Source organism: Pygocentrus nattereri, chromosome 6, assembly GCF_015220715.1.
Source record: "Pygocentrus nattereri isolate fPygNat1 chromosome 6, fPygNat1.pri, whole genome shotgun sequence".
Taxonomy (NCBI): domain Eukaryota; kingdom Metazoa; phylum Chordata; class Actinopteri; order Characiformes; family Serrasalmidae; genus Pygocentrus; species Pygocentrus nattereri.
This window is the reverse complement of record NC_051216.1, coordinates 43,721,170-43,865,348: the sequence shown is the minus strand read 5'-3', so window position 1 is coordinate 43,865,348 and position 144,179 is coordinate 43,721,170. Positions and strand designations below refer to the sequence as shown.

General features: G+C 39.7%; 1 protein-coding gene across 1 annotated transcript; it reads left to right on the top strand.

Moving 5' to 3' along the window:
- Positions 1 to 25,060: 25,060 nt before the first annotated feature.
- Positions 25,061 to 133,633, top strand: pth2ra (parathyroid hormone 2 receptor a). Its single transcript, XM_017702971.2, has 13 exons — positions 25,061 to 25,458; positions 40,767 to 40,866; positions 57,170 to 57,280; positions 59,139 to 59,254; positions 59,340 to 59,437; positions 68,751 to 68,937; positions 90,018 to 90,171; positions 97,782 to 97,842; positions 107,816 to 107,882; positions 117,741 to 117,835; positions 123,600 to 123,738; positions 129,475 to 129,516; positions 131,028 to 133,633. The coding sequence occupies exons 1-13, from the start codon at positions 25,393 to 25,395 to the stop codon at positions 131,418 to 131,420; spliced, it is 1,629 nt and encodes a 542-aa protein (XP_017558460.1). The 5' UTR covers positions 25,061 to 25,392; the 3' UTR covers positions 131,421 to 133,633.
- Positions 133,634 to 144,179: the final 10,546 nt, after the last annotated feature.

Genomic DNA, 144,179 nt, shown 5'->3' with positions numbered 1-144,179 from the left:
TACCCTATACAATGACAGATCCTGACTTTTGCACTTTATGCTGGTAACAATCTAGATGGTGTTTTACTTCTTTTGCCCAGAAAACACGACATCCATTATTTCCATAAATTAAACACTATTTCCATAAATAATATGAAAGATTATCTGTCAGACCACAAAACACATTTTTGCTGTGCATCAGTCCATTTTAAATGTGCTGGCACAATCTGTGCATAGTACAGTCTTAACCTGTATTTGTGGATACAGTAAGGAACAGTGTTTCTGAGCCTATTGGATGACATCCATCACAGAAACACACAAGTTTTTGATTTTTCAGTACCATTTGTGGTCAGATTCATCCAATTGGGAAAAGGGTCTGAAGCACAACCTAAAATGATCTGCTGTAAGATGTGTGCAATTGCACATTTCCACCAGAGATGTCTCCAAATCCCCAAAACTTACACAGTGTAGCTTTAAAAGTAAAAAATCATCCATAAATTAGCGATGAAGCCAGCGCTACAAATTAAGAGCCCGTGCCCTCCCCCATCCCACACTGTTCCACAGAAATAGTTGACTGACTGACTAGTTCTGATAAGTGAGTTAGCATCTTCCCTTGAAACCGTACACAGGAGAAACATCTTCCTTTTCTACTCCGCTCCACTCTAGCATTTCCTGTCCAAAATCTAGATTGCACACCTATAATTAGGTCTCTTTTTTCAGCAGTGGTAAGGAGTGAAAGATCAAGCCTTTGAAAAGCAGAAATCAGATGAAAGGAAGGTTTCTTTCATGGTGACTTGCCTTCTACTTTTGATTGATAGGTACCTGCCTGGCTGATCTGAGAGAATCTGCTGGCTTTTCCATATAAATTGAGAGAGAGAGAGGGAGGGTAACAACTTTAGAGGCACAGCCTGTTTGATTTGAAGGGTCCAGATCATGAAAACCTTTTTTTTTTTTAATTAAAGAGTTTAATTAGGTATGTAACCAATGGGCAGTTGTGGGCTGGAGGTTAGGTTCCAGTCACTTGCCCTGTGACTGGAAGATCACTGGTTCTATCTCCAGTGATGACAGTCCATGACTGAGGCATCCTTAAGGAAGACACCTAACCCCGAGCGCTGTGGATAGGGCTGCCCACCACCCTGGGCAAGTGTGCTTACTGCCCCCTAGTGTGTGTGTGTGTGGTGTATCACTTCACGGATGGGTTAAATGTGGAGGTGAAATTTGTGGGATTAAAAAAATGTCGCTTACCTTAACCATAATAACACTGTTCACTCTTCAATCCATGTAAAGAAATGAATCTGCCAGAACAGCCCCTTTTTATGACCAAAGCGTTTTCACATATTCACCTATTCAACCTACAGCACTTTAGTCCCACCCAGTCATCCTAAAGTTACAAGGAATGTTTCAGCCTGCTGCTTTTTCCTCATTGAGGCTCACTACAGGGTGGCCAATCAGAACAGAGCTCATTTACGTCCTTAATGAGGCTCACTACAGGATGGCCAATCAGAACAGAGCTCATTTACATCCTCATTGAGACTCACTATAGGGTGGCCAATCAGAACAGAGCTCATTTACGTCCTTAATGAGGCTCACTACAGGATGGCCAATCAGAACAGAGCTCATTTACATCCTCATTGAGACTCACTACAGGGTGGCCAATCAGAACAGAGCTCATTTACGTCCTTAATGAGGCTCACTACAGGATGGCCAATCAGAACAGAGCTCATTTACATCCTCATTGAGACTCACTATAGGGTGGCCAATCAGAACAGACCTCATTTACGTCCTTAATGAGGCTCACTACAGGGTGGCCAATCAAAACAGAGCTCATTTACATCCTCATTGAGGCTCACTACAAGGTAGCCAATCAGAACAGAGCTCATTTACATCCTCATTGAGACTCACTATAGGGTGGCCAATCAGAACAGACCTCATTTACGTCCTTAATGAGGCTCACTACAGGGTGGCCAATCAAAACAGAGCTCATTTACACCCTCATTGAGGCTCACTACAGGGTGGCCAATCAGAACAGAGCTTATTTACACACACACACACACATATTATTTATATATGTGTGTGTGTGTGTGTGTGTGTGTGTGTGTGTCGCTGTTATCAGAATCAAAACCTTGTATCTTTACAGCAGAAGGAAAAAAGCTTACTTTACTTTTAATGCAAGTCAATAGAACCAGAGTTTTGTAGCATTGTCAGTATTAAAGGCACAAACCAGGCACAAAACAGCTTTAATTTTAAGGGATAAAGCAACTACATAGACATGTTTACCAAATCCATTGCAATACACTGAAAAAGGATGCAGTAAAGTGACTTGATTCAAATGTGTGCATTATTTTGGACTTATTACATCAACACAAAAGTACAGTAAAAGTCAGAGACCCCCTCCTTTTGCATGACATTTTACTGAAGAGATTAGTTAAGGATAAGGAGGGGAAAGGGGGAGGGTAAGGGAAACAATAAAGGAAAATAAAACAGGAGTTTCCAAAATGGGAGTTCAAAAAATGACCCAAAGTTACAGAGCAAGAAGGCCTCCTGACCAGGAGCCCACCAAAGGGCCTCCACAAAGAGGGGAGGCAGATAAACAGCAGAGAGTTACAAAAGAATGGAAGCTAATAAAACATGTTTTTGACTGGCCACACTTGACTTGAACCCTGCTACATAACGCTGACATAACCATGTCATAAACATAAACGTCTTATGCTGTCATGACAGATTTAGCTGAGTAATATTACAGCCTAATGCTATTATTACTGTCATCGTCATGACAGTTGCCATAATGTTCGATATCATGACAGCTTGTGCCCCATTTAGCCGTCTACTCTAATCAGCCATCATGACATCAAATGTTACAGCATCAAATAAAGCATCAGTCATGTTTGGTGTGTAAAAGCCTGTAAGGCTTCATACGTCTGATGAACAGAAAATGAGGGACCACAAATCACTTCAGTTGAGCAGCTTAAAACTCCAGCAGAGCTTTCAAAACTCCAGCAGTGTCTCCTCAGTTCCCAAACACTTACAGAGTGTTCCTAAAAGAAGAGGTGATGAACCACAGTGGTAATCAGGCCCCTGTCCCAACTTTTTTGGAACGTGTTGTTGGCATCAAATTAAAAAAGGACAGATATTTTTTGATGAAACAATAAAATTTCTCAGTTTCAACTTTTGATTTGTTGTCTTTGCATTATTTTCAATGAAATATAGGGCTAAAATGATTTGCACATCATTGCATTTTGTTTTTATTTATATTTCGCACAGCGTCCCAACTTTCTTGGATTTTTGGGTTTGTAAAGATGCAAATTTGATTACAGGACACTTACAACTGGAAATTATCTGCCGTGACATGTTTATGGCATGGTTATGTCATGTAGCAGGGTTCAATTAGTGCTAGACTACTGTGTTGGTGTAAAATATCATATTACACTCGTATATCTGTATACGTCATATATCTTTTTCAGTATAGAGTCCAATGCATAAAACACTCCTGTATTAGAGTAAAAAGGTTTGCGCTGAAGATATTGAAGGTTTGGAATGAGATGACTTGTGATTACTGCAGTATCTCAGCACTAGTTTGGTGGGATATAGCGGGCGGGTGAGGGGGCGGGGGATAAACTGATCAAAGTGAAGGAACTGCAATTATCCCATGAGCCGTGAGCTTGGAACTGCTTGCATGGTGGAGTGTATCACCTCCCAAGTGGGAGGATGAAAAGTATGTGTGCGTCTATGTGTGTGAGGGGTCGGGCAGTCTACAGCATCAAACTGGCACTGTTTGTCCAGAAGTGTATCTGTGACTCAGTCTTGGAGAAACATACATGTGTTATGTTTTTAACCACAATTATAGTGTGGATGTATATCTTTTCTTCTTTCAAATCCTTCTAGAAGATAACAGGAAGGAACGCTGTTATTTAAAAGTCCTCTTTAGACACATAAGAGATTGTAAACAAGCGTCATCAGGCCAAAAACATACTGTACACTCTCTAGACCATCAAGCTGCCAAAATAGCTTGTTTTGAATATTGAGAATGTAGTTTAGCTATGCCTACTTAAGTGGAAGTTATAAGAGGTGTTTCAGCCTAGTCCGAATGAGTCTGGACATATTGCCAAATAAGGTGTTTGCAAAGAATCCAGAAGTTTAAGAACTGCATTCCTGAACAAACATTTGCATTTGAGTATTTTCAAGTATTTGAGTATTTTATGACATCATCAATTGATATAGGGAATCCAGAGAACTCTCTGTGCAAAAAGAACAAGGCCCAAAGCCACAACTGAACTCCTATCCCTCAGACAGCACTGCTTTTAAAACCAGTATGCTTCTGTGATGAATATCACCACATGGGCTTGGAATACTTTGACAAACTGTCAATAAGCACCGTTCGTCAGTGCAACCAGAAGTACATCCGCGAAGACTGTAGTACATACAGCAGAAGCCATATGTGAACAACATCCAGAAACACCGCCGAGTTCTCTAGGCTCGAGCTCATCTGAAATGGACTGATGCACAGTAGAGACATGTATGGTCTGTTGAATCAACCTTTCAGATTATTTTCAAATAATGGACGGTCCGTTCTTTGGGCCAAATGAAGAAAAGGACCTTACAGATTGTTACCAGTGTAAAGTTCAAAATCCAGGATCTATCATGGTATGGGGGTATATATGGCATCTGTGAAGGCAACATTAAGGCTGAAAGATACATTATACATGTTATGCCCAATATATATGTTTACATATATATGTATATATACACATACATACATACATACATACATAATATGTGTATGAGAAAATATCCAGTGAGCGGCAGTTTGGTCTAGACGAAAATGCCTTGTTGATGTGAGAGGTCAGAGGAGAATGGGCAGACTGGTTCCAGATGATAGAAAGGCAACAGGAACTCAAATAACCAACCAGAATCTCTGAGGAACGTTTCCAACACCTTGTTGAAAGTATGACATGAAGAATTAAGGCAGTTCTGAAGGCAAAAGGGGGTCCAACCCTTTACTAGCAAGGGTTAATAAAGTGTCTGGTGAGTGTTTTTATATTTATATACAACTGACCGCTCACTGGATATTTCCTCTTTTTCGGACCGTTCTCTGTAAACCCTAGAGATGGTTGTGCGTGAAAATTCCAGTAGATCAGCAGTTTCTGAAATACTCAGACCAGCCCGTCTGGCACCAACAACCACGCCACGTTCAAAGCCCCTTAAATCCCCTTTCTGCCCCGTTCTGCTGCTCGGTCTGCACTTCAGCAAGTTGTCTTGACCACCCCTACATGCCTAAATGCACTGAGTTGCAGCCGTGTGATTGGCTGATGAGCTATTTGTGTTAACAAACAATTGAACATCTAATTTTATAGTACCCAATAAAGTGGCCGGTGAGTGTATATCTGGCATGATTTAAATGAAGGCTTATGATAGGACAGAAAATCAATCCACCAGAGCTAGAACTTTGTTCTCTTTATAGTTGGATTCTGGTACTGCAACCTTTTTTTAAAGTGGCTGATTAAAGAAAAGCAATTTCCACCTGTTTTGGAGGAGTGACCTCAGTTGAACTACACATATCTGTTCATCAGGAAAGTGGATGGAATACCTAATGATGGATGAAACTTGAAAACTGGAAGCAAAATTGATTTTCTTCTTCTCTTTGTAAGTAAGCGAGTCTAAAGTTAACACTTCGCAAGAGGAGTTCATAATTAGTGGCACTTAAGAGGGTAAAAAAGCATTGATAAGTGGTTAAATAACGGCAATTAATCCTTAACTAATAGTGGAAACAAGAATTAACACTATTTTAGACTTTATGTGGTTCATAATCATTACTACTTATGACAGAAACAATAACTAGCATATTAGTTTTAGATATTATTAAATAAATTAAGTGATTTACATGTATATGCACCTCTTTGAAGCAATAACAGCTTACCTTGTACTTAATAAAGTGTTGGTGAGTGTGTGTGTGTGTGTGTGTGTGTGTGTGTGTGTGTGTGTGTGTGTGTATATATATATTGCTTGCTGAAATATGGTAACTTTCCAGGAGAAGGAAAAAACATACTTAATTTTCAATGCAAGTCAATGGAACCAGAATTCTTTCTAAGTCATTTTGACCCATTTGTTTGGGTCCATTCATCATGAAAGGGCAACAGGTATTTTCAAATGATGTCAAAAACTGTATAACGACAAAAATGGACATATGAGGTTTTGTTCCAACAGCAGCGATATATTTGTGTTCTGCCCTGCACTGTTTACCTCCTATCATCTGTCATTTTCTTTGCTTTTTATTTCCTCAGTCGTTGTCTGTTTGTTTTGCTTTGTTCTCTCTGTTCTTCATTTTTACGTGATATTTGCAGTCGTGTACTGACATTGAAATATACTCAAAATAGCATAAATCCGGATAAACTACGCACAGTGATCTTAGTTATAGAAAAAGACTTTTGCAAAACATATTAGTGTAGAACTATTACATAACCATCATAAATGCCAACCAATAACAGTATAAGTATCCCTCCAGCAGACCGCCAAGGGTTCCTCTAATTAGAGCCTATGTTTATCTGGTGCATATTTACAGGCTCTGTCTTGGAGAATGATTCATAGTTATAATTATTTAATACAAACAAATGAGATACAAACATGTCATATTGTTATGTTAGTCATGAAAAATGTTTGCTGGAAAAATCATCGCCCTGTTTCTTCAACCACTGCAATTAAGACATTACGGAAGACTGACAGAGGCTGTTGGCACTTCTCCATTGTGATAACATACAAAAATATTCAAATCACTTATGAAATTTTAATATGCATGAGGGCGAGAAAATCAAAGGAAGTTGGAGCAGAAAACAAACGAATGAGCCGGGGTGAAAGAAAAGCACCATAATAAACAAATTATCCAGCACTGCTAAGATGAAGATGCTTGCTCATGTTTATCCACAATATTATGCAGAAACTCAGTTAAATAATATTTCTCCCCTCAAAATGAATACAGCTGTCTCACAACCAATGCTTAAAAATAGAGCTTCCTAAATGGTTCTTGGCTTCACATTACAGGAAGGTTCTTCAGACTTTTCCACACTTCAACATCCCGCATCATAAAAACAATTCTTCAGAAATGCCAAGGTTCTGAAAGTGGTTCTTCTGCTGCAAAGGCGTGTTTGAGTGATGCCATATAAGACCAATTTTTGTTTCCCTAAAAACCTTTCAAAGGATGATTATTTTGAGAATCAAAATTTTGTCACACGAGAGTGTGTGAGTGTAAAGAACCAAAGATTCTAGAAAGAGCCCTTAAATTGGAGTAGAACCTTTACATTATGTGGAGGTTCATCAGACTTCACTCGTGCGCATCATTTATAAATGTTTTCTCAAAAGTTCCAAGGCTCTTGAAGATTCCAAAAATGGTTCTTCCACACTCTTAAAACAAATATGCCTTAAAGGGTTCTTTGAGTTGTGCAATACTACTCAAAGAGGTCGCCAACTTTCTGCAGAATCAATTGCTACAGACCTCCAAACTTCATGGAATGAGTTTTCATGGAATGTCTGACTGCACTGTGTCAAGTGTAAAGTTTGGTGGAGGGGGGATCATGGTGTGGGGCTGTTTTTCAGGAGTTGGGCTCGGGCCCTTAGTTCCAGTGAAAGGAACTCTTAATGCTTCAGCGCCAAGAGGTTTTGGACAGTTTCATCCTCCCAACTTTGTGGAAACAGTTTTTGGACGGCCCCTTCCTGTTCCAACATGACTAAGCAGGGCACAAAGCAGGTCCATAAAGACATGGATGATCCAGTTTGGTTTGGAAGAACTTGACTGGCCTGCACAGAGTCCTGACCTCAACCTGAGAGAACACCTTTGGGATGGATTAGAGCGGAGATTGCAAGCCAGGCCTTCTCACCCAACATCAGTGTCTGACCTCACAAATGCGCTTCTGGAAGAACGGTCAAAAATTCCCATAAACACACACCTAACCCTTGTGGAAAGCCTTCCTAGAAGAGCTGAAGCTGTTATAGCTGCAAAGGGTGGGCCGGCATCATATTAAGCCCTATGGATTAAGAATGGGATCTCACTCAAGTTCTTATGCATGTGAAGGCAGACGAGCGAATACTTTTATAGTGTATATTTGAAGAACCACATTAAAAACCTTTAATTTGTGGTTCTTTAGAAAATGAGAAGAGTGAACGGAGTTTAAAGATCCTGGACATGCTGTGAAAATACTAGGAAGAACCTGTAAACTTGCCTAGAACCGACTCCAATTTCCTTACACTTGCACATCTCGCATTAAAATATGGTTTCAAAAGTGGTTCTTCGAATAATTGCTATAGATGAACCACTTTTGGTTCCCTGAAAAGACTTTCAACGAAGGGTGAGGCTTCTTTAAATATTCAACTATGCTTCTTTACGGAACCAAACCTGGTTCTTCCATGGCATTGCTGAAAGAACCATTTGTGAAACATTTTTTTAAACAGTATATTTTTTAAACCACTTTTGGAACCTTTTGAAGAACAGTTTTTATGACTGAGATGTGCACATGGCCAGTTTAAGTAACCACTTTTGGATCCTTAGAACTTCTGAAGAACCAATTTATAATGTAAGATGTGCAAGTGTGAAAAAGTTTGAATCACCTTCACATGCTGCAAAGGTTCTTTGCCAATTTAAGGGTCTTTCCTAGAACCTTCACTCAGAGATTCTTTAAACTCTTATTCTTAGGTTCCACATATTCACACATTTACAGTTTACAATTTAAATCAAAGCCATTCATTAAAGTTTTTTTAAGAAACCAAAAGTGGTTCTTCAGTGACATCACACCTAGAACCACTTTTGTGAACCTCCAGCAAGTGTTGTCTGCTGGAGGCTGAGATCTCGGATGCCTAAAGACAAGTTAAAGCTTTCTTGTTGCTCATATGCGAACGTGGATAAACGCAGACGTCAGCACCGGTTACTCTTTCCAGGAAAGACTCATGGGAGGAAACGAATGTTTACTGAATTACGCCTGGCATAATAGAAGAAACAAAGCCATTTGGAGGAAGCGGAGCAGTTCTGACATTTGACTGGAGCATCAGCCTTCAATGCTGCATTGGTGCCTAATTAATAGGTGCCATGCAGGAGTTCACCAAGGAGCACTTCACTGAGGCACTTCAAGAAGTGCGAACAAAAGCCGCTGATCCTTACAAAGGCAGGAAATGAGGTAAGGAATGCCATTTTTACATAAACCAAATAAAAAAAACCCCAAAAATCGAGCCTGACGAAGCAAATATGTATATTCCTTCAAGTATGATTTTAAGAGGCTCTTTTATGGATCTAAGAGATCCTTTAGCTGGTTTTTTAGAAGTCCTCAATATTTTCAACTATTCCAAAAGTCCTAAAAAAGGAGCATCTTCCATTAGACGTCTTATTCATTTAAAAGTATCTGTATAATTACACAGAGTTGAGATGTAAAGAGAGTCATTCAGAGTGGTTTGGTGTGAAATGCTCTGTTCTGCAGAAACTGAACGAGTCAGAATGGATCACAGTGGTGGTGATAGGAACCAGACGTCTGGAGAGTTTCAAGGCAAGTTGATTTATATAGCACCTTTCCCACACTTTCATCCTGCCATTTAGTCAGAAAACAAGCATCAACAAGCTATAACAGTGAATGATTATGAATACGGCCTGAGAGAACTTTTCTTTAGCAGTTTTAAAACATATTTTTAAACCCATTTCTTACAGAAAGATGCACGAGAACAGCAAAATAGGTCCCAACGAAATTCTTCTTTTTAATTCTTCACTTTAATAAAAAGTTTACTTATCAAAGTAGCAAATGGCTGATTGAATGGAAAGGCAGCTATGCTTGAACTAGCAGGGATAGGCCTGGACGTGCCAAGACTAAAGACTGCCCATAAAACATCAAGAACCGCCCCTGGCCCTAGCAACACCTATAGAAGGACAGTAAGCAACTGAACAACACTTACTTACTGCAACCAATCGCTCCTATTGTACAGAAACATGTCGGCCCCAGTTAGAGGTTCAGAGTGGTTTGGTGTGAAATGCATCTTTCTAGAGAAAGTCAGAATTGTTCACTGTTGTAGTGGTAGGAACCAGACGTCATGTGTGCAGTACACATATCACCATATGTATTCTATCTTCTGTCCAAAATGACCAGTGAACTTACATGTGTCTCATATGTCACACTGATAATGGTAAAATAGTGCTAAATTTGTGCTAAATGTTTTGTAGGTGCTATTTTTCCTTACAACACCCTGTATGTACCCCTCCACCCTGCATGCATTTTTTGTTTCGATAAATAATATGCCATTATAAATACCAAAAATCCTGATGTTGTGGCTAATTGTTTTGAAGCTCCACGGAAATACCAAAGTCAAACAACTCCACTAACTGAACTGAAAACCGGCAAAGACGATTGAAGGCCAGTGAAAAAATGCAAAGCAGATTTCTTCAAATGCTGCTGCTAAAAAAACTGCCGTCCCCTCTGTTACATTTCCCACCACAGAAACTGGAATGCAGGTAAGAAACGTTTGTGAGTGAACTAAATTAGTCGTCATTAGCCACTTAAGCAATAGAACACTAGAGGGAGTGCGGTATCATGAAACACTGCTAAATTCCCATCACTGACCAAGCTTTTTGTTTATTTATTCAGTCAGTTGTACAGCTCAGTCTGATTTGGTCCGACTCTGAAGATCAGACGACACGTTTGGCGACTGGTGTTGGGTTCATTTCTGACTGATTCCAGGTTGTTTAGGTTCTTCTGTCACAGCTGCCAACTGAAAAGCTGCTCAGTTGCGACGACAGTTTGGGAATTTAGTGTCGTCTCGTCTTCGGACCAAATCGGCCGTCGCTCAGATGTGATCTTAAATTTCTGTTTTCTGTTTGTGGCAAAGTGAGAAGTTAAAACGTTCAAATGGCTTGAGCGCCTCCTACAGCTGTCAAAGTCGTTGCTTAGCAACGGCGTCTCAGTGGAGGGATATAGTGTTTGTGAAAAAGCTAGAAGTTAGAACGCTTCACAACCAATCAGCTTGCATGGCTGGAGCTAACTGTTGTATAATGTACATATATCACTGTTAGCTATTAGCTTACAGCAGACTGAAGTGGGCCGTGCAATAAAATAACTATCTGCCCTACCTCATCAACTGGTAAGCAGAGTACCACCAGTGATCTCAGTTGAGAATACGGTTTTGAGAGGAAACACGGAAGCAATCCTGGACTAATGTACTAAAAATCTGTTTTAGTCCAAAACTTGACAACAAAACTATCACAAAACAATGTCTCAGGGGTCAAGCAACACATTCATAACCATGTTATGAAACAACATAACGGGATGTAGTTTTTAGAGCTACATTAAATGCTTCGGACGTCTGGTTCCCAGTACGATAATTGTGTACATGACTCTAAATTTCTCTAGAAAGGCACATTTCACACCCAACCACTCTGAATGACTTTACATCTAAACCATCAAATGATTGAGTAATCATGCAAAATCGGTTCAGTTCCCCTTTAAGTGGTTACTGGAAGGTGCGGAAGTGCTCGACTCTGATTTTAATAGCAGCCACTTAATTCTTTGCATGTGTTTTCTTATCGTACGTCCAAAGAAATAACCACTCTCTGGAAGACGTGGTACAATAAACGTCTGGTTTTGACCCCTGTCTCACTGTCCACTCTATTAGACACTCATACATTATTGATCCACCTTATAGAAGAGCCGATAGCTCATCTACCGCTGCTTGACGGGCTATTCTCAGTCGAGCAGTGACACTGAGGTGTCTACTGTTTACTGTTTGCCTGTAAGAACAAGATTAGAAATATATATATTATATTATATATATTATATATATTATTATTATTATATATATATTATATACACACACACACACACACACACATTTCATAAAACCATCCCATGAATATGTAATGTTTGTCTTAATCACTGCAGTTAAGACATTAATGAAGACTGACCATGGCTGGTCAAATTATACCAGACGTGAAATTCAAATAAAGTTAGAGTGGAACTCTAACATAAGCCAGGGTGAGAGAAAAGCGTCACAGTAAACAAATGACTCAGAACTGCTAAGATCAACACAAACACTGATGTTTATTCACAAAATTATGCACAAATCCATTTGAATAATAACTCTCCTGAAAATGAAGAGCTGGAGATCTGCTTTCAGCTACATGCTGAAAAATAACGTTTTTAAAATAAAGAACAGGAAGGCTCAATCCTGCACCTGGAGACCAACCACCCTGTAAAGGTTAGTACCACCTCTCTGTTGTGACTCTACACTGAGCTGGTAGTGAGCAATGAGGGGTGAATGGGGCAGTTAAGAACCCCCACACCTCTCAACAAAGACAGCGGTGCCCAGTTAAATCACACAACATCATATATAATCACCACAATAAAACTATTTTATGAATGTTAACTTGCTTGCTCACCTAAAAGGCAACAGTTTTCTTCTGGTTTTGCAAAAATTGACCTTCAAAACTGGTGGAAACGACATTTTAGGACTATGAAATGGTTATTCAGGAGTATTACCCCCTGCAGTAGCTGGGACAATGCAGAGCATGTGTCCCCAGGAGAGCACAAAAAACCTGTCATGAAATCAGTTATTCATCTGCCTCATGCACTCTTAGCATTTCCAGACTGAAGTTAATTTAACAGGTGAAATTAATTAAATCACAATGTGGCTGTATTCACCTGCAGAGTCTATTTTAAGCACAGTGGAGTTGGCCTTAATGAGTTGTATGCTCAATGAGTGCCTCTGCCATAAAATGTAAAACTCTTTTTGGAGGTTATTTAGAGGTTTCTGAGGCAGCAGGAGGTGTTTGACAGTTGTGAAAGTCCCTGCTGTCTGAACTGCATTTTTGTTAGTCACAGAAACAGCCTAGAGGAGCTCTGCGTCTGAACAATGTCAACCCAAACTGCCTGAATCAAGAGGTAGAGTGGAGGAAATCAAATTTACTGAAATGTGAGATGTACAGTCAACATATTTTTTTTTAAAAAAAGTCATGAAATCCAGAAAACTGTACAAAAACATGATTGTTCATGCAGTTTTGAAAGTGTAATTTATTTGCTATTTGTCTGCTATGCAAGTCTTTAGCTGCACAACTGTATGAGGAATTTATGAAGTTTTTGTACTTTGCCCTTTCAAGACAGTCAAAGCCTTCTGGTTACTCTGCCATACCTTAAGTTCCTGAAGCTCACAGAAAAAGACATCATCTAGAAGGCATCATATGTCGCTCCAAGATAGGTATATATCTTTCAGTGTTAATGCTGCTTTAACAGGTGTGGTCCTCTTCTAGACAAATATGTACAGTGACAGACCCTGGCTTTTGACCTTTACACTGGTAACAGTCTGGATGGTCCTTTTATTGTTTGGCCAAGAGAATGTGACCTACATTATTTCCAATAACACTTTGAAAACTCTGGATGATTAATCATTAATGACGTATGGCTTCCACTGTGCATCGTACACTATTAACTTGACAACATTCCTGAGCCTGTTCGATGAGCTCCATCACAGAAGCAAACCCAAGCAGTGCTGTCTGAGGGGTTGAAGATCACTGGCATTTAGTGGTGGTTTTTGTTTTTGTCCTTTATACACAGAGATTTCTCTGGATTCCCTGAAACTTCCCTGAAAACTTTATGATAAATGAGTCATCTAAACTCTCCTGAGGGCAAGAAGCTCTCAGGCAGGACTATTTCTGAAAGCGTCCTGAAAGAAGTCTGTCGTACCTCAACATTCAGGACCAATGGGAAACCAAAGCCATAAATAATGACTGCTGCAAAAGGTGCCACTGAAGAAAGAAGAGTGTGTTTCATCTTTCTCTGACTTTCTAAGGGGTCATGACCCAGATTTTCAAGACAGGGACCTGAATGGGAAGAAAACATGAATGTCCCAATTTTGCAAAGACTACCATGTAAGCTAGCTGACTCATTCTTAGGTTATAGGAATATGTAATGAAACTTTGGGCCCACATGTGGGCCCAGGCTATTTAAGGGATCAACCACATTGAAATGGGAATTTCATAGGGCCTTCATAAGAGGTCACATCTATAACATATCATATGAACATGTCACTCATTTTCCCATGAATTGTGTGTAAAAATATACAAAACATGCCACGGTTCATCTCAAATTAAATGTAAAATCACTCCTAAAACATTTGATGCACCATTTGCATTATTCCAACATGATATGAATTTCATGTCCAATATCAAAAGGCAAACCTGGTAGGAGTGGTGAAAATAGAAGATAATACCGGGCTCCTCCTGTGCCAAAAGAGAACCAATCAGCTTTGAGGAGCAGAGGTGACAGGGACTGAGACACTTTCAGGCCTAAACCCCATAAAAATCAGATCACCTCAAGGTATCTTTGGAGCTGCGAATTGGAAGGTTTCCTTAATTTCAGCCACCAAATTTGGAGTTAAATCTTTTGGCTTTAGTCCTTCAGCTGATCCCATTTTGAACTCTGATTCTTACTCGTCTGAAGATGAGATAATGCATGATTGGTACCTTTGTCTTTTGTCGCAAATCCTAGATGGGCCACTGACTGATGCCGGAGGCCGGGCCTGAGTCATTGGACCCAAGGGCACACATCTAAGTGTAAATAGACAAGCTTTTCTTCTTAGCTTCTCTTCTAACACAGAGGTAGGTCTTGCGATGCTGTAATTCATTATAGAATCTACTTTGGTGTAAACACTAAATAAGTAAATAGTATAAATAACTAATAATTCCAAACAACTTAAAAAGCTGAGTTTCAAAACTTAATTCATTTGAGGCAACAGGTTACCTTTAAAAGTTTGAGCAAACTGAACTTGTCAAGGTTTACAGAATGCCAGAGAGAGAAACAAACCTAAAGCATGTTCAAAAGGAGTTGAGAAATACTGCGGCATCACTACGTTTTGCGCACTGGTGGAGTCCCAAGTTGTGCAGGAGGTGCCCTTTTTTCAGCCCTGTCCTTCAAACAGCCCGAGTCCTCCCCTATAGAGTTTACTTCAAAGCTTTGGACTTGATTCTACACAGGGATGTTCAAGTGTGAGACATGCTGTCAGCCTGCCAAGGCCACTTTTTCACATCATTAGAAAGGAAACACAAATTTTAATGAAGAAAATACTGTTTATGTGAATAAAGTAAGTTGACAAGGCAAATATTAATTTGTGTACAATTAAACGCCAACCTGCGAGCTTTTGAAATGCAGCTAACTTCTAGACAGCATCCACAACACCCACATCGACAGACTGGCTGCATTATACACTGCATGTCAAAAATAATGTGGCCACCTAACCCACACACCTACAGGATTTGACCTTATTGGACAACCAATTCCAAATCCATGGTCATCAATATGGAGTTTGCCCACACTTTGCTTAAAACAGGCACCACTCTTCTGAGACACGATTTCGAACCGTGTTTGAGGACATTTGTCCCCATTCACTTATAAGAACACTTGTGAGGTCAGGCACTGATGCTGGACAAGAAGGCCTGGCTCTGAATCGACATTCTAGTTCACCCCAAAGGTGTTCAGCTGGGTTGAGGCCAGGGCTTTGTGCAGGCCACTGGAGTTCCTCACCACCTAACTCATCAAGCCACGTCTTCATTCACAGTCATGCTGGAACAGGAAAGGGTCTTTCACAAACTATTTCCACAAAGTTGGAAGCAACTAATTGTCTAAAATGTGTTTGTTTGCTGTAGTATTAAGACCGTACTTTACAGGAACTAAGGGGCCCAAACGTTGAAAACCATCCCAAGCCCATTATCCCTCCTCCACCAAACTTTACTGTTGACATTATGCCTTCCGGTAGGTAGTGTTCTCCTAGCATCCACCAAACCCATATTTGACCATCAGACTGCCAGACAAAGCATGATTCATCACTCAGCAGTCCAGCGTTGGCATGCTTTCTTCTTCTTCTTTCGGGTGCTCCCTTTAGGGGTCGCCACAGCGGATCATCTGCCTCCATCTTGCCCTATCCACTGCCTCCTCTACTTTTACCACTCCAGTCAACGATTGGCATTGCACATAGGGATCTAAGGCTTGTGTGCAGCTGCTTGGCCATGGGAACTCATTTCATGAAGCACTTGATGCACAGTTCTTGTGCTAATGTTGCTTCAAGGGCAGTTTGGAACTCTGCAGGCACTTGGCTGCCTCGCTCTGTGAGTGTGCCCAGTCTACTGCTCTGTAGCTGAGCTGTTGTTGCTCCTAGATGCTTCTATTTTACAATAGCAGCACTCATAATTGACTGGGGCTGATCTAGCAGGGCAGAAGTTGAGAAACTGAGTTGTGGAAAAAGCCACTACGGCCCATTCTGCTGCCCGTGTTTGGCTGTGTGCTTATTTTTGTCAGCCATGCAGCATGAGTGCACGTGTAAATGGGGTTAATATTAGATTATAGAATCGAGAAAATCATTGTAGGAAATCGTCTTTAGGAACTGACTCCATCGATTCCCATCAATGGAATATATATTAAAGCATATGTTTTAGTGGCAATTTAATGGGAGAGTCATGCAGTGAAATTATGTGGTATTCAAAGCACTTACAGTACTGCAAATAGAGAATGAACTGCAGAAGAAACTGTCATAGTTTCACGGCGAGGGTGACGAAACACTTCTCTTCAACAAGTAAAATGGGATATTTCAGGCTAAGAAATTGTATCTCTAATTATGTGGAAGTTCTCTGAATGTGTCCTTCATGAAAAAGGAGGAGCCAATTATTCACCAAGCTGGAGAAAACGTATACTGGAAGACAACTTGTTTTTCTGCAATTAGAATGAATGTGTAAATTAGATATTTGAAGGAAGTTCTGGCTTTGGAGTAATTACGCTTCTGCAGCATCGTAAGCAGCACAGTAGAATATGAACAAATTATTCATTTATTATAATCATAATCTGCTCGGCCCAGCACTCTAGTGTGAACAGAGTGCAGGGGGGGAATGTGACAGAGCAAGATTTTTTTTACATTGTACCCAGTGACTTTCCATAATTGCCCTTTGAGGCTGCTGAGGAAATTTATTGATGAAATATATCTGTGAGTCATCATTAATAAAAGGTTTGCAGCAATTCTTAATTTAGAAATTATTAAAATAAAGTATAGAGTCATTGTAACTAAGGCCCAGGCTGCTTTCGGTAGGAAAGTTAGGCCTAATGCTTCTAGGCGAGAGGTGTCTGTACCAGGCATTCTTGCAGCGCTAGAAAGCCTTGAGAGATGAGAGATAAGCTGATAAGAAATACTGCCTTTTTATTAAAAGCAAGCTAGCTTTTAGTGAGGAGATAGATAAGCAGCAAGCAGGAATGGGTCGTAACTCAAAGAATTAAGAAGATGCCCAGCTCGGAGTTGAGAAAGCCGTTATGGAAAGTTGTGAAAGTGGTCCTCGTCAGACGAAGCATAGACATGTCAAAAAGTCAATTTAACATAGCCAAAGGGAACCCTAGGATGGTCGGAGGGGAGGAGTGAAAAGAGTGCCCCGGGGAGGAGCACTGACCATATTCAAAAAACATTATAAAAACTGATGTAATGTGTTGAATCTTTGCATTTTGGCAAACTGGATGCTGACTTGTCACCTGAAATGAATGATAAATGAAGAGGGCCTTCTCCTTCCTCCACAGAGCCATTGGCTGAAGTTTGGCTTTTCATTTTTCTTTAAGCTTCTGCAAGAATGCTTTTTAATCTTTTTGACTGTATTATGTTTTTTGCATTTTGGAAGAATCCTTTGATTTTAATTATCCTTTTTTGCATTAGAGAACAGAATAAATTAGTACTAAAACTTAGAATTAATAGGTAACAATACGCGCTTCATCCACTTCATCGTCCGGGACTCGGGGTAGGAGGGTGAGGCACTCTGAGTCCCGACACTGCTATGACAAGGCCTGTTAAAGCAATACAGCATTTCCCAATTCAGATTAAGCCTCTTGCCTGTCTTAGCTGATTCAGCTCTCTCAGTCTGCCCAGTAAACCACACAAGCTGTTTTTGAATGACATAACATTGAAGAACACATGCATGATTTTTCCAGCACTGTAATGTGTTACGATACTGCATTTGAGATAGAATAGGACTAAGTAAAATAGAATTAAACATATTGGAGATTAGACATGCGAGAATCCACTAAAAGCAAAAAAAACTAATTTCCAAAAATGTCGTCTAAAGTGATGAAAATCTACAGAGAAAATGGAGCTCCTAACAACCACCTGCAAACCACGTGGTCCCACCTGGTAAACACAAAAACTACCACCATCACGTAAACAGTACTTTCATCTTTGAGACAGAGGAGAAAATCAAGCTGTTTACTGAGAAATGGGGACGGACACATCAAAGAAAGAAGCTGAACAATGGACCGACCAGCCGAGAGTCCAGACCTCAATGTCACCGAATGTGTTGGGGATTATTTGGATTGTGAGAAGCAGAAAATGCAAAAACAACTTTTAAGACTGAACTTCGGAGGAGTGGAAAAATATCCCTGCGGATTTCTCATATGTTCAAACATGCATATCGCTGCTGTTGGGACGAAACCTCGTATCTCTATTTTTTCAGTTGTGCGTGTATGTGTGTGTTTGTGTGTGTGTGTGTGTTACTCTTTACATTGTAAGTAAACTCCATGATGAATGGACTAAAAGAAACGGCCCAAAATGACTTGGGGGGGGGGGGTGCATTTAGGAGATACAAGGATTTGTTACAACAACAGTGATACACACACACAATATATATAGATCACGGTACCACGCTGGAATTCACTGAGCTCCTGAGAGTGACCCATTCTTTCACTAATGTCTGTAGAAGCAGTCTGCAGGCCTAGGGGCTCGGCTTTATACACCTGTGGACATGGAAGTGATTGGAGCACCTGAATTCAGTGATTTGGATGGGTGACTGAATACTTCTGAATACACGCTCTAAAATGGTTTAAAATCACTTGAAATAAAATCTCTTTACATTAAAATTGATGTTTGTCCTCTCCTGTAAAGTTACTATTTTGCAGATATTTGTTTTTCTTTCGACAGCAACAATATATAGATTCTACTTCAATTTTATCGAGAAACTCAAAGTTTTTCTGTATTTTTTGCCTATTGTACTTTTTAGTATTGTATATAGTTTATATGGACGGCCAATTCCATATATTATCAATATGATCTATTCATTTCTATATAGATCTTAAAGTACAAACATTAAAATATATCAAATTGAAATGTGATACATTTAGAACTGAGCTCTTTTTAGAAATATTTGTATAACTTTTTGTTCCTCTCTATTTTCTCTTTCTTCTGTTTATCCTGCAAATCTGAGAATTTTTGTGTCTTGTATTTGTTGTATTGTGGAATCTGTGACTGAGGATAAGGAAAATGACATGATGACCTGGTTTCAAGGTAGTTATTATTCGTTAGGTGTCTCCAGTTTAGCTCACATTTCAACATTTAGACATTAGTCAATAATAAGTTATTATGGTGGAGGTGGCACGGTGGTGCAGTGGGTAGCGCTGTCGCCTCACAGCGAGGAGGGTCTGGGTTCGATTCCCCTGCCGGGTGACCAGGGTTCTCTCTGTGTAGAGTTTGCATGTTCTCCCTGTGTCTGCATGGGTTTCCTCCGGGTTCTCCAGTTTCCTCCCACAGTCCAAAAACATGCAGTCAGGCTAATTGGACATGCTAAATTACCCCTGGGTGTGAGTGTTTGAGTGACTGCCTGTGTCTGTCTTTCTGCCTGCCTGCCCTGTGATGGACTGGCAACCTGTCCAGGAGTGTATCCTGCCTCCTGCCTTCTGCCTGATGACTGCTGGGATAGGCTCCAGCACCCCCCCACAACCCTGATGGAGAAGCGGCTTGGAAAATGGTGGGTAGCTTCATTCAAGAGTTTTATTGTCATGTGCACAGCAGAACAGGCAGCTACACTGTACAATTAAATTCTTACTTTGCTGTTCCTCCATTCACCAAATAGAATCTCAATATGGTCTTAGAAGATAGAAAAAAATAGAAAATATAAGAATAACACTAAAAACAATAGAAAAAATGAAAAAAGAACACTTATGTACAAAGTTGAAATAAAAATTTAATTCTGTGCAACTAGATGCCAAAATAAGAGTTCTTAATCAGACAAGCAGCTTTTAATGTTTGTATTCAAGTTGTAAATTGATTAAAGAATCTCCTCCTGTTTTCAACACATTTTGTGTGTTTAAGTAAGTATAACAGGCCTAAAGAATTCTTCTGCCTGTTTTTTGGAAAGATCACAGTACGTCTAGAGTCAGTGCTGGCTATGGTGGTAAATGATTTATTGGTGGAATTTATTGGTATTCTGTTCCTCCCTAGACCTTGATGTTCCTATGGACAGGTTTGAAGTTCCAGAATTTAGATTGCTGATCTCTTATGTCAGGAAGCGCTTCACACAATGGGAAGGAGTCAAGTGCAAGTTTAACACCAGATTCAGAGTAGATCATAACGAGCAGAGGGTCAGAAAGCCAGAAGAGCAGGTCACAACTAGCAAACAAATCCAAAGGGGCAGATCCAAAAGACTAGTCAAGAACAAACAAAGAAAAAGAACAAAATACCAGAAAAACCGAATCAGAGATGCAAGCGCTCAGAATTGCAGGTAGACCAAACAAGACTTTGCACTGAACATGTGCAAACGCAGGGTATATATACACAAGATGGCCAACTAAAAAAGGTCAACGGTTCAAGAGACCATCTAATATTCTGGTGACAGTGAGGCGGGGAGGGGAATGGTCGGTGGCATCTTGCCTGGTTTTGGTCTTATTTGGCAGAAACCTTCCAATTTTTCAGTGTAAATAAGGGGGTCTTCTGAAAATAGAGGGGTGTAATATGAATATGGGACCCACAATACTTTGTTCTACATAATTAAGTGGTTGAGATGTGAACAAACTGTTTGGTGTGAAATGCTCCATTCTAGAGAAACCTAGAGAGCCAGAATTGTCCACAGTGGTGGTGATAAGAACCAGACGTCCACCTCTAAAAGCTCCCTCACAGGAAGTGACTACATGAAATGGATATGTGTAATGTCCGAGATGTTGTTTTATGTTAGTTTTGTGATGACGTTTTGGCTTAAGATGTATTTCAATCCATTTATTATAATCCGATGATGGTGGAGGGGCACACCCCCAGGTGTCAAATTCAGGTCCAGAAAGTAAAAGTCCTTCCCAGGATTTTGTTCCAACAGGCTGGCTTCTCTAGTTAGATCACACCACCAGCAGAGCTGTCCAGCCTGTTGGAACAAAATCCTGGGAAGGACTTTTACTTTCTGGACCTGGATTTGACACCTCTAAGAAAACCTTGTCTCTCCATTTTTGACGTTTTTGACATCATTTGAATTGAAAATACCTGTTACCTTGCACATTGTGTGTAAATTTCACGATGAATGGACCCAAAGAAATGGTCCAATATGACTTGGAAAAAAGTCTGGTTCAATTGATTTACATTGAAAGTAAAATATTAAAGTTAATTCCTTCTCCGGTGAAGTTACCATTATGGAGATACAAGGTTTTCTTTCAACAAACAGCGATATGTAGGTTCATTGGAGGTTTTGAGTAGTACATAAAATACTTTTTCATGCCATACATAATATATATATATATATATATATATATATATATATATATATATTTGTGTTGTAGACTTTGTGACCCCTGGTTCCCAACACCACCACAGCAAAGACGTATGAGCCTTCTCTTCTCTATGATAAGTTGTTTCACATCAACCCACTCTGACTGACTGTTTACATCTCAAGGACTAAATTATTCAGACATGTAGAAAATTGGTAGAATTCGCCTTTAAGAGACTGTAAAAGAGGCAGTACGAGTCTATTATGAGATGGAAGATAATTAGCCAGTAAACGCTTAGAACTAATTTAAGAAATATAGCAAGAAAGTTGCAGATACCTGCTTCATTATGTTAGACATTGGAAAAATGCATAAAATTGCATAAAAATGAAGCTCAAAACAAAATATGCTGAAGAAATGGCCTCAGCACGATTTAACATTGATGACTGATCAATTAGACAGGAAACACAATTACACAAGAAAGTTCCGGCAGTTTTCATTAACAAAGCTTTACTATTTTTACAGTGGCTTGCTGGAAACAGCAGCAAACACTTCTACAGGTGGAACAGCAGAGTGGTTGGCCTTAAGGTTTAATGAGGGTGCTTGGTTGATGGCTAGTAATACAATAGACCTCTATGGTAAGAATCTGCATGGTTGCAAATGTGTATATATACCATGATACCTTATGGACCTTATACCTTACCATGAGACCTTACAAGACACAATTGATTTATCCAGAAATAATTTATGATTTGAGAGACTGGTGTCTTTTTTACACACATTTCTTAACTCAGTTTTCTCTTCAGTTAGGACTGAATTTAGGACTGTAACTATGACAGAACAGCAGTTCTTAAGTTCATAATCTTATCCATTAACTCCAGAATAAGAAAACAGTATTACAGAAACATCCAAGCTAGACTAAACCTCCTAAATAACTAAGAGTAACCTCAGTGGAGCCCTAAAATTTGTCTTAATCGTCCAGTTCTACTGTTTCTAGATAACGGTCGCAGGCTCTTTTTGGAACACTTCACCATTCAGTACTAAGTTCATTACTTAGGAACCAGTTCACTATTTAGAAAACACTTCATGAACTGTTTTTCTTGATATCACTACTTAGTAATGGTCCATTAGTCAATAGTTTCCCATTTAAGAAGAAATTTTAATCACCATTAAAGAATTTTGAGATCTTTCAGATTTTGGTAACAATTAGTTGTGAGTGGTCCTTTGAAGAAACAGAGCAACATATCAGTGAGGCAGCAGTGGTGAAGCATCTGAACACAGTGAGGTAGATATCTTAAAGACGTGCTGTTGATACACTGCTTACAGTAAACATCTGTACTGTTACATAAAGTGAACTTTATTTATATTAATGCTTCCATTAAGCAAAACCTAACCATACTCAAAACCTAACCCTAACCCTGGCCCTAAACCTAACCTTAACCCCAACCCAAAACCTAATCCTCACCCTCACACTGACCCTAATCCTAATCTTAACCTCATCCAAAACCTAACCTTAACCATCACACTGGGCCTAATCTTAATCCTAACCTTAACCTCAACCAAAACCTAACCTTAACCGTCACACTGGGCCTAATCTTAATCCTAACCTTAACCTCAACCAAAACCTAACCTTAACCGTCACACTGGGCCTAATCTTAATCCTAACCTTAACCTCAACCAAAACCTAACCTTAACCGTCACACTGGGCCTAATCTTAATCCTAACCTTAACCTCAACCAAAACCTAACCTTAACCGTCACACTGGGCCTAATCTTAATCCTAACCTTAACCTCAACCAAAACCTAACCTTAACCGTCACACTGGGCCTAATCTTAATCCTAACCTTAACCTCAACTCAAAGCCTAATGCTAATATTCATACTGGTGCTAATACTAAAATGAACCTTAACCAAAACCTAATCCTTACATTCACATGGGCCCAATACTAACCTTAACCTCAACTCAAAACCTAATCCCAACCATCACTCTGGCCCTAATCTTAACACTCACACAGGCTCTAATCCTAATCTTTACCTGAACCCAAAACCAGTCCCAACACTCACCCTGGCCCTGATCTAACCCTTACCTAAACCCAAAACCTAACCGTAATCTTAACGCTTACACTGGGCTTAATCCTAACCTTAACCTCAACTCAAAGACTAATCCTAACATTCACACTGGCCCTAATCCTAACTCTAACCTCAACCCAAAATCTAATCCTAACACTCACCCTAGCCTTAATCCTAACCTTAACCTCAACCCAAAACCTAATCCTAACGCTCTCACTGGTCCTAACCCTAACTTTAACCAAACCCTAATCCAGTGAAGCTCCAGGTGCAGAGTTATGTCAGTGTGTCTATAACAGGTCATTGAGGATGTTAATGGAGTGTTCCTCACAGATTAAACATGTACAGATATGGACCTGGACTCTCCCAGCACAGTGAACTGGACTCTCCCAGCACAGTGAACTGGACTCTCTCAGCACAGTGAACTGGACCCTCCCAGCACAGTGGACTGGACTCTCCCAACACAGTGAACTGGACCCTCTCAGCACAGTGAACTGGACCCTCCCAGCACAGTGAACTGGACTCTCTCAGCACAGTGAACTGGACCCTCCCAGCACAGTGGACTGGACTCTCCCAACACAGTGAACTGGACCCTCTCAGCACAGTGGACTGGACTCTCCCAACAAGTGAACTGGACCCTCCCAGCACAGTGAACTGGACTCTCTCAGCACAGTGAACTGGACCCTCCCAGCACAGTGAACTGGACCCTCCCAGCACAGTGGACTGGACTCTCCCAACACAGTGAACTGGACCCTCCCAGCACAGTGGACTGGACCCTCCCAGCACAGTGAACTGGACCCTCCCAGCAATGTGAACTGGACCCTCCCAGCACAGTGAACTGGACTCTCCCAGTAATGTGAACTGAGCCCTCCCAGCACAGTGGACTGGACCCTCCCAGCACAGTGAACTGGACCCTCCCAGCACAGTGAACTAGACTCTCCCAGCAATGTGAACTGAGCCCTCCCGGCGCAGTGGACTGGACTCTGCCAACACAGCGAACTGGACCCTCTCAGCACAGTGAACTGGGCTCTCCCAGCACAGTGAACTGGACTCTCCCAGCACAGTGAACTGGAGAACAGCTGGATTCAGATTAGAAACACATTTTATTTACTCAGTTAATTAAAAGTCTGTTGATAATCTGCTGACCGTGTTCACTGCTGCCGAAGTTACTGAGCGTCTGTTGAGAGTTAATTTCACTGAAAAAGACCAAAATAAAGTGTCATCCAGAGTTCAATAAGACGAATAGGTCAGCGCGGAGCGCGGAGCGCGGGGCGAAGATGCGCTTGGTCAGCTGGGAAACTCGCGCTCCCTCCGCTGTGATTCATCTGTCTCCGCTCTTCTCTGAGCGAGGGGTCGTTAATTACGCGCCCCATCGCCGCGAGCCTCACGTTATTAAACTACACATTATTACACTGACCATCCAGACGGCCAGTGGACCGCAGCTGGAGAGGCTTTCAGCACCACGGACAGCTCATTAGCCGGACAATAGCGGCCAAGCTGTTCTACTAATCCGCACGTTGTTTCTCGGTCTGGATTGGATGTGGCTCTATCCAGTCGGAGGTCTGGGCTGAAGCGGGGGGGTGGCTCTCGAGCGACTGGACACGCCTCTCACTACTATAGCGGGAATCTGAAGGCTGGACGCACAGTCTCGGAACTTCTCCTCCGCCTTGGAGACAGATGACCCAAGCGCTCCACCATGCTGCTCTTTGAGTCCGCTCGCGTCGTTTGGACCGGACAGGCTTCGCTGCAGCTCGCCTGGCGCGCTCAGATGGGAATGATGCCCTCGTTGATACGCACGAGCCGTGTTTGGTGGGGATTGGTGGGATTTCATTGCTAACAGCTGGGCAGCAACTCCTCGCTGGAAACATGGGGAACACACTTTGGTGGAAGTTTGTGAGAATTCTTCTGCTGTGGAGGCTGACCGAGGCGCAGGTGAGTGGACTGACCGCTCATACTGTCTGCAACTGGCTGTACTGCGCACGGGCACGCTGAAAAAGGACATTTGGTCAGTAGAGTGGTCAATAGAGACCACTAGATCCCATCATGTCGAATCAGACATTTAAAGAGCCAAAACACATGAGGGACCCACAGAAGAGCTTGGCTTCTATGGGTTTGTTCAGTAGTATAGCTTTATGGCTTGTTGTTATTTGGCATATTCCACATAGAGAGCTCCCTTTATGTCCCATTACCCTTTTAAAAGCCATGAAGTGACTGTTTCTGTTTTAAATGTAGTAAAAAATGCTTATAATGTCTGTTAAAATGACCAATTTGGGCTCTGGCACTGAGACTGAACTGCTCCATGAAATATATGCACTAAAATATTCCACTATTCCAGCATTGTATTGGAATAAAAGTCATTTTAACCAATATGCAACCCTGTTACCTCAACCTGCCCCCCTGCCACCACCCCCATTAAAAATGGAGCAGTCTGTTTATTATGATATGTACAGGAATCTGCGTCATCTTGTCTCTGCAGATGACAGTTACTTCATAATTCATAGTAGTTGCTGAATAATTCATAGCAGATACTTATAATGACTAGCTTTTTTATTTATACTGGTCACCTTATAATCCTTATAAATATTAAGCTATTAACCTTAGAATTCAACTTATTAGTTACTGAATAATGCATGGAGGTTATTATAATTATTATAGTGAGTGCAGAATGTAGAGTGGTCACCTTATAAGGCATAGTGGCCAGTTTTTAATTTGTAGTAGTGGCTGAATGAGTCATAGTGGCCAGTTTTTAATTTGTAGTAGTGGCTGAATGAGTCATAGTGGCCAGTTTTTAATTTGTAGTAGTTGCTGAATGAGTCATAGTGGCCAGTTTTTAATTTATAGTATTTACTGAATGAGTCATAGTGGCCAGTTTTTAATTTGTAGTAGTTGCTGAATGAGTCATAGTGGTCAGTTTTTAATTTATTGTAGTAGCTGAATGAGTCATAGTGGCCAGTTTTTAATTTATTGTAGTAGCTGAATGAGTCATAGTGGCCAGTTTTTAATTTATTGTAGTAGCTGAATGAGTCATAGTGGTCAGTTTTTAATTTGTAGTAGTGGCTGAATGAGTCATAGTGGCCAGTTTTTAATTTATACTAGTGGCTGAATGAGTCATAGTGGCCAGTTTTTAATTTATAGTAGTGGCTGAATGAGGCATAGTGGCCAGTTTTTAATTTGTAGTAGTGGCTGAATGAGTCATAGTGGCCAGTTTTTAATTTGTAGTAGTGGCTGAATGAGTCATAGTGGCCAGTTTTTAATTTGTAGTAGTTGCTGAATGAGTCATAGTGGCCAGTTTTTAATTTATAGTATTTACTGAATGAGTCATAGTGGCCAGTTTTTAATTTGTAGTAGTTGCTGAATGAGTCATAGTGGTCAGTTTTTAATTTATTGTAGTAGCTGAATGAGTCATAGTGGCCAGTTTTTAATTTATTGTAGTAGCTGAATGAGTCATAGTGGCCAGTTTTTAATTTATTGTAGTAGCTGAATGAGTCATAGTGGTCAGTTTTTAATTTGTAGTAGTGGCTGAATGAGTCATAGTGGCCAGTTTTTAATTTATAGTAGTGGCTGAATGAGTCATAGTGGCCAGTTTTTAATTTATAGTAGTGGCTGAATGAGTCATAGTGGCCAGTTTTTAATTTGTAGTAGTTGCTGAATGAGTCATAGTGGTCAGTTTTTAATTTGTAGTAGTTGCTGAATGAGTCATAGTGGTCAGTTTTTAATTTATAGTATTTACTGAATGAGTCATAGTGGCCAGTTTTTAATTTGTAGTAGTTGCTGAATGAGACATAGTGGTCAGTTTTTAATTTGTAGTAGTTGCTGAATGAGTCATAGTGGTCAGTTTTTAATTTGTAGTAGTTGCTGAATGAGTCATAGTGGTCAGTTTTTAATTTATAGTATTTACTGAATGAGTCATAGTGGCCAGTTTTTAATTTATTGTAGTAGCTGAATGAGTCATAGTGGCCAGTTTTTAATTTATTGTAGTAGCTGAATGAGTCATAGTGGCCAGTTTTTAATTTGTAGTAGTGGCTGAATGAGTCATAGTGGCCAGTTTTTAATTTATAGTAGTGGCTGAATGAGTCATAGTGGCCAGTTTTTAATTTATAGTAGTGGCTGAATGAGTCATAGTGGTCAGTTTTTAATTTATAGTAGTTGCTGAATGAGTCATAGTGATCAGTTTTTAATTTGTAGTAGTTGCTGAATGAGTCATAGTGGCCAGTTTTTCATTTATAGTATTTACTGAATGAGTCATAGTGGCCAGTTTTTAATTTTTAGTAGTTGCTGAATGAGTCATAGTGGTAAGTTTTTAATTTGTAGTAGTTGCTGAATGAGTCATAGTGGTCAGTTTTTCATTTATAGTATTTACTGAATGAGTCATAGTGGCCAGTTTTTAATTTGTAGTAGTTGCTGAATGAGTCATAGTGGTCAGTTTTTCATTTATAGTATTTACTGAATGAGTCATAGTGGTCAGTTTTTAATTTGTAGTAGTTACTGAATGAGTCATAGTGGTCAGTTTTTCATTTATAGTATTTACTGAATGAGTCATAGTGGCCAGTTTTTAATTTTTAGTAAATCCTGGATAATCCACAGTGGTCGGCTTTTGATTCATTGGATTTGCTGAATGATTCAAAGTGGACACCTTATAATTCATAGTAGTTCCTGAATAAATTATAGTGGTTAGCTTTTAAGTCATTGTAGTTGCTGGATAATTCATAGTGGTTAGCCTTTTAAGTCACTGTAGGTCCTGGATAATTTATAGTGGTTAGCCTTTAAGTCACTGTAGTTGCTGGATAATTCATAGTGGTTAGCCTGTAAGTCACAGTAGTTGCTGGATAATTCATAGTGGTTGGCCTTTAAGTCACTGTAGTTCCTGGATAATTCATAGTGGTTGGCATTTAAGTCTCTACAGTTGGTGGATAATTCATAGTGGTTAGCATTTAAGTCACTGTAGGTCCTGGATAATTTATAGTGGTTAGCCTTTAGTCACTGTAGATGCTGGATAATTCATAGTGGTTAGCCTTTAAGTCATTGTACTTCCTGGATAATCCATAGTGGCTAGCTTTTAAGTCACTGTAGTTCCTGGATAATCCATAGTGGTTAGCTTTTAAGTCACTGTAGTTCCTGGATAATCCATAGTGGGTAGCTTTTAAGTGACTGTAGTTTCTGGATAATTCATAGTGGTTAGCTTTTAAGTCATTTTAGTTGCTGGATAATTCATAGTTGTTAGCCTTTAAGTCCCTGTAGTTGCTGAATAATTCATAGTGCTTAGCCTTTAAGTTACTGTTATTCCTGGATAATTCATAGTGGTTAGCCTTTAAGTTACTGTTATTCCTGGATAATTCATAGTGGTTAGCCTTTAAGTCCCTGTAGTTGCTGAATAATTCATAGTGGTTAGCCTTTAAGTCACTGTAGCTCCTGGATAATCCATAGTGCTTAGCCTTTAAGTCACTGTAGTTGCTGGATAAATCATAATGGTTAGTCTGTAAGTCACTGTAGTTCCTGGATAATTTATAGTGGTTAGCCTTTAAGTCACTGTAGTTGCTGGATAATTTATAGTGGTTAGCTTTTAGGTCACTGTAGTTGCTGGATAATTCATAATGGTTAGCTTTGAACTCACCGTCGTTCCTGGATAATTCATATTGGTTATCTTTGAACTCACCGTCATTCCTGGATAATTCATATTGGTTAGCTTTTAAGTCATTGTAGTTCCTGTATAATTCTTACTGCTTCATGCATCATTTCTAGTAGTTAGTGTATAAAACAGTCTTAAGATTAATGGCCAAAAATCAAGCCCAGTTTTTAAGATATCAAATACAATTTACACATTACATATTATATACAAATAATGAGCAAATAATTCACAGTGCTAAATAAGACACCTGCACTTTAAAGGGTGCAGCATTATGTATTTTATGTATCTAGTTATCTGGTTATTGACAATTCAAATAGTCTGTCTTATTGTTTATTGCCCTTTTAATGAAGTCTAAAGGGCAAAATCAGTTCAGGTGGATATGGGAGTCAAACGCCAATGACTTAATGAAGAATAATGTCAATGTTCTTTTTTCATCAATATGTTGTGTAACAGTAAATGGTTGACTGAATTCCAAAGTGAAAGTATAAATGTAAGAACACACCTCCTATTGACCGCTAAGTTGATTTCTTCCGTCATCATGTTTTGCTCCCTGTTGTTGTGAATTGTATGTGATAGAAGTTTTATTTATTAATAAATTAATGTTCCAGAGACTCCCAGCTTCACCACCCACCAGCTGCATGACTGCTACTCTGAGTGTGGGCTGCTATAACTCACTCTGTGTTATCTCACTCTGCATCTTTACATAAGTACTGGTCATTCTGCTCCTCCTTATTCAGCTTCATTAATTCTTAAAAATAAAGGTGCCCAAAAGGGTTATTTGGAGTGAAGAACCGTTTTAGTAGAAAGAGCCACTTTTTGGTCTTCAAAAAACATTTCAGTGCAAGATTCTTTGAACAGCCTTACGAATCAATGAGATGCGCATTTTTGAAATGCCCTCTTAAAAACAGGTTTCAAAAGCTTATTTGGAGTCAACTTTAAAAGAGCCTTCCAGGTCTGTACCAATTCAAGTTTGGCCATAGGAACTTAGGAACCATTATATGTCACCATGCAACATAAAGGTTCCATGCATAGATCTTTAATAGTCCAAAATCTTTAATTTTGCTAAAGGTTGCTACAACACTCCCACCTTTACATTATGTGGAGGTTCTTTCAACTTTGCAAAATGCCTTCACACTTTCACATGTTTACAAAAAAGGATTCATTGAGGAACCACCAAATGGAAGATTCTTTCCAGAACCAATGGAGGTTCTATTTGGTACCATTATTTTTGAGAGTGTATGTGGGGAGGTGATTTCAGCCTGAGAGGCTTTTGGGCTGTAACTGTGATCAAAATGAGCTGGGAAAAAGTCTTGATGTGTAGAGTCAGAGAGAAATCCAACTATTCTATATGGAAAAACCCTCATAGACCCTCCTATTTCCAGTCATTAAGTACATATTATTTATTTTTCAGGAGATATCTGAGAATATTTGAGGAGATTAGATATAAGATATTTCATAAGTAAGGAAAGTCCAAGGAAAATAAGCAATAAAAAAACTGTATGACCCTAACACCTCCTAACAACCACCTGGAAAACCTGTTAGAACACCATAACTGTCCCATCAGATAGTAATTGTGGCTTTTTTTCAGATCTGAAGCAGCTTGATTTTCTCCTCTCTCTCAAAGATGAAAGCTTTAAGTGCTGTTTATCTGATGGTGGTAGTTTGTGTCTACCAGGTTTTCCAGGTGGTTGCTAGTAGTTTTTGGAAACTCCCGTTTTTACACTTATTTTGCTTTGACTTTCTACTTGCTTATGCAGGTAGATTATTTTTTACATATTTATGAAATAAATGAAGGGTGGTCTCTGACTTATGCACAGTACTGTTTATGCTGGAGCAATTTGAACTAAGATAGCCACACAAACAATGCTGGCTCTAGTCACTTTCCAAATCTACAAGTTTGTTATATTAGACCTACTAAAAGGACCGTAATTAACCAGTTCTCATTTTGTGCTGAGTAGTTTATGTCTTGAACACAAGAAGAGAAATATTAAGCTCTGCCTGGTGTGAACCAGTTAATACTGTATTCTGTTTTTAACATAGAAACCATAAATGATGTGACTTTGAAGTGTATTGTAGCCTCTTTCCATTTCTGTGAGAGGCTTCAATTGACATTTAGGACCATTTTGTGGAAATATTTAATTTTGTCTGGCATTTGAATGTATTTTTTCAGTTGTACTCAAGGTTAAATGTGGTACTTTGTCATTTAAACGCGTGACTCATGTATTGTTACTTCTATGAATCTGACATGATAAGAAATGAAAAATATAAAATGGCAATGAATCGAGACCTAATGAAAAATATAGTACTGCGCAAAAGTCAGAGACTACCTTTCATTTATTTACTGTCCAGAAAAAAAGTCATCAAGTACAAGTTATTCATTTTTCAAGAGATATTTCTGAGAAGATTAGGTATAAGATAGTCGACTTGCATGGAAGGAGAATGGCATAGGTAAAACAGGAGTTTCCAAAACTGGAGAAGACTTGAAGAAAATGCATCTCCTAACAACCACCTGGAAGATCTGGTTGACACCAAAACTACCACCACCAGATAAACAGCACTTAAAGCTTTGATCTTTGAGAGAGAGGAGAAAATCAAACTGCTTCAGATCTGAAAACATCCACAGCTGTTTCTGTCCATCCTTCCACTGTGAGAAGACCACTCAGCGCTGTGGGTCTGAAAGGACGTATAGCTGATCAAGAAGAACCTCACTAAGAAAAGGAGACGGACACATCAAACAAAGAAGCTGCACAATGGACTGACCACCCCAGAGTCCAGACCTCAACGTCACTGAATGTGTTTGGGATTAAGACTGAACTTTGGAGGCGTGGCTGCAGATTTCTTTGGAGTCTCCTGGAAAGAATGGAAGCTGTAATATAGGTAAAGAGTGGACACACTAAATTAGTTTTTGCCAGTTTTGACTTTAAATTAAATATATGAAAGGTGGTCTCTGACCAGTCCAAACTCAGCATATGAAGGACGTATACTATTAAACGGAACAGATCAGTGCAGTTTCTTTGCAGTTTGGCGTTTCTGCAGCTGAACAGTCAGCAGGTTGTTTTCTCCTTTCCGTGTTAAATGATGTGGGCAATTCTGTGATTTGAGTCCATTTGTGTTCAAACAGAAATCAGTGCACCTCCACCTTTCCCCATGAATATGAATCATATCCCAGAACAAACAACTACACACTGCCACCTTGTCAGTTTTGCATACTGTTACATCAGCTCTGTTGAATAAAAAGTGCTTTTTTGGGTCCTGCAGGCTTTCACAGAGGAACCGATTCTGACTGCTGGGGCGACATTCTTTAAAAATAGAAGTACCAAAAGGGTTCTTGGTAATATTACAACAGGTGCTAATATACAGCAACTGGCCCTGCAGCTTAGGCCAGAAGGGAACTCATTTCAACTCATTTTAGACCATTTTTGTTCGTTCCTTCATCATGAACATTTAACATCATGCAAAGGGTAACCAGAGTTTCCAAATTATGCAAAAAAGTAAAAAATGACAAAACTGGACATACAATGATTTTGCACCATTGTGATGATTTCTATTGCTTTGCATAGTAGAAACATTTTTTGTTATTCCCAATATGTTAAACAGTAATTGTGTATTGAAACGTGCAGAGGTGTGTTCTCTGTAGATAACGCATTTGTTTAATTTTCACTTAGAAAATCAACAAAAAGTCTTTTGACTTGGGTACCCAAACTTTTGCACACAACTGCAACTGGAGTTTTTTCTCACCGTGACGTAGTGGTGGGCCTTATTTTGCAGTCCTGGTTTATTCAACTAATTAAAACAATGCTTTTCCCTCTCACTTATATCATCATTATCATCATTATTATTATTATTATTATTATTATTATTATTATTATTATTATTATTATTATTATTATTATTATTAGTAGTAGTAGTAGTAGTAGTAGTAGTAGTAGTAGTAATGGTAGCAGTAGTAATAGTGGTAGTATTAGTAGTAGTAGTATTGGTAATAGTAGTAATGGTAGCAGTAGTAGTCATAGTAGTAGTGGTGGTAGTGGTAGTATTAGTAGTAGTGGTAGTAGTAATAGTAGTAGTAGTAGTGGTAATAGTGGTAATAGTCATAGTAATAGTAGTAATAGTCGTAGTAGTAGTAGTACTCATAATAATAATAATAATGAAAATGATAATCATAATAAGAAAAGGGGTTTACTGTCACCTCACAGTAAGAAGGGCCTGGGTTCGATTCCCTGGCTGGGCAACCATTGTCCATCTGTGTACATGTTCTCGACATGTCTGTGGGGTTTCCTCTTAAAGTCCAAAGACCGGCAGTCAGGCTTCCTGGACATGCTAAATTGCCCCAGGTGTGAATTTGTGAGTGTATATGTCTTTGTGTCTATCCTGCAATAGATTGGTGACCTGTCCAGTGCGTTTCCTGCCTTCTGCCTGATGACCATGTCCAAGGCGATGATAATAATATTAATAATGTTTTTGGTCACTTATAGACCAATCCTGAAATATGCACACCTGCTTCATAACAAGGGTTGTTTTACCTAATTAAAGCCTTGTCTTTATCAGTGTATGGAAAGAGAAATGCCAATGAATTATTCAGCTGCATAATGGAAAATTGACATTAGACATTGAAATGACCTCACCTCCTGATTCATATTTGTTCAACAAAGCAAAATTTTGACATTTCCAAATGCTCTATTCACTGTGCATTCGGCTCTATTGATTAGTCTCTACACCAACGACTGTGTCTCAAAGGAACCAGCTGTGAAAATCCTGACGTCACCACCGTGGTGGGCCTAATAAGTAACAGTCATTAGTCTGCCGACAGAATGGAAGTCAAGCAGCTGAGCTTGTGGTGTAGCAGCAAGCATTCAACCATACAAAAGACTGTAGAGATGGTGGTGGACTCTAGGTGCACCTCTTCTTAAACAACATCAATGGCTCTGTGGTTTCCACTGATGAGTAACTCGCATTCCTGGGTAGCTTCATACCCAGGGACCTGAAGTGGGAGAGGAACATGGTCTCCATAGCTAAGAGAGAACAGCAGATGATGTTTTTTCTGAGACAGCTGAAGAAATTCAACCTGCCGCAGAGTCCAGTTCTATACAGTGAGTCCATCCTCACAGCATCCATAACCACCTGGTTCAGCTCCTCCATCTCACAAGAAAGAGCATAATCAGGACAGTGGAGAGGATCATCAGATAGTCTCCCAACACTTCAGGACATCTAGAACAGCAGGCTCATGAAGTGTGCTGACAAGATCACAGCTGACCCCTGTCAGTCTGGACCTCAACCAGTTTCCTCTGGTAGAAGAATCACAAGTACAACCAGACATGCTAACAGCTTCCCCCCAGAGCTGTATTGCTCATCAACCACAGGCGGCACTTTGCAATTTCACTTAAATAGAAACTAACTAACCTTCCTTACAATATACCTCTATATAGGTGGTTTTAGTTTAAACAGACATTATGTTTCTAAAAGATGTTTTATTTGAAGCTTCTTACAGATGAATTAGCATATAATTTAAATGGTAGCGGTTTCACAGTACTTTCTTCAGTAGTAAGCTGTAGTATAAAGCTGTCGCCACTGTTTTCCATTGACTATTGCTCATAGTCACAGTCAATCATGTATCTAGAATTCCCACAAGGCCTAAAGAGACATTTTTTCTTGCCCATTGGAAATCAAAACAAGACTGATTGATTTCTCTGTCTGTTACCTTTGCCGATGATGACCTTACATTTTGTAATATTTTCTTTGACAGGCAAATTTAGCTTTTTAACAATCTGAGATCTGAAGAACATCTGGTTAACAAACGAGGTTGCATAGGCCGCTCCAGTTGCCCTGTAGCCGTGCCTTTGGTGTGACCAAAGCAGTACAGATATTGACACCAAGGTAGCATGAAATTAAAAACAAAAATAAATTAGTCACCAAATATATCTTTTTGCCAAAAGTATTCACTCGTCTGTCTTCACACACAAATGAACTTGAGTGAAATCCCATTCTTCCATCATTCCAACATCCATCATTTAATATGATGTTGGCCCACCCTTTGCAGCTATAACAGCTTCAACTCTTCTGGGCTGGCTTTCCACAAGGTTTAGTGTTTTTATGGGAATTATTGATCATTCTTCCAGAAGCGCAATTGTGAGGTCAGACACTGATGTTGGATGAGAAGGCCTGTTTTGCAGGACTCTGAGCAGGCCAGTCAAGTTCTTCCACACCTGAATAGCTGAATTCAATGATTTGGATGGGTGAGTGAATACAATTGGCAACATAGTGTGTGAATAGTGTGAGTGTGAATAGTCAATTATGTTCCTCACTAATGTACTTCAGTAGAAGTAAAAGTATTTGAGAATATTCTTACAATAGAGAATGCAATACAAATCAATGAAAATCATGAAAAATCAACTTGTAACTCTAAATGAGACTGACTGCACTCTTCAATTAAAATTGGAGAAAGTTTAGACTTAAATGAATTGTATGGTTTCCTCCGGGTTCTCCGGTCTCCTCCCACAGTCCAAAGATATGCAGTCAGGCCAATTGGACATGCTAAATTACCCCTAGGTGTGAGTGACTGTCTGTGTCTGTCTGTCTGCCCTGCGATGGACTGGCGACCTGTCCAGGGTGTATCCTGCTCCTGAAGACTGCTGGGATAGGCTCCAGCACCCCCCTGCGACCCTGACGGAGAAGTGGCTTAGAAAATGGATGGATGGATGAATTGTATGCATTGTATGAATTCTGACAAATTTGCAATCTTGACATTTGACTTTGGCTTAAAAGAGCAATCCACTCAAACGTACAGCTTGGACAGCCAGAGCCTGAAAGTTTATAATATTGTTATGTATATTTAACCTGTTACTATATCTTACTCTACTGCTATATAACATTCCATGCATGCAATCTAGAACAATATAACACTGCTGTTGGAACAAAACCTTGAAGCTCGATTTTTGTTGTTTTTCAGTTTTTGCCATAATTCAAAAATGACCATAGATCTTTACATTGTTTGTAGATGTCATGACAAATGGGCCAAACATTTTGGCCTAAAATGGCTTGGAAAGACGTCTGGTTCCAGTTGCTTACTTTGAAAGTAAAGGAGTTTTTTTTTCTTCTCCTGTAAATTTACTAATTTGGAGATACAAGGTTTTGTTCCGACAGCAGCAATAACTTGTTGCAAACTACTCAAAGGGATAGAATTCATAATTTGTACATATAATATTCAAAAGAATTCAGCATTCATGAGAAGTGCTACCAACAATGGCACCTACTCTTTAGAGCACTTTGAGAGCACAATGTAGAATTGCTTTGGAATGGCTATGCTGCACTTGTGTTGGAGAGGGAATACATTTAACATGTTCCAGCGGACACATCACTTATCAGAAAGTACAGTATATGTACATGATTACTGACGACCACCTGCAATCACCTTTAAGTGGTTAATTACTGCTGACTGTGAGACAAGGCCAATAAGTGCTTCTGACTATTTCCATTTGTTGCAATGTTGGTAAGTATCACTGCTTTCGGAACAAAACCTTGTATGTCCAAATTAGTAACTTTACAGGAGAAGAAAAAAAATTATAATATAATTATAATATATATATAATTAATTATTCATCCATCCATTTTTTTTCTAAGCCGCTTCTCCGTCAGGGTCGCGGGGGGGTGCTGGAGTCTATCCCAGCGGTCATCGGGCGGAAGGCAGGATACACCTTGGACAGGTCGGCAGTCCATCGCAGGGCAGACAGACAGACAGAGACAGTCACTCACACACACCCAGGGGCAATTCAGCATGTCCAATTGGCCTGACTGCATGTCTTTGGACTGTGGGAGGAAACCGGAAAACCCGGAGGAAACCCACACAGACACGGGGAGAACATGCAAACTCCACACAGAGAGGACCCCGGTCGCCCAGCCGGGGAATTGAACTCAAGCCCTCCTCGCTGTGAGGCGACAGCGCTACCCACCACACCACCGTGCCGCCTGCTAATTAATTATAATAATTATAATATTATTATAATAATTCTAGGCAATTTCTTTTGGTACTTTCATCATGAAATGTACAATGTGAGGGACAGTAGGCACTTTCAGATTGTCAAAAACTGAAAAATGACCAAAATATAGACAGTGTAGTCCATCTGTTTCTTTGCACCTTTACCCCATTCATCAGTGGTCAGGACCTCCACAGTACCACCACAGTGCAGGTATAATTTGGGTGGTGAGTTATTCTCAGCGATGTGCTAGTGTGTGTTGCGCTGGTATGAGTGGATCAGACACAGTAGTGCTGCTGAAGTTTATGTGGAGTGTATGTGTATTCTGAGTGGATAAATGCATTGGAAGTCTATATCGCTGTCCAAAGAAAACATGCATCTCCAAATTGGTAACTTTACAGCAAAAAGCTGCTTATGTAAGACACTGTAAAAACATTTATTCCAAATGATTTTGGAGCATTTCTATTGGTCCATTTATCATGAAATTGTCACACAATGTACAGCTGTTATGCTCAAATTAGGTAAAAAAAATTAAGAAACATTCTACTTTGGACAGCAGCAATATTAGATAACAAAAACATAAGTATCTGGACACTGGACCCCCTCACTGTATTACTGATTGTCCTCCAAGATCACATAGTTATAATTATACAAACAGAAGGTTGCAACATACTTCTTAAGAGCTTGATACAAAGAGGAAAGGCTGTTTTTGAATGTGATTTTCTTGTCTACATTTTTTTTTCTCAGGCAGTTTAGATTAAACTATGATATAAAGCTCAATAGTGCATAATAGTGGAAATGTAGTAAAGGACATGCTCATAGTCAAGTGTTAATTATCCACGAACAAAGGCATCAGTAACAGTTTCCCAGTGCTGGCCTAATGATATCTTCACAGCAGCTTGATTTTATTGATGGACTCTGTCTACAGATCTTAACATCACATGGCATCACATGTGCCAGTCTAGGGCCAGGCTGTAATAGAAAATGAGAGTGGGCTCTTTTCTCAGACCTGCTGCTGGACCAAACAATGGACACCATTTAAGCAGAAAACAGCTGTTTTATTTCATAAAGAGGTTAAGCTGGATGGAGGGATGACGTCAGAGATAAGCATATGCCTTAAATAACAAATGAACACAACTAAAGATGACAAAACTAACTAGCCTGAAAGGAAATGAAAGAACAATACAACAAACTACCCTAAATCCCTACGTGGTAATTAGGGCTGAGTTGTAACAGTTGTGGGCACCCTACTTAAGTGGTGCTCACACGCTGCTTTCTGCTCAGTCTTGAGTTCAGGTAGCTATGTGCATGTCTCAGACTAAGCTGGTTATTTTGGTATTGGCTCCTTTCTTGAGACTCAATTTCTGGTTTCTTGGGTATTTTTCATTATAAAAAAAGTATAAAAAAAACCTTAACCTTCCCTCTTTTGTTCATCAACCTCAGCATTGCTGTGCTTACCCTGTGTCACAAGGTTCGAGTGAGTTCGAGTTTCACTCTATGTGAACACGTTTATCTTACATTCCACGCTCCATAGTGTTCTCGTATCTAAACAAGGGAACCGCCAGTTCAATCCCCACTCGTGGTGAGCCAGTTGTCACGTTACAGTTACCACCATATCTTTTCTTAGTAGAGGAAAGCGTGAAAATTCAGGGGCTTGTAATGTAACTACTGGCTGTTGGTCCATCCCCATTAGCACAGAGATGCTCAATGTGCTGCACTCTTGACCATTGTTAGTGTATTTCCTCATGTATTGCAAGGTGCTCCAGGGCCTAACAGGGAATTACAGTAAAAGGGTAATTGGTGCTGCAAAGCACTAAATGTGCTTTGTGTGGATGTGAGACTTAAGCAGAATAATAGAGGTGAAATATGAAGTTGATATTCAGACTTTAGTACAGAGAGTACTCCTCAGTCAAATATGAGGAGAGCGATGAGGCAGAATGTCACAATTGAATGAAGCATGTAAGCTGAAAATAACTTTCAGAGGAACTACAGTGTGGCCCACAGTGGCAGAAAGCCAAAAGGTTGACGTTGTAGTAATGTAAGAATAAGTGATGATGTAGCAGGACCGGTTCTTGGCATAGACAACTTTGGCAATTGTCTAGGGTGGCAATTTGTCAGGCTGGCAACACCAGCACTCTCAAACATCTTCGTCAGCAATGCAAGTGCAAGTAATTAAATCATATGCAATACCAGTGAACAGTGTGACACCTGGCTAAACCTGTTTTGCTTTGCTATGCAATAACAGAGAATTTATGAGATTCGGCTTGTGTGTGTTTACTCCTTTTCAGTCATGCACAGAAGTTACAAAACAAACTAAATGTATTTTTATTCCCCCTTGTGAAGGAAATCAAGTTAAGCAGGCTGAGTTGAGTAAATAACAAAGCCTGGTCCGTGTGCTTCACTGGCAAAAACAAAATGTTCCCCTTAATTATATTGGAAGTACTTTGGAATTCAGCTATAGATAGTTGTGGGAAACAAGTATTATTTCTTACAATGTTTGTAGAAGTTATTTTATATATGCAGTAATGGTACATTAAATTGAGGTTGCAGTACTGGTAGGTTTAAAATGACACTGCGGTAAATGGTAAGCTAAATTGAGATTACAATAATGTACATTAAATTGAAGTTACAGTATTGGTAAATTGAAAAGATGTTGCAGTCATGTTAAACTGAGGTTTCAGTACTGGTAGATTAAATTTTAAATTGAGGTAAATTGTGGTTGTGGTAATATGTTAAATGGAGACTGTAGTAATGGTACATTAAAATTAAGGTTGCAGTAATAATAAATTGTGGTTGCAGAAGTTGTAAGTTAAACTGAGATTGCAGTAGTGGTAAATTAAATTGAGGTTACATAATGGTATGTTAAATTGAGGTTGTATTAATAACTTAAATTGAGGTTGCAATAATAGTAGTTAAATCAAGTAAGTAGAAATATATTTCTTGGAAGCATAATTTTTAAGTCTTTTATAGTATATAAAAATGATACATTGGAAATGGTTGCATTTTATTTCATATTTATTCATCTACATAACAGTCATATCTTTCCATTTTTCCTGAGCCTAACTGAATTCCAATTAACTGCTTTTTTCTAAAACTTATAGACTGATGTCTTCATTATGGGTTATTGCTGGTAGGTAAATAGTTACTTAATAGAAGCACTGAACACTCTTGATCCTGCATGGCCTTAATATAGAAACCATTTAGATGCATGGAGAACTTCCATTTTTCACATGCAAGCTGTGATTAGATTGTTTTTGAATGTACTGGGACTTGGTGAACCCTCTCAGACTCTCTGAAAACCTGACAGATCAGGTTCACTATACAGGAGAAACCATCATCGTCTCTCCTCCGGTAGCCACGGCAACACACAACTTTGATTTTCCAGTTCATGGCTGGATAAGCAAACTCAACCAGTCCAAGACTCCATCCTCTTTTAGAGCCCAGTACTTTCCCCAGAAACCTGTGCCAATTTTCACACTGACGCTTTTGACACATCTGAAACTTTGTTCTGAAGACTGCATTTCCATTTCTGCAGAACGTTTTTTTTGGTGATAGCCTCTGTAACTTCTCAGAAGTAAAGAATATTGTAGCTTTGTGAGATGAATGAGGGCAAGAAACCGTTAACTGTTGTTGTGGTTTTACAGGCAGGCTCAGATGGCGAGATCACAGCAGAAGAGCAGGTACAGATGCTGCTGGAAGCCAGACTGCAGTGCCTCCAGACAGTTTCTGGCCATGACCTCGCAGGTAAGAGAAATTTTCCCAGCAATTTTCTCAAACAGCTTTTTCAATCTGCACTCGCTAACCATCCAAAGTGCTTAGGGTACAAAACATTCCAGAGTAGCACTAAATTGATGTGTAATTACGGTAAAAAATTAAGTTTGGCTGGTCTGTTTGTACCCAGGTGCAAGTAGCATTGGCCAAAGTTCAGCTATTTGAACTCTGAAAGAAAAAAGAAAAACAAACAAACTAAAAAAAAAACAAAAAAAACAGGTGTATGTCTACCAACCAGGCAATATTGAGTTATATCGAGTAGTTTTGTTTGAGGGCTGCTGGAGTTGACATCAAATTGAACAGCAAGGTGCACAAAGTGTCAGCCAAAAATATTTTTCTTTCACTGAATTTATATGGAGGTTTGCACGTTTTTCTCCGATTTGAGTGATTTTGCTAAATTAATTTAGCATTTCCAAAAGTGTGCAATGTTAAGTAAAATAGAACTCAGTTATTGGTATTAGATTAAAAACAGGACATTACATAATATTGGAAATTATAAACTTATAAACTTTTTTTTTTTGGTACTCTCAATCGAAATAATGATTTCTAAAGGTATCGGGACACTGTGACCCTGCCAGTCTGCAGTGATAGCAGAAGGGTAAAATTCAGCTTCTCACTGCTGGCCTTTAGCTACATTTAGAGAATCATATACCTTAAAGGGGGGAGGGGGGGTGGTATATGACAATTATTTATCATTGCCCACCGTTAATTCCTCTGTGACCTGATACTGAAGTCCGTTATTTGCCAGCTTCTTATTAGAGTTTTCCTGTTCCATCTTAAATGGAAATGAGGTACCAGAATGTAACTGCTGCACCATTGGGGAATTAAGCTAGCTAGCTACCAAGACACCAGCAAAAAACAAGCATTATTTATGCTTATTATGAAGAAAATCACATAATAATAATGGAATACATTGAAATGACATTAAACTGAGATAATACGATTGTTATCGTAATTTTTAACAAAGAAGATTCTCCTGTTTGCATGTTTCTTTGGCCGCTTGTGCAGCCATCATGCCCGTTTTTCTCTTTTTATCATAACAGCTAGCACGTGCCCTCTCTCATTATGCAGTCACGCTGATACCCATGCAGAACATTTATTGGTGATGTCATCTTGAAATAAACACATCTAGAAAAAGATGTCATTTAGAAGGCAGCATTTGTTGCTCAAAAATGTGTATATATCTTTCAGCCTTGATGGTGCCTTCATAGATTTGCAAGTTACCCTCTAATACCCCCTTCCTCCTATGTCATGACGGACCCTGGCAGCAATCCGGATGATCTTTTTCCGCTTTGTCCTTGAGAACACTACATCGGTTATTTCCATAGACAATCTGAAATGCTGACTCATCAAACCACAATAGACATTTACACTGTGTATCAGTCCATTTCAATGGCTGCTTACTAGTAAAGAGGCCCAGAGAAGTCGGCGGTGTTTCTAGGTGTTGTTTTGAATCTTTGCATTTGGAGATGCAGTGTTTATTGACAACAAGCCCATTAGGTGACATCCATAACGTATGCATGCTGGTTTTAAATGCAGTGCCATCTGAGGGGTTATGTAAAAATTATATAAAGGAGCCAAAAATGTTTTTTGGAGATCAGTATATGGCATCAGTCCAAAGATCCCTTTCCTTTATTTTTAAGTGTAGAGTACTTTCTTTCTCAATCCTTCCACGGGTTTATTTCTTTCCACCCCTCACTGGCTTTTTTGGTTTGTTATTCCTTTTGCCTCATACTCATGAAACAGTAGAACACTGCTGTCTGGGGAAAAACACCTTTTGTTTTGGATGATTCAAAATGAACTGAATTCAGTGGCTGCACAGCAGTAATGGATTTACATGGCAGCCCTAAAATCAGATTTGCCTCACCTGCCCATGCCCCCTTTTATCACCTTAACCCGTCACCCAGCTTTTAGCTCATTATTTTGACTCATATGCCACATCAAACTCATCACACCATTTTGATCCAGTTCATGAACCTAGACAGTCAAACTGAAAGCATTAGCAAGTCAAGCTAATATGCTTTAATTTCCCCATTCCTGTGTCAGGTGTAAATGGAAGGCATAAAAGTCTTGTTAGAAAAACAGATCAGATTATTAGAGGCTATATTCCATGGAATCCAGTCTTGCATGATGATGGAAACCTAGAAATCTTTACCGCTGATCTCTTGTTCGCTTGAAGTGCAATACCATGCGTTGTAGCACATAGAGAATAATCATTATTCTATTATTTAAAGCAAGTAGTAGCTTTTAATGACCAGTGCCAGTCCAGCACTTTGTGAAATGTTTGTACATGGGCCCCTTGGCTCACCTCATTTCCCTCAGCACTACTAGTCCCACGTTAAAACGCTTTGAAAACTTCACTCTTTATTTTGTTATTGCTCCAAAATGCCAACTCATACTCAGGATGCCACAGGCTGTGAATATGTATATGGGCACCATGACTAAAATTGGCTGAAATTGCATTGTTTATTACTTCTCAAAAGCACTGCATCTGGGCCATCAATGCAAAACTCTATAAATGAGCTGCTTTTGAGGAGAGATACATTATGCAAAGCCCATTAAAATCTCTGCAGTCATACTCTCTTATCCAGCTAGATCAGGGGCTTCCAACTCAACCACTAAAGGAGCAATGTTAAAAAATCTCAACAAATCTATGAGCCAGAGGAAAAAAAGTGGTTTTATTTCATTAATGTTGTGCTATAACCCAAATTAGCCATTGTTTATTCAAAATAAGCAAAAGCATCAGCAGTAAAATGTAGACACTTGAAATATTACAGGAACACTTGAAATATTCTAAATTTAAATGTCTATTGGAGCTCGGTCGTTAAACCTACTTATTTGCTTGAACTAGACACTTGGCATCTTTTCATTAAGACTCGGGCTCAGTTTCTGAGCGGATGAGCTGACGTTGCGTGTTTATGTTGGTTGAAATGCAGCTGAGATGCACTTAGTGTGTTTGGTGATTTGATTAGTGTGGAAATGCGTGGAATTGTGTCGAATTGCTGTCCCACAGATTGTTGGTGTAGGAGAGTCAGAGCACACATTATTTCGCAGTGCATGCTGGGGACTGTAGTGCAGTGTAGTGTAGTGTAGTGTAGTTTCACACATTGTGAAAGTCAACATACGGTTGCGGGCTGGATAGGATTGTGTCGTGGACCTGACCTGGCCTGCGGGCCTTGTGTTTGACACATGGGAGCTAGATCGTGAAAGTCAGTCCTAGAACAATGGAAAAGGTGTAACATGACATCATAACTCCAAAAAGACGTTGTGTTGCACTATATAGTAAATCACAACACCTCACATTTATTCCCGAAAAACTTTTTTGAAAGGCTGATTCGGTGGCATCTTTACTGAAATTAACCTCAAAATTCTTGTTCTTCATACAAACCGTGAAGGGGCATTTACACTTGGTGGTCCACTGGAGGGGTAACTTCACTGAATGCAGTGTTTCATTTATATATTAGTAAGCCTGAAAATCACAGAAATAGTCGTAGCCCCCTGCCTAAAAGAAGATTCAATTGACTTCTCAAAGTTTCTGCATTATTCAACCGTTGAGATATAAACAGTCATTCAGAGTGGTGCAATGTGGAGGCATTTGTCAGAATTGGTGCCAGAACCATTTAATACCTCTGAAAGAGTTAGTACATGAAAATGTTATGAATATTCTGTCTGATGTCTGAGGCATGAAAGTTCTGAGAGAAGATTGTTGTAGGCCATATTCTGGTGAAGGGGTACTTTCAGAGTAAAAGAACGCTTTCAGATTTAGCATTATTTTAACATCAATTAACATCATATATAAACTCAGAAGACACGTGTAGGTTCACTTGTGGTTTTGGATGGCAAATAAAATGGTTATATTTGTGCTGCAGTCATGGTGACCCCTGGTTCCTATAATCACCACTGTAAATCTGAGTCTGTAAGTTTCTCTACAGTGAACCACTTCACATCAAACCATCTGAATGACTTCTCAATGAATTCCATCTCAACCACTGAACTTTGCAGAAATTTTTGAAATAAAAAAATTTTTTTGGAAATTCCCTTTTAAAGTACGCTATATGGACAAAAGTATTGGGACACATACACATTATACCCACAGGAGATTTTATGACATCCCATTCTAAATCCACAGTCATTCATTTGGAGTTGGTCCCCCTTTGCAGCTATAACAGCTTCCACTCTTCTGGGAAGCTTTCTACAGCATTTGGAAGTCTGTCTGTGGGAATTTTTGCCCATTCATCCAGAAGAGCATTTGTGAGGTCAGGCACTGATGTTGTGAGGTCAGGTACTGACTGGCTTCTAAACCCAACCATGTACTTGTGGCAGGATAGGCATATTGCATTATGATCTTAGGTTTGTGTGTAGCTGCTCAGCCATGGAAACCCATTTTGTGAAGCTCCTAATGCACAGTTCTTTTGCTGATGTTCCTTCCAGAGGCAGTTTGGCACTTACACTTGTCTAGGGCAGATCTAGCAGAACAAAAAACTATCATTTTATGATAGTGCCATGTTTACAGTCACTGCCCTCATCAGTGTGATCCATTCTACTGCCAGTATTTGTCCATGTAGACTGCAAGGCTATGTGCTTATCTTTACCCACCTTTTAGCAATGATTGTGATTGAAACACCTGGACTTTTCAAATGATTATTTTTTGTTTTGTCATACCATCAATAAAAACGTTATAAATGTTGTGCTTTTATAGTGTTTACCTCTCAGGGCTCTTCTGTGCACTGAGGCATTCCAGGTCTCATCTAAAACATTTTGAGAGAAACTGCTTTTGTCCAGTTTGAATGCTGTAAAGGCAGCAGCACTCTCAGGTCAGGACCCTGCTGGTGCACAAATGGACTTTCACTCTAGTCCCAAAAGCCAGGAGTGAAAACAGTGAGACATTTTAAGCAGTTTGTTGAAGCAGACTGTTGTGTTTTTCTGCAAGTTCGTCCATCCTAAACACTTAAATAATTCACCGCAAGCTCATTTATTTCTCTCAGCTGTGGAGTTTCTGATGAATGGGGTAATATTTCTCTACACTGCCTTCATTATTACAGTGTATGAAAGTTTTATGGGATGCACAGAATCTAAAAATAAGTGATTTGTCTTGGCTTGATGAAGTGTAAACGTAAACTTTAGGTGGACTTCATAAGTCATTGGACAGTTTTTTTGGCTGCTTTGGCTCTGTGCTGCTTGGATGTGAGATAAAAAGATAACCACGATCAAAATAAACGATCCCAGGTTGGATCATTTTCATAATCCTGGGTGGGATCATTATATAAACTGACCCAATATTGCTGGCTTATGTGAATAACCCAACAGTCTGGGTCAGTTACCCTAATAAACAGGTATTATTTGGGTGGTGGATCATTCTCAGCACTGCAGTAACACTGACGTGGTGGTGGTGTGTTAGTGTGTGTTGTGCTGGTTTGAGTGGATCAGACACAGCAGTGCTGCTGGAGTTTTTAAACACCTCAGTGTCACTGCTGGACTAAGAACAGTCCACCAACCAAAAATATCCAGCCAACAGCGTCCTGTGACCACTGATGAAGGACTAGAGAATGACCAACGCAAACTGTGCAGCAGCAGATGAGCTGTCGTCTCTGACTTTACATCTACAAGGTAGGAGTGTCTAATAGAGTGGACAGTGAGTGGACAGTGTTTAAAACCTCCAGCAGCGCTGCTATGTCTGATACACTCATACCAGCAACACACCACCACCACAAAATATAAAAAAGTAGATGAAACTATTGAAATGTATTTAGCTTGGTGTGGAATCTGAAATCATATCTCCTCTGTCAAAAATAAGTCTTTTTGAAATAACTGGACTTGATAATGTTTGGTGAATTTTGGTGAAAGTAACCTTTTATGCACCTTTAAAAAACTGGAACACAGTAAAAGCTTTTTTTAGTGTACTTAAACTAGAGGTTACCTACTGCTCTAACTGTCAACTGAAGTGGCTGTTTTACAGCCCTGCCAGAGCACAAACAGAGAACACTTCAAGTGGGATTTGGGGTGAGGGGGGCAGGGGTGCGCAGACTTTAATCTCATAGACAGTTTTATTTCAGATCCACAGTTTTTATTGTTTCTGCCCAATGACTTACCGAATGGATCAATTGCTTTTATAAAAGTAAGTACAGTATAAAATGAAATGGAGTGGAAGTTAATTTGATGTGTTGACGTGTTAATTTGATGACCAAAGCACTTAAACAATTTGCCACTTTTGGGTTGAATGATACTTAAATTTGAAACCCAAGCCTAAAGCTAAGACCCAAGCTAGCAACAACGTGAGTTAGGCTTGATGTACGCATAGACAATACCAGAGAGAGAGAGAGAGAGAGAGAGAGAGAGAGAGAGAGAGAGAGAGAGAGAGAGAGAGAGAGAGAGAAAATATTTGTGAATGCACAAAATTGACTTCAAAAATATGACCTGCTGCTTCAAACATACGTCAGTAGCGTCCAGAAACGCCGCCGACTTCTCTGGGCTCAAGCTCCTCTGGAAGGCAGAGTGGAACGTGTACTTTGACCTGACTAGTCAGCCTTTCATATTGTTTATGAAAAAAAATGGGCAATGTACTAATATCTCAGCATCTCGTAGAGCAATGTATTCAAATGATAATCTGGCCTCCAGCAACTTTTGGCTGCACTGAAGAAATGATTGTCATGGACAAAATCTGTGATCTACGATACTTTACAAAATATTTGAGTCAGTTAATAGCGACGGCCTTGAACTCAAGTGTGTTTTCAACTTAAAATTGACGTGGGTCAGTTCATACAAAATTTTGTTGGGCTTGTGTCTGAATTGGGCTCAGTCGGTTGGTTCGGGCTCAGCCAGAAAGAGCTCAGGCCTGGTTAATGCTCTACTCTCTGTAACTGGCTTTTGAGACACTGTCCTTAATTTAGAAATTTATAGCTAGCTGCCTTAAATATCTATGCACTAGTTGCTGAAACATTCGTACATTGAGCAGAACATGTAATCCAGTTTTCCATGTACATGGTCAATAAGCTTTATGTTTAGGCTTGTGCACAAGCAGAAGAACATCAGTCCCTGAGTCTCCTCAGTTGTGAGTCATGAAGCAGCACTATAACTGGCAGGAACAATAGAAGGTTTTTATACACAAGTATGACTTTCTTCAAGAAAACTATGAGTCCTTGGCTACACATTCGATTGTAGCCTTGGAGGAGAGAGTACAGAAGCTTTCCAGAGAAGCTTTTTGCTCCTCAAAGAGTGGTCCAAAAGGCTTTTGACAGTGATGTACATATGAAATTGCTTCAACTCACTGGGTAAGTACTTAGCAGATGGTGGTTTTGGAGCCCATGTACATCCCTGCTGTGTTTACAGAATTGGAATCAGAATCATGTCCGCATTTAACCCAACCTATGAAGTGAAACACCACATACACGGTAGTGAACACACATACTAGGGGGCAGTGAGCACACTAGAGGGTGGTGGGCAGCCCTATCCACAGCGCCTGGGGAGTAACTGGGGGTTAGGTGTCTTGCTCAAGGACACCACAGTCACGGACAGTCAACTCCGGTGACCTTCTGGTCACAAGGCCGGTTCCTTAACCTCCAGTCCACGACTGCCCCAAGGAACAAATAAAGTAAAAACACTAAACACCTTTTCCTCCTTCTTTTCCCTCTGAAGCTGCCAGAGTTCAGCTGAAAACTTTGGGTTATGGTTGCTGTATTTCACCCATGCTGTGGTTGAAATGCAGCTGTGCTTGCAGAAACCAGTCTATGAGGTCACTGTGTTACCAAGTGATACCCCATTAAACTTGAACCCCCAACAGGGAGACCTGATGGCTACAGTCATGTTTGTGGCAGCAGTATAATTGAAATGTGGAAAAAAACATATTTCCTTGACAACACATGGGATTGCATTCCAAATTACAGACCAGCTTGAAATATTTTTTTGAGGTGGTTATTTACAAATTCCAGAGGGAGGGCTGAGTGACACTCTGGAAGGGTGGAGTTGATATGGAGATAGCAAAACAGCACAAGCATTGCTAGAAGAACCTTAATTGAAAAGGAGTTTTGTTTTGTTTGAGGTTTGTTAAAAATTTAGATGATCTGATAGTTTGGTAATGATGTTTATAATCACATACTTGCTGTGATATCACTCCTGTGTGATATCACTCCTTTGTAAACAAAACCTTCAAATCTGTCTGTTTTTACAGAATTTGAAATGCCTGTTGACTTTATCATTATTTCATGATGGAGTAATAGAAATATACAAAAATGTCTTGATTTTTTTTCCATGAATGTCATATATAAAGAACTCCTTTTCATTTCAATGAGTGTTTCAGTGACAGTATGGATTAATAAATGCGATAAATACCATTTAAATTCTGAACCAAGAAATGGGGGAGGGGTTTCATGAGGTTGTATCAAACGTCAGTCAAAGCTTGAGAAATTAAAACCAGTATTTTGACATAAATCATTGTTTTCTTGAAATTTTGACTGATTAATTATTAAGATTATTTCAATGTAATCAGAGAAAATCTTGAAAGAATAAAAATGATTTCAAAATATTCTGAATCTTGAGAAAATCTTGAGAAAGTAAAATATTTCAATTTAATTAGTCAAAATCTTGAGGATTAATACAATATTGCCAAAACATTTTGATATAACACAAGACATAAGACATTAATTCAGTATAATCAGCCAAAATCTCAAGAAAATAAAACAATTGACAAACTTTGTCAAAATATAAATAAATAATAATAATTAATTAATTAATACTAAATCATTAGTCACTCAAAATCCTGACAAAATAAAACAATTATTTGAACATAAGTAAAATCTCATCTTTTTTTGATTTAATCAGCCAAAGTTTTGAGAAAATAATTTCAACATAATCAGTCAAAATTTAGAGAAAATGAAACATTTCAATATAATCAGAAATTCAAAAAATAAAACATTTCAACACAATCTGTCAATCTTGACAAAATCTAAAATTATTTCAACATAATCAACAACTTGAGAAAATAAAACATTTCAGCATAATCAGTTAAAATCTCGCAAAAACTGTCAAAATCTTGAGAAAAGAAGTAATTATTTCAATATAGTAAGTCAGAATTTTGAGAACATGAAATATTATTTCAACACAATAAAAATCTTGAGAAAATAAGACATTATTTTGACATAATCAGTCAAAATCTCGAGAAGTCATTGTTTTGAATTACTGCTGTCAGACACAGAAGGGAAGGCCTCCTTTGCTCAGGTGTGTATGGGTGGCTCGTCAGCCAGGGAGGCTCGTTTCCTCCAGCGGGTTCTTTCCTGTCTCTGTTCTCTGCGAGCGCAGAATGAGGCCTTTGTTCAGACACTTTCATCAGATGCTTGAATGCAAATGATACTCCTCATAAATGACAAAGCACACCTTCTTCTTTATTCACTTAGGCTGCATTAGCGCTAAAAGCTTTGCTAATTAGAGAGTGTGTGGCAATTATGTGCTAATCAACTAATCAATCTATAATCTACAGTACTGTTCAAAAGTCAGACACCTTCATTTCTTTTGTTTAAGCCATTGAGTAAGACTCAGCAAGTAAATATCAAAGGTTTTCCCGTGTTTATTTTGTCCATCCCATTTCACCCCTCGCCCCTACCACTTAGCCCTACCCCTCTATGTTCATGTCTAGCGGTAGGGTGTCCCGATTTTTGTTGAGATGGAGGGGAAGGGCGAAGTGTTAGGGCTACGGTGGTTTTTCAGTGACACATTCCAAACTGTGTTATGAGGGTGAAAAAAGAAAAACCGGCAGGATGGCTGGACAAGTGACCAAAGAAGCCCACAAATGTGAATCTTTTCTCCTTTAAAAACTACATTAACCACAGATTCACTTGAAAGAGGCCATGAATATTCTGTTGTAACAAAGAAAATGCACTACATAATTTGACGATTGCATTACATGTGATGATGGAAGTTTTCTGCCAGACACACGAAGGGGTATGGGGGTCTGCACCTGGAAGATGCAAACGGAGGTTAAACATCGCTCCAACGCAGGGGCGTCCTGGCTTGTTCGAAGCTCCATGTACTGTGGAACTCATTGCACGTTGTTTCGTTCTGATTGCTCCATCCCAGAGTTATTAGAATACTCGGGGCCTCTTTCGAGTGAATCTCCCTGTATTGTCTTAGTTTAGTCATTTCATGTATTATAGTCCTTTTCTTCATAACAAGCATAAAAATCACTAGTAGTTTGCCAGTGAGGGTTGAAATGGGATTGGGCTAGTTAGCTAGCTAAAGTTCCCGTTCCACCTTAAATGAAGCAGCAGTTACATTCTGGCACTTCGGGCATTAGTACTGCTGCACCATTTAAGGTGGAACAGGAAAATCTGAACAAGAATCTGGTGAACATCTGGCTTCAGCTTCATATCACTGAAGAATTAGTGGTGGGTCTTAATAAATAATTGCCCCCCTCTTTGAAGGCGTATGATGCCCTAAATGTAACTAAAGCCCAGCAGTGAGGAGCTGAACTTCCCCCTCCTCTGCTGTCCCTGCAGACGGGCAGGGTCGCCTACAGAGCGGCGCCAGTAGCTGTTAATGAAGTGATGCTCTTTTTATTTGAAGGTCCAATTTCATAGGAGAAGATTTCAACCACTGCCCTGTAACTCGGTGCTAAGGGATTAGGGTGGCACTCGAAAAACAAGGGGTTGGGGTAAAAATAAGAAATGGGATCGGGCCCTAGGCTTTACTCATGACCTCCAGTGTTCTACCGCTTTTATACAACAATTAAAGTAAGAAGTTAATAAACTGGCCGTGAACGCGGCGTTTAATATGTTTTAATGTTCAGTTCCTTCCTCCTAATTAGAGCTCCTTAACGAGCAGCTCGCTGCTACGTCAGAGTAACGAGCTCCGCCCACTCGCTGCTCAGCCAGCAGTTCGTTCTCCAGCTCCTTACTCTAAATTCCGTCTCCACTGAGCAGCTTTTGTTTTTTATTGGGTCAGTTTTACGGCTCGGTCTGATTTGGTCAGACTCTGAAGATCAGACACGTTTGGCGAATGGTGTTGGGTTCATTTCTGGCTGATTCCAGGTTGTTCAGCTGAAAAGTTGATGGTGATGACAGGTCGGGACTCTTCAGAGTCTGACCAAATCAGCTGTTGGTCAAATGTAATCTTAAAAGTCCATTTTCTGTTTGTGGCAAAGTTAAAAGTAAAAACTCGTCAAACTCGTTAAATAAATGTCATTTGATCATATCTAATATCTCCTCAGAAGCAGCTCCTGAGGAATTAACAACTTCCACAGATAGTCCACTCTCAGAAAAAGGTACCAAACTGCCCCTGGGGTGGTTCCCCCAAGGGTACATCTTCAGTAGTGTCACACAGGGGACAGAATTATATATATGAGATATATATATATATATATATATATATATATATATATATATATATATATATATATATATATATATATATATATATATATATATATATATATATATATATATATATATATTTAAGTTGTACTCCAGGTCTTTTTATTTTATTGTTCTGTTTTAAAACATTGGCTTATGAAGAGGTACAAAACACCCCTTTCCCCTGAGACAAAACTTACTTAAGGTTCTCAACTGGACCTTAAAACCACTGCTGTACCTTTGAGGGAACATTTTTATTGTTTGTACCTTAATGAACGAGAGACCTGCACTGAAGCTTTATTTCTAACAGTGTACTGTATGATTTTGATGCATTTTGACTAGTAAATAAAAGTGCAGGTCTAGCCTTTGTCATGATTTTCAATTCAGTAAGAATGGGAGGACAATAGAGTTGCTTGGTCTGTGTTATTAAATGACTGTGTTACTGTAGTGTGTGAACTACTAAGTCCTTTTGGACTGAAATCCTCCCACTCCTTTAATGCATAATGTGGGGGATGTACAATAAATGCAGTCAAGGTCATGGTCTGGTTTTGAAAGCAGAGTAATGGGGGGCTGACCTGCCTCTATTTATTTCAGCATTTCCAATAAGCAGGTTGAACTGTATCTCTTCATTTCAGAGATATGGGAATACGTACACAGCCACAGAACACACGTCTGCACATTTTAATACACACTTACTGTTTATTTGCTTATATCTGTCATATCAGAGGAAAAATCCAACACAAAATGAGACCTGTGCAAAAGTTATGGCACATCGTGTGTTTTACAAGCATTTACAAACACACGTTGGTGTGTTTCCTGTAGGTGATGTGTTAATTTATTGTTATCACATAGAAAATCAACAAACATCATTTCACATTGTTCAAACATCATAGCAGTAATACATCATAGCACTAATATCCGACTTTTTCCTCCTACATTTTGAGAAATCTGTCGTTCCTTTTGGTTTCTGTGTGTATAAAAACGTAACATGTCAAAACGAAAGAAGCGCAAAGCCAGAGCACCAATCAGGGCCACTTTGTTTAGAGCTGGTTTTGACCTGTTGGCCATACCGACCCAGTGCAGCACGCGGTTCAACGTCAGCGCAGCAGCGTAAAACTTTGGGAGAGTCTGTTCAACATAAATGATGAACTAACCTAACTTTGTGTAAATAGAGCTCAATATAGAAATATGTCCACATATGCAGTCGAGACTGACGCGGCTTTTTTCTGAATTTCTACAAACACCATTTCATTTTATAGTAAATGAGTTTGGGCTGGTTTATGTTTATGAACAGACGCCTACAGATCAACATAGTAAAGGAGCTCATCTGTGATCCTGAGTTTAAAGCCAGTTTTTATTCAACTTAAACTTGGAACTAAGTTGTAAATAAATCTGAAACTTTGCTTGTGTGTAAAAAGTGATTTCAGAGCCACTCGGTTCTCCCTGATGGAAACTGTTTACCTTCAGTGTTTTGTGCTTCTGATCATTTTAATAGACGTCAGCATCACTAATTAATGACGTTCTATTAAAAGACTGGTTTACCAAGAGAGACGCTGGAGGACTTTCACCTGAAATGAGTTCATGAAGCCAGTCTGGTTATAAAAATGATAACAGGACATCAGAGCCAGAATTACTCTTTTAGTACTTTTACTTTATACTTAAGTACATTTGAAGGGAAATACTTTAGTACTTTTACTCAAGTGGAGGTCTAAAGGGAGGAACTTCTACTTTTACTGGAGTAATATTTTACCTTGGGGGTCTCGACTTTAACTCAGGTACATGGTTTGTGTACTTCGTCCACCTCTGCTGTATATGACAACGTGGTGCCTGTAATTGCAGGTGCTTCCGTTGCTGTATGCATGGTATTATTACACTGTCACTTTTGAATTCGTTTATTAAGCTTGCAACCCAATGACATCAAGCATCTGCCTTGCATGTTTGCTTTTGAAGTCTTTATGAATAAACTAACATGACTTTCATGTGGATACATAAACTAACATCAAGATCTATCTGTGAAAAGGACAGTAAACTATCTGTTAGCATCTATTGAAAAGCTTGTTAGAGAGCCAAAAGTGGTCCTCTCTGGTATCACTCAAAGGAACCTTCATTTTTAGAATGAAACGAGTGTCTCCTTTTACTGCATACACTCCAAAAAATAGAGGTTTCTACAATGTTCTGGTTTGGGAAACATCTTTAATTGGTGCAGAACCATTTTATTATGTGGAGGTTCTTAAAGAAAGTTCGTCGAGCAGGGAACAAAAAGTGGTTCTTCTCTGGTATTGCCCCAAAAGCAATGTCCGACCCCAGCAGCTAACTACTTAAAATGAAAGGTTCCTAAATGGTTCTTCAGTCAGATGTACTGTTCTAGGAAAAAATCTTTATATATATATATATATATAAACACCTCGTATCTCCAAAATGGTAACTTTACAGGAAAAGGAAAAGACCTACTTCACTTTTAATGTAAGTCAATGGAACCAGAGTTTTTTCCAAGTAATTGTGGTTCATTTCTTTTAGTCCGTTCATTATGAAATTTATATGCAACATAAAGGGCAACAGGTATTTTCAAATTATGCCAAAAACTGAAAAACTAAAATGGAGATAAGGTAAAGTACAATTAAAAGTAAAAAAGTTTTTTCCTTCTCCTGTAAAGTTCCTATTTTGGAGATACAAGGGTTTCTTTCGACAACAGGCATATATATATATATATTATATTATATTATATACACACACACACACACTAAGCCGCTTCTCCCTCAGGGTCGCAGGGGGTGCTGGAGCCTATCCGAGCTGTCATCAGGTGGAAGGCAGGATACACCCTGGACAGGTTGCCAGTCCATTGGGCATATATATATATATATTTATTTGTGTGTGTGTGTGTGTGTGTGTGTGTGTGTGTGTGTGTGTGTGTGTGTGTGTGTGTGCTGTTTTCAATTTGATACAGATCCAACACTCTCTGCTTTTATCAGTATTTCACAGACTGTCCCAAATCTTTTTAAAACTTTTGGACTTAGTTACCAATGTTCTCCTAAAATGGAAGTTCTGAAAACAAAGTGTACAAAAAATTGTCTTTAATTTTTAACTCAAATAGCTTGATCACATATATATATATATATATATATATATATATACGTATATAGAGTTTTTTCTTTGTTTTTTCTTTGCTTCCCTGTTGTTATGGGGCTCACACAGACTTCAAAAGTAACACAGAACAGATAACAATGCAGAAAAAAGACTGAGACAAGCAAAATACTTTCATAGTAAAAAAGATTAAAGACAAAACAAAAGTATCGGGACCAGAGGAGCCTGAGAGGGTGTGCGTGGGTGGGAGGGGGTGAGGGAGACTGTGATCCTCTTTCATATGCATTACTTTGTTGCTGATGTGGAGGGTAAAGCACATATAACTTCAGATAATGTAGATATTAAGCCTAAATGTTGAAGTAGTACGGTAGCACTGTAGTGCGTTGTATTGAAGCTGCAAACTGCTGTGAGCAGCTTCACTGTAGTGCAGCATTCATAAGGCTACACTGCATCCTACATAAGCTTGTCATGACACGGGACTTTTCCCCAATTTTCTCCCTTGTTTATTTGTATCCAATTCCACCCACTAGTTAGGACTCCCCCTCATATGATACCACCAGTGCTAGGAGGGCGAAGGCCAGCACAAGCTTCCTCTGAGACCTGTGAAGCCATCGTATATCTTCAAGCTGCTGCAACATCACGGGGACAGCCGAACGCACTCAGAGGAAAATGCCAACCGCCAGATCTGTTACATCAGCCAACAGACGCCTGCGCTGACTAGCATCATGTTCAGTGATGGGGGGAGAAGGGGGGCCATGACCCACCCAGAAAAAGCGAGGCCAGTTGTGCTCTCTTGGACTCACCAGGGATCGAACTCGTGACCTACTGATGTACATAAACATTCAGAAAAACTTAGTTTAAGAGGTGTCGTCAGTCAGAAAAGCTGCTTTTGTCAACTGTGATTAGAGATTAAGAGACCCTTATTAGTCCCACAACCAGGAAATTTCACCCATCTGTGAAGTGAAACACCACATACACACTAGTGAGCACACACACACACTAGGGGGAAGTGAGCACACTTGCCCAGAGCAGTGGGCAGCCCAATCCGCAGCACCCGGAGAGCAGTTGGGGGTTAGGTGTCTTGCTCAAGGACACCTCAGTCGGCTCTGGGGATCGAACCGGCGACCTTTTGGTCACGAGGCGGGTTCCCAAACCTGCAGCCCATGACTGCCCCCAAATGATGTCAAGTTAACTTAGGTTGGGTGGTCATGACACTGTTCTGGGTGATCTGAAAGCGTGTTATAGCGACTGACTTTGTAGCTTAGTGTATATCACAGTGACAGCACTGACTAAGTGACGTAGCTTAAATCTTATACATAGTCAAATGAAACTCACTATACAGACTGTAGTCCATCTGTTTCTCTGATACTTTGTTACCCCCCTTTTATCATGTTCTTCAGTGGTCAGGACCCCCACAGGTATTATTTGGGTGGTGGATCATTCTCACCATTGACATGGTGGTATGTAAGAGTGTGTGTTGTGCTGGTATGAGTGGATCAGACACAACAGTGTTGCTGGAGTGTGTCCACTCACTGTCCACTCCTATCTTGTTGATCCACCTTGTAGATGTAAAGTCAGGGGCAGTAGCTCATCTCTTGCTGCACAGTTTGTGTCGGTCATCCTCTCGTCCTTCATAAGTGGTCACAGGACGCTGTTGCCTGGATAATTGTGGCTGGTGGACTATTCAGTCCAGCTGTGGTGAACAATGTGACCTTGATAAAGCCCTTTTTTGAACATGATTTTCCTTGCAGTACAATCTTAATTAGTAATTAATACCTTATTATAACAAGGAGATAACATTTCAATTCAGTGAATTATGTAAATTTAATCATTGCTGCTTTTTTTCTTTGTGGAAACAGTGGACGAGTGTCCTCCAGAGTGGGATGGTCTGATCTGCTGGCCGCAGGGGTACCCTGGAACTCTAACCAAAGTGCCCTGTCCCAGATACATCTACGATTTCAACCATGCAGGTACGACCGCTGTTAAGTTGGGATTATAATGAAACTGTGGAGTTCTAAGTTTGACCACTTCAAATTTTCAATGAGACCACTTAAAAATGCCATTTTTCTGCAAATTTTTGTGCACAATTTCTTATTTGCTGAGTTTAACATGCTGAAAAAAAAGAAACTTTGCATTTACTTTTACACAGGCCACATTTTATGTTTAAGATTTATTTCTATGTGAAATTCAGCAAATAAAGTAATCGTGCATTAAAACGTGCAGAAGTGCGTTCCCTGTAGAGGATCTATTTACTTCTTTTCGCTTAAATCAAGAAAGCATTTTTTGATGGGGCGCCCAAACTTTTGCATACGACTCACCGTCAGATCAAAACCTTGTACAAGTTTTCAGGAGAAGGAAAAAACATTCTTCACTTTGAATGGAATTTAAAATGAAAGTTTTAAGATTTCATTCTATATCAATTTTTCAATGTTGCTCTTGGTCCATTCATTACAAATAAAGTCAGAACAACCACAAAACTATTAATTTTGTTTGAAAATTTTAAATCTCTCTTGAAATACTGAAGTTTTTTTTTTAATAATTATCACTTGCCCCTGGCCAGGCTCTGGCTCCAGCTCTTGTGTCCATCTTAGCTTAGCTCCACCCCCTTGTCAAGTCCCTCACCTGTGTTTTGTTTGTAGCTCCTCTTGTTAATTTTTGTTCTCTGGTGTTTCTAATCAGTGAGAAACTTCCAGTTCAGTTTGAACTTGAAAACCTTCTGTCAGTTTGGATGGTGATAAACTTACCGTATGTGAACATCTTGCCTTAACGATTCCTACATTACAATCAAACTAGTGAAATGTATAAATAAACTTATTTATAGTGAAATGCAACAATGTTGGTGCTCTGGTCAAGTGATATTTTGTCAAAGTGAGGATAAGTACACATTCTCTATAGACACCACATTGCTGCACATTTTAATTATGTTATTTACCATTTTAAGGTGCCACGGAATGCATTTAGTCAGTATTTGCAATTATTTTCTGATGCCTACATGGAAGTCAGGTTGAAAAATGCCCAGATGTGGTTTTACATGCCCATTTAAGAACCTATGATTTGGCCCTAGAATGAAACAGGCTGGTTTCCCTTTTTTTGAGGGGCTCAGAAATAATCTAATGAGCTCTGCTCTGATTGGCTCGTTTAAAGTGAGGTACTGCAATTAGTGTGTGTCGTGCTGGTACAAGTGGATCACTTTTTAAACACCTCAGTGTCACTGCTGGACTGAGAACAGTCCACCAGCCAAAAATATCCAGCCAACAGCGTCCTGTGGGCAGCGCCCTGTGACCACTGATGAAGGACTAGAGGACGACCAACACAAACTGTGCAGCAGCAGATGAGCTGTCGTCTCTGACTTTACATCTACAAGGTGGACCAAGAAGGTAGGAGTGTCTAATAGAGTGGACAGTGAGTGGACACAGTGTTTAAAAACTCCAGCACTGCTGTCTAATCCACTCGTACCAGCACAACACACACTAACACACCACCACGTCAGCGTTAATGCAGTGCTGAGAATGATCCACCACCCAAATAGCACCTGCTCTGTGAGGGTCCATGGGGGTCCTGACCACTGAAGAACAGGGTAACAGAGTATCAGAGAAACAGATGGACTACAGTCTGTAACTGTAGAACTACAGAGTGCAGCTATACAGTAAGTGGAGCTGATAAAGTGGACAATGAGTGTAGAAACAAGGAGGTGGTCATGATGTTATATACATATTCTTAAAATGCCGTAGAAGAACCACATTTAATTCCCTCAATGAACAGCTCTTTGAAACCACTCAAGTCACCACTTACAAGTGCTCTGCTCTCTAACTGTGGGCTGTTTTGCAGGCCATGCCTACAGGCGATGTGATTCCAATAGTTCTTGGGTGCTTGGCGAGAGCTTGAATAAGACATGGGTCAATTACACAGAGTGCATCAAGTCCCCTGGACCAAACAGAGATCGAGTAAGTCGCAGTGCAGTACCATATTCTTCTTTGTTCCCACTGTATATAAACATCCTCTCCAGCTAAACTCTATTTCTGTCCACAGCAAGTCTTTTTCGAGAGGCTTCATATCATGTACACCGTGGGCTACGCTGTGTCCTTCGGGTCCTTACTGGTGGCCATCCTCATCATTGGATATTTTAGGTGAGACTGTGTGTCTCATTCCTGTGTGTTTCTGTGGATTGATTGTGCTTGCTGGACTCACTCATCTGCTTACTGTATCCAAAGGATTTCACGTACCTGCTCATCCTCCGTTTCTTCTGAAATGAAGGGTGTTAAAAAGGCGTTTGTCCTCTTTTTGATGCAGTAGCAGCCTCTACTCCTCTAGGAAGGCTTTATACAAATTGTTGGAACATTGCTGTGAGGATTTGATTGCATTCAGCCACAAGAGCGTTAGTGCGGTCAGGTACTGATGTTGGATGCAGTTCTGGCTCTTCAGCTCATCCCAAAAGGTAGTGGATGGAGCGCCATCACTCTGCAGAATGCAGTTCCACTGCCCAGCAGCCCAAAGCTGATGGGCTTTATACCTCTTTAGCATTAGTCACGGTGTGGCTGCTCCAGAGCATCCCATTCTATTGCTTTTAAAGGGAGATCCGACTAGCTGTGCCAGCTCAAATGAACACCCGCATCAGTAATTCACGACTTAGAAAGAATGATTTTTGTGGATAATTTTGGAAATATAGTGTCTATTTCAGACATCTAATTCATTTAAAAATTAATAACATCCAAGAAGAATGAAGAACTTCACTCTTGGCACAGGGTTCTCAATTAAGGGGCATGACCATGACCGTTTTTATGGGGGTAGTGGGTGCTTTGGGGGGGCAGTGAGACCATTTTGAGGTCTACTATCTGAGTACATATACGATTGCATGTAAAATTTGCATTACATGTAGTTAGAAAGCAGCTCCTGGTTTGACCAATCAGTGCTCAGTAAATTGAGCTCATGATGTAATTGATGATATTAACGAGTCTCTGTGGCGGCTGTGAAGGTGTCAAGGAAAAATATGGACCCAAGAAATTCTTGTTACTGTTTATTGTTTTTATGTTTATTTGAATTATGAATACGACTTTATTCTAATGTATACCGTGATAAACTCACTGCTGAGGGCAACTGTTTAAAAATTTGCTTAGATGCCTGAAACTTTCACACAGTACGGTATGTACTAATGTCTTAAGTATTGTTGATGGAGTATATTTTGATGAAAATGCGTATGGCTTACAAAGCTGGTAGTGAACCCGTTTTTCTTCGTACGTACATTTTATAAAATGCGTCTAAATGTAGCTTTTCTATTGTGGTAGTTGTTCACAATTGATCGATATCAATAAAGCTGCAGTTGTGTTGTTTGTTTTATCTCAGCACGGCCCTCTTTGTGGAGAGGTGTGAATGGTTTTCACAGCAGGAGGCTCACACCAAAGATCACTGTCCAAAAAAAAAAAAAAAAAAAAAAGTACTTCAGTTTTTTAGTTTTCTACATTAGTTGAGCCCAGCAGCCCTTCACATTGTGTGAGAATTTTATTATGATTGGACCAATAGAAAAGCTCCAAAGTTGCTTGGAATACAATCTCCTTACATTAACTTTCCTTGAAATTTAACAATATTTTTGTCTTCTCCTGTAAAGTTACAATTTTTGGAGATACTTGATATATTAAACCAAGTCAATGGGGTGAAAAGTAATACAGTTCCTGTCTGCATAATGTCTTGCATCTTTCACTTTGACCATCACCTGTCTCTCAAGGCAACAACAGCATCTTCTGCAGAAAAACCCACCAGTTGGCTGAACGAAGCCTAAAGAAAACTTTTTTTTTCATTAGTTAATCAGGAAATAACGGCTAAAGTTTGGTAAAATGGGCCTGATTTCGCGCTGGTGTTAATGGGGACTCGGGCCTCTGTTGTCTGCATTAAAGGGGGAATGACTCGAACTATTTTCACATGCCTGCTCTCGCTTCACGGATCTTCTCTGTTCTCTTTCCTCCCATTTCAAACCTCATAGCTCTCTAGCAGCTCAACATTTCACATTACACTCAAACAGAGCCAATAGGGTGCTACTTAACCTGATTACTTTTTCCAGACTGTCTGCATAATTAAATCTTTAAGGTGTAAACCGAGTCAGTAAGTGGTTTGTTGTGAAATGTTCCATTCTACAAAAGCTTGGGGGTGATGGGAACCAGATGTCTGAAGAGCTTAATGCCTCTAAAATCTCCATCATCGAAAGTTATTACATGAAATGATTACAAATAAACTGGTAACTTCTGCAGCAAATGCAGGGCATTGTTAGGCAACAGTCCCCAAAGGAAACCATCAAAAGCTCAGAAGACACGTGTCATTTTGAACAGTCCCCACATGAAGAAATAAAAACCAATAAGCTTCCCAATAAAGAACACATTAATGAATTTCCAATAATGAATTCCCTTAAAACTGCTGAGAAACATGACGTTTAATGCACTGTCTTTCAGTGAGACGGGTAAAAATGAACGGGTTCCTCTTTTGAGTTTTGGCTACTTTTAAGCTTCTTGGCTTCTGAGATGATTTGTGTCATTGCTTATTGTAACCCAGTCTATGCGAATCACATTAAAATTGCACAACAACATCTGGCCAAACAGCTGCAGAAACAATGAGCACAAGCATGTGAGAGACCCAAGCACATTCAGGAACAGAACAGTGCGTAAGTGGAAAGAGCTGATGGGGAACATTCAAACAAAAAACGCTGACAATGCGTACGAGCTCGGCAGCGCAAGTGCGCAGTCATTCCAACCTCAAGCCATAATTTTGCTTTTGAATGTTTTGAAATATAATAAACTGCCTTGCTCTTTTCACGTTTAGTACTGAGAACAAACGAAACGAAACAAAAAGCGGAGAGCAGCCCGACATCCACCAAGGGCAGTCTGTACATCCTAATCAGCTTTGTTGCTGCTGAAGCTGTTGCTGCATCGGTGGAAAAAAAAATGGTATCCTAATGTAACCCACTGCATTCCTGAAACAAAGGCATGTATTTGCTTTCGTTCATGGACGCTTTAACCTGCTTGTGGGCTACAGGTGGTCATGGGCTCTGTGTTAGGCCAGTCAGCGCCTCCACCACTGCCATCCGTTACTGCTTGAAGTTTAACCCAGAGCCTGACTGCTAACAGCCATAGATGGTCAACGTGGAAACTTTGCCCTGGGAAGGGCATCCATTCCCAACCCAAGATGGAGTTTGCTTTCCCAGGTCCTTGAAAATCCCAATTTTCTGTTCCACTCTAATTGGTGCTGCCATCACATTCAGATGCCTATAACTGCTGCACCTTTTAAGGTGGAATGGAATCTTGATCCATTCAAATAGGAGTATGAATAACATGAATAGGAAGCACGTTTCAGCCTCACTTATGTCCATAAGCTCAAACAGTTTGAGGAGTTTGCAAGCCGAAAACAGACATGGCGAATTGATGTTCGAAAAACCAACAGTGAAGTAGCTGTTGACTATAGTAGCTGTTGACTAGTTCACTATAAAGCCTGCGTCCACTCACCAACATCTGAGCGAAAAATGTAACTACCCAAGTTAAAACAGACAGCTGAGATGTACAAAAGATGGGAGGAACATAAAACCCCTGAACCTGATAATCAAGGCCAAAAACAAACTGCCACAGTGGACATGAAAAAGGTTTATGGTCCATTTATGTCTTACCTTTGATGCTTTGACATTTTCACAAAGCCTGGTTCACACTTTTGTAGTGAAAGAGCCCTGTAAATACCAATCTCACAGAAAGATGATGACCACAGTGCTTTTTGTGGTCAGAAAATGACAAATTCCAGGACAATATCTCACTTTAAAACACCTGTAATTTCATCTTTTAACCATGACTGGAGCTTCAAATTGCAAATTCAAGCTTCAAAACACTGATGCACTGAACTTAATCGGAGGCTTGAGGGATAGCAACGGTTGCCATGCAGTGATTGGAGGAGAGTGTAATGATTTAATTGGCAAGAATATAGTGATGGTACTCACAGTGAACCAATTTTGCTTGTAAGAAAATAGCCTATTCAAATATTCTTTCCCCATTTGACTGAGTAAGCATGTGATGAATCTTGGTAGAGCTAGGTATTGGAGGGGAAATAAAGAAATCTCACTGAAACAAAACAAAGCCAATCAGAGGCCCTAGTTTACCCAGGGCCCCGGGGCTTCAGCCCCAGTGAGCCCATGTATTAAATTGATCCTGCCTTTATTTGAAAGGGAAAAACTAATAGATACTAAGTAAGCTATGATTGCACTCGCTGCTCAGACTCATCCTAAACTGACTTGTGACTCAGACACCCTTAAATAACTCAGGACTCAACTCAGACTCACCCATAAATGACTCATAACTTGAACTCGCCCTTAAGTGAATAAGATTCAACTCAGACTCATCCTTAAATACCTCGCATTTGGTCTTAACTGACACACAACTTGACTCAGACTTGCCCTTAACTGACTAGCGATTCAACTCAGACTCGCCTTTCACTGACTCACACACACTGTCTTAAGTGACTTGTGACTCAACTCAAGCTCCTTAACTGACTCATGAGACATCTCGGCCTCACCCTTAATTAACTCATGACTTACATCAGACTTACTTAACTGACTCTTGACATGACTCCAACTTGCCCTTTAATGATTTGTAATTTGACTCACACTTACCCTCAACTGACTCAACTCAGACTTGCCTTTAACTGCCTCAGACTGCCCTTTAAATTGCTCATGACCTGACTCAGACTCGGCCTTATGTTTTGAATGTATGTAGTGATCTACCATGAGTACTTACTGTTAGCTTCGGTTAAACCTACTATAGTTACTACAGCTGTATGGGACTTACTCCCTAACGCTGGGCCAGTGCGGTGTACACCAAGAAAATGGTACAAGCTTGAATGCTTGACCCCTACAGTCAGGGGGTCCAGGTGCTCTGTTATGCTGTAGAGGCCTTTGATCAGCATGCGTTGGGACCACTTGTCCTCTTAGAAAGCTATCGGTACAAAGTTCATTCTATAATAAAACATTTCCATGATGGCAACACCTCGATCCACAGAGCATGAGGGTTCACAGTTGCCAGACCTAAACCCAGTTCAACGTTTTAAGACCACCATTCTACACCACCATCATCAGAACCCCAACTAAGGGAACATGTTTTGGAAGAATGGTGTTCCATACCTCCAGTACCATCCCAGAGACTTCTATTCCAAGGTGCATTGAAACATCTGGCAGGTTGTGTTGTGTCCAGCACTTTAAGACACCTGTGGTGTTTTTTCCTTTGTTACCTGTCTACTAAAATATGAGGTTAGGTTTTTTTTTTTGCTTGTCTGCCACACAAGAGCAGAGGTACTTGTCTGCAAAGCAGTGTTCATACACTCAATTTTTATGGTAAAAAGGTAAAAAAGGAATATAAATTTCATGAGGCCTCCACTAATTGGTACTGCTTTTCACAATCAATCTAAGAGCTGAATTGCAGCAGCTGTTCTTTGTGACATAATGCTGATGATTATAGTGCTGAAACAGTCAGAGCTTGATTGGGTAGATAGAAAATGATAGCAGACCAAGGTAGCACTCGGCTAAAGCAGTGTTCCCCTTGTCCACTGCCCATCATCAAAACAAAAGGCTTTGTTACTCAGGCATTAGCCATATCTTCTGGAGATCATAAGGTCGACCCCTGGGGAATCCTAGAGAGCAAACTGCCCTCCCTCTTCAATCACTCAGCACAATGCTAGCCAATACTGGCATTTGTTAGGTGATGTAACAGCATTCAGCAGCTCAGTTGAGTTGTCCAATAGTAGCAGGTGGTAAACCGGCCTAAATATATGCAAGAAATAAGTCTAGTCCACTGCATCCCAAGGTAGCAGCCATAAAGGAATGTCTGGCTGTTTGGGGATAGGCTTAGTCCAACATGTACACCAGAGTGATGTGCATACCACCTTGAAGCCTTGTACACACAAGACGCTGTGGACCAGCTGGTACTGATGTGTGAATGCAATATTTTCCAAATTCCAGCAGTGACTAAACTAGATGATATAAAACACTTGTAGATGCCTCATGTTTTCAACAGGAGAAAGTTTTGGACTGCAGGCAGCCCAGTCTAGCACCCACACTCTCTAATTATACAGCTGTGCTGCTGTTACTCATCCAGAACGTGCCTTGCCATTGTCCTGTTGAAATGAGCATTGATGTCCCTGAAAAAGACGTCATACAGAAGGCAGCATATGTTACTCCAAAATGTGTTCGCTGTTAATTGTGCCTTCAATTCCTCATCAGGCAACAATAAACCTGCTGTCCATATTCTCCATAAGCAATCAGAAAGGTTGACTCTTTTGACCATAATACATGTTTCTACTGTGCATTTATGTACATTGTTGTTATATGGCTTCCGTAGTACATAGTACAGTGTTGACTTGCATTTGTGGATGCGGTGATTGTTTTTGCTGATGGTTTGTCGAAGTGTCCGGATTCCCTGAATCTTGATGTTTCACACTGTAAAGGGGGAAATACCTAAAACCCTTGCAACAGCTTATTGCACATTAGGCCTCATTCACCAACCATTCTTCCTAAAATCCACTTAGTTTTCACAAAGTTTACAGACCTTCACCAATGCTTTCTTATGAGGGATTTGTTCTCAGGCAAGAAGGGAATCTACACACACTCAAGAGCACAAAGATGCGAAGGTCTTAGGACCTTTTACGAGAACAAATTAAAGAAAAACTTAGGAAGACATTGGTGAAAAAGCTGTTTAAACTGTTGGTTTATTCCCTGACAATTTTTGGTCGAGTGGCGAACCTCAACCCATCCTTGCTCCTAAAGGACTAGGCCTTTGCTGGATGTTATTGCACTGAAGCATGACTGCATCACCTGTTTAAGATGTTTTTTGAACTTTTCACAACCTTTTTAGCCTTAAATTGCCCCGTGTCCCAACTTTTTTTGGAATATGTTGCAGTGATGTTGATAAGGTAAAACATTAAGTATCATTGCACTGTTTCAGTTTAACCCCTTAAACAGCCAGAGCCCACTGGCAGGGCTAAAGTTTTATTACACACTTCTACCAAGCTTAGAAAAGCTTGGGTTCAAATACAGATCAAAGTGGAATTACAAATCATATCTTGCAGATTTTTTGGGGTTAATTACAAGATCTGTTCTGGCTCCTACTTTTAGATGAAGGCTGTAGAGTTTAAATCATTTTTGGCGTAAAGCTTTCTTGCTTTTAACACATCTCGGATGTAAGCAAACCTGGAAACACAGAGGAGCCTCAAGAGATAAATACTTAAATGCATGATTAACCATTAGTTCCTTGAAACATCTCGGAGTCTGCTAGTTATCAAAGCATTGGCCCTGATCTTCTCCAGAAGGCATTTCAGGGCTGCAGGTGTGAGGAAGCTTCTGAACTTTTATATTCAGTGATGGTAAAGGGAAAAAAGGAGCCATTTCTCTCTTACTAGGTCTTCCTTCATCTCTCCTTTTCGGCTGGACCATGAAAGAAAAGATTTTGTACAAAATAGCCAGTAAGTAGGCCAAATAAGATGCTGAATTGAGTCATCTTCAGATGGGGGGAGTGATACTTGGCTCATCATGCCACTCTCCATGAAAACAGAAGATAATAAGGGGTATTAAGGTTTTTGGAGCATGCTTGATTAAAATTAATGAGCTTTGGGGCATTCAAGTGCTGAAAAAGATAAATGTACACAGTGGCACTAAGTGCTGCCTGTTCCAAAAGAACAATCTTGGCACCAAGCCTGTGTAATTCAAACCATAAGCCTTCATTTGCAAAGAGTTTTTTTAAAGTGTAACATTAGTACAATAAATGAAAATGTCAGGAAAAACCAGAGTAGCCTCAGTAACATTAAGCAGAAGAGCACCCTATGTCTATTGGACACACACACACTAAATATTTTTTATATATATTATAATATAATATAGGGGGCATGGTGGCGCGGTGGGTAGTGCTGTTGCCTCACAGCGAGGAGGGCCTGGGTTCGATTCCCCTGCCGGGTGACCGGGGTCCTCTCTGTGTGGAGTTTGCATGTTCTCCCCGCATCTGTGTGGGTTTTCTCCCACAGTCCAAAGATATGCGGTCAGGTTGATTGGACATGCTAAATTGCCCCTAGGTGTGAGTGTCTGTCTGCCCTGCGATGGATTGGTGACCTGTCCAGGGTGTACCCTGCCTTCTGGCCAAAGACTGCTGGGATAGGCTCCAGCACCCCCGTGACCCTGACGGAGAAGTGACTTAGAAAATGGATGGATATATATATATATATATATATATATATATATATATATATATATATATATATATATATATATATATGTATATGTATAAATAATCACACACACACACACACACAGGTCTACCAGGAGGTTGTTAGGAGTCTAATTTTCTCTGTTTTAATCCAGTTTTGGAAACTTGTTTTTCCATTTCGACTTTCTCTCCTGTATCATCTTCTCCGAAATATCTCCTGAAAAATGAATAAGTTGAACTAAGACTGGAAGTTGAATACATTAAAGCCTATTTTACTTTGACTTTGTCTTTCTAGTCCCACTTTATATGAAATCTTTTAGCTTCACTTTGAAAGAAATCTAAAAGATCTTAAAAAAATACACAGAAAAAAATGGAAGTATTATTTTCACAAGTTGATATTTAATTGTTCTGCCCGATGGCTGCTGGGATAAGCTCCAGCACCCACCCTCGACCCTGAGGGAGAAGCAGGTTAGAAAATGTGTGTGTGATATTTAGTTGTTAGGGTTTTTTTTTTTTTTTTTTTTTTAAGATGCACAAGTGGATCTTAAAACCACTGTTGTACCTTTGAGGGAACACTTACATTGTTTGTACCTTAATGAATGAGAGATGTACCTTTACAGAACCTTCATTTATAAATGTGTATGTTATTACTATCTCAGTTAGTGCATTGTGTTTAAATAGATTACATAATCCTTGTAAATGACCAAGGTCTGAATACTGAACTGTTTTCATTAGAGTCATGAAGCCTCAAATTCTTATAAAGCATTATACTTTGTTTTTTCAGAGATGGTATTAGTTTTGTAGTGGGTAAATTTGTAGTAATACTTGTGAAGAAAAAGTAAATGTAACTTTTCTTACAGTAATGTTGCAAAGTCATTAGAACGACTTCATGCCTGTTTTTTACAGCATAACATGATGTAATGAAAAAGCAATATATATTATAGCCACATGTTTAAGAACACATGATTCAGCAACTGCCCTTTATCTATCAGGAGTGTGACTCGGTAGCTTTTCATTCCTCTTATAAAAGTCCAGGGAAATCAGAATCACTGTCCATGGTAACTGATCCTATGATGCAGCCGTGGCAGATTGAGTTTAGACTGTAAAAGTCGTCCTTGAAGTTCTTGCATTCATTTCAGACCAAGCTGGTGTGTTTGACCTTCACCATTCTTGCTTTATTAGAATGACGAACGCTTCGATGTCCTGGATCATTGTCTTCTTTGTGTGTTTGTAGGCGCCTGCACTGCACACGGAACTACATCCACATGCACTTGTTTGTGTCCTTCATGCTGAGAGCTGTTAGCATCTTCGTGAAGGACCGGGTGGTGCACACCAGCTCCGGCCTGCAGGAGTTTGACGCCGTGCTGATGAATAACTTCACTAATGCGGTGGACGTGGCACCAGTGGACACCTCGCAGTATGTGAGTAACCGAGCTGGGAAGGAACAGATTACTCCAGCTTACTCTTGTTGCAGTACCTTCGTATGTTTTGACTTGTCATTTTTAATAAGTGGTTCAACTTGCCCATGGCTGTTGCCTTGTAGTGTATTTCAATGTATAAGCGCTCTGGGCAGAGAACTTGTATAGAGTAGAATTTCCACTCTAATGTCTTTCAGGTTTCTCAAACACTAGAGGGCGCTCCTGAGCGAGTCCAAAATGAATGGGTTAGCTTGGAGTGTTTGAGCAAAACATTTTTAATGTAAAAGGATACATTTATTCCTGAACACAGAACAGCATAAAGCATTTTAACACTGCTGTTACATTTTAAGATGTTTTAAACTCGAGTTACAGGGGTCTAAAACAGCACCTCATGTATGTTCATAACATCTGTGGGCACGAACAGATGTGTGTGCTATCTGTGGCAGGAAACTTAGACAGAATCCCATTTCTTATTTTTACCCCTGTTTCTTGTTTTTGAGTGTCTCCTTGCGCCTTGGAACTGAGTTATAAGGGGCAGTGGTTGAAATCGTCCTCTATGAAACGGGACCTTCAAACAAAAAGAGCATCACTTCATTAACAGCTACTGGCGCTGCTCTGTAGGCGACCCTGCCCGTCTGCAGGGACAGCAGAGGAGGGGAAAGTTCAGCTCCTCACTGCTGGGCTTTAGTTACATACAGTTTCTTAATTAACATGATTGTAATTTTTAATTAGGTTTGTTCAGCCATCTGGTCAGTTTTTCTATTTTTGTCATAACACTCGTTTGGAGGGTCGTGTAGCCCCAACAATTTGCCCTACACCTTTCTCTCAACAAAATCAGGACACCCTACCCCTAGATGTGAACACGCAAAGTGGAGGGGTAGGGCTAAATGACAGGGGCAAGGGCTGAAATGGGATTGGGCCTCAGAGATATGATTGAAAAATCAGACTGAAGGCGACTAAAGATATGATAGTCATCATAGTAGCCATCGATTAGACTAACATTCACATTCATTCAGATATAGGATAACAGAGAATACTGATCCAGCCAATCAGGAACTTTTGAAGAACTTAGTGGTGGCAGACTATGGTTGGAACTAGACATTGCAGGAAGGAAGCTCTCTAGAACCAGCGTTGGAGACCACTGCTTTAGGCACATACGCATAATTGTTAATCGCCGTTATGATGGTTCCAGCTGTCTTTTAAGCAGATGGAGAATTAACTAGAACTAGAAGTTCTGTTGTTTCCCATTTGGGGCAGTTCTTGTTTTCAAACGTACAAATTGAGTCTGATTGAGTCTAAATGTGAAGTGCTGCATGTTTGGCGTTACTGAACGCTCTCCAAATATGCAGAAACCCACATGGCCTACATCTATGTCCTTTTTGTTACTTCAGCCGTACCAGACGTAGGAGAGATTGGACTGACCTGAAGTGTCTAATCAGCAACAACTTTAAACTCCCCCCTGGAACAATGGACTACTTGTTTACGTGATTCTGTCCATTGGTATTCATATCTGACACTCCTGCTTGCATTAGTGTTGGCCTCAGTGACCTCAGTGCAGAAATGAGGCACCACTGATTGCTAACAACCCCTAAAAAGGGTTCAGGTTAAAAGGGGGTCAAAGGCTTGGAATAAAAGCCGACTTGGCTTGGATTTTGATTGTGGTAGAAAAAAAATATTAAATATTCCACTGTTTATTCAAGGTCGTGCTCCGTCGGCACAGTTTGCCAGGAGCGCAGTGGAGAAATGGCCCGAGGGAACAGTCAGAGGCAGATGTTGTAAGACAGGGAGCACTTGATTACAGAGAGTCGCAAATGCCAGCTCTCTCCGCAGAGGGTGAAATCGTTCAAAAAGTCCACTACAACCAGAGGGTCCCTCTTAAATAGAAGAGATACTCCCCCTGTAAAAGCTTGCAGGCACTGTGCCTTGTTCCTTTCCTTTCTCACTGGTTTTATACTAACCACCCACAGCTCTGGCTGGGGCTGCAATCCAAGCTAAAAAAAAACAAACAAAACAAACAAACACTGTCCCTGGTGCCATTTGGGTGGGATTATTTTTGATTCTACATTGCAGCCCACACCGAGACTTCTGCTGTAACCGTGTCCACTTCAGCCAATGAGAGAACAGCACAGTCTGTAAGCCGAGACCCACAGCTTTAGTCCCCTTTATCAGCTGCCTAGGAATGGCTAAGAGTCATGCCAATGTATGAGGGTGGATAGGCTTTGGAGACCACTTGCTTTATGCCATTGCCTTTAGCGGGAGGCTTAGATTCAATGCAATCAGCCTGCAAGACTGCAGGAGTTTGCCTTCTCGAATTAGCCACAGAATTCTCTCTGTGTCTTAGGCATAGTTGTCTTTAAAGCCCCCCTACATTAAAAAACGTGTTTTGCAAATTGTTAGCTCTTCTTTGACACCTTATTATGATTATATAGATAAGTGTTTTTCAGTATTTACAGAAAGCAATGAGGAGCGAGCATATATCGGTCCACTGGCTTGACAAGGGTGGCATCCCGCTGCCATTGTTGGTCCACTCTCGGACCAGCCAGGTTACGGTCCTGCATACAAGCCTTAACTAGTTTTTAATCTCTTCAAAGTGATTTTAAATGCAGAGACTTTTATTTTAGAAAATAAACTTGGACACATTACAAACAACTGAGAGAAAGGAAATAATGACTAGGCCTGATATAAAATGATTTATTTTGTTTTATTTTATTCATTATTTATTTGTTGCTGACGCTGTGCTAGGTTAAAATTATTTATTAAACTAATAAGTAAGGTTGAACTAAAGAACGCAAGGAAGGAAAAATCAGTAAATTGGAGTAAGAGTGGAAAATGAGTGATAAGTGTAATTTTGTTTAATACTCCCAGAAAAAGGCTCAGTAAAATGGCAGTGGACGGTCAGCTTTGCCATTGGCGAGGCGACAGAGGTCCACTATCCTCTTGTCATCAGGGATGGGATGATGGGAAACCTATAGCTACAGAAGATGCCAACATTTAGCCAAGCTACCCCGTGGCTAACGTTTGAGCTGTTTGTAGTGTAGTTTGCCTTTCTCTAAAAAGATATGTTGGTATTTACAATTGTGGCTGTCAAATTCTATGTTCCACGTCTATGTAAGGAACTGTCAAATATGCTGTAGAGCTGGTAGCAATAGCTTAGCATGCTACAGCTTCAAACACCACAGCACAGGTTCATTTCTGGTTTAATGCATCAGATGCACTGATGCATGTTTTAAGTTAAGATAAAACCCAAAACTGAATGAGCGAATTTATGTTTTTGTGTATGGTTTTGTTAGCTAAGCTACTCTTGCTCTACTTTTCCATTGATGATGTTAGCATCAGAGGTTAGCATAGCTTAATGAACAAACTAAAGAAAATAATAAATACATTTTTTTTTAAATCACACTGTTTGATTGGGGCTCACTGAAGCTCCACTGATGCACAATTAAAAGGATAAAACTCAAATCTAAGCAAGTAAAACTGGTTTTTGTAATGGAGTTTTGAGCTAAGCTACTCTAGCTCCACTATATTGTCCTCATTACTACTCAAGAATAGCATTAGCGCAAGTTTGCATGTACTGGCTAGAGTTTGAGTTATGCTCATTCGGTAAAATTAGCTAAAATAGCCCAGTGGCTAAAATCTCCTTTCTCCTCACTGCAGAGACGGTACTGATCTCCTGCTGTCTGAACTGTGCTGAACCATATCACTGTACCTCCTCTCTGATCAATACACACGGTGCAATTTATCACAACTATTACTGTAATGACACTGTTCACTGTGCACTTTACACTACAATATTGATGCAACTCAAGGTTAGTCATGTTGTAACGAGGAGCGAGGAGGCGGATGCACATGCTGAGATTAGTGAGATTTATTAAGGGCAAATCCAGGGTCATAGTCAAGACAGTCCAGGGTCAGAGATCCAACACGGATTGATCAGGGGACAGACATGACAGACACCAGAATCCAAGAAGAAGACCAGTACAAAGACCACAGCAGATAACAAACAACAAAGACCAGCAAACACAAGGGGCAAACACAGAGCTTAAATACACTGGGAAAATGAGGGATAGGTGGAAGACAGGTGGAGACAATCAGGGGCGGAGTCATGAAATGAGGGGGCTAAACCAAAACAAAACGCACATGGACAGGACTATGTGACTATGTGTAAGTGTGTAAATACAGTAAATCTGTCTCATATGCCATGTAAATATGTAAACAGAGACTTTTATACTTCATTTTATTTCTCTTGTCGTTTAACTTCTGTCTAGATTTATTTCTATTTTGTATTTTTCTGCGTAGTTTATGTAAGTTTATGTGTAACTATGTCTTACTACTGAAACACCGCAATTTCCCTCTGGGATCAGTGAAGTAAGCTCATTCGTTCGTTCGTTCACTGCTGAAACATTTGATAAAGTTTCAGTGGTGTTATGATTACATTTAGTCACAGCTAAAACAATGTTTATAGTGACTCCTCCATCAATCTGTAGAACCCTTTCAAGATGCAAAGAACCCTTTAATCATGCAAAGGGTTCTTTGAGTCCTCATGGTTCTATATTGAATAATTTTCTTTACTATAGAGCCCATAAAAGAACCATCTTTTTAAAAGTGTACATGCTACCATTAATGCAAGTCAAGGTAACCAGGCTTTTTAATATAATTCTGGTTCGCTTTTGCTTAATCCATCATGAAATTTACAAACTTTCTAAAGGACAACAGGCATTTTCAGATTATGTAAAAAAAAAAAAAAATCTGAAAAGCCACTAAATTGAGCTCAATCTATTCTTTCCATAATTTTCATGATCCTGCGATCACAACACCTTCACAATTTCTTCTGCTTCCACAGCACTGAACAAATTCTGAGAGATACATCAACACTCATGCCATAGTTACGTCATATTTGACAGCACCTGGGTCGACTCAGTTCCAGTCATTAAAATGTCACAGCGCCCCTGATAAGCCGTCATGTTTTGACAGTCGGTTCGGCTCAGTGTTTCGCTCTTTAGCAGCTCAAGTTTGACTTGTGTTTTTACAGCGAATGGTTCTGTGGTGTCTATTATTAGGTCAGAACTTCCTGGCTAGGCTTAGTTACAGTATGTGAACTAGAGTCAGCAGGAGTACATTGCATCATTTGATCCATCACCTTGCACTACAGTGAAGAACGGAACATACAGTACTGCACAAAAGAGCAAAGACTTCATTAATTTCCAGCCAAAATAGCCTTTAAGCATAGTTTATTCATTTTATTTTTCAGCAGATGTTTCTGAGGAGATTAGAAAACAATTAGGAAATATGGAAAAGGAATGTCAACTGAAAATAAATGAAAAATAAGTGAAAGTTTCCAAAACATCACCGATCCAAAACTCAAAGATCCATCACCGTCTCCCAGAAACTACCATGTCATGTCAACAGCACTTCAAGCTTTCATCTTTGAGAACATCAAACTCCACTGTCACTTCAGATCTGAACAAATCCATGTTTTCCTGTCCATTCTTCCACTGCAAGATGACAACTTGGTACTATGGGTCTGAAAGGATGTGTAGCTGTTCAAGAAGAACCTCACTGAGAAAAAAAAACATTTGCAATAGAGTTTGTTTTATGATGAGTGTAAATTTGGCAGTGTCAAAATGCAGAAAATGCAGCCTAGTTCTAAGACTGAACTTGAGATATGCAAAAATATCCATGCAGATTTCTAAATGAGGGTCTCCTGAATAGCACTGAAGCTGTAAGACAGCAGACACACTAAACAGTGAGCAATGAAATATTGTATTTAGTTGTTGAGATTGTGAAATTTTCTGTCAAATATATAGCTATACCTTTACATGCTATTCTACAAACAAAACTAATATTTGTATGGCTAGTTATGAAAAGCTAGTTTACTTTATAAAAAAAATTATATTGAAAATTTGCCATAATGCTACTGTTATGGGACCCAAGTACAGAGAGGAAAGCCCATTAGAAGGGTCTTAAATGAGTTTATTGAGGTGATGGAGTGAGAATTTGGTGTACTGATCGGCGATCTGAGGAGTTAACAGTGCGCCACTGGAAACACAGGCAAAAAATGAGAAACACCTGAACAAGTGGGAAATATAAAAATGGCAGGAAAAAGGCAAACAAAGGGGATGCTAAAAGCAGCATATTCAAACAAAGGCTGAAATAGAGAAGTGAAATAAAAGATAATCAGAGAAAAATAAAATAAAATAAAAAATGAGAAGAAGGTCAATATTTCACCTGTTTACTCTTTGTGGAGCAAAACACTTCTGTATGGCTTAGAGCCATTTCTTGTTCAAGCCTTCCTTTTGGCTTTTAAGTCATTTTTGGGCAATTTCTCTCTTGTTTTTCCTTTTCTTTTTGTTTAAACACACACCTGGGCTAAGTACCATACCGGTCACCCCTCTACAAAGGTGTGACAAAGGGCTGCTGTTGGCCACAGCCTTAAGTAGAGGAGTCAACAGGTGTGCCAGGTTATGCCTAATCAGCCCAACGGCTTCTGGAAATTGAAGTTCCCTGAAGGGAAGGCTGGGCCCTTACAACTATATACTGAGTGGTAGTTTGGCCACAAAAATGAACAAATCAAAATGAAATAAACAAAATATTTCCAACAAATATCAGACCTTAATCACTTCCCATTCCCTGAGTGCACTCAGTATCCACCATACTTCTACAATATAACATCCCTGATTGTGGAGATGGTGGCCATTAGAAAATGAATCAAACACATGCCACTATCTACCAGAAACCACCACCATCATGTTAACAGCACTTAAAGCTTTCATCTTTGAGAGCATCAAGCTCCACTCTCAAATCCGCAGGTTTTCCTGTCCATCCTTCCACTGAGAGAAGACAAGCCAGCGCTATCAGCTGGAGGTTTGTTATGTGTGTGATGATGCTGAGGCATTCATGTGGTTCAGTGAGGGTAGTAGGGCCATCCAGCTCAAAAGGTAACTCAACAATAGTAATAAAAAACAACAACAGGTATATAATCCTAAAAAGAGCCACTCTAAGGAGGAGATTTTCAACTATAACATCTGTCACAAGCAGCGAAGTGTCTCCCAATTAATTAAATTCATTAATACATTAAATTCATTTAATATCTGATTTCGTCTTTTACCTGTTAACTGTTGCCCCAATTTTGCCTGAAATGTTTTACCGAAGTAAAAGGACTGCTGTTTCCCCATTCTTTGGGCTACAGTCATGTTATTGGTCTCGTTTGAAAGGTAACAACACGTGTTTTTTCCAACAACTGTACAAATTATATAATAATAATAATAATAATAATGTTTAATGCTTTGTTTTCTTACCATCTGCCTTTATTTTCTTGTTTTCCTGTGTCATCTGTTTTTGTTTACGTCTACCATGTGCCTTTGTTTTCTAGGGCCATGTGCTATACTTGCTGTGTTAGCTCCTCCCCTGTCCTGCCCTGACTTCAGCCATTACCTGTTCCTTGTTTCCTAGCCCCACCCTCTCATCAGTTGCAGGTGTTGCTTATCTCCTCTGTTAGTGTGTGTGTGTATATATATATATATATATATATATATATATATATATATACATACATATGTATATATACTGTTTGCTGTCTTAGGGTTCTTGGACCCCTACTTGTGGTTTCTTTGTGTAAGTTTAGAATCTGTATTTTATAGTTTTCTGTGTTCTTACTAGTTCACTTTGTTACCATCTTTTGATGTTCTCCTTATGGATCCCTGTATTATTTATATACATGCCATTTGTTTGGAGTCTCCACATAGTGTCTTCAATTAAGGACACTCCCACTTGTACTCCTTGTCTGTCTTGTCAGCATATTTGTTACACTAGTTATTTAATATAATAATTATCATGCATGCAAATTAAATTTGACATCAAGAATTACATTTTTACCAGTTGAAAACGTAAAGTGAGTGCCCGAGAAAGAAAAATAGGAAATAAAAGCTAAACACTTCCCCATAGTAATGAGAATTTGAGTTCTTTTTTTTCTAATAACAAAACAAGTGTTGAACTTTGTCAGTAAAAATGAATAGAAATGAATGATCAGATGATCAATAAATTTGAAAATTCTTACATTCTAAAATAATTCCTTCATTCAAGTTTATATGAAGATCTTATTTGATTGGTCATTTATTTTCATAGTAAAATAGTTCCTTTTTTGATTAAACATCAAACCTATTTCCCAAACAGGTTACTATTCATCATTATTACTATTAGTTTACTTCATTCACTTTGTCAGCACTTTTTCCCTTCAATTCCTTTGCTTCTTTTTCATTTCTTTTACCACGTCTTTTATATGTATGACTTCATTTACATGTGGATTGTGATTGGCTCTTCTCTAGGACACCTATGAAAATGCATCAGCGTTGAAAGCTCTCATCACCACCACGGTGACTTCATAAACAGCTCCTATCCGTCATCTCGGATTCCAGAGCATTTTGCAAGCATCTAAAGCAGATGCTGGTTGTAAGTTAATGCCTCAGTTCATTGTCTAGCCTTAAAAAGGGAACGGTGGTCTATCAACTTTGCTACTTCTATCTCTAATCTTTATCTGGAGTGTAAAAATGGCTATCCAGGGCTTACAGGTCACACTCAAATCAGTGAGATCCTGCACCTGTGGAGCAGCTCAGGGCTACAGTGTTAATGAACTCATTCAGGAGTGTAAACAAGGTTGGTGTAAAGATGAGGCCCTTGGAACATGCGGTTCTTGAATGTAGGTCAACATCCTGTAGTGACTAGTCACACCGGAGAGCATTCAATCATGAAGCAGCACCACTCATCCACCCCCTACCCTCAAACAGCAGGCTAATGGAGTACTGCACTGTCAATCAACGCTGTTCCCATTCACTGCTAGGAAGGAAAGGCCATTGTGTTCCTATATGATCCATTCAGCAAAGCTTTATGAGAAGCCTGGCAAAAAGCAAGGAAGCATCGCTGTTGTCAGAACAAAACCCTATATATCAATTTTTCACTATCTGAAAACCTGTTGCCCTTTAAGTTTCATGAAGAATGGACAAAAAAAAAGGTCCAAAAAGTTTGTTTCCATTGACTTGCATCAAAAATGAGGCAGTTTTTATCCCCATTCTGCTATAAAGTTACCATTTTGGAGAAACAAGGTTTTGTTCTGACAACAGTGATAGATTTAGCTGAATTACAGAAGCCACAACTACTAAATATGATGCATTATTTTCAGTATGTAATGTGTCCACTCTTTGCTTCTCTTACAGCATCCATTCTTTCCAGGAGACTCGCTGTACTTTTCCTCAATCTGCAGGGATATTTTTCACACCTCCAAAGTTCAGTCTTAAAAGCTGGTTGCATGTTTTGCTTTTCACAAATCCAAAACACCTTCAGTGATGTTTAGATCTGGACTCTGGGGTGGTCAGTCCACTGTCCTCAGTTTCTTTGTTTGATGTGTCTGTCTCCTCTTCTCAGTGAGACCTTCATGAACAGCTACACAACCTTTCAGACCCACAGCGCTGAGTTGCCATGTTTCAAAAAAGGCTTCTTCTACTTCTCTTAAGACAGCCTGGGAATTTCTTTGATCTGGGATTTATTTTGAACGTGCCTTGTAGGTATAGATGGATTTGTGTGTTTTTTGGCTCTCGCAGCATGAAAACAATTTTAAATGAATAATTGGGTGGATCTAAAATGAGTTAACATCTATGTCATCGCAAAGTAATAGGCTAGAGGGTAAGAAAAAGCAATCTAGTAGAGACTGAATAAGGAGAGGGAGGCACAAGCTTGGAGACTTTGAGAGTGTTCCAGAGGTTTGGCCTGCAATGCAAAAATCGCTTTAAGTACTTAACCTGGAGGCTGGGCTTGAAAGCAGGTGCGTGTCAGAGGAAGTGGAGCGAGTGTGAATGTGAAAATGTCTGAAGAAGAGCAGAAAGTTAAGGATGTGCCTGATCATGCAGGGACTTAAAAGTATTTTATAATGCTTACAAAAGTGGATGTAATAAAAGCAGGGATAAGCTACAGAATAGGAAAGAGAACATATCTGAGCAATGAGCCTCATTCACCCACTGTTCTTCAGTGGTGGACAGTAACTGAGTAAATGTAATTAGTTTCTGTACTTTAGTATTTTTGGTGTATCTGTACTGAAGTTTCTCCGTTCTGGGCGCTTTTTCCTTTCACTCCACTACATTTCAGAGTCTAATATCCGACTTTTTCCTCCTACATTTTGAGAAATCTGTCGCTCCTTTTGGTTTCTGTGTGTATAAAAACGTAACATGTCAAAACGAAAGAAGCGCAAAGCCAGAGCACCAATCAGGGCCCAGCGGTCACTTTGTTCTGAGCTGGTTTTGACCTGTTGGTCATACCGACCCAGTGCAGCACGCGGTTCAACGTCAGCGCAGCAGCGTAAAACTTTGGGAGAGTCTGTTCAACATAAATGATGAACTAACCTAACTTTGTGTAAATAGAGCACAATATAGAAATATGTCCACATATGCAGTCGAGACTGACGCGGCTTTTTTCTGAATTTCTACAAACACCATTTCATTTTATAGTAAATGAGTTTGGGCTGGTTTATGTTTATGAACAGACGCCTACAGATCAACATAGTAAAGGAGCTCATCTGTGATCCTGAGTTTAAAGCCAGTTTTTATTCAACTTAAACTTGGAACTAAGTTGTAAATAAATCTGAAACTGAAACTTTGCTTGTGTGTAAAAAGTGATTTCAGAGCCACTCGGTTCTCCCTGATGGAAACTGTTTACCTTCAGTGTTTTGTGCTTCTGATCATTTTAATAGACGTCAGCGTCACTAATTAATGACGTTCTATTAAAAGACTGGTTTACCAAGAGAGACGCTGGAGGACTTTCACCTGAAATGAGTTCATGAAGCCAGTCTGGTTATAAAAATGATAACAGGACATCAGAGCCAGAATTACTCTTTTAGTACTTTTACTTTATACTTAAGTACATTTGAAGGGAAATACTTTAGTACTTTTACTCAAGTGGAGGTCTAAAGGGAGGAACTTCTACTTTTACTGGAGTAATACTTTACTTTGGGTATCTCTACTTTAACTCAAGTACATGGTTTGTGTACTTTCATCCAGCACTGGTGTTCTTAAGGAGGAAGTTCTTCTTACATCCCATTGGTGCAGTTTTCAGAAAGTTTGACATTCTCCAGTGTTTTCTTGTTTGTAGATTCTATTCTTACCCAAGAATGAATCCCAGACAATCAAAAGCACAAAAGGTGGGAACTGTTCTGTGGTTTAAGAACACCATGAATCTAACAGACGTTTTCTTAGGATCTTTCTTGAAAAAAATATGAAAAAACATGGATATTAGGAAGATATCAGTGGATGACGCCCGATGTTCCTAGGATGAAAATATGTTGTATTACTGATGTTTTTACTGTGGCCATTTAATAACAATGGGAAGTCAAGAATGACACCAAGATTCCTAACCTGGGCAACAGGGGACAAAATAAAATCTGGGTTAGCCAGGGTGGACTTTCTTCAAGGTGGCTGAAGATACAATCAGTATGACCTCAGATTTATCATGAATTAATTTTAGGAATTCTTAGGCATCCAGGTCTTTTTATCAGCCAAGCAAGTGGAAGTCTGTCTGAGGCTTTAGTGTATATATAGATTTGCAATGCTCATGCCAGGTGATACCATATATGTAATGGAAAGTAAATGACCAAGAACTGAGCTCTGGGGAACACCATGCGAGCCAAGAAGGGGTCAGCTCTAATCCTGCCAAATGAGACAAATTGCTGTTAGTCAATAATATGATCTTCCTGACTTTAAATTTGTGGACGATCTTATATTTAATCTTTTAAGAAATAACTTGAATAACTTGTACAAAAATGGCAATTTTGACAAAGTTAAATAAATGAAGGAAAGATTTTTATGGCACTGCACACCGCAGAGGTTTACTACATAAAATGGTTTTGAATATGGTGCTTGATGCCTGCGACATTGTTTTATTATTTTATTAAAATCTATTTGTTGTGAAAAAGTACATGCTAGGTGTTGTAAGATTAAGTAGTCCCCAAAGGAAACACTATTTCCCCAATTATCATGACATTGAAACACTCATGAGACAAATGAAGGTTTACTGGTGGTTTTGGACAGTAAATAAAATATCTGCTGTAGAGCTCACGACCCCTGGTTCCCATCACCACCACTGTAAAGAAATATGCTCTACTATGCATCATTTCACATCAAAGCCTGAATGACTTCATTTATATGAAGACTTTTCATACTGACTTCATTGTTTCATAATTGCAGTAGTTCGGAAATTTTGAAACAACTGGTTGAATTCACATTTAACATAAGAACAACAAGGAGCTAGCTAAGGGTTCTACTAGAATGAATGCATTTTCTTAAAATAGTCTACTTTTCTATACATTTGCAGACTACATTTGTTTTTTTTGTAATTTCTTGGATTGGAATCTACAAGTTTCAGGAAAACTGACATCTCTGTGAAGCATAATTCATTGAAGAAATCAGAATAAGAGAGCTTTTAGATGTGTGCTTCAAACGTTAGCTCTGTTTTGACTTGCCTCCATTTCAAATTCTCCGTGACCATGATGTGTAGGAGTGGAAAATCCCTTTAAACTGCACTAAAACCACATTTCCCCCCCAAAGAAGCACAATGAGAGAGTTTGTGTCTCTGAGAAGATAGATAAGAGAGAAACAGAGAGAATGAGAAGAAACGAGTGAACCCATTTGAGAACAGCTCCTTCAGGCGAAGCCACAGCAGACGTGTGGTGCATCTTTGATCATCTGTCAGTAAGCATAGAAACTCTTCCAGGTACAGTCAGCAGCCGATTTAGAGAGGAGAGCTCAGTGTAACGAGAGCCCCTCTCCGCAGGGTCTTTTATCGGAACGTTCTAGGTCAACGTTAACTCTGCTCCCTCATCATCTCTAACACCTGTGTCTTGTCAGTTAGGTCTGATTCTATGTAGGGAACAGGGCCCAACATGACATTTTCACACAAAATTATCAGAAAAATATTTGAACAGTTCTTCTACAAAGGCTGAAGAGCAACATCTGTAAGTCTGCATGACACCTACATACAGTTACATGTCACATGATTGGTGTGCAATTGCATTATTCCGGTCTGGCTAACCCACTCTTGGGGATTTTATGATGCAGGCATCACATTTTAGCCTCCTAAGATAAGTAATAAGCATGAGTAAACTTTATGGAGGCTTTTACACAAGGCATTGGGTTTACAGGTAGATGAACTTCAATCCAGCTGATAACTCTCAGAGAATCCAAAATCAAAGGACACTAGGGATTACACAAAAAATGCGGCAGCGCTCTGAAAATGAACATGCAGGTTATACTTTGCATATAAAGACAGGAAGACGAGGACAGTGCCTCAAATTGAATACTTTTGGTACCAGGCTGTTGGAAATCTGACTTAACACCACTGATTCCTTTTCAGCTAGAGTCGCTTGACTGTCTTGCCACCTGGCTTAGACTCACTTAACTGACTCACAACTTGACTTGGACATTCTTACTTAACTCGGACTCTTACTTAACTGAGTCACTACTCTACTCTGACGCTTCCTTAAGGTAAGTAGCAGCTCAGCTAGACTCTTGCATAATTGACTCGGTATTCAACTTGGACTCTTCCTTAACTCACTCAGTACTCGATTTGGACTCTCCCTTAACTGACTCTTTACCCACATTTGCTCTTAACTGACTCATGACTCAAGTGAGACTCGCCCTTAACTGACTCACAATTCAGGCTTACCCATAACTAACTCACTAATCGACCTGGACTCTACCTTAACTGACTTGCTATTGGACTTGCCTTTAACTAACATGTGAGTCAACTTGCCGTTAACACTCATGATTCGACGCGGGCTCAACCTTAACAGAGTTGCAGCTTGACACAGACTTGCACATGACTGACTCATGACTTGACTCACCTTTAACCAAGTTATGGCTTAACTGGCTCAGACTTGCCTATAACTTGTTTGCGACTCAACTCAGACTTCCACTCTTCTGACTTGCTGTTCAAATTGGACTCGCTTTTAACTGATTTGCAACTCAAGTGGCATTTCATTGACTCAACGTGACTTGAATCATACTTGCCCTTAACTGACTCTGACATCCCCTTAACTGACTTGCAACTCAACCCAACTTGCCCATAACTGACTTGGGGCTTAGCTTAAACATCCTCTTAACTGCCTTGCATCTCAACTCCACTTTTTGTGACTTGTCTCAAGCTCGGTCTGGGATATTTCACGACTCGACTTAGAATGACTCCTAACTCCTGCTCTCATGTGAAGCCAAGACATCAGTTCAGTACCTAATGAGGCATTTTACCATTTAGTCCACATTCTAGACCACCGGTAGAACTTTGGAATGGTTTTTCTAGTTCATCTGTGCCTTGTGTTCAGTTGAGATCTTGAATGGTGAGTTTACAATTTCAGACAGTACTTGACAGTACCTGACCCAAAACTAGAACAAGAAGTCTCTTTCTGAGGGAGGGCATCTTGTGGCACCTCTGCAGCACTTATTGCTCCGATAAAGGAGCAACTTGAGTTTTATGTAATGGCAGACAAACTGGATGAACGCAATTACAGGAATATACTTTAGAGAAAATGTCACTGTCTTTTTTCAGAGCTGAAATAATCACAGAAAAAAATCCCTCCCTAATTGATGTTATTATGACGTAGCATGGACTGGCTGACATGTGGAAGAAAAGACCAAAAGAATTGGCTGTTAGACTGGACTAAACACCATGGAATGACCTTTTATTAGTAGGACATTTATATTCCGATCATAGTCTGAGTAATATAGCACTCGTCTGTCTAAAAACATCTTAATCCAGTTATGGATTTGAACAGATCCTTATTGACATGTTTTTGTACATTTTAAAGGAAGAGTGACATTTTTTAAGCTGCTCAGATACTTAACCATTAATAATGACCTTCCGTTCTACGCTGAGAACTGTAGTGCCACATTTGTGTAGTTTTATTCAGTTGTATCGATAAGGTAAATGCATTTTCTCATGAAAAGAGAAACTTTGAAATAGATGACTTTCTAATTATATTACCTAATTATTAATATTCGCCTGTATTTTATTGTAATGCATAGTGGCAGCTTTATATTTGGTGCAACTGTTAATTCCGTGTTGTACACCATGCCCAGCAGGCAAGTCAAGTCATTTGTACTAACAGCTCAGGCCCAGTATTAATGCATCAATTACTGGGGTAATACCCGACCAACCAATCATCATGCCCTAGTTTTTTTGTATATGCTTCTACAGTAGTAAGCAGGAAAAAACACAGACATTTCTGGGTTGCAGGCGGTGCTGAAGCCTATTCCAGTGGTCACTGGGCAAAAGGCAGGATACACCCTGGACAGGTCACCAGTCCATCACAGGGCAGACACACAGCCATTCATGCCTAGGGGCAGTTTAGTATCTCCAATTGGCCTGGCTGCATGTCTTTGGACTGTGGGAGGAAACCCACACAGACACAAGAACAACATGTAAACTCCACACAGAGAGGGCTTCTTCTAAGCCACTTATCCTTCTGGGTCAGTGGGTGTGGAGCTGGAGCCTATCCCAGCATTTATTGGGTGGAAGGCAGGAAACACCCTGGACAGGTCACCAGTCCATCACAGGGCAGACACACAGCCATTCACGCCTAGGGGCAGTTTAGTATCTCCAGTTGGCCTGGCTGCATGTCTTTGGACTGTGGGAGGAAACCCACACAGACACAAGAACAACATGTAAACTCCACACAGAGAGGGCTTCTTCTAAGCCACTTATCCTTCTGGGTCAGTGGGTGTGGAGCTGGAGCCTATCCCAGCATTTATTGGGTGGAAGGCAGGATACACCCTGGACAGGTTACCAGTCCATCACAGGGCAGGCACACAGCACGTCCAGTTGGCCTGACCACATGTCTTTAGACTGTGGGAGGAAAACAGAGAACCCAGAGGAAACCCACACAGAGAGAACATGCAAACTCCACACAGAAAGGACCCTGGTCACCTGGCTGGGGAATTGAACCCAGGCCCTTCTTGCTGTGAGGCAATAGTACTACACACTGTGCCACCATGCCACGCCATAAAATGCCATTGAAGGAAAGGAAACTAGCATGGCTTACAGCCTTGACATAGATACATCCTCCAAAGAGGATGTCTGAGCTTATCCCTACATTCCACAGGACAGCTGCTGTGTGGCTGCAGGACTTCCCGAATTACCCCTGCAGTGCACCAGCAACCCACCATCTCGACTTGACTTTCCCTCAGCGTTATCTGCGCCTGATGTTCACCATGGCTGATGCTTTGACTCAGCTCTACCTCAGCTTTCAAAAGAAGTTGCTGTGTTTGCTACACAAACTTTTTCCTGTGTTCTTGCTGTCCAGGTAACCGTATGCCTCTGTGCTTTTATAATAAGGTACATAGTTCATCGTCTACACATACAGAAAAGATGAAACAGTTGACCATTTCAAAATAACTAAATAACTAAAAACCTCAGGCAGACAGCGGCGTCACAACCACAGCTCTTTAAAATATTGTTACTAAGCAACCGTAGGTTAAGGTGGGACCACTGCCGTAGAGTTTAAATGTGAAGTATGGCAAATGAACCAGGAAAGAACATGAAGCAGCTTTTTAACATTAATGTGCACTAATGTAGACATACAGTAACGTTAAGGCCAAACTAAGACCACCAGCAATATGATTATTTACACCATTAGCAACACTTCCATTAACAAAAACAAACAAACTACTCCAGCTCAGAAGTAGAGTCCTCACCTAACAGCAAAACAAAACAGCTACCTACTCTGTTCTTACCTACGTTCTTAAAAAAGACGGTTCTTCAAATGCTTTAGTCAAGAAATTGCTTCTAAATAGAACCATAAACACTCAAAGCAGAGTTTGAATGATTAAAGGATTCTTTGCATCATGAAATGATTCTTCAGATTGGTGGAGAATGTGCTGTAGGTGGTTCTCTACAGAACCTTCTCGGAAAGAGTTCTATATAGCACCCAAATAGGTTCTGCTATTATAACAATGTCAAGCTTGTAACAATAGAAGAACCCTTTTGAGAAAGATATAGAACTTGAGGCCATCAACTTGTCATGACATATCATAAGCTGTCACAAGTTGTCATATCAGATTATGTCCAGTAATAAACAGGGCCATGTTAGCTTTACTGCTTATTGTCAGGACAGATGCCATAATGTTTGATGTCATGAAAGCTAACTACAGAGTTATGCCAAATTTTTGCACAATTTTTTGCTAAGCTTTCATTAAACATTATGGCATCCGTCATCACCAATAACTGATAATGGTAGCATGACAATTAGTGTGTTTACAAGCCTCAATAATCTGATCATAATCAGATTTCTGCAGTGATTTGATTATTCAAATAGTCATGTAAACAGCACACTCTCCGATTTCTTAGAGTAAGGTCTAGAAATCTGATAAAGAGGCTGGATTTTAGCTCAGTAGTCATATTTCTCAGTGTAATTCGCAGCACGAGTTTTACGTTACATTCATGTCTTTTCTTCTGCGAGTCTATTGGGTGATTGCAAAGCAGAAATCCAATTACTGTCGGATTCATGCAGATCTGGAGTTTCCCCCATTATCTGATTACTCAAGTGCATGTAAACACGGTTGGATTACTGACAAAATCAGATTTTCTGCAGTTTTTTTTATTATTAGGTTGATATTAATCACTTGGAAAGAAAATGTCTTTGAATTAACTTACACTGAGCGTTAAGCAGGGTGGCACGGTGGCGTGGTGGGTAGCGCTGTCGCCTCACAGCTAGGAGGGCCTGGGTTCGATTCCCCGGCCGGGCGACCGGGGTCCTCTCTGTGTGGAGTTTGCATGTTCTCCCCGTGTCTGCGTGGGTTTCCTCCGGGTTCGCCGGTTTCCTCCCACAGTCCAAAGACATGCAGTCAGGCCAACTGGACGTGCTAAATTGCCCCTGGGTGTGAGTGTCTGTCTGCCCTGCGATGGACTGGCAACCTGTCCAGGGTGCATCCTGCCTTCCGCCCGAAGACTGCTGGGATAGGCTCCAGCACCCCCCCGCGACCCTGACGGAGAAGCAGATTAGAAAATGGATGGATGAGAGTTAAGCAAGTTTTTACCTTCTCCTATTTGAGAAATACTATCCGTTCTTCGGACAGCGATGATACATCGTGGCTCAAGTAAAGTGGTACCAAAGTTCCCAGAGAAAGTTTGCTGTTGTCTGTTTTTTTGGAAAGAAGGAAACGTGTGATTCAAGTCTTCAGAACCATCTTTGTCAACAAGCATTTAATATTCTATAGGCTTATATGCTTGGAGGGAAATGATTATTACTATTAAAAGTGTTGACAGAACCTTCTGTCAGGTGAAATTAAGTATCATTTTTCCCCCAGCTGTTTTGAAAGCCAAGTGGAGACAGCTGGAAGAATGTTGGTAGAATATTTTATGAGAAAGTGCTATTAAAGTCACCTCTTGAGCCTTTTTAACAGACTGCCTTTATTTATACAGTCAGATGTTCATGTCTGATAAAAGTAAGCCTCAAAAAAGTAATGAAATCGAGCAAAAAGCTTTATTTTATTACATGCATTTACTCGGGTTATTAAGATGGAGATATATTCCATCAAAAGCTTTTAATGTGTGATATGTGGCATGTAGATTTGAAGTAGGTCAATGTTTTAGAAGGGCTTCACAGTCCTCAGACTCACTGAGCTGTCATAGCCTGCTGCTAATTGCTTCATTAAAATGAATATTTGTAGCTGATAGCTTCTTTTGAGCTAAATATAATGATGGGTTGTTATTACTCAGTTCTAGAGTGTATCTTCTGTTACTGGTTCCGGTCGTGGCCTTTAATGAGTGAATGAAGTGAGCTGGTCAGTCACACATAGTGGAGGTAATTATTCTTCAACTTCTCCCACTATTTTAACTGAGACACTTTAGTTTAATGCTTCTCAGCCAGCAATAGGCTCTAATGTTTAGTATTTTGCCCTTAGTTATGGGTCATTTAATATGGAGACAGTGTACATATACACTCACCGGCCAATTTATTAGGTACGCCTTGCTAGTAAAAGGTTGGACCACCTTTTGCCTTCAGAACTGCCTTAATTCTTCATGGCAGACTTTCAACAAGGTGTTGGAAACGTTCCTCAGAGATTTTGGTTGGTTATTTGAGTTCCTGCTGCCTTTCTATCATCTGGAACCAGTCTGCCCATTCTCCTCTGACCTCTCGCATCAACAAGGCATTTTCGTCCACACAACTGACCGCTCACTGGATATTTCCTCTTTTTTGGACCGTTCTCTGTAAACAATAACAGCATATTCAGCTGCACCTCATGGAGACAAAAGCAGTTTTTTTAATAATAATAAATCATTTTTGCTATATAATTAATATATTTTGCTATATTATTTTAATATAACTGGATAACACACTTTTGCTGTATTTTCATCATCAAAATGGCTTTCATTTTACTGCCTGATTAAATTATAAAAGTGCATATCTTTGATTCTTTGGGGAAACTCAGCCTTTCTGTATTCTCACAATTAGCATTCATACATTTCAAATGATCCAATCATAAGTGGACAGTGTTAGATACAAGCGTCCCAGGTGTCCAGTGTGTCTCAGAGCTACATTGAGATCTGATCACTCAAACCACTTTGGAGGTGGTCAGGAACGCATGACCATGGCTTAATGTTAAAGTGTCCCCGATAACATCAAATGACCATCTTATTCAACTGTGGCTCACGGAGACAAAAGCAGTTTTTTCTTTGTCTGTAATATTTAGTTCATCAACCCTAGAGATGGTTGTGCGTGAAAATCCCAGCAGATCAGCAGTTTCTGAAATACTATGCTGGTTTTGCTGGTTACCAGCTTATTAACTTCCATTGCCGCTGACCAGCATCCAATACACAACACATGCAGGCGACAGGCTGTACTGTTCTATGCTGTTCTTACTAACAGGGGTGTTAGTTGGTAGGCTAAGATTAGCCACATGTATTACACTTTTTACATGAATAACATAATAATTATATAACACTTATAATTTTATATTAGGTCATGAAGCATAATATATACATATCAACACATTTCAAATAAAGGGCTACAGCTACCAGTGACCTTCTAGTAAGACAGCAGAAACAAATATAGCAAGCTAACATTCACTAATTTTATCAGTTTAACATCACAACTAGGAGTTTTCCTGAAATAAACCACTATTCTTTTTTGTTTTCCCTGAAAAGTAAGAAATAACTCGGTAACATCCCGGATATCATCCCATAAACTACCCAGCTTGGTGGAAATAACCCAAAAAATGACCCTACAGGCTCAGCATTTGAGTAGAAAAAAAAAACCAATGTCTTAATTTTAAAAATATGTTTAGAAACAGATGTGATTATTCCTTAATAGCATAAGAAGCAGAGGCCAAGAAAGTGGGAAGTGGGTTAACTGAGGGGGCTGCAGCACCTCCAGCTTTCAGGACTACACACCAACAACCACAACAACAGAATTTTATAGGTTACTCGTATGGAGCCCTGCTTGTGACATCCCGTAGAAATGAAACTAATGTGTGGCCATGTTATATTAAAGCAAGGGAATGAAATGCTTGGGCAAGTTAGTGCACAAAACAAGTGTATACCCTGCATTCCTGGATGCTGTGCCACCAGTCCAGGTAATTATGTAATTCAGTTTGACTAGCATAGAAGAATGAAAGTAACCACAGAGCTGAGCTTTAGTGAGAGCTAAAGTTGTGGCTCCTTCCCTTTGTCACGGGTGAATTCCTCCTTTTTTCTGCTCAAGAGATGCCCCACGGCAAACCATCGCTACAGCAGACCGTGAGATTAATTTCTTTTTCTTGTCTGCTGCTTTCGTTGGCGGTGGAGCATCTACAAATTTCACCACGGCAGCACAGATGGGGACGTCTGCGTCTGCTTTGCTCTTGATCGATTTGTTCTGCGACTGTAACTGAGATGACGCTCCCTTTGCCCAAAAACAGAAGGCCGCTACCCTTCCACAAAGCCTGAGCGTCTCTTTTCTGCCTCCTACCGAGGAGATGAAATGACTTTCCGGGCTGACTTGAGCATGTTGAGGCATATAAATTCAACCCATCAGTTCTTGTTCCCCATTTGTGACACTGATGTTCCTCTTTCATTTCTAGATGGGTTGTAAGGTGACCGTCCTGCTGTTCATCTATTTCCTGGCAACAAACTACTATTGGATCCTGGTGGAGGGCTTGTACCTGCACAGCCTTATCTTCATGGCCTTCCTGTCAGATACTAAATACCTATGGGGCTTCACTTTGATTGGATGGGGTGAGTATGTGGCAGTGGTCATTTGTTCGCATTCAGTTGCTCATTGTCCCCACAAGTGTGATTGCTCTTCATTTATAACCAAACCCAGCTAACTTCAAGCACCCCCCCCCCCCCCCCTCCTTCCATGTCTGGAGCACTTTGGATCGAAATTCAATCAGAGCTGCCGTTTTGCTGGAGAAACTCCATCTGCTTCGGACGTGAGGACGCTCATGCTTTCCCGGCAGCTCTAGCTCCATTTCTCTTCTTGAGAAAACTAATTAAACCTTGCGAATAAACATCATAGTTAATTTGGCCTCATTATACCAATTGGGCAGCTGCTACCTTGTTAACATGGACTTCACAAACGTCTCATCACGTTGATACATTCCTGTGCCAAGGCTGGTTAATAAGAGACATTCTTGTGGGGATCAAATTTGAAAACTAATTAATGGCATGTAGTGACGGGTGGAAACCCTTCAGGAGGTGGTACATCTAATAAGAGTAGGCCACCATCAGCATGTTACATTCAAACCAACAGGTTCTACTCTTCCATCAGTGGATGAGTGCAGTTTATTACTGAATACAATCGCTTTAGCAGCATAATTAACACTTTATTGCTGTTGTTTTGCTATAATATTCATATATAACTGCAATACTATGACATTAACTCCTTTACTGCATTTTGTTGCCTTTGGACAACAATGACTTCCTTTTAATTTTATTATGGCACTAGGTACAAGTATGTAGTGTGTCTCAAAAGGTTCATTGTGATTTGTTCACTCAAACCACCTAGGAGGTGGTCAGAAATGCATATGACCGCAATATGTATAGTGTGAGTTCTACAGTGCCCCCAACAGCATATTCAGCTGCACCTCATGGAGACAAAAGCAGTTTTTTTTATAATAATAAATCATTTTTGCTATATAATTAATATATTTTGCTATATTATTTTAATATAACTGGATAACACACTTTTGCTGCATTTTTTTGCCATATGGCAACAATGGCTTTCATTTTACTGCCTGATTAAATTATAAAAGTGCATATCTTTGATTCTTTGGGGAAACTCAGCCTTTCTGTATTCTCACAATTAGCATTCATACATTTCAAATGATCCAATCATAAGTGGACAGTGTTGGATACAAGCGTCGCAGGTGTCCAGTGTGTCTCAGAGCTACATTGAGATCTGATCACTCAAACCACTTTGGAGGTGGTCAGGAACGCATGACCATGGCTTAATGTTAAAGTGTCCCCGATAACATCAAATGACCATCTTATTCAACTGTGGCTCACGGAGACAAAAGCAGTTTTTTCTTTGTCTGTAATATTTAGTTCATCTTTGGCAGCATAATTAACACTTTACTTTTATTTTGCTAAATTATCCAGATATAACTGCACAATACTATTACATTAACTGCTTTGCTGCATTTTGTTGCCAAATGGCAACGTTGTTTCCCACTTTATTGCCTGATTAAATGATAAAAGCCCAGATTTTTTGCGATTCTTTTGGGAAACTCAACCTTTCTGATTTCTCACACTAAGCATTAACGCACACTTCAAGTGATCTGATCATAAGTGGGCAGCACCTCTGTAGAGGTGTCCCAGGTGTCCAGTGTGTCTCAGAGCTACACTGAGATCTGATCACTCAAACCACCTTGGAGGTGTTCGGGAACGCATATGACCACATAACATCTGTAGTCCAAATCTCAAAGTGCCCCCCGACAACATCAAATGACCATTTTATTCAGCTGTGCCTCACAGAGACCGAAGCAGCTGTGCAGCTTTTCTTCGTCTCCACTCCTTTTTGTTTGGTAGCGCTAGCAAGTCATGTGGTCAATATACATGAACACAAAGGACACAAAGGACCTTCCATTTGAGAACAGACTGACATGTATATGTAAATATGCTAATTTAAAGATTATAGCAAAATGACAGTAGAAACTCCATAAGCATTATGCTTTTAATGCACATGTTGTTAGACTTTTTAGGAACAAACAAATTCTGAATTTGGGATTCACTTCATGCAAAACACTCAGTCTCCCAGTGGATCCCCTTTTCATTAACTGATTAAACATTTCTGTCAGGTGTATCAAAGGTGGAAAAACACAGAAGTGCACAGGGAAGTTTGGCTCAGGAACACTGCCTCCGAGCTATCCCTGCCTGCAAAGCAATTAAACCAATATCACAGCAGGCCTAAAGGGGAATGTTTGGCTCTGTTACTTCTTCGCTTGTTTCAAAGGAGCTCTGCATAAGTGCATTTGTTCTTGGAAATGAGAAAAAAAAGCCTTTCAGACACCACTGTGATGCACACATTCCCGGGAAACAGTGAGGAACATGAGCAACTGGAGGACAGAGTCATTTGAAGAGAAAATCAACACTTATTTGAGCTTGTCGGCTCAAATAAACCAACCCAGACTAAAATTTCAGGATTTAAATTTAAACCAAGGAAAATAACAGTTTGAGTTTGGGTGTCTAAATTATTTTCCCATGCTCCATTTGCTGAACTCAGTTTTGCTTTACTTAGTGGTTATAAGTTACATAACATCAAACATTATTGATGAAGCAGCAAGCCATTACAGTGATTTTACCATTAATGAAGACGTAGAAGGAGAAAATAGTTGAAAATGCATTTAATAAATCTCGCTTGTCTTTGTGTATGAGTCCGCCTCATCGCTCCCAGCCATTACATGAAGAAATCAGAGTCTGTACGTTTCTCTATAACAAACCATTTTACATCAAACCACTGTAAATGACATGGTTGAGGTATAAACATCAACTTTAGCAGAAATTCCCCTTTCAAGTATCCTTCATTTGGATGACTGGACGTTTCACTTTATCATTTAAGTGACCATGTGTTTTGCTTTGTTCTACCATCAATAGGAACATTTACTTAACTGTTGCGCTTTTGTAGCGTCTACCTCTCCACGCTCTTGCTTTTGTCCAATTTGATTGCTATAAAGGCAACAGCATTGCCGTAAGATGAACCATTTCACATCCGGTCACTTTAAATGACTTTGTTTACATCTCAGTGTAACGTTTGGGAGCGATGAGTAGGTGGATGCAAATGCTGAGAGAAGGGAGATTTATTATGGGCAAATCCAAAATCAGAGTCAAGACAGTCCAGGGTCACAGAGCCAACACGTAGAGAACGGGGCACAGACATAACGAACACCTCAAACAATACAAAGACCATCCAGGGACTAGGGAAAACACAGGGCTCAAATACAACAGGGATAACGACATGACACAGGTGGAAAACAGGTGGTTACAATCAGGGGCAGAGTCAAGAAACAAGGGGGCAGGACAGGGAAGAATCAAAACAAAGACAGCACATGGACAAGTAAACAAAATCACATGGGAGACTGAAACCAAAACAAAAGCACATGGATGACTGGAAGGGGCCAATCGTGACACATTATTATGCAGGATTTCTGCTTTAACCTCTTCACATTCCAGGCTTATTCAGTAACTTCAGGGACTTCGATGCAAGCTGGTTGAGCTATTCTCAGGTTATAGAAGTGTGTAAATAAACTTTGGGCCTAGTGGAGGGCCCTGGCCATTTAAATGGTTAACATGACCAGGGATGGCTTCAAACATTTCTTAGCCATTTAGATTTCAAATCCTATTTATTGTCCTTCACTTAGAACTGCAGAGAAATCTGTAGGCCCAGTCTTCAAAACCACCACAGGTTTCAGCTGTAAATAAAAGTTGGATATCAGTGCTGTGCCGTTCTACCTCTCCCTCCACTCTGCATGAGAGCACTTGTATTTGTTTTGATAGTTTACCTCCCTTTTAAGTGGCTTCATGGTGAAGAGTGCTTCATTTATTTGTCATCATGGTTTGATGTGCTTCTCCTGGTAAGGCAAAGATGGAGATAACTTTGATATGCAGATTTGCTTTTTGAAAAGTGGAGACCGGGTGCGAACTAGCTGTGTGTTTCACGCGAGCCTGTGTGGGCCCTTGGCAGTAAAACATGTGAAATTACTTTACAAAGACAATGATGCCAATTGTCTAAGATGTGTAATCGCAATTACAGAGAAGAAAATATGCAATTTGCAAGTCAAAGGAAGAGTGTGGTGGTAACGATGCTCCACTGTGCAGCTTCTTGTTATCGTACTAACCTCTCACAATACTTTTAATGAAGAGCGCGATCAGAACAGGCTGTTGCGCAACATACTCGCATGCGTTTCGCAGCGTAGGCTGATCCAACCAAAGGTTTTCTTCAACAGCTTTGCATTGAGAGTAGGTCATATTTGTACTAGGATGGTGGAGCTTTGTAACCAGATGGCTTACATAGGTAACTATGAAACTATGGAACTGATTACAACTAATTTAAGGCAATGAAGCTAGTGTGAAAATCCATGAACAAACAGAGCCTTAACTTTGTAGGTAAAGTAAGACGACCATCTGTTCGTTTGTGGTCCTGTCTACTTTCGAAGACACAGAGTGCTAAAAGGGGATAAACTGCATATAAGACTGTAGATTGCACTTGGCTAGTTTCCTCCCTTTCAATATCTCAGCAAGCATTAGGATCTCCTATCTATTTAAGTGCACAGACCTTTCAGACTCTGGCTGTTGAAGGGATGTAGATTATATCCAAAATCATTTTTTTCCTCTTATAAAATATTTTGCATAAGAACAGATTTATTACACCTCGGAATAATAGTTCTTGTAACATAGCTTGTAACATGTTCCTTGAGAAGGACGATGTGACATGACAACTTTTATGCCCATCTCCAATATATACTACCAGACTTGACGATGGTCTGTTACAGGACTTAGAACTGGGTGTAAGGTGGCCCTGTAGGAACCTTCCAGGCCTTGAGCCTCACTGAGAGTGAAGCTTGCTGACATCATTAAGATGCAAATAAGGCACACTAACTTTGTTGACTGAATTTCACCAAATAGCACCCTGCTTTCATATGATGTACTCCAAAGCAGGTGAAGGTCAGAAAGTGATTTTCTACATAGAAGGCACCATCACAAGCTTTCAAAATGCTTATGATTTGTTTGTTTTAGAGTTCCTCCAATCAACCGAGCCGACAGACCAGGAGGAGCTTTTATCGAGTAACAAAAATTTTTGTTCATAAGCAAGAAAAATGCACAAAAATGACAATAACACACCAGAAAAAATGGCTCGTCTGCAGTCAAATGAGCAGAATATATTTTGCACTTACATTCTTGGGTTGTCAGTTTGGAGGACGAGGTAGATGATTATATCTCCTGCCTTGATAGCAGGCAAGTCTTTCAATTCAGTTGAAAAATCGTTCCTATTTATAAAGATCACGTCCAACATATGTTGTAATTTTCTGTTTATGCCTTTCTCTCGTAATGTCTTATATGTCTCATGACTAGCACAGGACGTGCCTGCCTCCATCTCGTCCAGTCTGCTTTTCACTTCCTACCCTCCATCTGGATTCTGTGCATCATCGGAATCACGTGACTGTAAACAACATATTGTATATGTAGATTGTCTATTTTACACATAAAGCTATAACGGCTTTAACCGCGTCTTTGTTTGATGGGGAGGACACCTGCAGGTGTCACCTCCACCTCTTTCGCTCAACCTCAGAGAACATTGTGCTTCTATCTCTTACTCCATACAAATGTGGCCGAATGCTTAATTTCGTGACGTCAATCAGCTTCATTAATTTTACCTTTAATTATTTTTCGTACAAAGCCTGATCTTCAGGGAAGCAATCAGTAAATGTGTTCTGGGACCCATGCTGAACCATAATTGCTTTATTTTGGTGCGTGTCCAGATCTAAGTCAAGCTGTTACCCATTTATTTTACAAAAATATCTTTTTTTCTTCGTAGAATAATTTGTCTGTGTGAGTTAGTGCTCACTTCGGGCTCAAATGGTGACAATATCTCTTAAAATTAGCACCGTAGCCTATTAGCAATGGCAATTAAGCAAAAGTGGTGCCTTTGTAGATTAACTTCTTACCACAAGACATGTGGAAGCTTTAAACAGGCACTGTTAAGCTCTAAAAGAATTTAAAAATCTGTCTTTAATGCAGAAAGAAACAGACATTTAGGACATTTTATCTGCTTGTCTAATTCACCAACATGATTTCACTTTTATTTAGGAAAATAAACAATTTACTGCTAGACAATCTACCATAAACATGTCATAGCAGATTCACATGCTGTCATGAGTTGTCAGGACACCTGTTCAATGATATAATAGCGTAATGTTCCCATTACATGTAACTGTAATGACAGGTGCTATAAAATTTGTGACGGCAGCTTATCTTATCTTAGCTTATTCTAATTAGCTGTCATTTCATTAAACATTGTGACACTCATCAAGATAATTAACATATGACACCGTTATAATATATGGGGTCATACTGACGAGCTCAATAACTTCAAACGTGGCTGCTGTGTTTTCCACAAGTATGTTTCTGAAATTTCTCACCTGCTAGATCTGCCCCAGTCAACTGTAAGTGCTATCATTGTGAAATGTAAGCATCTAGCCACTGTTGCAACACTCACTATCCGTTGCAAACTGCCTTTGGAAGCAACAGCAGCTGTGAGTCAGGAGCTTCATGAAATGTGTCTTCATGGCCGAGCAGCTCCACAAATGCACAAGATCTCTATGTACAAGGCCAAGCATCGACTAAAGAGATGTATAACACCCTGTCACTGGACTCATGTGATCTGGAGTGATGAATAATACTTCACAATCTAGCAGTCTAATGAACTAATCTGAGATTGGTGGATACCAGGAGAACGTTATTTACCAGAATACATAGTGCCAACAGTAAAGTTTGGTGGAGGAGGGATAATGGGCTGGGGCTGTTTTTCAGGTTTTGGGCCCCTTAGTTCCAGTGAAGTGTGATGTTAATACTCATGCATTCGAAGGCATTTTAGATAATATGTTTCCAACTTTGTGCCAACAGTTTGGGGAAGTTCTAACATGACTTTGCCCCTCGGTAGCACACAGAAACCTCCAATTCCACATGCTAACCAACAGTGACCGAAATGGACATGAATGCATACCAAGCACAGTTGATAAAAGAAAGGCTGATATTTGCATCAAAGTTTTAGCCCAGCCTCTCAAAGCATAACAAAGTCACCCGACCTCCTTACTGTAAGGGTCAAGCATTCAGGCCTATACCAACTTCTTACTTTACCACCAGCGTCTTTGTAGACCAGTGCCTACTGAACTCAAATGGTCATTCACCTTTGTAATAAATGAGGTGTTTATGCACTAAATTCCTACTATAATATCCCTCCTTATGTAGTTGTGGATGGACTGTTCCTGCTGCTTAAGTCATAATTCCATATTTTCCCTGTTCCTTGTCTCTAAGGTTTTCCAATATGTTTGAAATAGGTAATGTATCTGAACAGTCAATACGCATTTGACAAGATGCTGTTGCCCTCATCTGCCTATGTACTGACATTGATTTCTGGAAATGCTCTAATAATTGTGCTCTGCAATTACACCCCACCACCTCGGGCCCCAGTTTGTTACACTTAGTGCCTTTCAATAATTTAAACAACCACTTGGTGGCCAATTATCACAGTAGGCATCTTTCAGACTGAACAAAATGGCAATGAAAGAGAGCAATTAGCAAGCTGAAACATCATGTTTATTTAACATACCTTTTCTCTTTCTCTTCAGGTGTTCCTGCACTCTTTGTATCAGCCTGGGCGATCGTCAGGGCAACAGTGGCCGATTCAAGGTGACATGCTTACATTCATAGATTTTGCCATAATCTACCAGTATCCCTACAGATGTCCTGTATGGTCTTGCCATATGGCAACAATGCCTTTATTTAATGTTTTGCCGGCCTTCAATATAAACATCTCTTTTTTTTATATCTGGCTTTATGTGTAAAGTTGTACACATTTTTCTGATTGCATGCCTTGTGAGGCCTAACATCTGAAGTGGCCTCAAAGAGTATGTGTATAATTCTATACTTATGCACTAGAATTTCAAGAAAATAATTAAAACCAGTTTGGAAAAAAATAAAACCAGTTAAAATGGTGAAATAGAACACATGCTGTTGCCATATGGCAACAACATGAATATTACCCACTCAAAGAAATGGAGGCCACAACAGACCACTATATATACATATATATGAAAGAAAACTTTTTCATGTGTATTTCATAAGTTAAGCAATATTAAATTTTATTTTTTATTAATTTCCTTTCGCATTTTCTAAGAAAAAGAGTATGGGGTTATTGTTAAAAATATTTTATATAACTGCATATGTAGCTCAGTAGTTGGCCATTATTTATGAATCCAATGACCTAAATACACACACACACACACACACACACACACCTTCTAAGCCGCTTCTTCTTCTGGGTCATGGGGGGTGCTGGAGCCTATCCCCGCTGTCAATAGGCAAAAGGCAGGATACATCCTGGACAGGTCGCATGACCTAAATAGCTACTGTTATTAAATGTAGAGTTACATTAAAATAGAATAAGACTCAATTTTGCTGAATTCCATGGTACGCATTGTGATATGCATATTAACAGATGAGTTGCAGTCATAAGTCTGCATTAAAAAGGGTACATTAGTCCATCATGTCAAAATGAAAGCATTACATGCATTAACATTTCTAAGTCTGAAGATTGTGTATAGATTATCAGTTTGGACGCATTCACATGTACCCTTCTGATTCATTAGGCTGACTGATCTGCTACAGGTAGCACAGCCAAAGATGACGTGCAACATTACAATAGCAGTTTTGTTTTTCATGCTGAAATCAAACTAGTAATTTAGTGTCTTGTGATTCCTGCATGAAGAAACACATGGTGCAAAGTTCATATAACAGCATACTAAACCTCATCATGGCTGGCTGTCAACACCTCTTGTCTCCTTCACATGATGACATTTCTATCTTTAAAGTATGACATCTTTTACAATTTTCCAACAACAACCACGTAACGGCCCCGAAACCACAATCACAGTCTCTTCCAGACAATTTCAGCAAGAGTGCAGCTGAACCCAGCTGTTAGATGAGAGATCTGTTTCATTGTAATGAGCTGAATACCTTCCTTCATTTGCATATTCAACCTGATAACAGCCAGACATCAAAGGTTAGTCTGTTAATTGAATCTCAGCCTTGAGAGCATGCAGAGTTAGATAGCTCACGGCTTTAATTCCCTGTCAGCTCTGTAATTATGACCACTGGCAGCTGATGAAGCGTAAATGGGCATGAATATAAATAAAACTTTTTTTCTCTCTTAAATTAACACCATTCCAGCTCCACTATTACAGTGAAAAGTGTCCTGGCTCGCAGCCTGTTCAAACTCCACTTACACATTGAAAAGGTGGCAGCAGTTACAGCCTATTCAAACTCCAGTACCGTGGTGAAAAGTGTCCTGGCTCCTGGCCCGGTCAAACTTCACTACTGCAGTGAAAAGTGTCCCAGTTCACAGCCCATTCAAACTCTGCTACTGCGGTGAAAAATGCCTCAACTTATGGCTCAGTTAAATTCTACTATTGCAGTGAATAGTGTCTCAGTTTGTGCGTAAGTCAAACTGAACTGCTGTGGTGAAAAGTGTCCCAGCCCACTGTAAATTAGCTGACGTGGTAGAAAGTGCGCAAGCTCTTGGCCCAGTCAAACTTTACTACCACGGTGAAAAGTATCCTGGTATCCTTGTGACCCAGTCAACTCCACTACTGTGGTGAAAACTATGCCAGGTTGAGGCAGACTCAAACTCCATTGCAATAGTGACAGAGTGTCCTGGTTTATGACCAAGTCAAACTCCACCACCGCAGTGAAAATTGTCCCAGTTCACAGCCGGGTCAAACTCTGCAACTGCAAGGAAAACAGCTTGTGGGTCATTTAAATTCCACTACTGCAGTGAATAGTGTGTCAGTTTGTGTCAAACTCAACTACTGTGGTGACATGTCGCAGGTGCCAGCCCACTAATTAACTCAACTACTGCGAGTTTCTCAGCTTTTGGCCCAGTCACAGTCTTGGCTTGTGACCCCACTCCACTACCGTGGTGAAAACTGTCCCAGTTCATAGCCCAGTCAATTCAACTACCGCAGTGAAAAGTGTCCCAGGTTTGTGGCTGGGTCAACATCTGCTACTGTGGTGAAAAGCATTCTGGCTTTTGGCCCAGTCAATTTCACTACCATGGCTAAAAATGTCCTAGTTCACAGACCAGTCCAACACTGCTTCTGCAGTAAAATGTGTCATGCCTAATGGCACAGTCAACTCCACTACACTGTTGAAAAGTGATTCTTACACTGTACACACACACAAACAAACCCCCAGATCAGGCTGGTGGTCCCACATATTTGGCATATAAAAAAGTAAACAACTGCCTGGATGAGCAAGCCTGACTTTCAGTGTAAATAATTGTGCATGAGCATGAGTTTAATTAAAATTTTAATTAAAACCCCAAAAAATGAAACTTCAGAATGAAGGCAGTGAACCTTTATAAACAGCAGCAATTGTTATGGCCAAAAACAGTATCAGTATCTTGCCATGACAGTAGAATGAATTTATGCACTTGCTATCATTTTGTACTACTGTGTTCAACTTCAATCAGATGTAAGAAGTCAGAGCTCGGAGTTATGTCATCTTTGACCACACATTTGAGCTACAAAGTGAGTAAAACATGGACAGGTCATCTAAGTTAGCCAGCTAGCATTAGTGATGTGGTTAAATACAGTTGTTTGTGATGTATTTACCTTCTCAAACCAGCTAAAATCAGGGTTATAGACTTAACCAATGCTGACTGACCTAAAGCAGTGGTCCTTAGTGGTCCTGAAGTAACTCTGCCTTGCACATTTTAGAGTTGCTCCTGCTCCCAATACATCCCTCAGCATCACGGGGTGTGGGTGGAGGGTCGGGGGGGGTGGTGGTGCTGGAGCCTTTCCCAGCTGTCACTGGGCGGAAGGCAGGATACACCCTGGACAGGTCGCCAGTCCATCGCAGGGCTATCAAACAGACGTACTCATTCACACACACACTCACACCTAGGGGCAATTTACCATGTCCAGTTGGCCTGACTGCATGTCTTTGGACTGTGGGAGGAAACCGGAGTACCTGGAGAAAATCCATGCAAACACAGGGAGAGCATGCAAACTCCTGCTCCCAACACAAATAATGCAATTAATGAGTCAGTGGGCCTTTTTTACACTTCCAACTTGCTACTTCTGAAGCAGGTAATTACATTTCCCATCTAAGCAAAACAACCACAGTCAGTGGGGCTGTGATGGTGATGCGTTCATGATTAAAAGAATGATCAAGGTGATAAACATGAATGGTTCCCATTGATACATCAGCAAGCCAACATGCTGGCATATAATTAATATTGTGTAGAAAATTGCAAGTCCTCCTTCACCATGTTACTGTTAGCTTTAGCTTTAACCCATGAAAAAGCACTATTTCTTTCTCTGCCCATATAGAAATCTGATATGTGGGCATATATGTATGTACACCCATCAGGCATAACGTTATGACCACCTCCTTGTTTCTACGCTCATTGTCCATTTATTCAGCTCCACTTACTGTATAGCTGCACTTTGTGGTTCTACAGTTACAGACTGTAGTCCATCTGTTTCTCTGATACTCTGTTACCCTGTTCTTCAGTGGTCAGGACCCCATGGACCCTCACAGAGCAGGTACTATTTGGGTGGTGGGTCATTCTCAGCACTGCAGTAACACTGATGTGGTGGTGATGTGTTAGTGTGTGTTGCGCTGGTCTGGGTAGATCAGACACAGCAGTGCTGCTGGAGTTTTTAAACACCTCAGTGTCACTGCTGGACTTTCTGTTAGCTTATTAGACACCTTTTCCTGTGAGCTACAATGTCACTTCAGGTTATTTCATACTGTGTCACTTGAGCAGAGCTGCTCCTTCACAGAGCTCAGAGCTCCTTTACGCTCACTGTGATTTATTAGTGGCGTCTTGTTGTCAGTGATGCAGGTGTAATGGGACATTGTTACTAAGAACCAGCAGCTAATACCTTGCCTTCATTTTATTGAATGTAAAGTTCCTACAGTACATATTCCATTACTTTAATTAAAGCCACTTCTTAAAAGGAGGTTTCAGACTAAATAGCAGTTCAACAAAAAATCTAATTATCGCAATTTTCTTTCCCTCTTGTCACAAATGGAAATCAGGAAAGTTTCAAAGCCCATTCCCAAGAGGGGAAACAAATCACTCATACTTTTTACTGTTTCTGCCAGATTTATGTCAAAATAATGAATTGATTTCTTAAAAACTAGATTGAAACAGTGACTTATTTCCTCAAAATACTAATAATGACTTAATGACAGAATTTCTCAAAATGTTGACTTAGTATTTCAGTGTTGACTTAAATTCTCAAAATACTGACTTAGTATCTCAAAGTATTGGCTTAATTTCTCAAAATAATGACTTAGTATCTGAAAGTATTGATTTAATTTCTCAAAGTATTAACATAATTTCTCAAAATACTGACTTACAATTTCAAAGTGTTTACTTAATTTCTCAATATACTGACTTAGTATCTCAGTGTTGACTTAATTTCTCAAAATGTTGACTTAGTATGTCAAAATATTGACTTACTACATCAGAATAATGCCTTTTTTTCTCAAAAGAATCACTCAAAATAATAGCTTACTATATTTTTTATAACATTAATGTGGTATATCAAAATGTCCTTCAATATTGAAAGCATGAAATTGAAAAATATTAACTTTGTATCTTGAAATGATACTTACTTTGTCAAAAGAATGACTTACCTTTTCAAAATATTTACCTAGTATCTTGAAATAATTATTAATTTTCTAAAATATTGACTTAGCACTTCAAAATAATGACTTTCTCAAAATATTGATTTCTTGTCAAAATAATGATGAATTTGGAATTTTTTTTGCATCAGAATTTTGAGATACTAAGTCAATATTTTGAGAAAATATTGTTTTGAGATACCACATGAACATTTTGAGAACACAAGTCATTATTTTGAGATCATGTCAATATTTTGAGATAGTAATTTTTGAGATACTATGTCAATATTTTCAGAAAATAATTATTTTAAGAAAACAAGTCAATATTTCTAGACACTCAGTCATTATTTTGAGATACTCGTTCAATATTGTGTGTAAAAAAGTCATTATTCTGGCTAAGAAGGTCGAATTAGACCTAGAATTAGTTTGGGTGTCTAATTGACAACTACCAGTGTTCAGTAAATAGCTAATGTGATGCCTCACTGTTCACGTCTGTTAAGTCTTTCCAAAATATTCCACTAATGGACGCATGAACAGTGGCTAATCCTCAGAGCTCCACAGTAAACACCTATAACCGGATTATAGATGCCAGAACAAACTGGGGGTAAACAAATGCAAATAGGAGCTGGAGAATATCCAGCGCAACGTTGACACACAGAGAGACAGAGAGAGAGAGAGAGAGAGAGAGAGAGAGAGAGAGAGAGAGAGAGAGAGAGAGAAAGAGAGAGAGAGAGAGAGAGAGAGGGAGAGAGAGAGAGAGAGAGAGAGAGAGAGAGAGAGAGAGAGAGATCAGTGAGGACAGAGAAGGAATTTCCCTTTGTGGAGAAACTGAAACCAGTAGTGACCACCCACTGACCTGCAAAACTAGCCAGTTCTGAATTGATACCTACATTATGAAATGAAAACATTTGAATAATAATTAATAATAATAATAATAAAAATAATTATCTATCTATCTATCTATCTATCTATCTATCTATCTATCTATCTATCTATCTATCTATCTATCTATCCTTTTTTCTCTCTATCGCTCTGCATTTCTTCTCCCTCTCTCTCTCTCTCTCTCTCTCTCTGTCTCTCTCTCTCTCTCTCTCTCTCTCTCTCTCTCTCTCTCTCTCTCTCTCTCTCTCTCTCTCTCTCTCTCTCTCTCTCTCTCTCTCTGGATGTCTTTATTTGATTTCATATCTTCATCTTTTCTCCTTCTCTCTCCTGATTTCTGTCTATCTTTATCTCCCTCATGGTCTCGCTCTCTCACTCTGTCAGTCTTTATTTCTCCCTTTTTTCACGAATGTGGATCAGCAAAGTTTCTAAGCCCATTCCTGCCAGAAAGAGGAGAAACAAATCACTTTTCTCTCCTTGTCTGTTTCTGCCAGATTTACGTCAAAATAATGACTTGATTGCTCAATAAAATGACTAGATTGGAATGATGGACTTATTTCCTTAAAATACTGACTCAGTAGCTAAAAGTATTGACTTAATTTCTGAAAATATTTAGTTTCTCAAAGTATTAACTTCATTTCTCAAAATACTGAACTAATTTCTTTCTCTCTTGCTCTGTCTTTACCTCTCACTTTCTCTCTCTGTCTCTTTCTCTATCTTTATCTCTCTATTTCTATCTGACTTTATCTCTCTCTTTGTCTGTCTCTCTCTCCTGTATTTATCTCTTTCTACCTATCTTTATCCATCTCTCTCTCCCTCAATCTCTATCTCTCTTTCCCTCCCACAATCTCTATCTCTCTCTCTACTTCACTTTCTCTCTATCTGTCTTTATCAAGTTCAAGTTTGCTTTATTGACAGGATAATTACATTTGTATTGTCAAAGCATTGCAGCAATTATCTATATAATAAAAGTTAAACAGAAAAGAGATACACATATAACAGTATAACAGTGAAAAAGAGAAAATGTAAATGATGAATTAATAATATAAAATATTCATAATAAAAGAAAAAAAAGATCAATTATATTTCTGTAGTTAAGAAAGGGGAAAAATTACGTTACATACAATTTCTTGATAAGTTTAATTTTATCATCCAGTTCGCTTGATATATATAACTGAGTGTCATCGGCATAGCAGTGGAAATTGATGCCATGTTTATTGATGATGGTGATCAGTGGTAGCATATATATTGTGAATAATATAGGTCCTAAAAGAGAGCCTTGTGGAACACCATACTTTACTTTTGCGAGGACATACGATTTTGATACGATATTGTGTCCAATGCAGATCGAGGAGGATGAGCAAAGACACATTTCCTTTGTCAGAGAATAATAAAAGTCTAATTAAAGTCTAATTATGGTCTAATTACTGCTAGTTTAAGAGTTTTTGGGATGTATCCATGGCTAAGAGAGGAGTTTATTATTGACAGAATAGGCTTGGTTATTTCTGGCAAAATTTCCTTGAGTAAACCTGTAGGAATTAACATACAAGTAGAAGATTTTGCGGAAGAAACACTTTTAATTAGTTCATTTTCTTGAAGTAAGGTAAACGATTCCAGCATCTCTGCAGTGATTATAATATTCTCAAGATTTAGACTGTAAGGCCAAGGATCAGTATTAAGTCTAGTTGTGGGAGCATGTGGGCCCCTTTATAATTGGTTGAAGCCTACAGACTCTATGATAGATATACATGCCTTACTTCATGCATCTTGAGGATTGTCAAAGCGGATATTAAAATCTAAAATTATTATTTTACTTGAAAACGTTATTAAACTTGATAGACACTCATACGGCCCAGGCGGCATGAAAAGGAATTTTTATTTGTTCCTTGATCAGGTCTATTAAGTAAAAGAACTTCACAATAAGAACCTATAGTCTACTTTTCTGGCTCACACCTAAAGCTTTAGTATGGATGGTTATGAGGCCTATGCGCTTAGCTGTAGCCTGTGGGGTTGACTTCATTTAGACTAAGGTATTCATTGACCCGATTCTGTTAGGGATATCAGTCTCAGAGAATTGTTTCCTGATTGAGTAGAGGACTCGGGCCTTTTCTTTCCGTCACTGCCAGACACTTACTGAGGCACTAATCTTGAGTCCTAGGTAGTCATAGGAAAGTATTTGATCTATGGCAGTGTCTCCTAGATTGAACATATATCTGCTTTCCTGAGATCTGGCTTTTCTTCGGAAGATTTATTTGGCTTATTGTCAGGGTCCAGTTCTGACAGTACATATCTAGTACATCCAAATGTTGCTGTAGCCATTTTGCTGTGGGGGACAGCAGCACATGGTCTTTCTTGTAGAGAAGTTTAACTTCCGTTTGGTTTAATGTGCAAGTCCAAGTGTTGCGTATTATTCCAGTAACACTACTAAATATTTAATGTATATATTAATTAATGTAATGTATTAAATAGAGTAGGGGATAAGCAACAACCCTGCCTGACACCGTGTCCTGCAGTTTTATTGCCATCTTTACTCCACATATATTACTGGTGTAATGATATATTATTGATTGGCACAGACTTATAGACTTCACCTTCTACACCATTCTGGAGAATTTTGTAATACAAACATTACCGTATAGGATCAAATGTTTTTTTTAAATCTATAAAACAGGCAAAACCTTTTCTTATTTTGTTGGTGAATATGTTGGTTGATTATCCTGTGCAGGGTGTGAATATGGTCAGTAGTGTGATGATTTGGTAGAACACCAATTTGTCTTTTACTTTAGACATTGTGTTTGGTAAGGAATATCTGTATTCAGGCGTTACTAATAAAGCAGAAAACCTTCCCTGGATTACTGTTCACACAGATGCCTCACTAGTTATTAGGGTCCAATTTGTCTCCACTCTTGTATTGTGAGGAAATAAGCTCCCAGCACCAGATCTCAGGAAAGCATCTGGGCTGGAGAATAATGTTGAGCAGAGCCTGCTAAAGCTCAGGGCTGCTGCTCTTCAGCATGTCTGTCAGGACCTCAAGCTTTCCTCAATTCTTTTGATTTAGTTATTTAATTTTTCTTACAAGATTTGGTAACTAAGTGGATCTTGATAGTCCCCCCCCCCCAGTTTTCTTCCTAATTTTGTTGTGTTCAATTCCATCCACTATTTGGGACTACATCATTCACAAAAGACTACCAGTACTAGGAGAACAAAGGCCAGCACAGGCTTCCACCGAGATCTGTGAATACCGCACCTTTTCAAACTTCCTCTTCTCAAACTCATTTTTCCAGATATTTGGATTTTCTTTGCCCAGATTGTTGTTCGGGATGGTCCACTGCTCCAAGAATTGATAGATTTTTTCTTTAGATATAGAACATAATGGCTGTGTTTTTGTGTCTTAGAACGTTTCTATATTCTCTTAGTGTTACAGGCATCAGATGAATGAATTTGAGTTTGGTGTGATTCTCTGTGCTTCTGGTTTGATGTCTTCACTTCTTTCTTATTCTTTTACCACTCTTCCTTCTGTGTTATGGTTGTGTCTGATATAAATGAAATGAAATGAAGACCTGCTTTCTTAGCATATATATATATATATATATATATATATATATATATATATATATATATATATATATATATATATATATAATTTGTGACACAGCCATATTAATACCCAATTGGTTCAATTCAAATGACTGTGATATAAATTCCTTAGAAAGGTTAGTGATTTCTGAGGAGATAATAGCAGTTTAAAGTTTCATTGATTCCATATGAGTGTGTCGTTTATTTCAAATGGCTTACAGGGCTAACTCACAGTTTTCTGCTGACTGATTCTTTTCAGACAATATGTATGCATAGTTTGTGATTCACATATTTTTTTGCCAAATTCTAAATGAGATTTCTACAAAAAAATAGTCATTTTATTGCAAGGAAAGCCCTGAAAGCTCTTTCTGTCAATTCAGTGAGTGTCTGGTGAAAACTCTCTGTCTCTCTCTCTCTCTCTCTCTCTCTCTCTCTCTCTCTCTCTCATTATCTGCTGTTTTCCTGTGACTGTACCTCCGCTCTACAGCTCTCTCTGTGTTTCTGTGTGCAGGTGCTGGGAGCTGAGTGCAGGAAACATCAAATGGATCTACCAGGTCCCTATTCTGACAGCCATCGGGGTAAGTAGGTGAAAAAAAAATGATATATATATATTTACACTGTCAAGCGCTTAATAAACAGTGCTTAGGAAGTCAAGTGAGCCTGAAAAAGGCTTGAAAGACTGCTGCAGTCACACCCGAGGGAGGAAAAACCACCCAACTTTACTCCAACTTTATTTACTCATTATTTATTTATTTATGTATTTTCCTCTTCATTACACAACCAATTCTGAGCCGCTGTGGCACGTGAGGCTGATGTCAGTGTCAGAGTGGCAAATGCATTACCATAATTGTTGTGTGTTCAGATGTGTGCCCCCTCACCCCCCCACGCTAATGTTTACACCCTCAGTGGTTGGGATCCACCAAGATTGTGAAAACAACCCAGGAGACGCAGCGGGGGAACCCACTCACCAAGCGTGTTTTTTTTCCCCTCCATGCTTCATTAGGAGCATTTAGAATGGATAAACACAGCCGGGTTGAACTTCAAAGAGGGGCCGCGTCGACACGTATGCGTGTGTGTAGCGCAGAGTTTGTCAGAAAAGCGAAAGCAGAGAGGAGGTGGTGTGAGTGCAGGGAAAGAGATTTACATCACAAGTCTTACCTCAGTCTTTTTTACTAAATAATTTCAATGAATTTATTGTGTCCACTCTTTACCTTTATTACAGCTTTATTACAGAATGTTCCAGCCCAATACGGTCCAGTGCACTGCTGCATACAGAGCAAAACTTCATATTTGATTATGAATATGCTGTGCAGCCTAATATGAACTGACATTAGGGATATAGTTGCTTTATTACTTCATTACAATTAAAAAGCCAAATATAATGAGTAAATATATTGGAAAAGTTTAGAAGCACTTCAGCTCTCATTAGTTATTGATTTATATTCAGATGCAAACAGCCGTTATTTGCAAAGGTGATTAAAATCAGAAGTTTATTCTGGGTGAGGATATTACAGATTCCAAAAATAAATACTGTTACCCCACCTTATATGTAAATGTAACTGTCTACTGAAACACATCCAAATTTAAGCACCTGTAGCATCTCTTAATAAGGACCATGAACATTGTAGTCTACTAACATGATTACCTTTACCAACCTGTCTTACCAAGTTGGTCTACCAGCATCACCAGCTTGTTGACCAGAAGCTCGTCTTCTAGCATGACCAACCTGGTCTGCTATCTGCACCAGCTTGACCCTGATTTTTGACCAGCTTGACCAATGTGATTTACCAGTATCACCAGCTTGACTAAGCTGGTTTACCAGCATAAAGAGCCTGACCAAGCTTGTTCACAAGCATAATCATTTTGACCAAACTGGTCTTCTAGCATGACCAACCTGGTCTAGTAGCCTAACCAGTTTTACCAAACTTCTCTACTAACTTAACTACAGTATTATCAGATTGCCTGTTGACCAGCATAACCAGTTTAACTAAGCAGCTTGTTGATTGTTGATCAACATGGCCAAGGTGGTCTACCAGCATCACCAGCTTGACTGAACTGGTTTACCAGCATAACCAGCTATAACAAACTTGCTGACTGGCATAACCAGTTTAACTAAGCTGGTCTTCTAGCATGACCAACCTGGTCTAAAAGCTTAACCAGTTTGACTGACCTGGTCTACTAACTTAACTAGCTTGACCATTATGATTGGCCAACATGACTAGCTTGACCAAGGCAGCCTACCAGTATAATCAGATTGGTTATTTTGGTCAACATGCTTGGTCAATTTGACTAAGCTAGTCTAACAGCTTGAGCAACTAGATCTACTAGATTAACCAGCTTGACCTTGATGGTTGACCAACATGAGCAGCTGACCAGAAAAATCAGATCGACCAAGTCTGTTGACCAGCATAACCAATTTGACTAAGCTGGTCTAACAGCATGACCAGCCTGGTCTAGTAGCTTAAACAGCTTGACCCTGACAGTTGACCAAAATGGCCAGCATGACCACAGCAGTCGGCCAGAAAAATCAGATTGACCAAGCTTGTTGACCAGCATAATCAATTTGACTAAGCTCGTCTAACAGCACGACCAACCGTGGTTGGTTAGTGTAGTGGGTAACACCTCTGCCTTCTTTGCTGTAGACTGGGGTTCAATCCCCCGTCTGGACAAGCACCCATTTCATTCATTCATCATGTATTTCTCATTTGTATGTATTTCTATGAGAACATAGAGTGTCCAGTGCGTTGTGTCCAGTGTACGTCTTGTGTATTGTTAATTACTGTGACTCATTGTGCTACACCTGTAGCTGCGCGGCATCGCTAGCTTTGGAACAGATGCTCTAAAGCTCGATTTATCTCAGTGTCACACACAAGCACACGTTTACACACGGCCCAGGATTAGCCCTGTAGAGTGCATCGCTCGCAGGCTGTGTCACAGGGAGATGCTGCTTTACTTCCAAATCATTCAGGAGTGAAAGGCAGAGCCAAGATGTCAGCTTGCTCTGAATAATGGTTACTAAACGCTTTTCTGCTGTAAAAGTCATTTAGACGTGAACCTTCTGTGTGTCTTCAGTGTGTTGTGTGGGGTGAATGAGCTCATAACCCCAGTAAAAAACTGCGCTAATACACTGAACACATCTGCCCAAAAGTTTGTGGACACCTGCTCGTCCGGTGTTTGTATATGTATTTTGCAATGTATGAAAATGGCCAAAAATGTTTTAGACATTTAAAAATTATTTGAATGTATTTTTAAAATGCATTTATTGGTATTTATTTCATGTTTCCAATTATATGAAGTTTTAATTAAGATTACAGCAATAAGAATGATATTAACTGTATGTTGCTTTGTACTTTCCACCAACCGTGTATGTTTGTGATGCGACGCTGTTCAAATAAAGTGCATTTTAAATAAACAGGGTATCTGTAACGTTGCGCAAACACAAGTAGACGCTTAAAAACAAAAGTCTAATGGCTAATTACTGAGAGAGGTGTCAAATAAAAGGACAGTCTCGGGGCAAATCCAAAATCAGAATCCAAAAGCCAAGCAAGAGTCAAAAACCAGAGAAGACAAAACAGTAACACTTTATTTGAAGGCTACCTATATAAGGGCTTTATGACGCATTCATAAGCGCTGAATAATGTGTTTATGAAGCACTACTTGAACATTTGTTAAGTGCTTATGTCGGTTCTCGCAACCTGACAAAGATGTTTTATGAAATAAATGACATTGTACTGACATAATAAGAATAAACGTTGAACATATTTACAGCACTAAACATATTTAAACCCTATACATAATCGCATCAATCATCTTATCAATGCCATGGAGGGAAGAGGGGGTGGTTTCCAGGCATATTTCACCTGATATTAATACAATGTCATCTTAAGAATGCTGACATATATAGTTATGTATAGTGTTTTAAATGTTTAGTGCTGTAAATATGTTCAACGTTTATGCATATTATGTCAGTACAATGTCATTTATTTCATAAAACATCTTATGTCAGGTTGCGAGAACCGACATAAGCACTTAATAAATGTTCAAGTAGTGCTTCATAAACACATTATTCAGCGCTTATGAATGCGTCATGAAGCCCTTATGTAGGTAGCCTTCAAATAAAGTGTTACCGACAAAACATACAGGTGACCAGAGCAAAAGGGCAAAAGAGCAAAATCCAAAAAACAGGCAAAGGGTTCAAAACACAAGTCAAGACAACAAGAGAAAACCCGCTCAGTAATCCAAGGGCAATAGCTCACAATGAGGAGGACAAACCAGCTATTTAAGATCTGGGACAAAACAGGCACGGGTATTAGGCACGTATTAGAATTCAGGCGACTGAGTCCGAGGCAGATGTGTGTGATTGGAGGAAAAGGTGACTTCATCAGGATTGGAATCATGGGAAATGGAGTCCTGGAGCGTGCTAGGCAAGGGAGGAGAACCCGGAAGCGTGACAATATCAGATCATTTTCACAGCATATCAATATCTAAAAAAACAGTTGCTAATATTTCAAATGAATACAATTCATTTAATTAATAATTTAATTGATGCAAATTCATTTCAAATGGTAAACAGTACAGAGCATTAGACACATATTTAGCTATTTTCATACTTTTTTGAATGTATTCGATAAAAAATGTACATACGTTTCTTTTTCTATGGCACATTTCTATGTGTAATATTTCCCCATACATTTAAAATACATATATTTTTAAACATATTTGGTTAAAATACATTTTAGTGTGTGTAATGCATTTCAGCATGGATTTCAATGTATTTGAAATGTATATCAAATGTACAGTAATATACAGTATGTCTATATTGCTGCTGTCAGAACAAAACCTCATATTTCTATTTTTGTCGTTTGAGACGAATGGACTAAAATAAATGACCCAAAAAAAAATCTGGTTCCATTGACTTTCATTAAAAGTAAAGTGGGTTTTTTCCTTCTCCTGTAAAATTCCCATTTTGGAGCCACAAGGTTTTGTCCCAACAGCAACCCATTTTTTTATGGGTAACATGGGTTTTCTGAAATGGGTCTTCTGAAACGAAGGGTATTAATAGGGATTTTGCCCTCCTTTGCTGCAGTAACAGCCTCTACTCTTTTGAGAGGGCTTTATACTAGATGTTGGAACATTTCTGTGAAAATTTGATTGCCACAAGACCATTAGTGAGGCCAGGTACTGATACTGGAGGCTAGTTTAGCAGTCAGGATTGCTTGACACCATAGGGATTCACATTAGTTGTATGGTGTATTTGTGCAGTGCATGCTGGGCATTGTAGTGAGATAATATTAAATGATGACAGCATACAAAATTGTGAATTCTCTGAAACCGATAAGGCCACTTTACCTCCTCATCCAGCGTTTCTTCTGAAATGAAGGGTATTAATAGGTTGTTTGACCTCCTTTGCTGCAATAACAGCTTCTACTCTTCTGGAAAGGCTTTATACTAGATGTTGGAACATTGCTGTGAGGATTTGGTGGCAGCCACAAGAGCATTAGTGAGGCCAGGTGCTGGTATTGGATGATTAGGTTTTGATCATTCCAACTCATCTCAAAGGTATTGGATGGAGCTCCATCAGCAGTTCCACTGCTCAACAGCTCAGTGCTGGGGGCTTTATATCCCTCAAGCTAAAGCTTAGGCTTGTGTGTGGCTGCTCCAGAGTATCCTGTTGTATTGGCAATGCTGATCTGTGGAATGAGTGCAAATGATAGCAGTGGAATTTGCCAATTGTAAGAGCTGTCTTGGCTCCAGAGCTCAGAATTGCTCAGTCTGCTGTTTTTCAGCATCCTGCTCAGTGGGTGGTGTCTGAGACGTGTAGCTTCCTCCCTTAACTCTGACTTTCAAAAAAGACATGGAGAAGTTATGCAAGCAGTGCTGGTCAGATCACTGGGGAGATACCTTGATATAAGATATAAGATACCTGTATATTGGTCTTTTCTAATTTAACAGTGTTACATTTAATAATGTGAAAATGTATTGCTTACCCCCAAAGGTAGTTGAAATTAGTAGATTCACCTGTCAGTAGTGGTATGCAGCAGTTGTGTGAAAAGAAAAGAAAAAAAAAAAAACGGAAATCAAAGACAAGATATTCAATGCTCTGCCTTATCAGCCTCATTACCAATAGCCTCATTACATTGGTGATGGTAATTAAGGAGCTTCCAGGAAAGGCCTAGTGCTTTGTGAGTAGGGCTGGGTCAAGGTATTCATCCCCCAATGAGCCATTGCAATGTTTTTAGATATTCCAGCCTCTACAGTGCCTAATATCATCAAATAATTCAGGGAATCTTGAGAAATCTCTGTGCATAAAGAGCCAGGCCAAAACCCACATCTGAATGCCCGTGACTTTCAGTCCCTCAGAAGGCACAAAATATCCCTACAAATTTCTTTGAAAACTGAAAATGAGTCTCCTCAGCAGAATGGAAGCTGTAATAAAGGTAAAGAGTTGACAAATTAAAAATGATTTTTATATTTAGGTGATGAGGTTTGTGTGTCATTTTCAGCCAATCTGTTTTTGGCTTTTTTTCCTGATGCTGAAAAAAATAATAATAAAATAATAAAGGAATAATTTCTACTTAATGACTAAAATAAATGTTGGATGGTCTCTGATTGTAGCACAGTTCTGTACATTATATTTCATGTGAGAAAGCAGATGAGTTATAACTCACTCCATGTTAAATTTTGACAGTGACAGTTATTCTCAAAATCAGAATAATTAAGAAACATTAGCAGGGTTAAAATCAACATGTTGATTGCATTGTACTTCCATTTATATATATATATATATATATATATATATGGCCTTTTTTTGAAATGTGAGCATTTAGGCACCAGGCTGTTACAGAAACCCTCACCTGTTTTGGCTGGCTTTTATTTGTTGGCGAGAGCTTAAAGAGATAAAAGAATGCAAGGCAGTCTCAGGACTGCCTGTGTTATTTATGAAAGACTGGGACTTAGACTGTAAACTTGTTTGTGTCATCCCTGTCTCGCAGTTTTGTAGCTTTTCTAGATGCTAGTCATCTCACATCAGTCCCGTTTCAGGCACGCCAAAAAGTTTGGTCAGTCTTTGTCAATCTCACACCAAACAAGCCTTGAAAGTTTGTAGCCTCCTTTAATAAAGCCCTGTTACTCTACCTTTTAAATCAACATGATTCTTTCTCTTCTGATCTTGACTTTCCCGTTGTTGTGCTGAACCCTACTCCCTGGAGGAATCTGACTCCCCTTCGTGTGCACACATGTCATGCAGGCATAAAGACACTATAGATTACACTCATCATATCGGCTGTTTACACGCATAAATTAGGGGGGCTCAAAGTGCAATTTGTGTTTACGACAGTGGCGTTAATGTGAAATACACTCCGCAACTCTAGGGAGACCCCAAGAGCAAAAAATACCTATGGTGTTAAGTACGGTTACTTTTCATATACATTAATTCAACAGAAGATTACCCTGAAGCCTCAACAACTAAACATAATATCAAAGTTTTCAGTATTTGTTTTCATTGCAGCTTCTATTCTCTTAAACATTCTTGCTTTCTGTTTTTGAAAGAAATCTGCCGAAATATTTTTTTCACATCTTCAAAGTTCAGTCTTGGAAATTGGTTGCACTTTCTGCCTATCATGATACAAGTAAACGCAAATTACTTTCAGTGATGTTGATTCCTGGACTCTGGGTTGGTCAGTCAGGTCATTGTTCTTAGAACACCAACAGCTTCTTTCTTCTTTCTTTGAGTTGAATTTTTTCCTTTTTTTATTTTTAGTAAGAGCTTCACATCCTATAGCGCTGAGTGGTCTTCTCACAGTGGAAGGATGGACAGAAACACCTGTGGATGTTTTCAGATCTGAAGCAGCTTGATCTTCCCCTCTCTCTCAGAGATGAAAGCTTTCAGTGCTGTTTATCTGACAAGGACAGTTTGAGTCTATCAGGTCTTCCAGGTGGTTGTTAGGAGTGATATTTTCTCTAAAGCTTTTAATCATTTTATGAATTATATCTACTGCCCCCCCAAAATTTCCTCCTGAATAATGAAGAATTTGTACTCTTTTGCCTGAAAATTGAATAAATGAGGGTCTCTTTTTCACTGTATTATACAATTTCATAACTCCTTGTAATTGAGATTTGATTTCCACTTTCTTGATGTTTGATGTTCTTTAGCGTTCTTACCGATCTACAGCCCTGGTCATCATGATCTTTATTTACCGCATGTCCTACTAATTATATGAAAGCTGTGAAGTTAAGCAAGACGCACGTATTAAAATAATTTTATACATTTATCTGCACCAGGTTAGCTGCAAGTTATTGAAAACAGAGATTCCAAACTTTTGAATGATAGTGTATACACTAGTAAAGCTATATAAAACAATGAAAGCATATAATAAAAAGTCAAGAGTGATTAAATGTACAGGTGAGAGCAATTAGTATGGAGTCATCGCTAGGTAGTCCTGCTTGTAGCATTTGGCACAAATTTGATGTGAATTTCTTCTCATCCTTTCATGTTTACCTACACTGTTGATTCTAATAAGAGTACTGAGTTGTTACTGGCAATTACAGGCATGTAAAAGCCCTTCATTTGAGCTAAGACATAACTGTCTATTAACATGATTGGTGTAGCATACTAAGCACATCGATGAAGCTGTGGCAACATTTGCTTATATTGACAGCAGTTAGAAATGGAATAAATGGCTAAAATTACTCTTGTAAAAAAGAGACTGTGAGTTCAAAATAAGGCCAAAACATTAAAAACTAGAAACTTTTTTTGAAAAGAGCTGTTACCGATGTCACCTTTTTCAAAAAGACATTTACAAATAAATAAATTCTCACATATAACCACTTATTTGTGCTTTTATGTGTTGCGTCCCTCTAGAAATGGATGGAAGAGAGAGGAGGAAAGGGGACTTCATCTGCTAACTGACTTCAATACAGAGTAGCAGCTCATGGATCAGGCAATGCAAACTCATGTCAGTGCAAGGTAAACAAGGAGCCTGTACTGTGCAAAAAGCAGGAGTTATTTCTGAGGAGATTTGATGTAAACTAATCCAGGAGAGCAAAATAAGAAGTTTGTGACAAAACAGAAGTTTGAAAGTGATTGAAAGCTACAGAGAAAAAGCGTCTCCTCATAACCACCTGAAAGACCTGGTCGACACCAAAACTGCCCCCATCAGATAAACAGCACCGAAAGCTTTCATCTCCGAGAGAGAGGAGAAAATCGAGCTGCTTCAGATCTGAGAACATCCACAGGGGTTTCTGTCCAGCCTTCCACTGTGAGAAGGCCACTCAGCGCTGTGGGTCTGAAAGGATGTGTAGCTGTTCAAGAAGAACCTCACTGAGAAAAGGAGACGGACACATCAAACAAAGGAGCTGAACAATGGACTGACCCCCCCCCCCTCTGCGAGAGTCTGTGGGGGTCCTGACCACTGAAGAACAGGGTAACAGAGTATCAGAGAAACAGATGGACTACAGTCTGTAACTGTAGAACTACAAAGTGCAGCTATACAGTAAGTGGAGCTGATAAAATGGACAAGGAGTGTAGCGACAAGGAGGTGGTCAGAATGTTATGCCTGATGGGTGTATAAGCTTTCTGCTGGAGCTGGAAAATTGATAACTTGAACATACTGGCAGTTTTGACCAGAACAAAGGGTGTTTTTATGGCAAAATAATGTCATAGATGTTGAATTCTTTCCTCAGAGTTTCAGAACCTTTCTTCCGAACGTCAGACCCAATTACATCAATCAGATCTTCTGGTATCTGAACTTTACCCCAAGTGAAACGCTCACCTTCAAATCCAATTTCAGTTCTTTTCATCCATTGCGCTTTTATGCATGAATAATGAAACTCAAAGGCTCATATTAACCCCATTATTAATCTGCCTTGCAGGCCCCTGACTGCGTGTGAACATACAGCAAGCAATTTGCAGTTTTCTAAACACTCCTCCATGAGTGTGACAAAGAGCATTCATCTCATTCTAACTGGTACACCAAACACTTATGTTACGCGCAAACTTAGCCATCTGGTGGCGGCCCATCGAGACCGGCTTTCATCTTCAAACCATCCATAATGAAAGGCTAGGATTTCATGACTAATCTCAAACTCTAATGAATTCATCACTTTTTCTTTTAAGTCTGACCCCAACAGATTAATTCTCCTCACTAATTCTGACGATTGGCTCTGTTTTGAATGGCGGGTGGGTTGCAGTACTCCACTAGCGGGGCGAATCGCTCGTGGCTGGGGGCTTATTTATCTGTGCATCTGTGTGATATGCTCCTTTTGGCGGATATGTGAAGCGCATAACGTAGGGATGTTGGGATGGAATCCTGTGAATAAAGATAAGAAGTTGTGCTTCACTCAGCTGAGCTGCTGATTAGTTACCACACACTGCTGCTGTAAGCAATTTACCAGCCCACTGATTCCTTTTCTCCCCTCTCTTTTTCTCTCTCTCTCAGCTCAACTTCATCCTATTTGTGAACATCGTGCGGGTGCTGGCGACCAAAATCCGGGAGACCAACGCTGGAAGATACGACACACGAAAACAATACAGGTTTGTGCAGTTACATTTTTACTATCTTAGTCTAATACAACACAGGGTACTCTTTCATAAGCTCTGTGCTACATAGGAATGAGCCATTCAATGTCCTAAACAGTAGGGCTACGGATAGTCAAGATCAAATAAAGGCCGAATCTAACTGAGAACGAGAAAAAGTCAAGACCAAGGCTAAAACATTGCGAAAAGTATGTGGACACCCCTCTTAATTACTCACTTCATGGTTTTAGCCACACCCAATGCTATTACGTGACAGTATTGCAGTAGAATGCATTGAACTAAAGAGCTCAGTGACTTTAAATGTGACGCTGTCATAGGATGCAACCTGTCCCACAAGTCAGTTTGTGAAGTTTCTGCCCAGCTAGATCTGCCCCAGTCAACTGTAAGTGCTGTTGTTGTGAATTGAAAGCATCTAGGAGCAGCAACTCAGTCACAAAGCGGTAAAAAATACTACTGTGGGCTGTTGTGTACCATGTAATCATCACTTATCCTCTGTTCTATCTATTTGCTACCGGTTGCAAATTGCCTCTAGATGCGATATGACCACTAAGACCTGTACATCGGGAGTTAAATGAAATGGGTTTCCATGAGCAAGCATGAGTGTCACTGGCTGTGGAAACATGTTCTCTGGAGTGGTAAATCACATTTCACTGTCTGGCAATCTGATGGATGAATCTTGGTTTGGTGGATACAAGAACATTTCCTAACACAATGCATAGTGCCAACAGTAAAGTTTGGTGGAGGAGGGATAATGGTCTGGGGCTGTTTTTCAGTGTTTGGGCCCCTTACTTCCAGTGAAGAGTGATAGTAATGCTACAGCATACAAAGAAATTTTAGACTTCTAAATTATATGCTTCTAACTTTGTTACAACAGTTTGGGGTAGACCCTTTCCTGTTCCAGCATGACTGCACCCCCTGTGCACAAAAGGAGCTCCATAAAGACGTGGCTTGATAAGTTCAGGGGTCTTCATAAAGTCCTGACCTCAACTCCACTGAACACCTTTGGAATGATGATGATGATGATGATGATGATGATGATGATGATGACTGTGAGCCAGGCCTTCTCGTCCAACATCAGTGCCTGACCTCACAAACGATCTTTTGATTGACTGGGCACAAATTCCAACAGATGCACTTCAAAAACTTGTGGAAAGCTTCCCAGAAGAGTGGAAGATGTTATAGCCAGAGAAAGGGGCCAACTCCATATTAAAGGCCACGGTTTTGGAACAGGATCATTTGTTTGATTCCACACAGTGATGATCAACTTTGCTTGCACTCGTGTGCACACAGAGTTTATGTATCCAGCTTTTAACGTCTCAACAGCCTGTTTATACATATATAATATTGATATTGAATATGTTGTTACTGATTTATATTCATGTCATGATTAGAAACATTCCCCAACCCCTTAAAACCCAAGGCTTATTACATCCTAAAGCTTATTATTCAGAACATGGCAACCAATCTGGCTGAGCTATAGAAGTGCTAAATACAAGTTTGGGGTTTATCTTGGCAAAATCACCAAGTCACGGCCTCCAGTGGTCTGTTGCTTTAGCCTATATAGTAGACATTGGTTTCAATGATGTAAACCCCAAGAGATGTGGATGCAGAATTCATGAAGCTTGAGGCACTAATGTCTTTAGGCTGCAGGATGTGAGAAAAGAGGCAACAGTTTATTCTTTTCAAGCTTTTCATCCATGACCAGCTAGCAGAAGCCCTAAGCAGAAGCTCCCGTGGCTAAAAGAAACCAAAGGGAAAAAAGCCGCCTCCGTAAGGCCATTCATACACAACACTCTGATCGCAGTACTGCTGTTCTATTTTGCTCTTCTGTCTGCCTCGTTTTTATGCCCATGCGCTGTGTGTTTACCAGTTGAATCATGACTGAAACAGTCTGTTGAATCATGAGAGGAATAGTTTTAATTGCCTTATTGATCCAGATGGGGAGGGGGATAAAAAAAATACAGATTATGCAACAAAAAGCAGGAATAATTACCAGCCTGTGTTTTGGGGTGGATAAAAGGCCGTTGAGGGTCCCTCCCCCCCATAAGCGAGCAGTCTAGGAGCAAACACAGTGTGAAGGCGTGTAATTTTGCATCCTTAACAACAGTAATCAGTCTGATGGCCCCTGCTGCTGAAACAATAAGCCCCAGGTGTCACTCTGTTCAGCTGACAGCGCTCTTTCAAAAGCCAGTTCACAGCCATTTGTGGAAACACATCAGTCAGAGTGAGTCACATCAGATCAGTGCCTCAGCATTAGCAGCGGAATGAAGCATCACTATGTCTATATCCTTTTAACTGAACTGAATAAACATTATTAGTGCCCAACAATTCATAACTGGACATACAGTATAAACCTATGACACAAAATAAAATAGCAAATAAAAGAGAACGATACAATGCTTTCAATAAAAAAGCTATAGAAAGCTTGCAAAACAGATGAACTCACAGAAAAAGATTTACTTCTACTTGCTAGGACAGTAAATGCGTTTCTGCCAATTTTTAACTATTACCTCAGTATTCTTCTCAAATTTTAGCTTCTCATCAAAACCCGTACCCACATATTTGGTTTATAAGCCATTTATTTTCACTTCAACAGAACGCATAATTTAATCAGCGGTGCTTCGTTTGCACACACATGTTTGTAATGTATCACAAAATATACATTTGGTCTTGTGCAAAAGTCAGGGACCACCTTCTGAGATGTGCTCAGGCCCAGAGAAGTTGGCAGCATTTCTGCATAGAATTGATGAATTTTTTTCTTTGCATGATGTTGCATTTTTTGAAGCAGGAGTGGACTGTGTTAGGTTTTCCGAAGTATCCAAAGTTTCCGAAGCCCATGTTGCTATGTTTAATTCAGTAGCATGACGGTTTCTTATACAGTGCCATCTGAGGGCTCAATTCTTGGCAATCTTGATTTGAGGCATGTTCTTTTCAACTATTTGACATTTCTCTCATAAAGTTTGGCACAGAGTGGTGAGCCACAACTTCTATTTGCTTGCAAAGATTGAGCCTTAGGTGGATGCTCCTTTTATAACCAATCGTCAAAGACTACATCTGTTTATATTTACAAAATACAATCAGTTTGGTCAGTCAAAACATTAAAAGTCATCATTTTGTCAAAATGTTCAAGAGAATGAACAAAAAATGTATTCTTGTGCCCACTGCATTTAACAAAATGTCCCAACTCATCTAGAAGTGGGCTTTGACACCTCGTTTATTACTTTCCTGTTTTAATGTAATCCCTCAATATCTTATTCTTTACAATTCACAGCTCTTATTACTGAAGTTTCAGAGAATGTGTGAATAAAGTCATTTCTCCTGTGGAAGTGTGTGGGTGGTGCACAGGACGTTATTCATTCAGAAGAGCGTCCAAAGAGATTTTAACCAAATATAATCTGAGCCTTTATATTAATAATTTCCCACAATCATATTGTCCCATGTGAACACAGAAATTCCTGACTTTTATTATGCACTTCTTAAAATATGTTAACATTCTCATAGTTTGCAATCACTTGCCATATTAAACATTGTCATTTTGTGTGGAACAACTTACAATACAGATTACAATACAATGTAGATTTAAATATTAGAAACTATTCACTGAAGGTGTTTTAAACTGACATATAATGGGGATATGATGCCTATATATATTTCCTCAATTTATTTTCTTAAAAATATATATTGCTGCAGTCAGAACAAAATTTGAATCTGCTAAAAGAAAACTTTACAGGAGAGGAAAATCACATACTTTATTTTTAATGTAAGTCAATAGAACCAGATGTCATTCCAAGCAATTTTCAGTCATTTCATTTGGTCCATTCATCATGAAATTTACAGACAATGTAAAGGGCAACAGGTACTTTGAAGTTATATCAAAAACTGAAAATGACAAAGAAAGTATATACAGTATGTATTTGGACTGTAAAAAAATGTTAGGTCAACTTTGAAATTTTATTTATTTTATTTTATTTTCTCTATCTTAGTCAAATTAGTAAAAATTGGTAAAATAGATAAAAAATATTTAATCTATTTTAGTCAAAATTTCTTCTTCTAAAAAACACTACATTTTTAATAGTGCATATTAGTTTAGGCAAAAAAAAACAGTTTAAGTTAAGCTTAACTTTGGAAAAATAACCAGTTAACGTGATTGCTTCCTTAAACACTTTAATTGCTTAATTTTCTTGACAGACTTTTACTCAGTCCTCCCCTCGCCCACCCCCCATAGAATTCAACTAGAGACTCCTGTATTGACTTGAGGTTTAACTTGAGACTTGCCTGTGTGACTAGGGAATTGACTTGAAATTTGCTTGTTTTCAGTAGGGACTCATCGTGAGACTTTATGGTACTAACTCAGGACACTGCTTAAAACTTGCTGGCACTGATGCAGAACTTGACTTGAGACTTGCTGATACTGACTTTTGTCTTGACTTCAGACTTACCTGTATTGCCTCAGGATTCAAATTGAGACTTGCCAGTATTGACTCAGGACTCGACTTAAGGCCTTCCAGTATTGACCCAGGACTCGACTTAAGGCCTTCCGGTATTGACCCAGGACTTGAGATTTACCAATATTGACTCAAGACTTGTCATTATTGACTCAGGACTCAACATGAGATTTGCCCGTTCTAACTCAGGACTTGACCTGAGACTTACCAGTATTGACTCAGGACTCGACTTAAGGCTTTCCAGTATTGACCCAGGGCTTGAGCCTTACCAATATTGACTCAGGACTCGACTTAAGACTTGCCAGTATTGACTCAGGACTCAACATGAGATTCGCCAGTTCTAACTCAGGACTTGACCTGAGACTTACCCGTATTGATTCAGGACTCGACTTAAGGCTTTCCAGTATTGACCCAGGGCTTGAGCCTTACCAATATTGACTCAGGACTCGAATTAAGACTTGCCAGTATTGACTCAGTACTCAACATGAGATTCGCCAGTTCTAACTCAGGACTTGACCTGAGACTTACCAGTATTGACTCGCGCTCTACTTGAGACTCATCAGTATTTTCTCAGGACTCAACTTGAGACTTGCTGTTACTGATTTGTTACTTGCAACCCAGTGACTCATTCCCATTTCTGCTGTTTAGCACAGTTAGTCATGCATAATTATGGTTTGAAATTTTGGAGTGCACTTACATGCCTCACATTATTTACATCAGAAAATTACAACACAGATTGGAGAAAATAAAAATAATAAATTGGCTGATTGCTAATTGCATGTTTGGAACAAAAATTCTGCCAATTTAAATCTTAGCTTATAAGTTAAGTGATACTTTATTAATCCCACAAACGGGGAAATTCCACCTCCGCATTTAACCCATCCGTGAAGTGAAACACCACATACACACTAGTGAATAGACACCCACACTAGGGGGCAGTGAGCACATTTGCCTGGAGCGGTGGGCAGCCCTATCCACGGTGCCTGGGGAGCAGTTGGGGGTTAGGTGACTTGCTCAAGGACACCTCTGTCATGTGCTGTCAGCCCTGGGGATCGAACCGGCAACCTTCCGGTCACAGGGACAGTTTCTGGACCTCTTATTACCCCACTTCTTACCTCAGAAGCATTCAGTTCACCAAAAACACATGAAAAACATCCTAATGGACAACAGGCCTAATGGTTTTATCATCATCATCATCACTTTTATTTATATAGTGCCTTTCCCATGCTCAAGGACACTTATGAGGAATAAGATTTGTCTGTTCATTTATCAAGTGATGAGTGTGACAATCTGTTCGACCCTCTGTTCCTGCACAGAAAGCTGGCGAAGTCCACGCTGGTGTTGGTGTTGGTGTTTGGGGTACACTACATCGTATTTGTGGGGATGCCACACACCTTCAAAGGACTGGGCTGGGAAGTGCGCATGTACTGTGAGCTCTTCTTCAACTCCTTCCAGGTACAGGCTAATTGTGTGTGAAGTGCTTGCATAACTAATGTAATCAGATATCACTGTTAACAATGGAGTGGAGATGCATTTGATCTCCATTAAAGTTATTGAAATTCCATTAAACTGCATTTTTAACAGAAGATTGATTTTGATTTATTATGCTTAATGGTGAGTTGTGTCTATGGTGTATTTAACTTAACACTGCATTAGTCAGTCGGTATGAAATATTATAAATATTAAATAGTAAAATAAATAATAAATAGTCTTATTTTTGGATGATATTGTTACCTTTTACATCCAGAAATATCCAGGCAACCCTTCTGATTAGTGAATTCAGATTTTTTAAGATGCACCCATTGGTGACCCAGATTCTATTGCAAACAAAGACTTTGTACAGGGAGATTCATTCGAAAGAGGCCCCGAATATTCTGTAATAACGCTCTCTAGGACGAAGCAATCTGAACAAAAACAACATGCAATGTGCTCCTCAGTATATGGAGCTTTGAATAAGCCGGGATGCCCCTGCATTGGAGCTTTTCTACTACTACTGCTACTAATATTACTACTTCTATTACTACTTCTATTATTATTACTACTATTACTATTGCCACTTTCTATTACTATTATAACTACTACTACAAGTGCTACTACTTCTACTAATACTACTAATACTAGTACTCCTACTACTGCTATTATTATTACTATTACTACCACTACTATTAATAACTATGGTATAACTTTATTTACATGGTCCACTGAAGATGTTCTGTGGATGCTCAGGCTTTCTTTAACTAACATTCAATTAAATATCTATCAAATGCAACTGAACTTGAAGTTGTGTGTATAAAATATTCTATTACATCTAACCCTAATCCTAAACCTAACACTAACCTCAAAGCAAAGCTTACATGTACGCCTAGACCTAACCCTAACCATCCAAGTAAACTGTGACCATAACTACTTAATAATAATGCCATTACTATTTATAATCTGTTGTTATTACTAGTAGTAATAGTTGTGGTTTGCGATAGCAATTTGCTAATAAACAATGATGCTCTTACATTACGGGAAAAGTTCTGCAGTTAAAATTCATCCTTCATCAATTGGCCCCCCTTGGAGAACATCGCCTGCTTTAAATGTATAGTAAATAACTGCATCAGTGTAGTGCTGTTGTATTTTCTCCTCTACAGCTGTTATAGAATGAGTGGGCTGGATATTAATGCAATATTTTGCAAAAATATTTACCATCTGCCTGACGGTTTTCCCAGCTCCGTATATGTGCAGTAATTCCGTTCCAAATGGCGCTCCATCTTGGCAGGCAGTGCCGATGGCTGCGCTTTGATGCGTCCCCGTATACGGCTCCATAAAGTGCAACCTGACAGGTGTTGGTTAGGCTGAAGATTTACATGCTGAGCAGTTCGGATGGCTCATGCCTTCTGCCAGATCCTCTTCTCATCTCTCCATCTCCTCAGATCGCATGCAGCATGGGCTTCTCCAGCAGGCCAAGCCTGACAGGAGCTCAGACCTGCTGTATTCCCAGAAAAACACATCGCTTCACATGCTCACATCACACTCTGGAAAGTTGGCTTCGAGTGCACAATCTTGCTGGAAGGGGGAGAGACACACTATCACAAATCTTCCTGATGATTCTAATCCCTCCAGCACGGCTCGAACAGGCGATATAAAAGTCACTAACTAAGCTTTAATCTGCCAAATCAGCAGATTAACATTGTAGACCATTTTATTGCTGTTTTTATTTGTAGATTTAACCACTAATGATCAGCTGGTAGAATGAATAGACAGTTTGCATATCACTATTGTGCCTGTAACATGCTGTCAATCATTAGTGCAGAATGTTTATCCATGAAATGAAGTGTAATAACAGCTAAAACACGTCTTCAAAGGGAGTGATGTAAACAGGCTGCATGCAGTTTTGCATTAAAGAGGAGCTCCAGCCTGAGACGTACTGCAGACCGGAGCTGGCAACCACTATCTTAAATATAGATAAGGACAGTCATGGGCTGGAGGTTAGGGAACCAGCCTCGTGACCGGAAGGTCACCGATTTGATCCCCATAGCTGACAGCACATGACTGAGGTGTCCTTGAGCAAGACACCTAACCTCCAACTGCTCCCCAGGCGCTGCAGATAGGGCTGCCCACCGCTCCAGGCAAGTGTGCTCACTGCCCCCTAGTGTGTGTGCTCACTAGAGTGTATGTGCTGTTTCACTTCACGGATGGGTTATAAAAGGGTAAAAAAAGAGGCGTTCCATCATTTTTTCTAAATTTCTGCATAATTAAGTCATTCGGTTTGATAGAAGAATAACTTTCCACGTCAGAATTGTTCACAGTGGTGGTGATAGGAACCAGACATCTAACACCTTTAATTCCTCTTAAAGCTATAATTACATGAAATGATAAGAAATACATTTCTACGTGATGCCTGAGACATTAAATGATCGTTTTGAGAAAGTTTTGGACTTTTTTTGGAAGAGTGGTGCGTGCAGGGTGTTATGAGTTTTTTTTTTTTTTCAGATTTAGCGTCTACATTGCATTTAAAATCACAGAAGCCATGTATAGGTTCTGTATGGGACAGTTATAGGCTCTAGATAGTAAATTAAATGACTATATATGCAATGTAGATAACTTCACATTGTAAGGTGACTGATTATACTGCTTTTCTTTAGTTAACTCTACTTGAAGACACCAACGTTCACCCAGCTACCACTCATTTTTTAACCTGTTAGTATTACATGCTAAGGCTTATTAGTCAGTAAATACAAGGATTTCACTGCAAACTGGCTAAGCTATTCTTACAAGTGTGTTTAGTAAACTTTGGGCACATTGGTGGGCCCTGGCCATTTAAAGGGTTCAGCTGCGTTTAGGTTCATACTTCAGTTTTGAACATAATAAATAGGCAGGATGCATCTGATTTGTGCCTGAAACTGCTGCGAAAAGCTTGGTATATTAGCCTGAGTGCTTATTTATAGCTGTAGCATTGTTAGCAGCCATAGCATTTGCCAGTTTGTTGTTACTGCTGTGTACTATGCAAAAAAATGTGTTGAATAATATATTCCAACCTGTCCAGGGTGAACATGAAAGGGTTTAACTTGTAAGGAAACGGTTTCCACTGCATTTGATTCTCGAGATGGTGTAAGTCTTTGTTTGCTTTCCTCTGGGTCTAGCTTTCTAGAGGCTTTCTTCTAATCTCTTACAAAACAGTGGTTTCCTCTCTGAGCCGGTGCTTTTCATTTTGCAAAGCAATACAATCTGATTTATTTGTATGCATGAAATGAGCTATCTGCCAAATTCACGCTTGGATTGTATTTGCTTTGCACATACTTTGCTTTCTTTCCATTATTTTCAAGAAATTTTTTCTTTGTTTTCTATTCTGCATAACAGTTTCACTTCAGGGACATTGGCAGGTGGGGGGTGGGGGTTATGCAACTCCATTGGCAAGCCAGGCCCTCCCACATTATTGATGGCGCTCTCTAATGCCAATGAATATAATATAAATGAAAGGTCACTATGGGCAAATGTGCAGGTTTCGTGCATCCTCATAACTCTTTATAACCATAAATATCACCAGCTAGAGAGTAATAGCTGACTGTGGTAATGAAAACAAAGTTCAACCATTCAACCGTTTCCCTTAGATATCTACGCCTAGTGGTGTTAAATGTAGGTCTCTAGTTAATTAGCTTTTACTTACTAACTAGTGAAATGTGAGATGGTATTTTATGAATGGTTGGTGGTTCTTGTTCTTACTACACTAATGCCTCTGTGCCTTAATGCTTACTTGTTGGCCACATAGACCCTAACTAAAATAAGCCTAACCCCCTAAAATTAAATGCTACTGTACATTGTACTGTACATATACCCAAACAAACCCAAGTAAAAGGACAGTTACTATAATACAACCCCATTTCCAAAAAAGTTGGGGAAAAAATGTAAATAAAAACAAAATGCAATTATGAGCAAATCATTTAAACCCTAGATAGTAAAGAACTTTTGTTTTTCATCATCTATGGTACATAATATCATTAAAAGACTCTCTTTGTGCCCTCAGACAGGACTGCTTTAAAAACAGACATGATTCTGTAGTGGAAATCACTGCATGGGCTCAGAAACACTTCTGAAAACCACAGTCTGTGAACACAGTTCTTCACTGGTTCCACAAATGAAAATGAAAACTCTGAAATGAAAAGACGAAACCATCCTTAGTCAGGACCTGGAAGCTCTGCCACATTTTCTGGGCCCAAGCTCATTTAACATGGACTGAGGAGTGTAGTAGTGTAGTAGTGTCCTGTGAGCCAACTAAATTATTTTTTGGAAATCATGGACATGCTTTATTCAGCAGACAATGCCAACAGCATTGCTCCAAAAAGAGTCCAGGTGCTAAACTGGCCTGCCTGCAGTCCAGACCTGCCTACCCACTGAAAACACTTGCTGCATTATGAAATTAAAAATATGACAAAGGAGACTGACAAGCAGCTGAAATCCTATATCAAAGAAGAACAGGAAAACATTTCACTTGTAAAACTACAGCAGTCGGTCTGCTCAGTTCCCAAACACTTGCAGAGCATTGTTAAAAGACAAGCTGATGAAACACAGTGGTAAACAGGCCCTCGTCCCAACTTTTTTGGAACATGTTGTTGGCATTAACTTCTAAATGGGCAAATTTAAAAAAAAACTTTTTTTTTTTCAGTTTCAACATCAGATATGTTGTCTTTTTAGTATTTTCCTTTAAAAATATACTTTACATGATTTGCATATCACACACACACACACACACACACACACACACACACACACACACATCTTCTAAGCCGTTTCTCCTTCTGGGCCACGGTGGGTGCTGGAGCCTATCCCTGCTGTCATTGGCCAAAAGGCAGGATACACCCTAGACAGGTAGCCAGTCCATTGCAGGGATTTGCATATCATTGCATTCTAATGTTATTTACGTTTTATAGATGTTACTCAACTACAAAACTACCCTTGAAAGACAAAACAGCAAAACGAGAGTGGTTATTTCTTATGTCCCACCTCAGCAGCTCAGTGTAGCAGTTGGGGGTGGGATCCTGTGAAGACTGGTGGGGTAATCATCTGTGCAAACCTGTTCTTCATCCCCCCTGCCTTGAAGCCCTGTTTTCTCCACAGTAGGGGGTTGGAGACGAGAGAGCCTTAGTTACACAAAAGCCCCTGGATCTTTTATGTTTTATTATCTTCTGTCTGTACCCATGATTTCTCCTCAACAGTTCACAATTCGTCTCAAAAGTTACAAATTCCCCATTTCATTGCTCTTCATATCATGTGAACATTTCATAAGCATAATGCAAATTGTCCAGAATGAGTTGGAATGCAAGCTTGCATCATTAACTTCCAGACCTGGGACAGTGTGTAAAGCACTAATAAAAACAGAAAGCACCACAACATATTTGATAAGTTCTAATATGTAAATGTGATTTCTGTTCCAACAATGTTGGGACAGGTGCATGTTTCTGCTGTGTTACACCACCTTTCCTTTTCACAGCACTCACTTGGGGACTGATGACAGTAATTGATCCAGTTTGGAAGGCAGAACCATTTGTCATTCTTCTGTTTTCAGTTGTGCTACTGATTACACAGCCAGACGGAATGTGACTGTGTTGTCATATTAAAATAAGCATGGATGTCCCTGAAAAAGATGTCATTTAGAAGGCAGTTGCTATAAAATGCAGCATTTGAGCATTAAACTCTTTTATCTTTCAGGGCTTCTTTGTGTCCATAATCTACTGTTACTGCAATGGAGAGGTGAGTTTAAAGAGCAAAGTTTTCATTGTACTGTCTCATTTGGGCCTCCTGCTCAAACCTAAAGCCCAACATAAATCATCGAACATACAGCCCTGTGCAAAAATAATCAGAAATCACTCTTTATTTCTTTCATTTCTAGCCCTTAAGTACATTTGATTCATTTTTAGTAATAAAAAATCTGTAACATGTATTTGACAGAAAATTACAAAAAAGCCTCAACAAAATTTCAGTCCACTCCTCGTCTTTTTTAGAGCTTCCGTTGTTTGCAGGAGACTCATTTTCAGGTTTGTCAAGAAATCTGCCAGGATAGTTTTCCACACCTTTAAAGTTCAGTCTTAGAAGTTGGTTGCATTTTCTGCTTCTCACAATACAAACAATCCCAAACATACACTCACCGGCCACTTTATTAGGTACAGTTGCTAGTAAAAGGTTGGACCCCCTTTTGCCTTCAGAACTGCCTTAATTCTTCGTGGCAGACTTTCAACAAGGTGTTGGAAATGTTCCTCAGAGATTTTGGTTGGTTGTTTGAGTTACTGTTGCCTTTTACATGTACATTTACAGCATTTAGCAGACGCTCTTATCCAGAGCGACTTACAAGAAGTGCTGTCAATCTAGAGAAAGTATATTTGCTAGTTACCAATAGCTTAGAGAAAAAGGCAGTCCTGGGCTCAGATACTGCTAGAAACAAAATGTCACTGCAGACACCAAGAGAAAAAGAAACAGAGTTGAACGCAGAACTCTGTGCCATTCAATGCAAAACAATAACAATAAGATACAATACAATAAACTACAATACAGAGTGCAGTACAATAAAATAAGTGCAGCTTATAATTCAGTGCTCAGCCTTTCTATCATCTGGAACCAGTCTGCCCGTTCTCCTCTGACCCCTCACATCAACAAGGCATTTTTGTCCACACAACTGACCGCTCACTGGATATTTCCTCTTTTTCGGACCGTTCTCTGTAAACCCTAGAGATGGTTGTGTGTGAAAATCCCAGCAGATCAGCAGTTTCTGAAATACTCAGACCAGCCCGTCTGGCACCAACAACCACGCCACATTCAAAGTCCCTTAAATCCCCTTTCTTCCCCGTTCTGATGCTCGGTCTGCACTTCAGCAAGTTGTCTTGACCACCTCTACATGCCTAAATGCATTGAGTTGCGGCCGTGTGATTGGCTGATTAGCTGTTTGTGTTAACAAGCAATTGTACCTAATAAAGTGGCCGGTGAGTGTGTTTAGTGATGAAATATATGAAAAATATGAAAATATACATGTTTTCTGTAGTCAAAATACAACATAGAAACTAAAAAATAAAAATCTAATAGCTTGGTGTATTTTGTTTATTATATGTCACTGTTTTGCAAATAGTTCTTACAGCCCAGCTGATATATTCAGTATATATTTCTGAATAATTCTAAATCTAAATCCACAATGCATAGAACTGAAATGTGGTCATTATCTGATTATTCATATTCAAATCAGATTCATACTCTTTTGTTTCTATAATTTTAAGGTCCAGACAGAAATTAAGAAGACGTGGACACGCTGGAACCTGGCCTTCGACTGGAAGGGTCCGGTAGTGTGCGGCAGCTACCGCTATGGCTCCGTGCTGACTGGCCTCAACAACAGCACCAGCAGCCACTCCCAACTGGCCGCTGGAGGTCCAGCTACTCGCTCCACCATGTTGTTCTCCAGCCGGGTTTACCGCAGCACCGGAGCGCCCTCTATCAGCGCTCATGCCTCACTGCCCGGCTACGTAGTCAGTAACTCAGACGTAGACAGCCTGCCGCCCTCCATACCTGAGGAGTCGGAGGATAGCGCAAAGCAAGTGGACGATATCCTGCTGAAAGAGACGCTGCCCACACTGCCCAGCAATGGGCCGGAGGATGATGAGGAGACACTGTAGATAATGAGGGTATCAAGGAAAGTTGATACTGTTGATCTTACATGCTGACAGGGATGCCAATGAATGCGCATCTGGACTGAGCTGGACAGGTTTGAACCCCTTTAAGGAATGCTGTGATGTTTTACTTGTTTTTTTGTGAAACTACTGACCTTTTGATGGGATCTTCTAGAAATTTCAGGGTCCACTGTGAAAATAAATGGGAAGTCATGTGAAAAGTTGACTGGCTTCATATATACTTAGGAAGATCTTTGAAACCTTCATAAGCCAGCACAACCCAGCAGGAATGAACAAGATAACATTCAGAACTAGAAGACCTTAAACCCTTAGAAGTCAAGAGTTATTAGCTTCATGTTGCTTTTCTATTCAAACATAATTGTGTAATTACTGAGGTAATGACATAGTTACAAAACATTACACGTACATTCCGCATCAAAACGTCTGCATTTGTGACTGTTTTCCATTTCAATTGACAAAAAAGTAAAAAACGACTGTTCATGTCGTTTCTGTTTATAACTGTTTAGTTATATATTAAAAATAAATGCTACAACCATGTAACTACATACTAATGACAGTCATTGTTACAGATGGATTACAGTAGGTTGGCTTGTGTAATACAAGTATATCAACTTCATATTTTCTCTTTTGTAATTACACATGTAATAGGCTGAAGGTAGTTAAAATTCTATGATTTGCTGTTTTTTCAATTCTTTCTAATGTCCAGCTGTTGTAGTAGCCTTGGCTAAAACAGCAGTTCATCCTGTTACACGTGTCATTACATATGAAATGGTTACTATCAATTTATATCAAGAACACTTAATTACATGAGTAAAAACTGAAGTTAATACACGTGCCTATTTACATTAGCTCTATGGCTGTAGTCCATCTGTAACAGTAAATACATCAGTAGTTACATTGTTATTGCATGCATTGTTAATGTGTAACTACACAGTTATTAGTGACTAAATAAAGCAGGACCACAAATTTAACTTGCAAACTCTTCTAATTGCAAACACAAAAGTGGTGTGGAGTGAATGTGTGGAATCTGCACTTGTTTGAATGTGACACAAATGAGAAATCATTTAAAATAGGGTTGTTTGCATCAAAGGTTCATGGTTAGTTGATGGTTACCTGCCAGTCCAGTTCCTCTGATGTCCATCTTCCAGTTGTAGTTTCTTAAACCAGTGATTCTCAGCCTATTTTGGCCATGCTTGCCGCCTCCTTGTAGAGCAGGGTTCCTGGAGGGCCTGCTTCCAAACACACCTGATTTCACTCAACTCATAGCATGCAGGTTTAGTGGGTGTGTTTCAGCAGGGAAATCACCAAATCGTGCTGGACACCGGGCCTCCAGGACCAGATTTGTGGTGCCCTGATTTAGAGCAGCCGTCTTATTTTCCCACTGAGGACGTGAACTTCATAGTGCCAGTAGATTAGCTCTGCTAAATCCACACTGCAGCTACCAACCACCCAGAAAACATCACCACTGATCACATCCTGAAGCTGTATTAATTGCTTTTTGAGTTACAGTTAAATCTATGTTCCTATTAACTCCTATTTAAAACGGCCTTCACAAATAGATTCAACCATAAGTATAGGGCCTATTTTCCAACATTCAATTGATGCTTGGGTGGATTCAGATACCCAATCATTCACACACAGTCTTCCACCTCCTTCTGTCGGCTCAGAATGGTGTACATAGTCATAGAACTCCTGTAGCTTGTTTTCTGATTGGTGAAACTGGGGGTGCTATGAATTACCCCCAGTGGTCCAGTTGCGATCTTTCAAATCATTTTTACATGATCTGTCTTTACACCGTAGGATTAATCAGGCTGTTTTTTTACTGCGCCTGCAGGACTGATATTTGTACATTCGGATCAAGTGTTCTTTATTGTTCCTCTATCAAAAGCAGCCCTAAAACACTAACTTCAGTGTGAGAGGGCGGAGCTAAACGGCAGTAGGTTGACTAAGCGGGTTTGTGTAAATTGTAAAGCGTTTCTTCGCAAAAACCAGTGAATTTAAAACATGCTGTGTTTTTATGGACTGTACAGCCACATTTACATATCACTTTTGTTTCTAGCAAGTGAGCAAAATTTGGTTTTCCATGCAATGAGACCTTTAAATGAATTCAACTTAAAAAAAAAAGAAAGAAACTGAAGAACTGCATGCATAGAAGAAAATATATTGCACTAAAATGTAGAATTTTTATTTTGAAAAAGCAGCGGAGAAGATTTAAAAATGACTATTTATTTGTTTGTTTGTTTGTTTGTTTGTTTGTTTATTTCACCAGGCACACAAAAACACAAAACACCCAAAATAAGACACATAACAGAGCAACAAATTCACATAAGCACATTAATTAAAACATTCTTGAATGTCAAGTTGTTTTCAGTTGTTTTTCTCAGAATTGTTGGGATTTCTGTGTGATTGGCGCCTAAATGTGATCTGATCTTCACTGAAGCCTCAACACTTTCCTGGATGAAAGGTTTAAACATGTAAGATAACTGATAGAAATAAAGGTACTGTGCAGGTACACGATTCGTTCATCAAGGTACAAACAATGTAAGTGTACCCTCAAAAGTACAACAGCAGTTTTAAGGTCCAACTGTGCACCTTAAATGAGTTTTTCCTAGATTAAAAGTAGACATTTGTATCTTTCTATGAATTTGTTTTAAAACAGAACAGTAGAATAAAAGCCTGGAGGCAGGACGAGGTGTGTGGAGTCAACTTAATATAATATAAATATCATTTCAGTGGATTATGATTCAGTTATGTTCCCTGATTAAAGCTACTGAGATGTACCCCTGAGGGTACCACCACAGTGACAACAGGGGGACTGCCCCAGTGATCGTTTCGCACCTTGTTTTCTGAGAGTGAACACATAGATGAACCGTCATATTTAACAGCTCCTTTTTTGACAATGACCTCAACCAAGTGCGTTCTATAGCTGCAAAGTCTGGAGAAGAGCTTAAGAAGTGTTTTAGATTAAGTGACCCTTATTAGTCCCACAACGGGGAAATTTCACCTCTGCATTTAACCCATCAGTGCAGTGAAACACCACATACACTCTAGTGAGCACACACACTAGGGGGCAGTGAGCACACTTGCCTGGAGCAGTGGGCAGCCCTATCCGCAGCGCCCGGGGAGCAGGTGGGGGGTTAGGTGTCTTGCTCAAGGACACCTCAGTCATGTGTTGTCGGCTCTGGGGATCGAACCGGCGACCTTCCAGTTCCCTAACCTCAAGCCCACAACTGCCTCATTCCTTGAATGGCTGACTTCAGCTACTCTGAGGCAGCAAACTCCCTCACAGCTGATGTTGATGTGCATCAATTTGTGTTCTCTGAACGGAGCACTGTGTACTTATTTATCTCCAGTGGTGCTGCAGAATGACCAGCATCCCTAGGCCCTGGCTATGGGCCCTTTACACAAGATTTGTGATTACTTCCAGTTTAAGCATTAGCAGGGTAAAACTCACATCCTCTCCATAGAACTACTGCAGAAGTGATGACAAAATGTTATAGTAGTGAACTATCATGCTCCAACACTGAGGCACAGCAGCTATATTTTAGCCGCCCTGCACTGTCGTGACGAACAGTGAGAATAAGAAGTGGACGGAAGCAGCGATTCAACTTTAAACAGAGCTAAAATGCTTTATATGTGTGATGTAGCCTTGTTTTTACAGCAGTCTGCTGCAGCTGCTTCACCTCAAGCAGCCTCTGTGGTTTTCTACAACATGCCATTGATTTCACAAGAAAGACGAGCTTTTATATGTAGCATGAATTTGATGGGCTCAGATGGACTGTTTACATTAAGCTAGCTACCCTGGCTAGAAGCTATTGCTAACCAAACTAGATTGCCCGGCTAACATAAAGCAGCTTTCTGCTTTTCAAATGTCCCTGCATAACGTAAACGATGGCTGTCAAACAGACTTCACGTATAAAGGTTTTGGTTTGCGTTTACGTCACAGAGGTCGCTGGCATTCCCGTAGCTAAATGTGTCACAGAACCTGTTAAACGTTTGCCAGCTGGTGCCAGCAGCTAATGAAAGCTAGCGTCCTTGTTTGGGAATACAGCTACAGTTAGAAATGGCTTCTAGTGTAGCTAGCTAGCTACAGCTAAACAACGACCAAATTCATACTACATATTAAAGCTCTTCTTACTTTTGAAAACAGGAATATTACAGAAATCGCTGGCATGTTGTACAACGACAGAGAGACTGCTTGATGTGAGCGGCTCATGGGCTGGAGGTTAGGGAACCAGACCTGTGACCGGAAGGTCGCTGGTTCGATCCCCTCGGCTGACAGTCCATGACTGAAGTGCCCTTGAGCAAGACGCCTAACTCACAATTGCTCCCAGGGTGTCGTGGATAGGGCGAGTGTGCTCACTACCCCTCTAGTGTGCGTGTTCACTAGTGTGCATGTATGTGAGAGTTTCGCTGCACAGATGGGTTAAATGCAGAGGTGTGTGTTCTGAATTCAATTCAGCTGCAGTTAGCAGGGCTACATCACAAACACCGCATTTCAGCTCTGTTTAACGTTAAATCGCTGCTTCCATCCACTTCTTATTCTCACTTTTTGTCATGACAGTGCATGAAAACTAACATAGCTCAGTTGTAGCTCAGTATTTATTTTTAGTTCACTACTACCACTTTGTCGTCACTTCTGCAGTAGTTGTATGGAGCTGAAGTTAGTTTTACCCTGTTAACGCTTAAACCAGAAGTAATAATGACTTTGTGAAAAGGGTCCAATTGGGCTTAACCCTGGGTCTTGTTTATTTTGTTTCATTATATATACATATATTTTATTATTGTTATTTCATGGCTTACTGTACTTCCCATTTCTTTGTCCATATTTGCATTATTATTGTATGATATATAAGGTCACTGACTTTACTGGTCAATGCTAAAATCACTGTATTTGGTTTTTTTCTGAATGCTACAAAAAATGGCTGAATCTCCAACAGTGAGTCTGTTGACATCATTCATTTTTAGCTGATTGTGTCAATAGACTTACAGACCTGTGCAAAAGTCAGAAATGACCTGTTATTTATTGAATTTATTCCCAGTCGAAACATCAATTATATGTACAAGCTATTCATTTTTCCAGCATTAAGAGAAAATGGCACACAAGCTTCAACAAAATATAAATATAATCTTTTCAGAGCTTCATGTGTGTGAGTTTCCAGCCTTTGCAATGACTTGTCAGTGAACAGAATTACATTATTACTGTGATTTGGATGAAGATCAGATCCCATTTTAGATGCCATTCATGTTGTTCTCCACTATCCATGGCTGAATCTCCTATTTTTATGTGTTGTTTCATGTGACTCGCCTCATGCATGTTTTTGAAGGTTATGTGAATTGCAAGATCATAGAAAGGAATGTCCAGAAAAACCTTAAAGGACTTGGCTGATGGACGCTGTCAATTTCTGTTCATAAACTGCTTGATTTTTGTACCCAAAAGGGCACAATCACAGCCCATGAACCTTTTTTAACTTTGGCTATCCAGCTTTGCTGAGTGCCTCAACATGCTTGGAGGAGAACACTAAGAATTAAATTCCTCTGCACAATAGTGTAGCGCCACAAAGGGCTGTTGACCACGCATCTCCTTCAGTAAAACTGTGGCCAGATGCCTTCATAAGGACCAGATACGGCCACCCATGAGCCAACTAGGACAGCATGTCTTCTGCACAGAGCAACAGGGCTTTTTTTGGAAATGTCATACTGCCAAGATGAGAATTCTGTTCAACTTTTTTGTGTAAATAAATTGATTCCTGGACAAAAAACAAAATGTGCAGTTTACTACTCATGCAACTCTAAGAAACTCTAAACTCCAAAAAACAACAGAACACCAGGGCTACTGCTGTAATGGGCTGAGCTGATTATGTTGTTTAGCATCTGTGGAAAAGTCCTGCATTAGTGGAATGCTAATAAAAACAGAACGTATGGATTAGTACATTTGGTTTGACTTGTATTCAAATGAAAACAGTATAAGCACAATATTTGATGTCGTTCAAGTCTGGACTCTAGGCAGGTCAGTCTAGCACCTGCACTCTTGGATTATGCAGCCATGCTGTTGTTACACATGCAGAACATGGCTTGGAATTGTTGTCTTGTATAAAGCATGGACATCATGTAGAAGACAGCAAATGTTACTCTGTATATCTTTTAGCATTAATGGTGTCTTCACAGATGTGCAAGTCACCCACAAATACGCCCCCCATACCATGACAGATCTTGATTTTGAACTTTACACCGGTAACATTCTGGATGGTCTTTTACTTTTTTGCCTCAGAAAATACAACATCCATTACGTCCATAAACAGTCTCTCTTGTCAAAACACAATATACATTTCCACTGTGCATCCATACATTTCAGAAGAGATTGAGCATCGAGAAATCAGCATTAGTGATTGCAGTGTCAAGGTTTCATTGTCAGACATTTACACTGTGCATCAGTCCACTTCAGATGAGCTCAGAGAAGTCAGCAGTGTTTCTGAATGTTATTAACATCTGGCTTACACTTTGCATAGTAAATTTTTTTTATAGATACAGTGATGGATGGTGGTTATTGACAGAATACGCCACAACCCATGTGATTTCCATTACAGAACCATGCCCGTTTTTAATGCAATGCTGTCTGAGAGATTGTCAGGGGTTGTGATTTTTGGCCTTGCGTTTTACCCACAATTTCTTCAGATTCCCTGAATCTTTTGATGATATTATCCACTGAGGAGAGTCAAATATCTACAGTCTTTGCAATCACTCATTGAGGAACACTAGGCCTCATTCACCAACTGTTAAAAAAAAAGTTTCTTCACTGATTTTCTCGCATTTGGGATTTGTTCTTAGGTGAAAACAGAATCTACACACACTCAAGAGCACAAAGGTGAGAGTGGTTCTGTGGCTTAAGAACATGTTATGAATCTTAGGACTAGGTCTTTCGTGGCTGCCCCTCTTTTACACACAAGCATGATTGCTTCACCTATTTAAGTTGTTTACATTTTAACAATGTTGCTATCCTTAAATGGCCCCTATTTTTGGAACCTATGGAACATGTTGCAATTACATTTGATATCAATTTCAATGTCAATTATAATTTCAACATAATGTCAGTTATAGTTGTAAATATAAACAGCCATACATTGAAAGGTTTTGCAGGGAGCCAAAAGTGTTTTTTCACTGAAGAACAAGGTGCAGTTTGCTGGTTTCAAACGCGTCATCATTTCTACATGAATAAAAACCCATGTGAATGAACACAGTAATTACTAGAAGCAAATGATCTGCAAAATAAAACTGTGTGTATTTCATGTTTTTTTCATGTGGAAATATGTTCATTCAGCCCATTCATGTGCATATCTGAAATGTTAAACTTCCTTGGGTCCATGTGTTCTCAGGGTGAGCTTCAGCACAAGCCTGATCATAGTGAAATGTGAGGGTTTTGTCACTTATCATTTTGGTCACATATCATATTGATTTAAAGTCACAGATTTTGACATAACAAAGGATAATCCAAGTCTGACTGTGAAAATGAATGTAATTCAAGTATATATATATATATCTTTTAAATATATGGCAATACACAATGCTGTCACTTTAAGCCAAGCACAACAAATGTGGCCAAATGAATGGGATTAATCAAGTGAAATCAGTGCATCACTTTTTTTCCGGCAACTATGTCAAAAACTCCTTTTCGGCAAATTTCTTATGAAGAACTGAATGATTCTAATTGCCACGTTGATTTTTATTTGGTAACAATTTACTCAAACTCTGCTACATACCATTGACATATGATATAATCATGTCATAAACAAGTAATGGCAAGTGTTCTGCTATCTCAACACCTGCTATTACTTGCAACCAGCAATCAAAGTGACACGATATTGTATTTCTATATCAGCGTGATAACCTTGATAAGCCACAGTGGTGACAGGTTATCAAGGTCTTTTAGCCAACCTCAGTGGCTGTGTTTACATGCGATTGCCAATTTGCCAATCTGATTGAATACATTCTGATTATAGATTAAGACTAAATTGTGTTTATTCGCACTCTACTCAACAATCTGATGGAAAATCTTCGTTTACATGCTCACTACAAGTAATCAGATCCAAAATTACACGGCTGCATACAGAACCACTTAGTGTAAATGTTACCATGACAACCAGCATCGCGTGAGTCCAGTGAGAGTGTTTTTTGTGTTTTTAATTACTTTTAAAGGATGTCAGACTCAGAAAAACGTCCTTCACATGTCCTTATTAAAGAACTCTGAGAGGAAGGCGCTGTGTTTGAAAACATAAATGGTTCTTTGCCTGGTCAAATTTGCTTGGTTCTTTTTCTGATGGAATATAGTTGATGATGGTTCTTTAGAGAACACTTTTTTAGGGCGCATCCATCAATTCATGTGTTGATCGTGAGTGCGGTCCCTGGTGATGCTGCAGCCATCCATGGCCAGGAGTCCAAGAGATTGGCCTTGCGCTTTCTGGGTGGGCAGGATGGCCCCACCATCTCCCCACATCACCCATGCTAGCGTGATGCTAGCCAGCACAGTCATCTATTAGCTGATGTAACTGGTGGTTGGTGCTTTCCTCTGAGTGCGTTCAGCTGTCCAGTGATGTTGTGTTCAGTGGCTGCGATGATGCTTCACAGGTCTTAGAGGAAGCCTGTCTTTCACCTTCCCAGCACTGGCGGTATCATGTGATAGTGGGTGGGATTGGATACATCTAAATTGGGGAGAACATTGAGGGGGGGGGGGGGTCCTTTAAAATGGCTCTATATCACCACCAATAAAGATTCCACTATTATGAGTCAAAGAACCTTGGATTCAAGTAAAGTGTTTGCCTTTATTATTTTCTTTTTCTGTGCTACTTTTATCTGAAAAGGACGTTGTAAATGTAAGTCATACTGCAGGCCATGTGACAGACTGATGCCTGCACGATTTGATTTCTGAATGAAAACAAAACCTTTTGGAGTTTCTACCAACAAAATAAAAACACTCTTATCATCCCAGTGAAGCTTTTGGAGTGGACGGTGATAAACATGCTTTCTAGAGCACCCTGGTTCTTTGTGTGTGTGTGTATGTGTGCGTGAGTTGAAGTGTGATGTGTTCCATCTCACCCCTTTTTTTGCCCAATAAGATGGCCCTAATCAACAAGATGGCTTTCATTAGAGAAAATGTGGAGCTTGTTTCTTGCAAGGCCATTCATGCCAGCCTCAGTCTGTGGCAGGATGAGTCAATATGAAGGTGCACAATACTTCCAGGACCTCTGAAACCTCTCAGCCTTTTATATCCACATTTCAGTGTGATGTTCTTCTCTGTTTCTCTTTCCTTCGCAGCAATCTGTAGGATTAAATTGGCTGCTGTTATCCTGCTGAGACTAGGACACACTAATGTTGTTTATGCAAAAGTCAAAATGCATGTTTTGTTTATGTTTTTTAAATGAAAAATAAGAAAATAACACATTACAAAGAGCAGTGGTCACCAACCCTGTTCCTGCAGATCTACCTTCTTGCCCTCTTAAACTAAACATATGCTATATTGCCAAAAGTATTCACTCACCCATCCAAATCACTGAATTCAGATGTTCCAATCACTTCCATGGCCACAAGTGTATAAAGCCGAGCCCCTAGGCCTGCAGACGGCTTCTACAGACATTAGTGAAAGAATGGGTCGCTCTCAGGAGCTCAGTGAATTCCAGCGTGGTACCGTGATCGGACGCCACCTGTGCAGCAAGTCCAGTCGTGAAATTTCCTCACTACTAAATATTCCACAGTCAACTGTCAGTGGGATTATAACAAGGTGGAAGCGATTGGGAACGACAGCAACTCAGCCATGAAGTGGTCAGCCACGTAAAATGACAGAGTCATGACAATGTCAGTGGATGCTGAGGGGCATAGTGTGCAGAGGTCACCAACTTTCTGCAGAGTCAATCGCTACAGACCTCCAAACTTCATGTGGCCTTCAGATCAGCTCAAGAACAGCGTAAAGCACCGCCACTGGACTCTAGAGCACTGGAGACGTGTTCTCTGCTGTGACGAATTACACTTCTCCCCCTGGCAATCCAATGGATGAGTCTGGGTTTGGAAGTTGCCAGGAGAAGGGTACTTGTCTGACTGCAGTGACACCGAGTTGTTTAAAAACTCCAGCAGCACCACTGTGTCTGATCCACTCAGACCAGCGCAACACACACTAACACATCACCACCACATCAGTGTTGCTGCAGTGCTGAGAACAATCCACCATCCAAATAGTACCTGCTCTGTGAGGGTCTGTGGGGGTCCTGACCACTGAAGAACAGGGTAACAGAGTATCAGAGAAACAGATACTGTAACTGTAGAACTACAAAGTGCAGCTATACAGTAAGTGGAGCTGATAAAATGGACAATTAGGGCAGAAACAAGGAAGTGTATGTATATATAGGCCCTTTAGGGATTAGCTTGAATCATGTTTATGATCTCCAAAACATTGTTTTCAAAAAACAGCCTTTCCTGATGATGAAATTCACTTTTAAGTACATTGTCCAATTAATTTGAGTAGCACTCAAGCATGAAATTCCCTGGAGAGAACATTAGTTTAATAGCTCAGGCTGACCCCTGCATAACGCCTCACAGTTTAATCATGTTCAGCATGTTGGTACCAGACGGCTGGACGTTGTGTTTAATAGGCCTGTCGGTCAGAGCTGTACACATGCACTTCTCAGAGCGTCTACAGATTGATGGGCCTTCCTGGAACACTTCAAAAAGCTGGTCACATTGCAGTGAGCTGCAGAGTGTGGGGGCAAATTACAAACCTCAGTTCCAAAAACCTTGGGCCAGTGTGTCAAACGAAAATAAAATGAAAATAAAAATGAAAGTAAGTGATTGGTAAATCTGCTTTGACCTGTATTTTAACAAAAAGACAAAGATATTCAACAAAGACAAGATATTTAACGTTTTACCTATCAACTTCATTGTTTTTTGCACATGTACAGTCATGCAAGTTAAGATTGTACTATGGATAGCAGAGGTCATTGCTCAAGAATGTCCAGCTGCACAGTGGAAACGTGTAGTTTTGTCCGATAGGTCAACCCTTCAGATCATGGGTTATGGAAATAATAGATGGTATGTTCTCCATGTCAAAGAAGAAAAGGACCTTCTAGACTGTTATTCACATAAATTTCAGCATTAAGCTTTATACACCATTTATCCATGTGAAGGTGGTCTTCAAGCAGAGTTAAATTAGTACTGACACTTCTCAAATTTCTAATTTAATACTTTGCTCCTAATGTTTTGTAACTGTTTAATAATTAGAATAAACCACAAGTACAAAGGTGCAAATTGTGTGGTGGAGACTAAGCACACATGAAGGGAATATCTGGCTCATTAATTGTTTCTATTCGATGCCTTTAAGAAAGCAGTATTATTACAAGCCACCAGATTTGCCCCCTAAAACCCCTGAAAATCACTGCTTTTCATAATACTTTCAGCCTGGTGAGAGGCAATTAGCTGCCTGGCTCATCTTAGCTAAATTAGTACTGAGTTCTTTCACTTTTTTCTTAGTTTTTTATGAATACTAAACATGACAGCTTTGTTTTTCAACCCTCAATTCACAAAGCAATGATTTGTAAATCCACTTTGTGAACAAGCACAGAAGAAACACATTTAAGTTTTTATCTAATCAACGCTTTTTTATGTAAATATGCATTATTTCTGAAATTGATGTCTACAACATGTTTGAAAAAGTCAGGACAGGAGCGGGAACATTCCCCACTTTGCCAAAAAACTGCATCAGTAAATAATTCAACCGAACAAAATTCTTCAACGAAAAGCAACTGCAAGGATATTAGTTGAAGAATCCAAACCCTGCTTGGTGTCTGGAGAAGTTAAGTTTATTCATTTGCGCGCAGGTAAGACACCTAGCCAGCCCGTAAGACACTGGGCTGATGCAGTTTTATAGCAGGACTGATGCCAAGATTAGGCTCAGCCTATACATGACAAGTGACTGGTGTGACAGACCTGACCATGTAGATATAAACAAGAATAGACAGAAGATTGTTCTAAATACAGTCACAGAACAGAAACACACAATACTGGATATAATGGCATAACACAGCACTAAACACATTACAGAGCAGTACATTTCTACAGTTGTATGGTGTATAATACCACCAAAAGTTTAAAGGAATCTGGGTAAAACTCAATTAAATGCCCATGACCTTTGATCCCTCAGATGGCACTGCCTTAAAAACTGGCATGCTTCTGTGATGGATGTGACCCCATCGGCTGTGAAATACTTTGCTAAACACCATACGTCACTGCATCCATAGAAAGGTAAGACTGCACTCTGCACAGCAGAAACCATAAACAATGTTCAGAAACACTGCCGACTTCTCTGGGCTTGAGCTCATCTGAAATGGGCTGATGCACAGTGCGAATCTCTAAATGTGATCTGATGAGTCATTCTTTCATTCATTATGTTTTCTGGCTAAAGAAGAAAAGGACCAATCACTTTGTCACCAGCTTAAAGCTCAAAAGGTCTGTCATGCTATGGGGTGAATTAGTGGGTAACTTGTACATCTGTGAAAGCACCATTAACACTGAAAGGTATATCCACATTTTGAAGAAATATTCTGGCTTTTAGGAATTTTTCAGGGATGTTAATGCTTATTTCAACATTAGCCTGCCTGTTTCCCATTGAAAACGTGCCACATTATGAAGCACAAAATATGATGATAAAGGCCCTGTACGGTTTCCTTTGCCATTGACTTGATTGGGAATCTTGACTAAGATTGG

Excerpts from the sequence above, each read along its gene's own strand:
- pth2ra (XM_017702971.2), top strand. The coding sequence starts at position 25,393 with ATGGGGAACACACTTTGGTGGAAGTTTGTGAGAATTCTTCTGCTGTGG. Across the intron at positions 40,867-57,169 it reads TTCTGGCCATGACCTCGCAG|TGGACGAGTGTCCTCCAGAG; the intron begins GTAAGAGAAATT and ends TTGTGGAAACAG. Across the intron at positions 68,938-90,017 it reads CAGTGGACACCTCGCAGTAT|ATGGGTTGTAAGGTGACCGT; the intron begins GTGAGTAACCGA and ends TTTCATTTCTAG.